Raw genomic sequence first — 138750 nt, 5'->3', positions numbered from 1 at the left:
CAGTTAGGGTGGTGTGGTCTGGTTTTGGCTGGGGTTAGGGGAGGTGGGAGCGGAACCCGGGATCAGGGTCAGAGCGGCGGGGACCCCGTGTAGGGGTGGTTCCCCTGTCCTAGAATAGAAATCGAAGTGCTCTCCACCTGGGCGAGCTGCAAGTTCTGGTTCCTCTGGGGCCGAGGGATGTTCCACCCCTCAATTCCTTCATTCTGGCCTATGGGCCCCATCCCAGCCCTGTGCTCCCCACAGAGCCCCAGGACCGCAAGGAGCCCCTGGAGCTTCTGGCTGTGCGCATTCAGCTGGAAAACGTGACCCTGCTGAACCCAGACCCTGCGAAGGGCACCAAGCCTGGTCCTGCTGTGTGGCTCAGCTGGAAGGTGAGGCCCAGGACCTGGGCTGGAGCCCGTCACAGCTCCAGAAAGGTCTGGTCACGAGAGCCCTGAGCCCTCCTCTCCCTCTGGGCTCTTTCCCAGGTGAGCGGCCCTGCTGCACCTGCTCAGTCCTACACGGCCCTGTTCAGGACCCAGGCTGCCCCCGGAGGCCAGGGAGCCCCGTGGGCAGAGGCCCTGCTGGCTGGCTGGCAGAGCGCAGAGCTTGAGGGCCTCCACTGGGGCCAAGACTACGAGTTCAAAGTGAGACCATCCTCCGGGCGGGCTCAAGGCCCCGACAGCAACGTGCTGCTCCTGAGGCTGCCTGAACAAGGTCAGGGACAGATGCCCCCCAAAACCCAACAATATACCCCCAGCCCCTTTTGGTCCCACTCTAGCGGGCAGATGGTGGGTCCCACCCCTGGGCTCCCTCCTGCCCTGGCTCAGCAAGCAGAGCTGAGAAAGGCTCTTAGTCTCATCAGTATGGCTCTGACCCTGTGTCCCATTCTAGCTCTTTTCCCTAGAGCCTTCTCCCTCAGCATCCCTTACAGCCTCTCTCCCTACCCCCTCCCCAGTGCCCAGTGCCCCTCCCCGGGAGGTGACCCTAAAACCTGGCAACGGCAGTGTCCTCGTGAGCTGGGTCCCACCACCTGCTGAAAACCACAATGGCGTCATCCGTGGCTACCAGGTACCCTGCACAAACTGACACACCCCTTCCTAGTGGTGCCAGGAGATACCTCTTCCTTGGTGTCCTGTAGACACTTGCTCTGGGCACTAAGAAATGGTACTTGGGCAGAGAAGCAAGGGAAACTTACTGTTGTTGGGCAAGGACCCTACTGTCTGCCAGACACTGCCGAGCACTTACTTACACTATCTCATTTCATCTCATAGTCCACCCTGGGTTATTGTCCCCAGTTTACGGACATGGAAAGTGAGGCTAAGGTCACAGGTGCGGGAAACAGAACAGGAATCAAACCAGGCCGTGTCTGACTCTCAGCTTCTAAGGCAGTGGTGTCAGAGGGTGGTTCCTGGACCAGCAACGTCAGCATCACCTGAGAACTTGTTAGAATGCAAATCCTTAGGTCCTTTGCCAGGCCTTGTGAATCAGAAAGTCGGGGATGGATCCGGCAATCTGGATTTTAACAAATCCTCCAAGTGATCCTGAAGCACGCTGACGTTTGTGAACCACGGGTCTAACGCCTATTTCAGCAGATTACTTTTGTCCCTCGTCTGTCGGTCTAGAGAGAAGTCTCTCCCACTCTGTGGGGGGAGGAGGAAATAGGACGTGTGGGTGCATGCGAGGGGCGTCCCCAGGTGAACGACAGGACAGGGTGGCTACACGCCCGGAGTCTGATCCTCAAGAGGAAGGGCTGAGCTGCTGGGATGGTGCCAGGGGGCGAGCTCCCCTCTGTTTGCGCCTCAGGTCTGGAGCCTGGGCAACACCTCGTTCCCCCCGGCCAACTGGACGGTGGCAGGCGAGCAGACCCGGCTGGAGATCGCCACCCGCATGCCAGGTTCCTACTGCGTACAAGTGGCCGCAGTCACTGGGGCTGGGGCTGGGAAGCCCAGCAGCCCTGTCTGCCTCCTTTTAGGTGAGGACAGTGCCCACCGGCCCCACCCAGACCCATTCAGGCCCCATCTCCGCCTTCCTCTCTCCCCGCTCTCGCTTCCGGCCCCTCCCCCTCGTCTGCCCCACCCTCACTGCCTCGGCCGCCCCCTCCCCCTGAGCTCAAATTCCCATACAGAGCAGGCCATGGAGCAAGCTGCCCAGGAACCCAGTGCGCATGGCTCGTGGACCCTGGAGCAGCTGAGGGCGGCCTTGAGGCGGCCAGAGGTCATTGCCAGCGGGGGTGTTGTGCTCTGGCTGCTGCTGCTGGGCACCGCCGTGTGCATCCACCGCCGGCGCCGAGCTGGGGTGCACCTGGGCCCAGGTGAGAAGGTGAAGTGGACTCCCAGGTGATCAGGCCTTCCCTGGGTCCAGCCAGAACGCTACAGGGGTTTAGACCGCTAGCCAGGTGCTGGAGACTCTGGGCTGACCCTTCCTCCTGCCCTCTCCCAGGTCTGTACAGACATACCAGTGAGGACGCCATCCTAAAACACAGGTGAGAGACAAAAGGGCCTGAGGCGAGGGAGGGGCAGGGGGGCCGAGGGACAGTGGAGCTGGGATGGAGAACGGGCCAGAGTACTAGTCTCCCCTCCTGCCAGGCAATTTGGCATCCAAGTACCTGAATTTCCCTTGAACTTCAAGTGAGAATTAATTTCTCTTTCATTAATGTTCCTATCACACCACTTGACAAGGTGAGTAAACTGAAGACTCATGACTCAAGTGACTGCCCAAGGCTACACAGCTAGTAGCTGCCTTCTGAATTCCTAATCCAGGGCTCTTGTTACCAAGCTCTCATTAATACTTACGGCACTCTCCTGCTGACTCATTCTGCTAGGTGGAGAATAACTAGCACAGGAGGACCAGTCTGATTTCTAATTTGCTCTGTACACTCAGCATCTACCTAGTAGTCCCTTTGGGTACAGGAAATCACCTACCCACGGAGGCATCTTTCCTTCCCAATAGTCCACCCACAGTTCCAGCAGAGGGCGCCCTTCCCTCGCGTGATGGATTCTTACTCCTTGCTCTCAGCAAGGGAGCCCGCCTGCAGGTACATCTGCTCCAAGCGCGTTTGGCTGCCAGAGCAAGTCTCCCATTATGAGACACGACACCAAAAAAGAAAACATCCTTTTTTCTCCTACTGGCTGAATTTTACACTAAATAACCATTTCATCTCTGCCCACCTTCTCCTGCTCTTTATCTCATTAGATCTCCTCTGGGAGATTTCACATTCCAGGTCTGCATCTTTCAACAGGAATTTATCAAGCACCTACTGTGTGTGAGATGCATCCAGCTCTACCATTTTGCTGTCCGTTGCTCGGCCCAGAGCAAGGTTCTGTGCTGGCTGGTGCTGTGCTCCTGCGTTGCTCTGTGCTCATTGGTCTTTCCCTTCCAGCTACCTCCTGGGCTTAGTCTGCTCTGCCCCGAACTTTCTCTGGCTCCCCTGGGGCTTCATCCCTTCTCTTTGAGGGAGATTCCACTCCGATCACTTTGTTGATTCATTCCTTTAGAACAGCTTCCATCTAGCAGAGACAGCCATGCAAGCATAAATGCAATCCAGAGTTGGGAGTGCAGAAACATGTACAAGTACAAGGAAGGGGCTGGGGGGAACTATGGGAGGAAGAAGATTTCACATTTACCCTGACAGTTAGACGGGGAAGGGCAAAGGGAACAGCAAGAAATAGCCTGTTGCATTCACAGGGAAAGACAAGCCTTTTGGTCTGGCTGGGGCATACTGTGTGGGATGGGTCAGAGCACAGACTGAGGAGCTGGAAGCCAGACCAAGGAGGGCCCTGTTAGCCACACTAGGCAGCTGGGCTCTGTCTTGGTAAATGGGAGCCACTGAATGTTTTAGGCAGAAAAGTGCTTTGGTCTGATCCCTGCCGCATGGTGTCCCATTCAAAGGGAACCAGGCTAGAGGGAGAGAAGCCAACATTCAGGTAGCAAACTCCTGCTCTGCTGGCTGAGTGATCTCACATTTCTTCATCTCAACTTACAGCATCAGCCTTGTAAGGAAGGCCTTACTGTTGCGATCTTACAGATGGAGAAACGGGGGCTTAGAGAGGCTAATAGACTGAGTGGCCCAGGGTTGCACAGCTAGGCTGCAGCGGATCTGGCTCCAGGTCTGTGTTCTTTCTGTCTCAGCCCATAGCTATCTCTCTTTGATACCTCCTAGCTCTGGGCAACTTGGACTTCCCCTGATCCCAGGATAAGAAAGCGGTGCTGAGTTTGGGACAGCAGATCAGAGACCTTAAGGAGGCTGTGAGGGGCTGAAAAGCAGTGAGAATAACACCCCACCCCTTCTGCTCCCCGCTGAGCTGGAGGTCTTGGCCAATCTTGTTCTCCCTCCACCCCACCCTCCATTGCCCAGGATGGATCACAGTGACTCCCCGTGGCTGGCAGACACTTGGCGCTCCACCTCTGGCTCTCGGGACCTCAGCAGCAGCAGCAGTCTCAGCAGCCGACTGGGAGTAGACCCCCGGGACCCACTAGACAGTCGTCGCTCCTGTGAGCATGTCCCGAGGGCGTGGGGTGGGCCTGGCAGTGGAGCAGGGGTCCCAGGGCTGGAGAAGGCGGGGGGCATGGGTGGGATGCGTTCACCATAATTCCTCCTGTCGTTTTTATTGCAGTGATCTCCTGGGATCCCCGAAGCCCCGGTGTGCCCCTGCTTCCCGACACCAGCACTTTTTATGGCTCCCTCATCAATGAGCTGCCTTCCAGCCCCCCAGCCCGGCCAAGTCCCCAGGCCCCAGCTGCCAGGCGGCTCACACCCCAGCTGGCCAGGCTCTCCAGTCCCTGGCCCAGTTCAGACAGCCTCTGCGGCCGCAGGGGCCTCTCTTCTCCGCGCTTGTCTCTGGCCCCTGCAGAGGCTTGGAAGGCCAAAAAAAAGCAGGGTAAGGATGGGAGGATGGACAGCCTGAATCGGGTGGTAGGGGGGACAGGAGAGAGCATGGGGTGGCCTCGACGCTGGGTGTGGGCCACACCCCACTCACAGCCTGTCCTGATGGACGCCTATCGCCACGCACCCAGCCCAGAGTGGGCTGGCCTTAGCTTTTCTTTACACCGTGCTCTTGCTTGAGTTTTGCCACACCAGTAGTGAGCCTTGTTTCTGCAGCCAGCTCAACTCAGCAAACATTTAATAAGCACCACTGTATGCCAGACGGGGGACACAGAGACATAATCCTTGCTCTCTACGAGCTCAAAGTCTAATGAAAGTGCCTGACCAGTGCACAGATAATTCTAGAACCTGGAGGGGTGTAACCAGTGCTAGCCCGAAGCCTCAGGCATTCGTGATCTCTCTACTACGCACTGTGTCCATATGTACTATGTACATGCACGATATATGGGTCTGCCCAGGTACCCACCTCCAACTGGCTTCCCAGAGAATGAGCATTTCCTTTCTGTCCAGATTTTTCTCCTGACTTCCGGCTACCTGCTTTGACTTTCTAGAGAGAAATAATTATAATCTCTGTTTCTTTAGCAACTGCTCTATGTGAGGTGCTTTACTTATATTTGTTATTTCATTTAATCCTCACAACATATCAGCTAGGTGCTATTTCTCTAATTTTACAAGATTGGGAAAGAGGATCAGAATTGGGTAACTTGTTCAAAACTCCATGTCCATAAGCTGCAGATCTCACATTTGAAACCAGAATGGTCTGCTTCCAAAGGCTGCTCTGGGTCTCGCTGGGAGTGCCCTTGGGAAGTTCCGTTCTCTCGCTGACTCTTCTCTCCTGTTTCTGAATATTGTCTGCACTCTGCTGTCTTCCTGAGCCTGCTGTACTGATTAGTAAGATTTACAAATGTTCAACATCTAGCCAGTTTTGTTAAGTGGATATAATCCAACTTCTATTAAGACAAAGATGGATTCAGAATAATTAAGAACTTGTCCAATATCCAGAATTTTATGACTCAATATTAGCTGGCATCCTTTCCAGGTTTGCCTCAGAGCTATTGCATTAGAAATCATCTGTGATAATGAAATACCAGCTAAAAAGAGGTTACAGAAGTCTCATTTAAAAACGAGCTTCTCCATGGATAACTACACTAATTTGAATATAATGTATACCCTGTCTGAGAACATTAACACTACCCCACAAAAGGTGAGCGATTTTCTACACTCAATTCTTAAGAAGGTTCCGATTCTGAGATGAAGCTTCCTAACCTCACTCAGAGATTTAGGTCCTCGCTGCACCCCTTTTCTCCTCACCCGGCCCCACCCCCCCCCACTGCCCAGGATGGGCTGAGAACAGTGACTCCCCTGGGCTGGTGGACACTTGGCCTACCTCTGGCTCTTTGCACCAGCAGCAAGATCTCAGAGGCACGGAGCTCCTCTACTGCTGTCAGCTAGTCCGAAAGACTGCTGATTCCTTGTCTTCTAAAACTGGCAGGCTCTCTCAGTGGCCTCTACCCCCTTGACTTGCTTATTCTTTTTTCTTTTCTTTTCTTTTCTTTTTTAATAAATCTATGTATTTATTTGTGGCTGCATTGGGTCTTCGTTGCTGCGCCCAGGCTTTCTCTAGTTGCAGCAAGCGGGGGTTACTCTTCGTGGCGGTGCACGGGCTTCTCATTGCGGTGGCTTCTCTTGTCGCAGAGCATGAGCTCTAGGCGCGCGGGCTTCAGTAGTTGTGGCACGCGGGCTCAGTAGTTGTGACTCACGGGCTCTAGAGCGCAGGCTAAGTTGTTGTGACACACAGGCTTAGTTGCTCCACGACATGTGGGATCTTCCTGGACCAGGGATCGAACCCGTGTGCCCTGCACTGGCAGGCGGATGCTCAACCACTGTGCCACCTGGGAAGCCCCCTTTTTCTTATTATCTGACCTTAGTTGGGTTTTTTCCTCTGTGACTAATAGTCTCACAACTGCCGTCTCCCATGTCTAATCCATTATATCTTATTCTCAGTTCACTTTGCTGGTACATATCATCAATACATTGAATAGCCTCATTAAATAATTAATTCAAACAAATATTTATCGCAATTCAGGTGTGCCCAACAAGATTCCACCTAACCCTGATAACATGTTTACTGTATAGTTTAATTCAAATAATATTGAAACTAAATTCAAGTAATTCCAAGCAAGGTGGAAGGAGGGGGGTTTTTGTTACCAGAATCCTTTAGAGGAAATGATAGGAGCAGGGATGAGTATGGCCTTTTTCCTTCCCTTTCCACACAACCCAACATAAACAACAGGTGCCCCCATTTCTGAGCTTAGTCAAGAAGCCAGGCACAAGAAAAGACAAAGGTGATGAGAGCAGGGTTGGAGCACCCAAAATTGCCCTCCAGGACTCCTTGGGTCATATGACAATTAAAGGAAATGAGTAAAAACCAAACCAGCCAAACTGGAAAAGGAAACTTTGATGGAGGAAGTCTAGCCATTGTGTGGCTTTTCATCCTAGTGGCTCAGAAGGTCTGGCTACTGTACATGGATTCCTAGGGTCCAGATGGATTCTTTTTTTTTTTTTTTTTTTTGCGGTACGCGGGCCTCTCACTGCTGTGGCCTCTCCCCGTTGCGGAGCACAGGCTCCGGACGCGCAGGCTCAGCGGCCATGGCTCATGGGCCCAGCCGCTCCGCGGCATGTGGGATCCTCCCGGACCAGGGCACGAACCCGTGTCCCCTGCATCGGCAGGCGGACTCTCAACCACTGCGCCACCAGGGAAGCCCCAGATGGATTCTTGATGAATGCCTTGTCCCTGCTTTGAACCTGTCCCAGATCTTTGAAATCAGACTGACTAGACAGCTCTGTTTGAGAGTCCTGCCTGGTCTCCGGTCCCCTTTCCTAACTGGGCTTCTGATCATGTGACACTAACCTGAAGGCTGTTTCTTTTCTCCTTTGCTTGATGTTCTCCTGTCCCTGGTCTTGGGAAAATCCTTTTCCCTTTATTATTCTGCTCCTCTCTGGTTTAAACTGAGATCCATTTTGGTTTTGGCCCGACCAAGTCATTGCACACGGCCAGGTCTTCTGTATTGTCACAGTTCACTCAGAGCCCTGTCTCCTAAGTGGCCACATGGGCCTGATGATAGCTGCCATCTTGTACATGATTCTTCTCACCTTGTGTTTAAACCTGCATCTCTGATATCATCCATCCATTCACTCATTCATTCAACACGTACTGAATATCCATGGGCAGGGCATTGCCTTCCTGGATGAGACCAACACATCTTCCTATTTTAAAGTTCCTCTTCCCATCAGCTGACTCTCTCCCTTCACACCTGACATGGTCTGGAGCTCCCTGGTTTTGTCTTCCTCATTCAGTTCAACTTGACAGCCCAACCCATCTCTCCAAGTGAGAGACACTTGGGTTTATCAGGGCAAGACTATCCAGAGCCATGTGAGATATTTGCAATGTGAGAAGTGGAAATTAACAGATTCTCTCCAAGAAAAGAAGGAGTATTTGCCTTCACGGAGCCAAAATTCATGAGAGTAGGTAGCAATGTGAGGGTATAGAGATGAGGAAATTGGAATGTGTACAGTAAAGAGAAATAAAGATGTTTTTTTAATATATCTATTAGGTGCCGGGAACTTTCCAATCTGTTTTTAGTTAACTGGCCAAACCATGCTTTGCAGTAGTTGTTTACAAATGAAACTCAGGAAGGCTCAGGAAGGTTAATGGATTTACCTGAGGTCACACAACTAATACGTGGCTGAGCCAGGCTATGAGTGCAGGTGTTTTGACTCCAAGCTTAGTGCTCCTTCCATTATATCACAGCTGCCTGGATGGAGACAGGTTCTTCCCTCTTCCCTCTGGGTTCAAGAACCCTAAAGCTTAACTGGATGACCAGGCTGAAGATAGAGCCTGTGGTTGAGGTCTGCAAGGCACACCCAGGCTTGGCCTCCAGCCACCGACTCTTTGCTTTGCAGAGCTGCACCAGGCCAACAGCTCCCCGCTGCTCCGGGCCAGCCACCCTGTGGAGCTCTGGGCCTGTGAGTTGGGCAACAGAGGCTCCAAGAACCTTTCGCAAAGCCCAGGTGAGAGGAGGGCGCTGCGAGGCAGGTGAGGGGCTGAGGCAGGGTGTGGGGCTTCTCCTGTCCCTGCGGAGGCTGGCTGGGTGCGGACAGGACTCTGAGGGGCTGGATAGACAGGCAAACTGGGGCCCGGGGCTGACGGGGGTTCTGCTATCTCACGCCCAGCCTGTCGTTCCCCAGGAGCTGTGCCCTGGGCCCTGGTTGCCTGCCGGGCCCTGGGACCACAGCTCCTCGGCTCCCCCAGTGAGCTGGTGACTCACCCTCTCCCCGCAGCACCCCTCCCTCCTCGTGGACCCCCCACTCAGAGTCAACAGACCCAGTAAGAGGGCATGGGGTCAGGACGCAGGGTGGGGCACTGGGGGTGTGGGGTGTTTGCTGAGCGTAGACGGGGCTGGGGGAGGGGTGGCAGGGGCCAGGAGCACGGCACTAACCATCCTGCCATCTTACCCCAATCAGGCACTCGGTGGAGCCCCAAGCCCCCTCCTGCCCCCCACTGCCAGCAGCCCCCGTCCCCGCCTTTATCCCCTCCGGCCCCCCCAGCCCCTCCAGTCCCCAGGCCTCTTCCCTCTCTGGTCCCAGCCCAGCATCCAGTCGCCTGTCCAGCTCATCACTGTCGTCCCTGGAGGAGGATCAGGACAGTGTGCTGACCCCTGAGGAGGTGGCCCTGTGCCTGGAGCTCAGTGAGGGTGAGGAGACCCCCAGGTGAGTGGCCAGTGGGGGACCAGAGGATACAGATAGGAGCGCGAGACAGGAGTATGCCTCCGTCTGCAGCCTCCACTCCTCAACGGGGCTGTTTCTGCCACTCCACGCCCCACCCCCCGCTGACCGCGTCCCATCCCCCGTTTCGCCTCTTCCTAGGAACAGTGTCTCTCCAATACCAAGGGCTCCTTCACCCCCCATCACCTATGGCTACATCAGCGTCCCGACGGCCTCGGAGCTAGCGGATGTGGGCAGGCCTGGAGCGGGGGTGGGGTCCGAGATGAGGGGCTTGCTGTGCCCACCTCGGCCCTGCCCCACACCCACCCCCAGCGAGGGCTCCTTGGCCAACGGCTGGGGCTCAGCCTCTGAGGACAACGCCCCCAGCGCCAGGGCCAGCCTGGTCAGCTCCTCCGACGGCTCCTTCCTCGCCGATGCCCACTTCGCCCGGGCCCTGGCCGTGGCTGCGGACAGCTTTGGCTTTGGTCTGGAGCCCAGGGAGGCAGACTGCGTCTTCACAGGTATGTGAGATCACTGTCTTACTCCTCATCCCCACCCCCTGGAGTGGACACAGCTTCTCCCCAACCAAGAGGCAAAGCATCCTAAGCATCGTCTTCGTCGTCGTCATCCCTAAAACAGCTAGTTTTTTTTGTTTTGTTTTGTTTTTTGCGGTACGCGGGCCTCTCACTGTTGTGGCCTCTCCGGTTGCGGAGCACAGGCTCCGGGCGCGCAGGCTCAGTAGCCATGGCTCACAGGCCCAGCCGCTCCGGGGCATGTGGGATCTTCCCGGACCGGGGCACGAACCCGCGTCCCCTGCATCGGCAGGCGGACTCTCAACCACTGCGCCACCAGGGAAGCCCAAACAGCTAGTTTTTATTGAGGGATGACTATGTCCCAGGCACTGTGACAAGTGCTTTACATACACTCAACATTAACAGCAACTCTCTGAAGAATATTCTTTGTCATTCTTTTCCAAATGAAGAAACTGTAAGTCCAACAGCTTTATTAGCTTGCTCAAGGTCACCTACCAGAACAAGGATAAATTGTTCAAGTTACAATCCCAGAGGCAGCCAATTGTACAGTCCATTCTGCTACCTCCAGGACCCTCTTACTAGATGTGGGTCTCCAGGAAAGGTTGCTCCCCAGCCCAGTGACTCAGATTCGTCCCCACTGTGGGAAGTTCTGTTTTCTCGCATGCGTCCCCCTGTGCTTTCAAGGCCTTCTTCCTGTCCTGTGTGTGGCAGGGTGGGAAGTGACTGGGCTGCCTGTTTCATGTGTCTAGCAGGTGGGACCATCATCCCCAAGTCAACGGAAAGTAGTCAGGGCTCCCCATGGCCCTTTGGAGTGACCTTCCTCAGACACTCTATTAGATCCCCTAGACCCATCTTACGAACCCTAACTCTACATTTTGCACCCCCAAAAAAGCAGTCAGGCTTGTGGCAGATAGGAGAGCAAGGATTACCTAGGACAGAAGGCCAGGGCTGGGCTAGGAGGAAAGAGTTCAAGCTGTTCTCTCTGAAGAAACCAACGGACATCTTCCTTTTCCTGGGGCGGAGGCTCCTGTGGATGTGGCCACTGGGGGTGATGGACCGAGCGGGGCTGGGTTATGTCTAGGGTTGGATGTATGCCTTAAGCAGCCCCAAGCTTTCTGCCCTAAACTGGTCCATAAGGGTGAAGGACAACCCTCCACAGATACCTCTACCCTCCCTGACAGATGCTTTGTCACCTCCCTCCCCCCGGGATGACCTCTTCCTGAACTCTGCCCTCTCCCTGCCCCCGTGGGAGTGGAGGTCAGACTGGTTGGAGGACATGGAGAAAAACCACACCCAGTGGCTGGGAAGGGGGCTGCCTCCCTGGCCCTCCACCTCTCGGATCTCGTCCCAGAGAAGTCAACTCAGCTGTCCTGCGCCCAAGGCCGGCGGTAAGTGTCTGTCTGGCTAGCTGATGTGGCGATCTTGACTGAAGGGGTTCTTGGCAGTGGGGTGGGGTCCAAGAGGGCACCTGGGGTCTGGCAGGAGAGCTAAGGAGCTGGGGGATAAATCCATCCTCCTTCAACTTCTCCTACAGACTCCTCGTGAACTTTTCCCGAGACGGCCAACAGGAGAATCAGAACCCTCTCCCCTGTCAGACATCAGCCTGGGCTGTGGACTGTGGGTCTTGACCTATGCTTCTCTGCAGTCGGGGTCCATCCCTCCCAGCCTCCAGAGTTCTCCGTCCCGGATTGTGAAAACAAATGAAAGCAAAACAAAATATGAACAAAGCGGACCTGGAGCCCCCGGGGTGGGGGGGAAATCATCTCCACCTGACTCCCAGCCCTTGCTTTTCCCTCTGCTTCATCCACGTCCACAGCCAGGTCATCTGGGCCTAAGAAGCAGCCCTAAATCCTGATCTCCCCACCCACTTGGATCACGGGAAGTGGAGGGGCCAAATGTCTGCCTGGAGGACAACAGTGGCTCATGGGAGAGGGCTGTGGAGGAAGGAGCTTCTCATCTCAGGGCCTCCCCTCTCTGCCTTTTCTGGACCATTCCTAACTCTCTCCCCAAACACACCACGAAGGGACATAAAGAGAGACTCCACTGAGGCAGTGAGGCCCTGTCTCAGCACCAAGACAAAGAGTTCAAGATGAGTCTAGGGAGGAAGATGAAGAGTGACGAACGTGGGACAAATACACCCTCCCCATACTGTTGTCACTATAAGCTTAAGGAATTTGATACCATAAAGCTACGATGACTTGAGTTCTATGAGGTCACTCTGTGGGCCACCATCATGAGATCTCTCGGTGGAGCACCATCCTGGGGAGGGCTCCTGGGTTAGAAAGGGATCAAGTGTTCATTGACACTCTGGGTGTCACTCCTTTCTGTTCTGTTATGAAGGGGGGAATTACCTGCATCTTTCAGACTTTAAGCAGAATCCAGGAAAGGGAGGGGTGGGGGATTTTCAGGGTCTGCTGGTCTTAGCAACTTGTCCTGTGAAGACAACTCCTGCTTTCAGAGGTCCCAGCTGCCCTCCCCAAAGACCAGTCCCAGATGGTTTCTTAAAATAGACAAAGTAGCTAAGTTTCACAAAAGGTAGAACCACTTGTAATGGTTGGCTAGTGGGCACCCTTCAGACAAAAACCAGAACAGAGAAATGGAGGAGCAGGACTTCCAGAGCCTGAGCCACAGAAAACCACTGGAGGGCAAGCAGGGCTGCATCCTTCTCATTTGGCGGGAAAGGTCAGGGGCAGAATCCACACGCTGGACGGTTGCTACTGAGCATGCCCCGGGTCGTGATCTCAGGATGACGAGTCAGTGCTCTGGATACACATCCGTTCCTCTTTATTTGCTTTTCCTTTTTTGGATTTTATTTTTTCTTTTAGCTTCCTGGTAAAATTCCTTTTGAAAACATGCCAACCTCATTTGCCAGACCAAATGAGAAAAAAAGGATTTGTACACACTTAGGTCAAAGTGGCAGGAGAGGTCAGAGCCTGGGATTGGGGGGTCAGCGGCCATTCCCTGAGAGCCCGGAGCAGTCACTGGGCAAGTGAGAAGGAAACAGACCTCAGTGCCCAGTGAGTGGCGTGGGCTGTGGGTTCGGGAGTGATGGGGACTATGGCGTTCGTGGCCAAAATTAAAAAGAAATTCTCTGCCAGTCTAACCAACTACATCTGGGCCTAATCTGGCTAAGAGGTGCCCATCTACACACACCCTTTGTGAGGGGGTGTGGGTGGTTGTCTGAAAAAGCCTGTTTTTCCTTCTTGGCTAGGATTTCCCCCATCAGCTCCTCCTTTCTTTTGAGTTTTTAAAAATTACTGTTATTGTAAGGGGTATATTTCCTGATAGGGGAGAAGGGCACCAGGGAGGGCCTGGCTCCGCTCTTGGAAGGCGGGACAAGATTCTCGCTGTTGGTTATTCGGAAAGTCCTTCTGGTTGTAACTGGGAAGACAGTGGCTTCAGCTCCTTCTGGAGGCAAAACAGGTGGCATCTCTTAGCCCTGCCCTCCCCTAGTGCTTTCAGCCGAAGAAGCTTAAATGATATACACACGCTCGCAGCCCCCTTCCTCCCCACATCCTGCACAAAACCAGACAAACAGGGCCCAGGGCTCTGATCAGACTCTTTTTATTGTCTTTTTTATGAATGGGTCCCAGATAGCAAGGGAAGAGCTGGCTCCTGGCTTCTAGGCCAATTTCTCAGGGAGCCCCATGCATCATTGCTGAGAGGGAAGAGACTTCTCCCTGCTCCTCTCAGCTCAGCCCTCATTCACCAGGGGGAGGGGCTCTTGCTCAGGCTCCTGGCCCAGGGACACGCCCTTCCCCATGGAATTTCTGGTATTTCATCAAAGGTCATCTTGCTTCCTAGAGACAGAGAGAGAGAGAGACTGGTTTGCAAGGCGCTGGTCGGACAAACAGGACCCAGTAGGGATGCACGTCATTTCTGGTCAGCCTCTCTCCTGATCCAGCTCTCCTATAGAGCCTGGCCCCTCTGTTACGTCATCTGCCTTCATCCTTTGTCACCCGTGCTCCAGGAGTCCTCCCTTCCTCCTTACTCACGGGGTCCCTTCCTTTGGACACTTCCCCCAGAAGACCTCGCTGCCTTCCTAGCTTTAATCATCCCGTGGCCCACGCTCCCGAGCCCTCCACTCTCAGTTTTTGCCACCCCCAGCCCCTACCTCTCCACACTTCTGTCCTGGCCTTTGGCTCTAGCTCCGGCTCTGGCTCCGGCTCCGGCCAGGGCCCCGGGAGCCCCGAGAGCTGCCGGAGCCTCTCGAAGAGTTGCTGCCGGCTGTGGAACAGGTGCTGGTGCCCTGGCCCCGGGACAGGAAGCTTGGTCGGCTGTAGGGGAGCCAGGCCTCTTCTGCAGCACGAGACAGAGGGGCATTTGGGTCCAGGCAGGGGGAGAACATCGCTGCTTGCCCCCGTGCCCCCCTAACCGCCATCCCAGCTCTGGGAGCGGAGTTGAGGGCAGACCATCCTGGGGGCTGAGGAGAAGCAAAGCGCACGGCCCAGGGCCTTTACATAACACGTGCTCAGAAACCCGTGGGGAACTCCCACGCACAGAGGGCCTCGGGAAAGAAAGGACAGAGCGCCCGGCGCCCTCTCTTTTCTCCTCTGGGCTTCAGTCCTGGGAAAGGATACAACGTGGGAACTTCAGGGGATTTTGCCCAAAGAGAGCTGGAGAGACAAGTGTCTTTGATGTTGATCAAATGTTGACCTCCTCCCAGCTGGAGGTCAGGGGTGAGCTGGGTTGAAAATGAGTGCATCAGCGGAACGGTCTGTTACCACCCTGTTAGGCTCCAGTCCCAGCGCCCACCCTCTTTTGTAGCAGGGGCCCTCCTTACCATCCAGGTGCGGGCCCCGCCAGGCCCCCAGGGGCCCGGCCTGCGCCACTCTCCTCTCCCCACCGTGTTCCCGCTCCCGTTCCAAGGAGGACATGCTGCCTGCCACCCTCAGCCCCAAGGCCCAGCTTGCATCTTCCTCCGGCGGCGGCAAGGGAGGGGGCGGCAAGTCTGCGGAGAGACCTGTTTTCAGCGCTCTCCTGCTTCTCCCGATATGGGTCTTTCTCCCACTCCCACTCCCCGGCGTCAGAGGGCGCTGAACGGACAGTCCAAGGTTTGGGTCCACTCGCTCCCTCCTCCAGCCCGCAGAGCTCACCCTTGCTTATCTGCCTGCTTCCCCTTCTGCCACCACCTCCCAGGCTCATGGCCCCCTCACCCCCAGGACTGTGCTCCCGCCGGTAGGGAAGAGCCTTGGATTTCTTCCGGATTCGGGCACGGGGCCCGTGAAGTGGAGGAGTCATCTCCCCAGGCGCCTGCCGGGTTCTCCCTGTGGCATTGGGAGATGGGGGGAGGAGCGGGTAAGAGAGTGGATCAAGAAAGGGGCTTAGGGACTTCCCTGGTGGCGCAGTGGTTGAGAATCCGCCTGCCAATGCAGGGGACATGGGTTCGAGCCCTGGTCCGCGAAGATCCCACATGCCACGGAGCAACTGAGCCCGTGCGCCACAACTACTGAAGTCCGTGCGCCTAGAGCCTGTGCTCCACAAGAGAAGCCACTGCAACAAAAACCCCGCACACCGCGACGAAGAGTAGCCCCCACTCGCCGCAACTATAGACAGCCCACGCGTAGCAACAAAGACCCAGTGCAGCCATAAAAAAATAAATAAATAAAGTTATTTAAAAAAAAGAAGAAGAAAGGGGCTTGAGGGTGAAGGGGAAACAAGCTTCCGGGGGATGGGGAGGTGGAGGCCAGTTGAGGGGTCTACAGACTCACCTGGGGCACTGCTGGCTGTACTAGCAGCAGGGGTGGGGCTGTGATGGGGGGCCGTGGGGTCAGCACCCAGGCCAGCAGGCCTCCCTTCATGGCCACTCAGCATGGGCTGGGATGCACTGAGAGGGGAACTTGGCCCAAGGGGAGCCCTCCTGCAATGACATGAGGCTTCATCTGTTCGCTCAACAGACACTAAGTGCCTATTGGGTGCCAGGCACCGTGCTAAACAATCAACCTAACACTCAGATGAATAAGACACAGCTCGTCCTCCACAAGGCTCCCATGCTGGTGGAATACGAGGAAAGCCAACTTTGAAATGCCCCGGGAAGCTTGCAGAGCAATGAGTGTTGGGAGTGAGAGACCTGGCCAGCCTCCACATTTCTCCCCAAATCACACTTCCACCCTGATACAGCCATGAGACCTCTGGGCCCCAGATTCATCCATCCATCTGGTCATCTACCCATTCACCCACTGAATAGATATGTACGGAGGGCCTGTAACATGCAAGGTACTATACACCTCCCTACCTGGGCATCTGGTGGAGATGGGGAATGTCAGTGGGGGGCTGGGGAGGGTCAGGAGGTGAGGGGGTAAGAGTGGCTGTGGACTGCTGTCCATAGGAAGGTGTGGGAGAGGGGGTTTCCCCTCGGGACGGAGGGACCAAGCACCCCCCGCTGGTGCTGGGCTCTGCCACGTGGTTCCTCTCGGGCACTGGTGGGCCCCACTCTTCCGGCTCTGAGCTGGGGGCAAAGAGGCAGGAGGGCGGGGTGACTGAGTAGCTTCATACCCTCCCTTTGGCCTTCCGCTGCCCCCTTCCCTTCTTCTCCCAGCATCTTTGCCCTCCGCCGACAGGAGGCCCTGGGCTGGTCCCATGTGTACAGGGCATCTGCAGACAAGGCGCATCCTTACCCGCCCTCCAGCTCCTCCTCAGGCCCCTCTAGGCAGCTCAGTTCACAGGAAGGGGGCGGGGGTGGCAGCGCTTCTGGCCAGTTGAGAGAGGGCATCTGTACAGGTTTTCCCAGAAGCTTTACTTTGCCTCCCCTGGCTCCTGAGGAGAGCAGGATGGGGCCACAGCAAGATACAGGCAGTAAAGGGGCAGAGGTGAGACGCGTCAGAAAGGAGTGCTGCGCTAGGTCCCAGAAGGGAGGGTGGAGGATACTCTTTGGGGAAGATGCTGCTCAGGGCTAAAATGGGGGTGTTGGGAACTGGAGTCCTACCACTGTCCCCCTGGCTCCATTCTGGAGGAGCATACTGGCTCCAGTCGCCTGGCTCCCCTGAGGGATGTGGAGGGAACCCCCCGTGGAAGGTCTGCAGCTCCTCGCCGGCCAGGTCAATGGTGCTGTAGACAGGACCCTCAGCAGAGGCGACAGCTCCCCGGGCCGTCTGAGCCAGGTAAAGGGAGATCCCTGCTTCTGAGGGGGAGAAAGAGGGAGGCCCGGGGAGGAGACGGGGCAGAGACAGAAAAATAGAGGACAACAGGAGAATGGAGGGCCCAAGGGGATCCCACTTCTTCCCTATCCCAATCCGGGGTAAAGGTAAGGCACGAGAGAGGCTCCCCCAACTCACAGCCTCCCAAGGATCACGCAGCCTCAGCAAGACTGGGACCCCTTGGCCCCCTTCAGTTTGCCCCAGCCGGTCGGGAGGAGAGAGGGGGCAGGGCCTCCTGGTGTACCCCTGAGGGAAGCAGAACTCACCATTGTAATATCTGTCGTCTGGGTCAGGATTGCTGGGGCAGCAGCTTCCCCTGGGTTCCTGGGCCGAGGGGCTGCGAGATGAGTGCGGCCACGAGTCTGCCAGCCACGGGTAAGGAGCAGGGCCGAGGCCCATTGGTGGCCTGAGGGACAGCAGGTGAACGCTGGGGACAGAGAGCCTGAAGAGGCCAGCGAAGTAAGGGAGGCAAGGGTAATGGGAGCTGGAGGACAGTAACGGTGAGTGTGGCGGTGAGAGGAGGGCGGAGGTCAGCGCGGGCAGGCAGCTGGGCCTGGGACGAAGGGGGTGGTCTCATCTTGGGGAGATGAGCTAAGAGAATTACCTGGAACTGGCTGCCGACAGGCCCTCTGAGTGTGGGAAGGACACTGGGGAAGACGAAGGGGGAGAGTGTGAGAAGCGCAGCTACCTGGGGTCCGAACCCCGCCCCCCGCCACCCCGGGGGCAGAGATGTGTTACCTGCAGGTGTGTAAGCAAAGGAGGCTTCCGAAAAGGAACCCGTGAGAGAAAGAAGAGGGGAAATGGGGAGAAAAGTCAGAAATAGCCACATTCTGGTCCACTCCTTGGGCCTGGTCCTAATTCCACCATCGGGTTGTACCCTGGACCAATGTCATCGGAATTCCTAGGGGTGCGACTCAGGCATCAGTATTTTTCTAAAGCTCCCCAAGTGATTCCTGCGTGTAGCGAAGATTGAGAACCTCTGAACTAAGAGACCTCACATCTCTCCGGACACGTCCCTTGCCAGGGAGAAGCAGAACTCAAGTCTCCCCCTTTCAGCGGGTGCCCCCTTTCCATCCAGACCCCGCCTGACAATTTATCGCCTGGGATCCTGGCCACACTCCCTCTGCCAGCCCCCGACCCAGGAAGTGAGTTTCCGCCCCCCGCCCCCGAGACTTGCCCCTTCTCTACTGAGGCTGACCGCAAAGCCTGCTCCTTCCCGAGGCATTTTAGGACAAATCTCACTCCTCTCAGCAAACTCAGGTCCCGCCCCGCCCCCTCTGGGCCCCGTCACCCCAACCCGCAGCCCAGGTCCCGACAGCTCCCGGTTCCACCTTGGGCACCCGGCCCCTGTCCAAGGGGCTGAGTTCCCGTGCGACCCCTCGCCCGACGCCGCTCCGAAAGCTGTTGAGCCCCTCCTCCTCTCTTTCCATCCTCCCCGCCTCCCTCCCTGGGGGGGCGGGATCTCCAGGCTCCGCCCACTCCAAGGTCCTCTTTTCCATCTTCTCGACGCCCTTGTGCCCCCCGCCCGCGCTGCCCCAGGGCCGGGCTCTCACCCGTGTAGTGACTGAGCTCCTTGCGCTGCCTCCGGCGCCGGTAGAGGGCGGCGCAGAGCCCGAGGAGCAGCGCCCCGCACGCGGCGCCGCTGCCCGCGAGGAAGGCGGGCTCCCGCAGCACCCTCGCCAGCCGCTCCGCCAGCCCCGGGCCCGCCTCGAGCCCAGGCTCCAGTTCCGGCGGAGACGCTGTGGGGGTCAGAGAGGTGAGGGGAGTAGAGGCACCGCTACCCCAGGACCCCCCTTAACTCCCAGCCCCGCCCTCCCACCCCCTCCGGACTCACGCAGCTGCACCGACACCGGGGCACTGGCCACGCCCACGCCCGCGCTGGTGGCCGCCGCGACCTGGGTCCGGTAGAGGAGACCGGGCAGCAGTCCCCGGAGCACCGCCGAGCGCGCCCAGCCTGCCGCGGACCGATTGAGGTGGAAGCGGCTCTCATTGCCCAGGCACCAGATCTAGGGAGGCCGAGACCCGGCTTTAGAGATTCAGAAGTGGCTTCTGGCCTCACGGGGAAACCTGAAGCTCTGAATGGTAGAAGGGGCTTAGCCGGGCGTAATTCAACTCAGAGCGGGCACTCTGAAACCTCTCTCCTCTTCCCCCGGCCTCGTCTCCAGTCCCAAAGCCAGTCCTAGGTTCCCTCCTCCCGAATCCTAACCCCTCCATCCGCCCTCTCCCTCCACTCCCCAGCCCGCCCACCTTCTCAACCCCTGCACCTGGTATTCCTTGATGACCCCATTTTGCTGGGAGGGGAGCGGAGGTTCCCAAGACACAGTGATACTGCTGTTGCCTTCACCCCCCAAGGCCACTGCCACTCCCTGGGGGGGACCACTGGGGGCTGGGCCAGGGTGGAGCATGGTGAGAAGGACACAGACAGTCATTGCAAGCTGCCCCTCCTGCCCCAACCTTCCTCATCCTCCCAGTTCTAACACCTTAGGGAAGTGAGATGCATCCCCCCTTCCCACCGGCTCCTTGCTCTCCCCAGGCGAACCTTCATCCTCCCCCACTCCTCCTTTCCTCTTGTCCACCCATCAGCTCTGGGCCCCACCCCCTTACCCTCCTCAGGAATGCTCCTGGTCACCAAGGGGCTTTCAGCCCCCAGCCCCTCCTGGCCTTGAGCTTGCACCTTGATCTGAATTTGAGTCCCTGGGGGGAGTCCTCTTAGCACAGTACTTTGCTGGCTTGGGGACTGTAGGTCCAGCACTGACCAGCTTCCCCCATCAGGACCTGCTACCCTCCAAGACACCTGGAAACCTTGTACCAGCTGGACTGGGCCATCTACCTGTGGGAGACAGGACAAAGCACACCAGGGGGAGAGCTGGAGCCACACAAGTCCTCCAGTCCCAGCCCCTCCTCCACTCACCCATCATCCCCAGCCACTCACCTCGCACTCTCCCATACCCATTCTTGGAGGCCCCTTTGTCCCCCATCATCATCTCTGCCCTTAACCTCATCCCTAGGCCATACTCACAGTCCAGGACACCTGCAGGGTCCGGGGTCCAAGGACTACGGGCTCCTGCAGACGCACAGCCACTTCAGCCAGTCCCCGCTGGCCTCTCCACGGGTCCTCCTCCACTGGCCCGGATGGGTTGCTGTCTATTGACCAAAGAGCCCACTCAGCAGGGGCCACCGGGACAGGGAGTCAGGACTGAGAGCGTGTGTTCCACCTCTGCCCTGCCCCACAGACCACTACTTAGTACTTCGGAGCACATCCCAGGGTCAGGAACAGGCTGGTCAGGGGAAGAGCTTCCGGAGGTGGGCCAGGGTGTCCAGCTAACATGAGTATTCTTTCTGCATGACTACATATGCGCCCTTTAAAGGCCCTGTTCCTCATCTCTCACATGAAGATGACCCCCCAAGTTTCCTTCTACTTATAATCTGCGTTATCGGTGGGTAAAGCCTCAGAAGTGAGGAGCTACCAAGATGACTGAATCAATCTTCCTCTCTTTCTCTCTCTCCTCTTCTCTTGTTCCCTCAGTGAAAGGGAAGCATGACCTCCTATTCCAGGCTGGGCCGCCAGGACAGACCTGGAACCAGGCAGGGGCCATGGTTTGCGGGGAGGGGGTGCTCTGCCATGTTGCACGTTACACCCGTGACCCAGAGACCCTGACCTTACCCACCCTGGGTGCGGACGGGCTTGGAGACGGGGCTGGGCTCACTGAGGCCCCAGGTTCCCACGGCTCGCACCAGGAACAGGTAGATGGTATTGGGCTGCAGGCCGCTGACGGTGTGTGTCTCCAGCTGCACGCCATCCGCCACCGTCCGCCACATGTTGCCAGAGGCTTGGCTACAACAAGAATGAGGTGACACAGCTCTCCGAGCCCAACCTGTCTATTTCGTTCATCCATTCTCTGTCACCCCCTACTACCTCCTCACCCTGGCAAACCTCTCGCCACAGCAGCAAAGCCTTTAAGGTCACAGGGGCCCCTCCTTGTAACTTTCCATGTTTGCATTCAAAATCTTCTCCTTACCTGAAGGCCTCTATCACATAAGAGGTGACTGTGGCCCCAGCTTGTGGGTTAGGCTTCCAGGTCAGGGTAATGCTGTTCTTGGTAATGTCAGTGACCACTGGTTGCGAGGGAGGCCCCGGAGGGGTACTGTGTTCTGTAGGGGGGGCTGGTGATACTCCCCAGTCTTCTGCAGTGAGGAGATAATCGTTGAGTAGAAGGATGGGGGAAAGATGGCCCCAGCATAACCTTCCTCCTTCCCAGAGGAGCTGTAGCGCTGTGACAGTGGTGATGGTGGCGGGGAGACATAGTGAACTAAGCCCTGCTCACGTGTGCCTCCCAAGGGCACCACCTCCGTCCTCCTTCTCCCCACCACCATGGCCATGGCATTGGGAAGATAAAATCAGTCCTGGGGTTTGGGGAGGTACTGGCCACCTTTGAAGCAGGTTTGGAGAAGGGTGCTGGCAAAACAAGGGAACAAAGGAAAAACTCACCCCGCCGCCTAAGCCAGCCACTCCAGGTGGCCTCCCCTGTGGAACTCTTGGCCACACAGCTATAGAATCCCATGTTCATCTCCTGCAGGAGAGAGTGGAGGACTGGCAAACTGGGAGTGGAGCAAGGTAGGGCGAAGGAGTGGAGGCGGGTATACAGAAGGATGGGGAGGACGCTCTCCACTCTAGGTGGTCTGAGAGCAGAGGGGCAGAGGTGGAGTTCAAGTTGCAGCAGGTACTAGAGTTGGGCATGTGGACCACGTGGCCATTCTCAGTTACTTGGGCCCCAGGAGTGAGACTCACCTGCACACTGGCGATGTGCAGTGTACCGTTGGCCATTAGGTTGAGTTGGACGTCATCCCCTTGCAGCCACTGCCCATCCTTCTTCCACTGGACACTGGGTTGAGGGTTCCCAGTCACTCTGCATGGCAGCCACACAGAGGAGCCAAGTGCCAGCGTCTGATTGGCTGGTCCCTGGAGGATGATGGGAGGCAACCCATCCAGGGAGGCTGAGAGAGGAAGAACTTAGGCACCTCAGGCGAGGGTCCTGGGTTCAGGCAACCAGCCCCTTGTCCTCATCTCTGCTCCTTCACTTCCCCTCCCCTGGATATTGCAGGGGGCTTCCATAACCATCTGTTGTCTCTGCGTGGGATCAGCCATCTCTTAGTGGCTTCTGTACCTGATTTCCAAACTTCAAGGACATGTCTCAGGAACATGCCTCTCCCCTTGCAGACATATTACATAGAATCCAAGAAAAACAGATCTCTTTAAGCCATGATTTCCTTCCAGGCCATGAATCCAGCCCTGTCTCCATGGGCACGTACCTCCTTTCACCTCCAACAGAGCCTTGGCCAGGATGCTGCCAGCCACACTGACAGCCTGGCACACGTAGTAGCCAGCATCCCCGCTCTGCACTTCAGTGATGTTGAGCTGGCCTCTGGGAGAGACTGAGAAGCGCCCCGTGGGCTGAAGTGACTGACTGGGGAATAGCAGGGCCTGGGGACAGAGCAAGCAACCAAACCACCTGGCAGCTGGCAGGGAGAGTTCCCCTTCTCACCAACCCCAGAATCCAGAGAATTCCTAAGGTTCTAGGTCATACTCTGTCCCAAGCCAGTTCTGTGACCTTAGGCAAACTACTTAACCCTATTCACAAGAATAAGGGAGTTTTTTTTAAGATGATTTGGGGGTGCACATCCCAGCTGTACCAGTCAGGAAACTGAGCAAGCTATTTAACCTTCCTGAGCCCCAATTTCCCCAAATTTGACTCTTAGAGGATAGTTATGAGGATTAAATCGAGTGATTACCTGAAACTCTTTCAATACATTGGATGATAAATGTTAAGTACTTTCCCTTCTTTCTGGCTTTAACATTTTACATTAGATACACAGAAGGTAGGGAAGCAGGCTTTAATGGCACCATGCTGAGCCCCTGACTGATACTTATTCCCACCCTCTACTACCATCAGCATTTTTATTCATTTAAGAATCTAATTAAAATGCAGCAGTCCCCAGTGCTAGAGAAGATGGAAAATTGTGGCTGTGGATTTGCAACGAGGTAGTGGGTGGCCTGGTTTCCCAGTGGGATGGGGTTAATAAGACTTATTTTATTATACTGACCCTGTTTCCCAGTAGCAAAATTCCCACCCTTCCCTTGGAGGGAGTTACTTGTGTTGTAACTTTAGTTAATATTCATTCCAATTCTATATGCTGAGATTTGTTTGCTAAGGTTGAGGGGTGTCTGTGAGCTCCCCCTGGTGGAAGTCCTTTGTAATTAGAAAAGCGTGTAATGTTCTACCCTGAGCAGCTTTGGTACAGTACTGGCTTTCCAGAGCAGAATGTTAAAGCCCAGGCCCCAGGCGTGGGGAGGAGGAAGGATCTAATTGGGTCTGCTACATCCTCAGGACAGCCTTGCCCAAAACAGAAAGATTCTCCAAGAAATTACCATACAGGGCTGTTCCCTACCACCAAAACATATTATCATATGTTCCAGACCTTTTATATTCATTATCTTATTTAATCCTCCCAAATAACTTGCACAGGTTTCTGGAAGGAAAGCTAAGACAGAACCCCAGAGAGAAGTTTGCAGAATGTAGAAGAAGGAAGGCTGAGACCCAGAGGAGAAGCTGGTGGGAAGGCCTGTGGAGCTGGCCACCTACTTGACTTCCCTCCTTTTGCCAGAAGATGGCAGGTGGGGGGTTTCCTTTGGTCTCGCACTGGAAAGCTATGCTCTCTCCAGGAGCCGCCATCTGGTCCTGGGGCTGGGTCACCAGCTGGGGTGGGACTGGGAAGGGGAGGGGAGATAAAGGAACAGGGAGTCAGGGGTACTAAGAAGGGAGACAGAGGGAACAGGAGAGAGAAGCCTGAGCTTGGCTTAAGCAGGAGCAGATGTCCGTCTCTTGCTCAAGCCTGCCTTCCCATCCTTCCTCTCCTTCCAGAAGTCTCAGGGGACGCACTCATATCTCCTGCTCTGTCCTTTCTCCTCATTCTCCACCTCCACCCATCCTCCCGTCTTCCTCGTCTCATCCCTGCTGCAGGCAGTCCCAGGTGGGGCCCTCACCGTGAACACTGAGGGAGCCGGATGCTTCGGCACGGCCCACGCTGTTCTCCGCCACACAGGTGTAAGTCCCCTCATCTTCAGCACTCACACGCCCGATCCAAAGGCTGTGGTCGCTCCGGATCTCATACCTGCTCCACCCACCACCCCCGGGCTGGATTGGCCACAGCTACAGACACTTTCTCACCCACCCAGGACAGGCACCAGGATCAGGGCACATAAGGACAAGGTAGACCTCAACAGGGACAGAAGGTGGTACCCATGGACCCATGAACGGAGGTGGGGACTGGTTAGTGCAGGGGCCACAGGCTCTGGGGAACAGACTTCTCTGTGCCATCAAGTGAGAGGCATCTGCCTTCCTTCCCCCCCCCCCCAATTTTCTAGGGCTGGGTATGTTCTTGAGCTGATTGGGTCTCCTTACAGGCAGTAGGAGGGGGCTTCTCACCTGCCTGTGGGCAGTTCCCCATCCTCCTTGCGCCAGCGTAGACGAGGCGGGGGATCCCCCTGCGCCTCACATGGGAAGTCCACGGGGGCATCAGCCAGGACCACCTGATTCACTGGTCTACGCAGGAATGAGGGACGCTCTGTGCAGAGGGAGGGAGTGAGAAGTCAGGGGGTCTGCTCAGTTACTCACTCCCCAGGCTACACACTCCCATAACTCCAACCCCCCACGTGCCTACCCAGGACCACAAGTTTGGCTGCCCCACTCTCCCGTTCTCCTGCCAGGTTGGAGGCCACGCACACATACAGCCCTGCATCACTCTTGAGTGTATGTGACATCATCAGCTTCCCTCCACGGAGCTGCAGAGTAAAAATGGAAACTTTGATCCTTTATAGCCATCAAAGCATATTTGTTTATCTGGTCCTCACAGCAAGCCAATGAAGAAAACCAGTGAATTTGACCCACTTATCAGATAAGGAATCCTTGAGTGATTTGCCCAAGGTGGGGCTCAAGCGTATCATCTCTCCCACAGCCCAGACCACCTCCCACCAGTCCCTGGGGCATCATAACCCCCACCTTCTTACACTGATTCCGTCCTACCTCTGCTGATGTATTCCCCACTCAGTAGCTGACTCTCAGCCTCTGGTTAGCTAATGCCCCAATTTCAAATCTCTTGTCTTATCGCCTCCAGATCATTTCCCCCCGCCCCTCCAAGACCTTTAGATTCAGGCCTTCCTCCTCTGACACATGTCCCAGACCCCTAGCCTACGGTTTCGCCCCTCAGGATGTCCCTGGCTCCCGGTCGGATCCCCAGCCGTGGCCCCGCCCCTCACCGTGATCCTTCCCTCCTCCTCCTTGAGTCTAGCACCATCCTTCTTCCAGGACACAGAAGGCTCTGGGTGGCCGCGGGGGGGCACGCATTCCATTACCGCGGGCTCCCCCACGGCCGCCACCACGTTCCCAGGAGACTGCCGGAAATCATCGCGGAGGACTGGAGAGAGGGAGAGAGAGGGAGAGAGGGAGAGCGAGAGCGAGAGAGAGAAAGAGAGAATGAATGACCAGGGGAATAAATAGGGTGTGGGGTGACATAACTGGGTGAGGACACAGGAAAGTGTTTTGGGGAGAGGTGGATCACCGCAGACCGCAGACCGGAACTCTTCCCCGGTTGCGACAACACCAGGCCCACTTCCTCCTCCGGCCAAAGCGAGGGCTTTGGAGACCGAAGGTCTTAGTCCCAAAGGGAAGCTGCTGAATGGGTTGAGATTGGGCCTGGCTCTAGATGGGATTACCCGGTACCCTCCCGAGGCTCTGGAAGCAACCAGGAGACTCCTACCTGCCACTTCTAGAGAGGCGTTTCTACTAGCCGCCGCTCCCAGGTAGTTGCGCGCCACGCAAGTGTAGACACCCTCGTCCGGACGCGCGCGGCGCCCGTGCACGATGCGCGGGAAGAAGAGGGCGCCGCTGGGCAGAAGCAGGCGGTGTGCGCGCGGGTCTTCGCGCGCGGTAGCCACGCGCGCCCCATTCTTGTACCACTCGATGTTGGGCCGCGGCCGGCCCTCCGCGCGGCAGGGCAGCGTGGCCGGCTCGCCTCGGGAGACCAGCAGATCTGGCGGCTGCTCCACGATGCGCGGCATCGCGTCCTCCGGCCCGACCTTTGACCCTGAGGGGGGTGGGGGCGCAGAGCATTCAGACCCGGAAACCGGGAGAAAGATCGAATCTCCAGAGAGAAGAAAGATCCCCTCCTGCCCACCCTCTCTGTGTGTAGGGTCGAGTATCTCCTTCGGGACAGGTGCCCCGCACGTTCTTAGGCTGGAAAGGAGATGCCTGCGGACAGGCAGATTAGTAGAGGAATCTGGACACCTGCTCCTAGGCCAGCTTTCTAGGCCGGCTAACGACGCCAGCCTCCTCTCCTACCAAGCTGAAGTGCAGAGTGACTGGTCCACGGCTTGGCAAGTAGACCGCGCCTCTAGCCGACTGGTTTTCAGTCCCCCACCCGCGCTGGTTCACAGACCTGTGAACAACCATAAGCGGTGCACCAGCGCCGACAATTTGTTCTTCGCCTCCGCGCGGTCCCGGACCAGCGATATGGAGACTGTGGCCCAGCCTGGGGCCCCCCTTAGGAAAGGGAAGAAGTGAATGATGAACTGAGGGCTGGGACTCCTTATCCTGGAGCCCGTGAATGGGCACAGTGCCCTTCTTACTGACACCCCACAGATAATCACGTTTCTGGGTCCTGCGAAGTCACAGGAATTGAACGCAAATGATGGTGGAATAGTGAGTAACGCTCCTTTTCTAAGAGGGCATAGTTTTCAACAGATTATTCTACAGGTTGATATAGTTAAGAAAGGCTAAGAATCATTGAGAGAGGAATTCCTCACTTTCCTTAGTCACTCAGATCCGTTCACCCGCATGTCTGCTCCTGCCCCTCACTTGGCCTACAGACTTCTGCTCGCTTCTTCTTCTGCAGTTTGGGATCCAGGATCCTCGAGCGGGTTGAGCTCAGACCCCCACCCCCAGATTCGTCAAAAGTGGATTTGTAACCTATGGCGGCCAGTAGGCGTCGCTGCCGCCTCGCGTAACCTGGTGTCCTTAAATAACCAGGGACAGCCCCGTGCTTCTGTTCTCTGCCTCCCCTCCCCCGCCCCCAACACCCCACCCCACCCCCAGTTCCAAAATCCGCGGGGACCTCTTCCTTCCAGCCTCTGTACGGGATTGGGTTTCATTTCTCAGCCCCGGCTCTTAAGAAGTTCTAGTGGAGACAAAGCTGCACACGGGTTGCCCCGTGCTGCTGCTATCCTGGGGAGAGGGTATCTAACTGGTTAGGGACAAGAAGATCGGTTTCCCTCCCACTTAGGGAAGGAAGGAATTTTTCTCGATTTCCTCCCTTTCAGATGGAAATCTCTGCTTCTCACTCGTTTCTTCTCCTCCATCCCATTCCAGTCCCCGTTTAGGCAGACCAGACCCCACGTGAGCGACCCTAGAGTGGATAAGAGCTCAAGGGGTGTTGTGGAACCGACCGGGGCTGGAATCTCAGACGCTGACACTTCCTAGCTGTCAGAACTAGGGCGAATTATTGAACTTGTCTGGGTCGAAGTTTCATTACAGGCATCTGTAATGTGGCAGTAGTGATAGGGTTGTCACAAGACCAGAGTGTATGTAAAGCACTTGGAAGAAGACTCCATGAATATGGCTATTCTACCATTAGTTAAGGGCTCTTCCTCCCTGGCCCACCTTACCTTATCTTGACCTCTACAGTCTCTACCTGAATCATATTCTTCCAGGCCCCCAAATTCCCTTTACCCCCTTCACATGGCCTTTGGGTGTAATGGAAGTTGGTTTGTTATTGCCAAGCTTTACGTTGCTTTCGTGACCATTGGGATACCATTCATCCGCTCTGAGTTTGTTTTCTCAGTCATAAAATGTGACCATCAACACACCTCCTTAAATTTTCGAGTGTGAATGAGACAATGTGTGGTGAAAACACTGTAAGAGCGCTGGGGAAGCAGAGGCACGTCTGGGGTGTCCGTGAGAAGGGCTCTGTGCTTAATCTCCTGGGAATCTAAGAGGGTCAGGAGGTTGGAGAATCCCATCTCATTCCCCATCTTCTTCCTCCTTGCTCCCTCCATATAAACCACCCCCTTCTCATCGGCTCTTTCCCCCTAATTCCTGTAGACACAGCTGCAGGCGTCCTTTCCCTGGAATTTCTTCCCTGTCATTCCCGGTCTCAGGAGATGATTCGACAGCAGCTAATGAATAGCTAATGGCCATGCTAATGGGGCTCTGGCGCTCCTCCTCCAGCACCTGGAGTACCCCACTCACAAACACACATCCATTGCCTGGGTCCCATTTCTTGCCACCTTGGAGTCCCCAGCACGGTGCTGGTAGATTCGAGCGGGTAGAGGCGGAGGGATGAAGGCTGTGCCCAGAGGGGGATCAACAGCAAAGTCGTTCAGGGCTGCGGGAGTTCCCGATGCGGCCGGCAGGGGGCGCAATTGGCCCTCTCCCCAGGCTCCGGCAGATCTACTCTCGCCGCCTCCCCGCAGCGCTAGGGGAAAGCGCGCTGTCTCAATCATTTATTAATCACCTTAATTAGCGGTAATGACCCCGCCAGCGCTGCCCGCCCGCCGCAGCTCTGCCGGGGTGGGCCGGCGGTGAGTTCTACCTCTGAGGGGCAAACTTCTAAGTTTCCCTGAAATGGTCGCCTCCTCTGTCGCCTTCTGTAGCAAACACATCTAATATTTTGGCGTCATCACCCTCGTCCTAAGTGAGTTCTTGGAAAACTTAGGGTCCCGAACGTAAACCTGTTACCTGGGTGGGTCACCGAGTGGCCCGGCTTGGCCCAGGCCCTCCAGCGACCGCGCCCCTTCCTCTACCCTCCGTGCTGTGGGTCCCGGCCTCTCTTACTCCGGTTCTTCTCACCTGGGGTGGCCGTGGGCATCGGTTGGGGAGGAGAGGAGAGTGATGGACTCAGCTGCCAACTCCTCTCAAGCCCTCGACCTCCCGCCGATATCCCCACTCAGGTGCTTTAAGCCCCAAACTATCCATTGGTCCCCACCACCCGGGAGGCGCTGGGAGGCGCGGGAGGGCGTAGCTGGGTCCCGGACCTTGGGGCAGGAGCGCTTTGGACTCCCCGTCCATGCCGCCCTCCCACCTTACCCCATCCCTGGATCCGAAGTCCCCGTGGGGCAGGGTCTCACCGTTGAGATAAGGATCGCCGGGGGTCAGCTGGCTTTGGTTGAGCGTCGCCACCGAGGAGTTGAAGCCAAAGAGCAGGTCGCTGGAGTTGGAGATGTCCCCGCCCAAGGAGTCCGCGAACAAGTTCATCTGCAGCAGCGTTTTAAGCAGGTAGCGCAGCATGGCGCGACCCGACTGGGACCGGGGCCGGGGGCTCGGGGCCCAGCCCCTGGGTCTGAGACCCGCGGGCCGGGAGCCGTGAGCCCCTCTACAGCCTTTGCGCGCTGTCCCAGCCACGGTGCCGCTCTCCTGCCGGCGCGCCTCGGTACGGCGCGTGCCTCCGCGTGCCCTCCTCCTTCCCTCGTCCTTCTCTCTCCACACCCCCGTGCCCGGGTCCCCCGGGAGCTGGGCGGGCAGAAGGCAGGTGCCACGCGGATCACCGCGTAATTAAGGGATTAATCCGCCGCCTTCCACCCTCCCACCCCATCCCCGACGGCCACTAGCAGGGCCAGAGACTAGAGTCGCGTTGCGCGCGAGATGGAGTCCCCGCCCCGCGCCCCGCGCCCCGAGTCCCGCGTCGGTTCTGGACACCTCGGGAGAGTTTCCCTCCTTTCTCAAAGCACCCAAAAGGAGGGATGAGGCTCTTTCGGATTCTGCCCTTCTGCCTGACTTCAAAGGAGGAATCCCTCCTCTCTTTTCCTCTTTTAGGAAACTGAGGCAAAGCGCCAAACCGTTCCTCTAGCTCTCCAAGTCCTGGCTTCCACTTCCTCCCAAGTCCCTGGGCTTTGCTGCGGGAGTTCGGACGGCTGGCGTGGTTTGGGGCGGGAGTTGGGAGTGGGTGGAGAATAATTCCGCGGTGCGGCCACCCCTTTGCCCAGCAGTCGCCTGGTTTGCAGCCGAGAGACCGGGGGATGAGGAGGCGCGTCTTGACCGGGGAGTCCTTGCCCCAGATGCACCACTAATCTAGTAGTTCCTGAGGATACTCAACAGGGATAAAACTGGAGGTGGAAAGCCCTGGGAAACCCAGGCATCTCGCATCTATCTGCATGCTTTTGCATTACTTTGCTCTGACATATTTTATTAAATTGTCTTACCTTTCGGAGGAGACTGAAGGGGAACCAGGGAGTCTGGGGCTAAGACAAAGAGAGCAATATTGTTCCTGTAAAGGCAAGTGCAAGAGAAGACGTGGGGTTGATGGAAGCCTCGCTCAAATCTGTTCAAACTTGATAACGATCCTCCTTAGGGGGAGGGGACACGACACCCCCCACCCTACCCCCCCACCCTCCTGCTTCTGGCTTTTCTGGAGTTCTTTGTACCTGAAGATCTCCCAGTCGCCCGCCACACACACACACACACTTTCCTAGGCTAGGGGTGGCTTTGGGGTGTCAGGGGAAGAGAGACCCGGGCCTATCTGAGCTAAGGCCCTGCTGCTGGTGGGGTTCTGGTTCAACTGGAGGGCTCCGTGTGAGGAGATCACCTTTGAAGAGTGGCTGCTTCCGAAGTGGGAGGAGGCAGGCGAACAGGTCAACATCCTGAGGGGTGGGGGTGGGTGCTACACAGACGTAGACCCCATCGTAAGCTAAGTCAGGAGTTGAGTATTTCAGGCAGGCAGCGCTCAAGTGAACTAGAGACTTAGTCAAGGGGTGGGGGCTTGTCCCCAAACTCCTCCCTCAATCCTCAGAGCAGCCCTTGGGGGCCTCAAACGAACGGACGTTTAGGTGCCTTCCTACGGCCCCCGCCCCGACTCAGCTCTGCGCGTGACTTCGCCAGGCCAGAAGCAAGAAGGGCGGAGGCGGGGCGGGGCAGTGGGGCCGGGCGTGCCCCACCGGAGGCTGCGCCCTAGGAGCTGTCCTTTCAGCACCCCGTCTGTCCTTGCTGGACTAGGAATCTGGCGCCCCACATACGACTTAAATCCCAGCGGACCTTAAATTGGGGTAGGTGGGAGAGGAGCTGGTGACACCTTCTTTCTCAAGGACCAGATACTAAGAGACAGGACCTGACGTCTGATCCTTGTTCCAGGACGAGGCTGCATTCAGATAAGAGAGGTGATAAGGGATAGATTTGCCCACCAGAAATCAATCCCTTCGGGAATGACGAACCCAGACGTCCCAATCCTATATTTGCCAGTGAGAAGATTTCACACTCTGGACCTGTTTGCCCATCCGTTAAGGAGAAATTGGACTACTTGCTCTGATCTGATGCTTCAGATTCCCGGTTCAGGAGCCCTCTCCTCCCCTTCCTGCTGACCCACCCGGGTCACCTGGGTTCCATTACATCAGAGGATGAACCAGGACAGAAATCCGGTGTCCTGGCACCAGCCCTGCTCTGGGGCAGGGAGGGCTGCAGCAGACAGGAAACCGCATCCCACCATGTGGCTCCTGCCCCCTCCTAATCCCCTGATTTGCTCCCGGTGGGCCTCTCAGCAAACACAGGGCCTGCCAGCGTCTAGGGGCTTGTCACCCTGTTAGCGGATTTGTTCCCAGAGACAGCGCAGTTAATTGGCCCTTTATGTGGGGATCAGGGCTATTTGCTCAGGGTTCCCTGAGCGGACGCTGCAACTCAGCCCATGGGCAAGGCTGCTTCCTAATCCCTGGCATCCTGGGTTTGGAGGCTGGACAAAGTAGGGCCACTCTCTTCCTTTCCGAGACTCTCCTGGCCCAAATCTCCTGTCCCCCTTCTACACCTCACTCCTTCTCAATGCTCTTTTCTCTCTCCCCACTTTTTGTTCTTGTTTCTTCTCCTTCCTTTTTTGTACTTCTCTGTATCTCTAGAATACTCTCCCTTTGAATCAACTCATCTCCAACGCCAAAAGAGGGTGCAGTACTCAACTGGGGTGTATTGGAGAATAAAAACCTCCCAACCACAGCCCAATTCCCAGCCCCCTCAGGGTCCCTGGAGCCCTGCATTTAGTAGAGCGTGGGGCAGAGAGTGGGCAGAGAGTGGGCAGAAAAAGCCCAGCCTCCCTTTCTTAAGGTCCGATGGGCAGCCTGGACACCGGCCCTGCACCTTTTCCAGTCCGGCTTCTCTCCACGCTGTTCCCACAGGCAGTTCTGGAAGGAGTTTGCCTCCTATTCGTCTCCCCACTGCGTGCCCCACCTCACCCCACAAACGACCAACACAACTCTGGCTTCTACCTCTTGCTTAGAGAGAGTAGGTAACTCGCTGCATCTGTCTCCCTTTCCTAACCTGTAGACCACAGGCGCTGGTACAGCACCTAAAGCAGTGGTCCCCAGCTTTTTGGCACCAGGGACCGGTTTTGAGGAAGCCAATCTTTTCTACCGATGAGGGGTGGGTAGGGGAATGGTCCAGGAGTTAAGGCGAGTGATGGGGAGCAGCAGATGAAGCTTCACTCGCTCGCCCGCCACTCACCTCCTGCTGGGCAGCCCGGGTCCTAACAGGCCAGGGACTGCTACCGGTCCGAAGCCCAGGGGACTGGGGACCCCTGACCTAAAGCACTCAGTGGGTGCACTGGAATTGGAGGGTCCTTGTCTAACTTCCACCGTAGGCTGGAGAAAGAATTTGAGTTCCAGGCCCCTCCCTTCGGCTGCCTCAGAAGACTACTTCTTTCCCAGGGTTTTATCAGAAACAGTCTGCACTTCAGAAAGAGTAAAAAAGAGAAAAGGAAGTTGTGAGGGGAGTTGGCAAAAGAAGAGAGTAGCAAGAGGCAGAGAGGAGGGGGAGAGTTGAGTCTATGGAGAGAGAGGGTAAGTTTCTTCTGATAGGGTTTGGGCGTCTGGTGGGAAGAAATGTGTGTCTGGGGTGTGGGTGTGGGTGTTTATGGAGAGAATAGCTACCCCAGGCCAACTTCCGTGGCCTAGAGCCATCACATAGGCCAGAGAACGTAGCTGGGAATTTTCAGTGGCCAAGCTGGGGGCTGTATGGGAAGCTTCTTGGTGGTTCAAAGCCTGCATGCCAGCTGGTAGTGGATGAGCTGCTGGCATGTAATTGCCCAGGAGGGCAGTCTGAGGACAACCCCCCTATCTCACACTGATTACTGCCCCGGCCTCTCCCTAGTACACACACACACACACCCAGTCCATTTACATCCCCCCAGAGCCTGTAGCCTCCCATCACTCTCTCTGCCTTGGTCCCTTCCCAGGGCACTGATACACACCGAGCATATGTGTGTGTGTTTGTTGGGGAGGGGGACAAGGAACTAACATCTGTCCCCCACCCCTACTAGGCTATGCCTGTGAATGGCCCAGCAGGGTTGCTGGCTTCAGAGCAATGATGCCAGGGGGCACTGACCCAGCCTGCAGGGGCCAGAGGGCCAAACAGGAGGGGGGATCAGAGAGCAAAGAATAGGCCCCCGGCTGGAAAGCAGACAGCAGGAGCCAGGGTCTGTTGGCTCAACCCCTGTAGCTGCTGAGATAATAGGCCAGGGCCCCTTGTCCTAGAGCGCACTTCCCCACCCCCCGCCCCGGCACCCCACCCCTGGGGTTCCAGTGGAGGAGCCTGGGGGGAGTTAGTGTGCAACACACACCGCCAAGTCTGGAAATTTGGAGGCAACTGGGCAGAAATGCCCACATCCCAGTACAGATGGAATAAAGGCTAGGGAGAACAAGAGCTTTCCTGATTCCTTTTATTAAACTTGGTACAGAGCAAGCACTCTGTACATATTGGTTTAGTGAATACACCCAATTAACTAGTCAGTCCTCACAACAACTGCCCCCGCAGAGCCCACTAGCCTTCCCTCTGTGCCTCCCATTCATTCTTATTCTCTGTCTCTGTCTCTCTCCCCTTCTATATTATTTTCCTAGGGCTGCTATAACAAAAAACCACCAACTAGGTGGACAAAAACAACACATATTTATTCCCTTTTGCAGGCTGCAAGTCTGAAGTCAAGGGCTATGCTCTTTCTGAAGGCTCTAAGGGAAATTTCTTTCTTTTTTTTAGTATGTATTTATTTTTTTAAACATCTTTATTGGAGTATAATTGCTTTACAATGGTGTGTTAGTTTCTGCTTTATAACAAAGTGAATCAGTTATACATATACATACATCCCCATATCTCCTCCCTCTTGTGTCTCCCTCCCACCCTCCCTATCCCACCCCTCTAGGTGGTCACAAAGCACCAAACTGATCTCCCTGTGCTATGCGGCTGCTTCCCACTAGCTATCTATTTTACATTTGGTAGTGTATATATGTCCATGCCACTCTCTGACTTTGTCCCAGCTTACCCTTCCCCCTCCCCATATCCTCAAGTCCATTCTATAGTAGGTCTGCATCTTTATTCCCGTCTTGCCCCTAGGTTCTTCATGACCTTTTTTTTTTTTTAGATTCCATATATATGTGTTAGCATACAGTATTTGTTTTTCTCTTTCTGACTTACTTCACTCTGAATGACAGACTCTAATTCCATCCACCTCACTACAAATAACTCAATTTCGTTTCTTTTTACAGCTGAGTAATATTCCATTGTATATTTGTGCCACATCTTCTTTCTTGTCTCTTCCAGGTCTGGTGGACGCCGGTAGTCCTCTGCATTCTTCGGTTTGTAGACACATCACTCCAATCCCTGCCTTTGTCTTCACATGGCATTCTTCCCTGCGTGTGTACATCTTATAAGGATACGAGGCATTGGATTAGGGCCCAACCCAATCCAATGTGGCCTCTTCTTAACCATCGAAAAGGTCCTACTTCCAAATAAGGTTACATTCTGAAACTTAACCCAGTACACCTTCTTCTTCTGTTTTTCTTCCTTCCCTTTCCCCCTCTATTATTTCTGATACTCTGCTAGGGATCCTATTTTGTTAGTTTAAAAAATACTTTTATTATCCTAGGCATGATACATGCTCATGCAAGAATATCCACGCAGAATAAAAGAGTATGAGATGAACAAAGTCCTCACACCATTCTTATCCTTCTGCAGCCTGGGGTAACTACAGATGGTTTCTTGTGTATCCTTTCAGATTAAAAAAAAAAACATGTATCTCTCTATCCTTCTTAAGACACAAATATGATCATATTAATTGTACTGTTTTGAAGCCTGCTTTTTTTTTTGTTTGTTTGTTTGTTTGTTGTTTGTTTGTTTTGCGGTAAGCGGGCCTCTCACTGTTGTGGCCTCTCCCGTTGCGGAGCACAGGCTCCAGACGTGCAGGCTCAGCGGCCATGGCTCACAGGCCCAGCCGCTCCGCAGCATGTGGGATATTCCCGGACCGGGGCACGAACCCGTGTCCCCTGCATCGGCAGGCGGACTCTCAACCACTGCGCCACCAGGGAAGCCCTGCAGCCTGCTTTTTGTTAACATCAATATGTTTAGGGGATCCTTTCACATCAGTATATATAAATAGAGCTGACAAGATTTTACTGGTATGGGGAAACCTAAACATATTGTAGATTTTATGGTTAATATTAGTAAATTAGTTTGGGGCATGTTAAGTTCGAGATGCCTGTTAGAAATCTCAGTGGTGTCATCAAAAGGGCAGTGGGATGAACTAGTCTTGAAGTTCAGAGGAGCAGTCTAGGCTAGAGATATAAATTTGAGAGCCCTTCAGCTCTATTATTTTAAGATATTATTGGTCATTTTTATGTACCTTTTAAGTTCAAGCATCATTTGGGGGGGATTGTTTCCAAAGTAATTAAATAAACTTGTATTGCTTATTAAAAAATTTTTTGAGAGCCTTCATCATATAAATGCTATAGAAAGCCACAAAACTAGATGAGATCATCAAGGGAGATAGAAAAAAAAAGTAAACAGGTCCAAGGACTGGAGCTTTGGTTACTTTAATATTTAGAATTTAGGGAGTTGAGGAGGAAGCATAAAGAAAACTTAGAAGGGGCCAGAGAGATAAGAGGAAATCTGGGAGAGTGTGGTATCCTGGCAACCAAGTGAAGGAGGAGGGAGGGATCTATAGTAAATGGAATAAGAAGAGCTAGAATGAAGACCGAGATGAGTCATTAAATTCAGTAATGTGGATGCCACTGTGACCTTGTTAAAGGCAGTTCTGGTGGTTGGGTGGAAGCAAACTCTGACTGGGGTGGCATGACAAAATAGAAGCAAAGGAATGAGAGTTTTGCTGAAATGGGAAGATTTGTGGGGAGAAAGTTGAAAAAGAAGTGGGATCAGAAATCTCTTTTAATAAAATGGGAGGGAGAGCCTCCTGCTTCTGTGCTGACTGAAATTACCTAATAGAGAAGGGACATCCACAATTCAGAGAAGAGAGGGAAGAGTGGCTGGAGCAACGTCCTTGACTGGAGAGACGACGGGGTCTCGTGCACACGTGAACAGTTTCACTTAGGACACAGATCGTTCTTCCACAATAAAAGGAAGAAGAGGGTACAGCGTCCAGACACAGACACGAGTAGGTGGTAAGATGTGATGGTGGGAGCCAGTGGGAGTTATCTTCTTTTTGACTTAATTTAATTAATTTAATATAATTTAATTTAATTTGGCTGCACCGGGTCTTAGTTGCGGCATGCGAATTCTTAGCTGCAGCATACATGCAGGATCTAGTTCCCCAACCAGAGATCAAACCCAGGCCCCCTGAATTGCGAGCGTGAACGTGGAGTCTTACCCACTGGACCACCAGGGAAGTCCCGGGAGTTATCTTCTGATTGCTTCTCTATTCCCCATGAAATAGGAAGTAAAGTTATCAGCTAAGAGTGGGATAGGGGAAGAGATGTTGACGGTTTGAGGAGGGAGGTGTGTGTATGACATATTCATATAAGAGAGCAGTAGAGTTAACAACTACGGAAATGCAACATAATCACCAGACAGTGTTAGAGGCCTGCTTGGGGTTAGTGATCATGAAGTTAAAGTGAGACCATTGTGCATAGTTTTGCATGTTTTCCAGGTACGTTCAGTGGCTTGGGTGCAGGTTCAGAAGAGGTGGAGAGTTGGATTTATTCAACTTTGTGGGTTAGTCAAACACACTCAGAGAAGTGAGGGTCAGATAGGAAAGCTAAGAATGTCTACAAGAAACTGATTCTGATGATTGACCATGGGAATTTAAGCTGAGTAAGGAAGGAAGTAGGGCCACGAGTTGAAAAACTGGAGTGATTGTGAAAAGGAATTGAGATCAATGGGAAAAAATAAGATTCATGGATTATCCTGGTAGTGGTCTAAGGTTTGTTGGAATTGGAACATCAGAAGAAGCCAATGGGAAAAAATAGGAGATGACGATTGGAAATGAGGTTGCTTGAAATTAAGATCATGGAGTAGTTCAGTTACTGGTTATGACAAGGTCTACTAGGGTATGACCACAGGAATTAATGGCTAAGGTAGAGCAGACAACAAGGTTGTGAGAGGAGAGGTCAAGAAACTGAGCAGCAAAGATATTGTTCTGGGTTTTGTTTTGTTTTGTTTTTTGATTTTTGGGGGGTTTTTTGGCTGAGCTGCCAGCATGTGGGATCTTAATTCCCTGACCAGGTATCAAACCTGTGTCCCCTGCAGTAGAAGCTTGTAGTCCTAACCACTGGACCACCAGAGAATTTCCGAGCAGCAAGGATATTGGATGGATCATCTGAATGGTTATTAGAACCATCAAGAATTAGAGCAGGGCAAGAGTTGGTGAAAACCATTGAGCTGGAAGCTAAAATCTGCAAGGAATGGGGTGGTAGGACCCAGGAGTCGGCAGTAGGTAGTACTGAGATGGTGGGTAATAGAGTCTTATGACATTAGACTCAAATATGGGGCATCTTCATCAACGAGGAGCAAGCAGTATATTGTTCCCCTTTAGGACCAGTGATACATGTTTGTGGCAGAAAACATCTGCCTCATTTTTATGTCCTTTAACAATTTTAAAGTTTCCATGATGTAGATCTTGAGTACTTCTCATTTGTTTATTCCTATGTTTATTATTGTCGTGTTACAATTATAAACAGAACCTTTCTTTTGGACTCTTTCTAAATTCTTTATACCTCCCCCCACTTAAACCCTGAACCTGAGGATGCCAGTCCAGTGAGTCTCTGAGAGCTATTTCATCAGCTCTGTACCTCCTGCCCATCTCCACAGCCACTGCCTTAGTTTAGATTCTCACCATCTTTCACTCTGACTATTGGAAACTAACTCCCTGCATTCAGTCTCCCACTGGGAATCCATCCCCTACTCTGCTGCTTCAAGGAGTTGTCATATATTTGTTCAAACCCCATTTAGTAAGCAACTGCCAAGTGCCAGACACTGAGCTACATGCTTGTCTCTGATGTTCAAATCTGATCATGTCACTCACCTACTTAAAAATGATAATGGCTTCTCAGTTCCTAGAGGAAGTGCATACAAGTATCACCATAGATCATGCGTGCCTTTCCCAGATCTTCTCCATTACCCCACCTCTCACCCCATCCCTCTGGCCATCTACATCCCACCACCAAGCTGCCTTTTTTCTTTCACGTGTGGTGCTCTCTCTACTTCTTTACCTTAGCTCTTGCCATTCTCCACTTCCTTTTCCTGAAATGCCCTCTCCCTTCCGTTCTCCACCTGCCAGGATTCCATGCATCCTGGCAATCCAGTCACCTGATTAGTGAAGCCCTCCCTGACTCTCCCAGACCACCTGATTTATTCCCCTAGTGTATAACTTAACATGTGATGTTTAAATTATTTGCTCCATGATTAGCTTCCCCATGAGCTCCAAGTTCCCCTTAGGGAGCTGGAACTTATATCTGACTCATCTTTGAACCCTGGGTGCCTGACATAATGTGTAGCATAGCATTTATTGTGAACTTAGTATTCGCAGGGCTGTTCTAGGTGCTTTTCTCATTTAATTCTCCTAATAACTCAACAAATAGGTACTGTTACTACCCTCATTTTACAGATGGGGAGATGTAGGCACTGAGTGGTTAAGTAACTTGCCCAAAGTTGCTTAAGTGGCTACTAAATGGAGGATCCAGGATTTAAACTCAGGCTGATCATACACCTGTGTGCTTGGTATACCACCTCTCTGTGAAAGACCTGCATCTGAGGATATCAGAAGGAAGATTCCCCTGCCCCCACCCCACCATTCTTATGTATAATTCATAATTCTAGTAGCAGAATGACTTCTACAATCACATCGCTGAATGTAATCCACTGAGAGCTCCAGATCTTTTTCTACCATTCTGTTTTTAGTTCCGAAATCCCATATAGTACCTGGTACCTATCAGTATTAAACCTGCTGCTCTTTCCATCTGCTCATTTCTATAATTCCTGAAACTTTTGCAGTTTCAGGGAAGTCAGAAATGGACTATGTTTTTTATCACTCTTTGTCTCAATTTCCCAGCCTCAGCCTCTCTCTCTCTCTCTCCCCCTCTCCCCCTCCCTCTCCCTCTCTCTCTCTCTGAGCATAAAATTCACAAAGGAAGAGACCAATTAAGATCTTCAAATCCCCTGCATCCAACAGAGGATGTCTCATTTTTCAATTAAAGAGAAATATTCCCGTGCCTCTAATGATTTACATTCAGAGGGAAATGTTTTTGCATTAAATACATATGTGAAAGGTTTTCCACCTTACGTCATTGAGTCTTTAGTTTCTGTGTTCTTTGAGTTGCTACTTGTGTTCATAGATTTATTTGTATTCACCTTGAGTACTGGACCTATCTCCAGTGTCTTTAGGGACCCCTCTGCCCTGGAGTCCTTCCTTCCACTGCTCTACATTGATCTTTGGTTTTCTACACACAAGGGGCTCTGTTTAACCGACATATCCTGGAGCTCAATTCCTGGGAGTGAAGATGACTCCAAGATCTCTCTGGGCTTCCATGGTCTGACCTGGAAAAGCCAGCATCATTGAGACCTCATTCCCCATCCACACATGTAGAGAAGTCATTATTCTGACAAGTCACGAGAACCTATTCTTCTTCTTCCTTCCATTCATGTGTCCCTCTCCTTTCCCCATGGCTTTTCTTCCATGTCTCTCTCTCTCCTTCCATCTTCCCTACCCCCATCCTGCTGCCTGTTTATTTTAAAGCCTTACCTCCTAGGTCCTGATTGCAAGGCTCATAAATATTCAACATTTCCTAGAAGCAACCTCTGAACGTTATTTCACCACTCAGTGTTGTTACCACATCCAATCAGAAATGGAGCTAGACTTTACTCAGGGTCACTTGCCTCCACCCCCTGAGCCCTGCACTATCAGCATGGGGGCCTTATTTTCCTCTCCAAGATCTTAATCATAAAGGGATGGCCCACTGTGACTTTGGAGCCCTTTATGGATTCCAACCATGACAGGTGCTGAGACCCCCATCTCAAATGTGAGAATTTCCAAATATTCCATCATGAGAGGGTTTACCTATTACAGAACAATAACCCTGGCATTAAAAGAAGAGAAGGATGGGCTTCCCTGGTGGCACAGTGGTTGAGAGTCCGCCTGCTGATGCAGGGGACACGGGTTCGTGCCCCGGTCCGGGAAGATCCCACATGCCGCGGAGCAGCTGGGCCCGTGAGCCATGGCCGCTGAGTCTGCGTGTCCAGAGCCTGTGCTCCGCAACGGGAGAGGCCACAACAGTGAGAGGCCCGTGTACCGCAAAAAAAAAAAAAAAAGAGGAGAAGGAAAGATAGGAACAGGTCTGGAGTTATAATCCAGGTAGAAAAACTATAAGCACTCTGCCTGATGCATAGAAGACATTCGGTAAATACTTTAGTTGTGTTGAATGATTTCTAAGCATACGATAAAAGAAAAAAAGGAAAGAAAAATAAAACAAAATCTAAGCAATGGTTGGTTAGTTATGAGGGACTATATGCACTTTTTTTCACCTTTCCTCCATTTAAAAATATTTTGATAATTAATAATGAAAAATATAAAATTATCATTTTAAAGGTTTAAGTAGAGGCGGGAGGGCAGGCAGATTACAGGTCGAGGACTCTCCTCAGGACAAAGTGTTCCTGCCTCGATGGGCACCGAAGCCCAGGCAGCAGCCAATCTCTTCTTTCCTCCATTGGTTTGGAAAAAGGGTCAGCAAACCCACAGCTCTTTATATCGGAGGGAGGGAAGGAAGAGAGATGTAGGGACAGGAAGCAAGTACAGGGAATCAGAGAATGGTAGGTTCCTTTGCAAATATCCTCCCCAAACCTTTCTTCTCATCCAGGCTTGGCTTGAATCCTTCCAGAGACAGGGAGCTCAAAACCTGGTGGGATGCCTAGGACAAGATGGGCACCTCCAACAGAGAGAATGGCTCTGGTCTGTCAATACCTGCCTCACCTTTGGGGCTTGGTTCTAGTTCTGCCTCTAAAGAATTGGTTGGGAAGTGGGTAGGAAGAGAAGTAGGATCAAAAAACAGAGATGGAGTCCAAGAATTAAGGAAGAGAAAATCACTTGGTGAGATTCCAACATTAGTTGAGTCATTGGAGACTGAAGGCCAAGCTCATCTTTTAACACAGCCTTGAGCCGTCTCTGCCCAAAACCCACACGGGGACTTAGGTTGGCAGAGGTTGAGGGTAGAGTGGGCGGCAATGACTTGTGCCAGCGTCCAAAGAAACAGCTTTCCAGCTCCCATTTCAGCACAGCTTAGGTGGGAGATGGAAGTGGGGAATATTCCATGGGGCTATTTCAAAAGGCCAGGGCTGCTGTCAGAGGAAACTGTAAAAGTGTGTGTGTGTGTGTGTGTGTGTGTGTGTGTGTGAGGGGGGAGGGGGAGGGTCGGTGTGGGGACAGGGCCCATGTGTTTTGGGCTCTATTAACTAACTCTCTCCCATCCATCACAGCCTCCCCCCGGGCCTCCGAAGCCCTGGCAGCTGGGTCACCCCGGGGAGGCTGGGCTGAGGGTCCCTAAAGGGAACCAGGCTTCAGGCAGAGCAGCGGAGACACATGTGTGCCTGGCTGGGTTGGGGCTGGCGCCTCATTGAGAAGGGGGCTCTCCAAGCTGGGCTTCATTAGGGCAGTGGCGCTAATAGGGGAGGGGGTGCAGGGGGCCGGGCTGACAGCCAATTACCTGCTCGTCTGCATTATGGATTAACCCATCTGGGTCTGGGAGATTGGCTCCGAAAGGGGCACAAAAGGGGGGGCGTGACCACAATCACACACTGAATTATCCAGTCTGAGCACAATTGTCCACCAACAAACGGGGCCTCAGGTTGGGTGACCCCCTTGGGTTCTCTCCATCCTCCACCCTTCGCCCCACAGGAAGAGCCAGAGATAAACTGCCGCCTGGTTAAAAGGCAGGGTCTGGGATGAGGAGAACAAGGATGCCATTCCAGAGAGGCAGGGAATTTAGGGAACGGGGGCTGGGTTTGAGGTTAAGCCAGAGAAGTCAGGAGCCAAGCAAAAGTTCTCCCAACAGACTTTTTAACTTCAGGCCTCTACTTCAGACGCAAAACATGACTTAAACTTGCCCATCGGAAATACCAGACAGAGTCAGAGAGCAGAGGGTCTCAGCTGAGTCTAGGGGGAAGGAATGGAAGGACTCTCAGCATCGGGGGTCTCACATCTCACCCATCACCCTTTCTGAGGTTAATTGATTCCAGAAGCGAATAAGGGGCTTTCAGATGGGGTCCTGCAGGCCCCCTGCCCTGCTCTGGCATCTCTGATGCTTTCCCAGTGGGAGCGCCCTGCACCCTCCCCCATACCTCCTCCTCTAGGAATAAGCCCACCGTGCAGGGTGATGGAGGAAGAATGGGAGGGGGCGGCAGGCAGGGGGCTTCTCTCCTCTGGCTAATCCCCTCATTACCATCTCATAATCAGAATCACGCTTTCAATGTAAATGGGGTTGTTAAATATTGGTTTCTCTAGACACAAGCTCCTTTGGAGAAAATTATTTATGCTCCCTCTTTTGCCATCCCTGGCTGGCTCCCACAGTGAGGGTGGGTTGTATGAAGTGTTAGTGAGGGCTGGGGGCTTCAGAGGCTGGTTGGTGGGGAAGGTGAAGGTGTCTGACAAGCAGGGGCAGACTGATTTGTTTCTAGTTGGCCTGGGCAGCCTCAGTTTCCCTGGTTCAGCAGAAGAAACTCATCTGGAGAAAACTGGCTCATCTTGAAGTCAAGAACTTCTTGACTTCAAGAAGTCAAGCTGATTGGCTTCTGGTACCAAATCACTTTAGACTGGAGATCAACATGGAGCTGTAGATCCCAAAGTGAGATTCCTGGGAGAATGGAGGTGTATTCATTGGGCAGCTCTGGCATCTTGCCCTTTGCCCATTGCTAGAAACCCCTGGCACGCCCCAGGGCAGTGACCTGGACTCCCTGGCCAGCCATTTCTAGATACAAAGCACAACATAAAGTTACAATGACTCTTCACACGCAAAGCTTCATGCTTGTCCTGTTACACCAGTCCTGTGAGATAGCCATGGTGGTTATCATCCCAACCGGCAGGTGAAGCTCAGGGTCGTCACGTGACTCACCCAGGTCCACATGGCTGGTCAATGGCAGATTCATATTGGAACGTGGTTCTTCCGAGTCCAGACTCAGCCCCATCCCTTTGTGCCAAGCTCTGTCCTTTAAAATTGAGGCTACTACTCCTACGCCACTGTGCGGACATGGAGACCATTTGGTGTGTCTGTAGTATGACCGCAGAGGTGTGTGCCTTGAGAGGTCGGTACGTAGAGCAAAGCAGGTCATTTTCTGCTCTGTTCTCCCACTATGGTTAAGACACAAGGCTGCAGACGGTTGGCGAGGCCACCACACCGCCTGTTGTCTCTCTCTGTTCAGGGGCCACATCCTTCCCAGCCCTGTCTCTACCCTGGGTCCAAAACTGAGTATGAAAATAATAATAATAATGACAACAACAACAGTGGCTTCTCACATTTGCTTAGCATTTAACAGTTTACAAAGTCTTTTCCATGTGTTCTATGATTAAATCCTCACAACCACCTTGCAAACTAGCACTGTTGCTTACTGCTAAGGACATGAGCTCTGGAATCACACCGTAGGTTGACGTCTCAGCGCCACTTAGTAGCTGGGTGGCCTTGGGTAAGTTACCTCACGTTCCCTGCTTCTATGTCCTTCTCTATGTAATAAAGATGGTAAGAATAGAGCCTGCCTCCTAGAGTTTGGGGGAGCAATTAAGGAGATTATACATGCCAGCTGCTTACAGGAGTGTCTGGTATGTACTAAGTTCTCAGTCAACCTTAGCCATTTTGAGGTGGGGGGGGTGTAAGGACTATGATCCCATTTTACAGATGCAGAAACTGAGGCTTAAAGGACTAAGTAACTTGTCTAAGTTTAGTCGGTTGGTAACGACAGAGCTGTTTATTAATTCGGGTCGGGAATGAAATCTGCAGGGGGTCTGGGACTCCTGCCCGACAATGAAGAAGGCGGTCTCCTGAGGTCTTTTGTTGGGTTTTAGACGGGAAGGGCGGGTGCTCTTTCTCCACAGTGGCGAGTGTGAGGTGACCCCTCTTCTCCCGGGCCGGAGGCAGCTTAGTGGAGCCCGGGAACCACGTGGCTCGCGCAGAGCCTCGGCTGAAAAAAGAGGATGGGAGATGCCTTCGGAGGCCCCTCCCCCCCAGGGCCTGAGAGTGCTTCCGCTGCTCGGCTCCCTCCGTTTAGCTTTCTCCTCATTAACTCCCCGGCCTCATTAATCAGCCACGATGAAATGCGCCCCCGGGAACACTGCCCGCCCGCTCCGCCGTTTGGCGCTTTAATTATCGTCCCAGCGGGAGGAGGAGGGGTGGGCAACGTGCGCGCGCGTACACACACACACACACACACACACACACACACACGTGTCCTCGGATGGACAAGACCAAGCCGGGCCCGGGTCGTGGCTCAGCCAGGGCAGCACACACAGGCTTGGTCCCCAAGATGCTGCATCAGCCCCAGGCAATCCTAGCCAATACTTGGCATCTGTCAGTGAGTTTACTGTAGTGGTGTCATTTGCATCAAGCCCCCTCCCTACAACGGAAGGGAGAACTTCCTTCTGTCCAAAAAAGTCCACAAAGCTTCATCTCTCTGATGTAATTTCATTTACTAACCAAAATCCTCGCTGACCCGCCTACTGTGTGCTGCGCTTCTAGGTGTTGGAGATACAGACATAGCACCTGTCAGGCCTCAGGAAGCTCCCACATTGTCCAGGTGGGAGACAAGTGGAAGAAAAAAACGAACCTAACTTGAAAAAAGAGAATACAAGAGCCAAAACCCACACAGGAGGCCACAGAAGTGCAGAACAGGGCAGAGAATGCAGCCAGGGCCTGCCCAAAGCAGTTTTCCTAAGAAGATCAAAGCTTGAAGGGGACTTAAGCTATAAGTGAGAGTTAGCTAGGGAAGGAGTGGGTGCTTAAAGAAGCAAATAGAAAGTACAGAGGACAAAATATAGACAGCACTGTGTGTGCAGAGTCCTGTGGGTAATTCAGTCTGGCTGGAGGACAAGATCATGACAAGGGGACAGCATGTGGTTAAGACGCAGGTCATGGGGAGCCTTGTCTGACGTGCAAAGGAGGCTGACTTAGATCTAACCTAAAGGCAATGAGAAGTTACTGACAGATATTTAAGCCAGAGAGTGACATGATTAGACTTATGGTTTGGAACACCTCTTCGTGATGAGGAGGATGAATTGGAGGGGACAGGAATGGAGGCAGGGAGGCTAATTAGCAGGTAGGTGACTGATTGGGTGTAGAAGGCAAGAAAGAGAGAGAGAGGAATTTGGGATAGCCTCAAGTTTCCTCTGCAAAGTGTGTTTTGGGAACTGGGAGGAAGGTTGTCTTGAGGTGTTTCAAGGTCTCTGACTCAGCTCAAATTAAAGGTAAGGCAGAGTCCAGCTGGTTCTCTCCTCTGAGGAGGCAACCAGGAGACTTGTCTTCTAGTCCCAGGTAGGTAAATTACTTCACCAGTTCTCTCATCTGTAAGATGAAATACGGATTGAATCTGGTTTACGAACTCACACCTGCAGTGTCCAGGGAGGTAACAGAAAAGATCTGAGCGGACCAGGAGAAGAATAAATGCTCACTAACGAGGGCATTGCCCTTCAACAACAGACTGCTCTAGCCATGTTGGAAAAGGGCTCAGGATTGCCAGATCATCTGCAGGAGAAACCAGAACTCAGAATTTTCAATATGGTGCCTCCTAATTTAACAATACCCATGTAGGGCTTCCCTGGTGGCGCAGTGGTTGAGAGTCCGCCTGCCGATGCAGGGGACACGTGTTCGTGCCCCGGTCCGGGAGGATCCCACATTGCCGCGGGGTGGCTGGGCCCGTGGGCCAATGGCCGCTGAGCCTGCACGTCCGGAGCCTGTGCTCCGCTATGGGAGAGGCCACAACAGTGAGAGGCCCGCGTACCCCAAAGGAAAAGAAAACCCCATGTAATCAAAACATACTTGGTGTGAAACATATCAAATATATTTAAATCCATGAGTTCATAATGATTTTTTTTAAAAAATCATTGCTTACCTTTAGAGGATGCTAAGGAATTGGTTCATTATTTTGAGAAATAATAGGTAAAGGAAAAGAATCAAGCCTTTATCCTACCTTTTCTATTTGGATGTACCTAAGTGTAAACAAATAGTTGATGACAGGTTTTCTTTAGAAAAGTATTCCAGCTAATAAATGAAGATGGAATCACAGAAGTAGAATGCCACTATTTGGCAATCCCTAATGAAATAATGGATCCAGGCAATGATCTTTACTGGATACTGGATGCTGATATAACAACAACAAAAAACAGACAAGCAGACAGTACTCCTGATACAATTACACGATATTGCCTATGAAGTACTCTTGCAAAAAAAATATCAAGCATTAATTGATCAAGCCTTTATATCTAATAACCAATTTACGGGAAATATAGGGGAAGAAGAACATGTTAAATGACCCCATGGGGATACATTCAACAAAATTCAGACTGTGGAAAACTCTACAGAACAAATGACCCAGTTTTTCTTTTGCAAAGAAACAAAAAGAGAAAGATTAGAGGGGAATATCCAGTTAAAAGAGACATTGCACTGTATAGATTCATTTGGATCCTAATCTGAACAACAACAATGAAGAAAAATCATTGAAACAACTGGGGAAGTTTGAATATTGATTATATACTGGGAGATATATTTTAGGTGTGACAATGTTATTACTCTTATTATGTTATTTAATGAGACCTTACCTTTTAGGACTACTTTGAAATATTTACAGAAGAAATATGATTTCTGACATTTGCTTCAGAATCACGAGGGGAGAGAGGTAGGGATAGATGAAGGAAGATTGCTTTTGAATGGACAAGTGCTGAAGCTGAGTGATGGATCCATGGGGCTCATTCTATTACTCTCTCTAATTTTGTATATGTTTATTATCCAGAATATGCTATTATCCATAATAGAATGCTTAAAAATACTTAACGGGCCAAAATGTGTCTGTCGCCAAATTTGGTCCACGAGCTGCCAGATTCTGGCCTCTGGATCTGATGAGCTTCAGCTTCCACTCAACGCTACCCCTCCCACCCCACCGTGAGTCCGAACCCTCAGTGGTGGACGCTTTATCTCTAGACCTCGCTGTCCCTTTTCAGGTCCTTTCCCAGAGGTGCCCATCTCCCAGGGAACGTAAGAGTGTGGCAAAGAGGAGCATGAAACAAAGCCATAAAGACCAGCGTGAGTTCCCTGGGACAGAAGACACCCCAGGATTAGGGAGCAGGGAGCTGGGTGTCAGGGGCCGTCACAACCTAGCACACTTCGTTTAGTTCCCTCCCTCCACCCCTCCCCTCTCCAAGTCTTCTACCTCAACGTCAAAGGTACACACACCTGTCCAGCCGTCCCAGCTTTTATCTCAGCATTCCAAAGCCCAGACAAAGGCTTCCACTGCCCAGGAAAATAAAATAAAATAAAAAGAGGCCATCCCTCCCGGAACAGTTCGGGTTAGAGAAGAGAGTCGTCAACCTGGGGAGACGAAGCATTTGGGGCGCGGGAGGGGAGCGAGTGAAAGCCCCGTGATCCGCAGGCACGAGTGAGGGACGGTGTTGGAGGCCGGCTAGTGCCTTTCTGTGCAGCCTCTGCTTCCTGCCTCCCCTTCCTCTCCTCCCCGCAGGCTCCCTCCTTGAAAGACCCTTTCCCCGGCACGCGCCGCCGGCGCTAGCTGCTCTTTTCGAACGGACGAGGCCAGCAGGGAGAAGGAGTTAAAGCCAGGCGAGCGCGCGGGGCGGCGGCCGGGCGCGGGGCGCGGAGGGGACGCGGACAATAGGCAATCAGCGGCCCAGCAGGGCGCGCGCTCCCCGGGCGCCGCCCGTCCCTCCCCAGCCCCCTTGGGCCTCTTGTTGTTCCCTGGCTCCTCCTCCCGCCCGGCCTTGGGGGCCCAGATTGGCCCGGGCATTGGGGGCTTGGCGAGGCCCGGAGCTCGGCCGCAACTGGACCGGTGTCCGCGGTGCAGGCCTCGCCCCTCCACCCTCGCGCGCTCCGGCCCCGGGGTCTGCGCGCAGCGATCTGGAGGCCGGCCCTCCCCCTCTCCCCCATCCTTCAACATCCGCTCCCCGGCCCATCGGGGTAATGAGCCGCCCTCGGCCAGGCCCCGGCCCCATTGTGTGCACGTAGGGAACGAAACCGGGTCTCCGCGGTGCGATGGAGAGTGACCACGCGCGCGGCTGCGACCCCCGCTTCACACCTGCTCCCCGCCCCCAGCCCGGGGCGGGCGCGGGTGTGTCCTTTCCCTCCCCGCGGGAGGGGTCTCAGCTGGGGCTGCACTTGGTAAAGAGGCCGTGGAGAGGCCGGCGGCGGCCCGAGGAGGAGCTATAAATTTGGAGCAGATGCGGCCTGACAGGCCCCGAGCCCGGGGAGGTGGGGGGAAGGCTCCGTTCCCGTCCCAGGCCCCAGCTTCCCGTCTGCAGCGGAGTTAGACGGACTCCGGGCGAGGTGACTCGGAACTCTGGACGTACAGAGCCCGTGCCCCCACCCCCTGCCCCACTGCCACCTCCGCTTCGGCTCTTTGTGTACCCACGTGTGGGGAGGAGGAATGGAAGGCAGGGAGGTGCCGGAATAAGCTTATTGCTTTCCCCTCAAAAAGACTGGTTTCTTTGGAAGAGACTGGCAAAGTCTGAGCCCCTGGCTCTGGCCTGACACTTCTGGGCAGCAGCTAGAGAAAAAAAAAAAAAAAAAAGCAGATAGTAGAAGCATGCTTCGGCTGTTCATTCCACACCATTTAAATGCCCATTTTGTGCTAAAAATGCAAGGTAGGGAGACACAGGCAGACGGGATGGGGGGAGGATGGGAACGGGTGGCAGAAAAATACTAAGGAATAATGCCTGCCATGCTGTAAGTACTATAGGTGCTGCGATACTGTACATTTAAATAGCATTTCCCTTTAGTAAGTACAGTCCTCCCTGGGTATCCTCTGGGGATTGGTTCCAGGACCCCCATACCAAAAATCGGATACTCAAGTCCCTTATCTAAAATGTCCTAGTATTTGCATATAACCTATGCACATCCTCTCATATATTTTAAATCTTCTCTAGATTACTTACAACTCCTAATACAGTGTAAACACTATATAAGTACATAGTTGCTCTCCCGCAGCAAATTCAAGTTCTGCTTTCTGGAATTTTTTTTCCTCAGTATTTTCGATCCACAACTGGTGGAATCTGTAATTGCAGAACCAACTGGACCCAGAGGGCCCACTGTAGTATTCTCTCCGTCCAACAGAGGAGGGAGGGAGGTGCTGAGTGCTGCCAGGGCTTTGATGGAGTTAGTATTCAATCCAGGTATCCCAACCCCAAGTGGGAAGAGGTGGGAGGGTGTGCTAGGGGGGCTTCCCAATACAGTACACTGCCAAGGAGGTGAGGCGGGCCTGTCATGGATCTGGAAGGGAGTGGAGAGAGTTGAAACTGAGTGTCAGGAGCAGTTGACACAGCCCTGATTGACCTTACCTGGACTCGACACTGTGCAGCTACTTCTCTGGTGTGGCACGAATTGAAGGCTGAGTCCGTGTCCCAAGTCTGAAGGTCGTGGTACGGTCACCATTCTGACCGTGAACGGGGGGGTTAGTGTCTACAACACTGGTGCCAAGCTGAGTTGGCAAAATCCACTGTGTGCAGTGTCATCTCCTTTTACAGCTGTTCTCTGCTTCCTCTGCTTCTAACACGCCATGGGGCTAACCAGATCGGCCTGCAGGAGCCATTGCTTCTTCCCTTCCCTTCCCTTCCATTCCTACCAGTCTCCCTGGTCCATACCCACATAGTTTTGTAGACTAATGGTTCTCAAACTTTGGCATGCATCAAAATTGCCTGGAGGGCTTGTTAAAAGCACTCCCTCCCAGGGTTTCTGATTTATTTAGTCTGGGAAGTCGTAGGGCCCGAGAATTTGCATTTCTAAAAGTTTCCCAAGTGATGGCGGTGCTGATGGCCACAATGTGAGAGAGCTGACCTAGATGGAAGGAGAAATAAGGGCTGATGTGTGTGGGGTGCTGGAGAAGGTTATTGGAAGTTCAAGCTCCCCAGGGTCCTGGGGTATCTGCACTCTCTGTGAGGGATAGATAGGCTGTATCCCCAAGCAATTGTGGACATAGTCCAGAATTAGCCCAGTGTGTGTGTTTCTTGTCTGGAGACTTAGCACTCCCCCTAATGGACTCAAATGATTCTGCGCTCTCCTCAGCCTCCTAATGGAAACAAGAATTACCCTAATTTATTTTCCCAACCTATCTTGGTCATCCATTCATCTCTTTGTCACTAAAGGTGCAGGGTTGTTGTCTTACACATTTTTGTTTTCAAATTGATTAGCATGTGTTTTTTTTTCAAGGAAAGGCATTTTATTCTGATTAGCATGGTTTTGGGTGCTCAATGGTGACTCCGTGAATGAATGAATGAATGCTTTCTTTCTTCTTTAGGAGAACCCTAAAACCTACCAGTCCCCTCCTCCTCACCTTTGCTTCTCCCAGCTGATCTAAAATACTCTACAGGTGATTTAAGATCCAGATATTTGCTGAAAAATTCTCCTCGACATGTCAGCATCATTATCACCAGTTACAAGACTTCGGCTGTGGGTAAGCAAGCCCAAGTCAGAGGCTGAGGATGGGTTTTGTAAAAATGTGACTAAAAAATATAGCAAGAGATTAGATGAGAAAAGCAGGTGGCATTTTATTTCCTACCACCAGGTGGCAGACCTTGCCCCATTAATGAGAATTAACCCTGGACTTGAAGCCTGGCCTAAACTACTTTTTTCAAATCAGAGCCAGGACAAAAGGCTGTTTCTCTACTTAAATGACTTGGGAGTTGAGGCAGGGAGAGCAGTTACTTGAAAATACCTTTGTAACTGCTGCTACTCAAGGTACTTGAGTAGATCCCTTGAGTTTCCTCAAGGGCTCGCTGAGACATGCTAGTTTTTCCTTCCGGAAAAGAGGTTCACCCTCTTGTAGATGGAAGAAAATGGGTTACTTAACTAAGAAAAATGCAAAAAATGTAACTTCAAACCAGAGGTTTCTGGCGCCGCATCCACACATGGCAGCCCTGAACGGCTTTAAGCCCCAGTGCTTGGCTTCTTTTTCCCAGCCTCCATCTGGCAGTCAATCTCGATTTCCTACCACCCGACAGTTCTTTGTTCTCTTGTTCATACTGAATCTTCCTCAAACTAAAAATGAACGCTTTCTTTTACCTCCACTCCAGGGTGGAGTTGAGTCCAGTCTAGGGCCTTCTTACTAATTCCAGTTTGCAATCTAATGGACACATGGATGGTCTCCAATCTACCCCTCCCTCAGAGGATCCTCAGTATGTTACAAAACCTAAATCATACAGCAACTTGAGCAAGAGTTACAGGCTCACAGCAAGAATATACATACAGGGCTTCCCTGGTGGCGCAGTGGTTGAGAGTCTGCCTGCCGATGCAGGGGACACGGGTTCGTGCCCCGGTCCGGGAGGATCCCACATGCCGCGGAGCGGCTGGGCCCGTGAGCCATGGCCGCGGAGCCTGCGCGTCCGGAGCCTGTGCTCCGCAATGGGAGAGGCCACAACCGTGACAGGCCGGCGTGCTGCAAAAAAAAAAAAAAAAAAGAATATACATACATATGTGTTTGTGTGAAAAATATATATATATGTATATATAATGTCTTACAGGAGGGCTCAATGAATGTTTTGGGAGACAAGCAGGTGAAGATTCGGTTTTATACAACTTTTTTTTATCTTAGTTGTATGTGCAACAGATATTGAGAATAGAGTAGTATCCACCACAGTGCCAGGGTCAGAGCAGATCTATACCTTACACAGAAAACAGGAAGTTGTCTATACCATTGTTAAGGGTCTCTAACACAGGTGAGCCATTACCCTCAGCTCATCAGCTTGCAGCTTCCTCCCTCCCTTGGCGATGTGCAAATCTCAGGTAATACTGACCATCTTAGACTAAGTAAAACTCACAGCCCAGAGCGCTTCACTGGGCAGTTCCCTACCACTGCAGCAGCTCCCTTGGTGGCCTAAAATGTTTATAGATATCTGTGCTAAAGACAGACTATGAGAAAAAAAATAATGGAAACAGTACATATTTGGTTGTTTTGTTTTTTTTTCTATGTGAATTGTTAACAGAGTCAGTCAAAACATATTTATGGCATGCCTGCAGGGCACATAGCATGGTACTTCACCCCTCATTGAAAATCCATTAAAACAATTACCAGGCCGTGCTAGGAAACTTTTTTCACAAAGGAATTTGCTTTAGTTGCTGGGTTAGCAGGAACTAATTTGAGATGCAAAACTAACAAACCCCTTTGTACTAGAAGTCCTCACGTAAACTGTCACATACTACAAATAATATATGTGTATTTATTCGTACCTGTGTCTGAGTATATGGACTTAAAAGCTACAAACCTAATGGGATAGTGATATAAGGGAAAAATAATTTTAAAAGTTAGTTAATCATCTTCTACTAATGCTGCAAAGTTAAGTGTTTACCTGGGAGATTGTGCCCTGGTTATAGGCCATTAACGACCATCAAAAAATAAAATCACGTTCACATCTATCACACTTACGGGATGTCATATTGTCTTGACTCTCATACGAAGAAGCTAGATTCAAAAAACCCCACTTTTATCGAGATACTGTTGATCAATGCAAATAGTGAGACTCATTCAAACCAACATTTGGTCTTAGAAATTAATTTATAAACATAAGGAGATTTCATAAGTTTGTTTATTGCTTTTCCCCACTACTAATTGTAACAACCTTTATTAGCATATGTACATACACACAGTTGGTTCTGTCTTCTTTCAATTATTTGTTCAACAAGGAATCTTCATTACCTACTTAAGGCACTGAAACAGAACTTACCCCCATATCTTGCAAAGCCCAAGTTATCTAGTAGAGAGATACAGCTTGAGGGAGTTGCGGGGTCTTGTTAATGGTGCCCAGTTGTAGTAGGTGCCCCACCATTGCTACTCCTGTCCCATGTTTCTAGTTCCAAATCTTCTCTGCAACCAGTGTCCAACCCAAGACCCTCTATTGAATCCCCTCCCTACTTTAGGGCAGAAGGGGAGAGAAAGAGTAGATTTGGGCAGAGGGCCTTACCCTTAAGAGAAGAACACACTTTCTATCAAATGGTAGAACTGTGGTGACTGACACAAGGAAAGTAATATAGGTTTAAAGCATAAGCTGAGGTCATACAGTCCCAGCATCAAAGTTTAGATTCATCATTTACCAGTGATCAGGTTTTGGGAAAGTAACTTAACTACTCTGAGCTAAGGCTAAACATCTCACTTATAATGTGACAATAAGATAATGCATGTAAAATGCTTAGTATAGTGTCTACCAGAATGCATCAGTGAATGGAAGTTCTTGGTAGCCACCAAAGCTCTGTGAGAGTAGAAAACTACTTCTCCTCTGATGCTTCAGGTGGCTTCTGGCCGACCTTCACCTGTGATCAAGAGAGTATGTATGGGGAATTCCCTGGTGGTCCAGTGGTTAGGACTTGACGCTTTCATTGCTGGGGCCTGGGTTCAGTCCCTGGTCAGGGAACTAAGATCCTGCAAGCTGCGTGGCCAAATTAAAAAATAATAATAAAATGTAAAAAGAGAGAGAGAGAGAAAATGTATGCACTTGCAATACAACAGAAAGCTCACTGATCTGTCAGTAAGCCAGGGTACTGAGTCATGGGAACATTCTCTTTGGGGAAAAGCTCTGTTTGGGGCTAGGAGTCATAGATGAGCAAGACTCTTTTCTTTTTTTCTAATTATTTTTCTAATTATTTTGGTAGGTTAGTTTGGAACTTCCAGAGATAGATGCTGAGACAAGGATTAGAGTGCAAGGAGTTTACCTGGGGAAGAGGACCACCAGTAGGGAAATAGAGGTGTTTAAAAAAAAGGAAGGAGGGCAATAAAGGGTGAGCGTGGGCAACTGGGGTTTCATCCCGTCAGAGAGCCCTGGGAGATGGTGTAGGACACACCTCAGAGCAACCCCACAGGGAAGAGCAAGGCTGTTGGGATATTTATTTATCAACTCTCCATCATCGGTTAAGATCTGCTTCTGGGAACATTAACTGTTGCAGGCACAGCCATGCAGCAGAATCCTGGAGGTCTACACTACGGTTTTCCCAGTGGAGCTTGCAAAAACTCTACATGGCATACACATGTACAACTAACACCGCTAGCACCAAGGAATCTACTGGTCATAGGGCCAGGCAGCAAGGCCACTTAAATGGTACCCAGAACCTGCTACAGAGTCTGCTCTTGCTCTGGCCCCCCTCATAATGTGTGACCTTTAAAGTCACTAATACATGGATTGGAGTGGTACTCCCTAACGTGGATTATGCTGTCTCCAAAATCCCAAGAAGCCTACCAGATCTACACCTCCATGTGGTAGGCGGAGCAAGGTACAGGAACTTGTCCTCAAGCTTGGAGTGGACCTCTTGGGCATGCCCCAGCCAACCGGACTCTAATAACTACTGATATGGCAGGCACCCCCCAATCATTTTAGGGTATATATCCTCCCTGCTGGTATTCAAGTGATCCAATTAACTCAATGCTATCAAAGTAGGGGAACTTTATTTTTTTATTTTTTTGCGGTATGCAGACCTCTCACTGCTGTGGCCTCTCCCGTTGCGGAGCACAGGCTCTGGACGCGCAGGCTCAGCAGCCATGGCTCATGGGCCCAGCCGCTCCTCCACGGCATTTGGGATCTTCCCGGACCGGGACACGAACCCGTGTCCCCTGCATCAGCAGGCAGACTCTCAACCACTGCACCACCAGGGAAGCCCAAAATAGGGGAACTTTGTGGTGTTTCGTGTCACATATACCAAGACGATCAAGGTCTCTGGGGGCAATAATTTGGAGCTACTGTGGGAAAGCATCCTTAAGATTCTCAGAAGCCCTTGCTGAGAGTCCTTTAGGCATTAACCTTAAATCATTCAGGATTCTTAACAAAGGTTCTCACAGCCACACCCTTGATTTGATTTTGGCCTCGGACTCTTTTAATGTTGAGAAATATTAATGAGCTGGGAAAACAGGGGATAAGAGACAGTTATATCAGCCAAACCAGCAAATCCTTGTGCTTCTGCATCTCCTCCAGATTCTGCTTGTAAATTGCATGGTGCCTTCTTTCACTCATCCCTCTCTTCCTGTGCGTTATTATACTCCGATAGAAGAAACCAAATGGCACTTTCAACATTCTGTCTGGAGATCTCTTTATCGTATATTTTAAAGTTTATTAGGTACATTTCTTATCTTTCAAGTTTCCACGTTGTCCTTTCTCTAGCCTCTAATAACTATTTTCTTGCTGCTTTCTCAGCCTCCAGCAACTGTTTGTTCACCATTCCTCCAGGCTTTGCTAACAGCATCTTTGGTGTTTTTCCAGCTTCTAACCACCAACTGGTCCAAGGGCAGAATTCCAAGAGCATGAGAGGTTAGGCTCTGGAACCCTTCTGCTACATTTTATTGCAAGCAAGCCCCAGGGCCATTCCAGATTCAAAGAGTGGGGGAAACAGATTCATCTCTTAATGGAAAGCATTGTAAAATATTGTGACAGTGTTTTTCAATATACAGCAGACATCTTTACACTAACCAATGGATACATTTTTAGAATAAATTCCTGAAAGTGAACTTGCTGAGTCAAATGCAAATATGCATTTGTAAAATGTTGCCAAGCCCCCTTCACAGAGGTTATACCAATTTTGAATCTCCCCAGCAACCTAAGAGGGTGCCAGATGAGGTTTCCCCAGATCTCACAACACAATGTGTTATCCATATTTTTTTCTTTGCCAATCTGACAGGTAAAAATGACATCTTCTTGTAGTTTTAATTTGTATTTTGCATATTATGAGTGAGATTGGGAATATTTTATTTACTTAAGAGCCAATTGGATTTTTTTTCTTGAAACTGACTATTCGTATGTTTGTCATTTTCCATTTGGTTTGTACGCTTGGCTTATCATCTTTCAATGCACTCAAGAACTTGTGTATGTTAGTAGTGTGATACAATTCTGGGACAGGTTCTCCCAAGTCTTTGAACTGAAAGTTTCCTCACATACCTAATTTTGGTCTTGCTGAGGGTAACGAATTCTCTCCTCCCCTGGGAAAGGCCAGTAGTATGAGACCATTATGAGCTCTAAGGGAATATGTGGTTCTCTAACTGGCGAAGACCTGGGTTTCTAGAGATGTTTCCCCAAATTTCACTACCCCCAGAGAAGAAAGTCACATATGTGGAAGAGGATCCTGAGTCCTAAGTCTGGAGGAACCTAGTTGCTTCAATTTCCTAACAAGGGCTTAGGCAGAACTGACCATAAAGATACCCCTGCTTATGTGTTATAATTGACTTATGTGTTATAATTGACTTATGTGTTATAATTGACTAGTTTGTGGGTCCTACTTTAAAGAGTTCTGTGTTGAAGTAGAACATCTGTGTTTGAGTCTAGTGACCTTGGACAAGTGTCTCCCCTTCACTTCAGTTTCTTTGCTTCTAAAAGGAGGATGATATTACCTGTTTAGAAACTCAGATTTGAAATTTGCCAAGGTAAGTTGTACAAATATGTGGTGTTATGATGTTTACCTAGAGCCACTGGGTACCATCCAGGATCTAATGCAGGCTGTGGAAACTCAGTAGTTCTAAACCATCATTGCTTACGGGACACCACTATTTCTCGCAACCTGAGATACTAGATATTGTTGCCTAAATTCTTCTAATGCTACTGTTAGAGCCAACCGAGGTTAAGAGCAAAGACCTCCAGACTGCCAAGTGTGCCTGAGACTAGGCACCAACTGCAAGTTCAGGGATCCCTAGGGCCACTCTTACTTCAGACCAGCTGGCTACAAATTAGGAAGCTTCCATGACCACCTTCAGGTTCCATCCTTTGCTACAATGACTCACCGGACTCAGGACTTATGATGGTAGTTTTGTTATAATAAAAGGATACAAATTAGAACCAGTCAAAGGAAGAGATACATATGGCAGAATGTAGAACTGAGAGGGTTCCAAATGCAAACATTTGTGTCCTCAAGAATGAGTTTCTCTCATGGCTTCAATGTGTGGTAATATGCAGAATATTGCCAACATAAGAAGCTCATCCACACCAGTCCCTCCCATCAGGAAGCTTGCACAAGCCTCTTAGATAGCCTCATCCACCAGACAGCAGACAGCAGAAGCAAGAAGAACTACAATTCTGCAGCCTGTGGAAGGGAAACCACATTCACAGAAAGACAGACAAAATGAAAAGGCAGAGGACTTTGTACCAGATGAAGGAACAAGATAAAACCCCAGAAAAACAATGAAATGTAGTGGAGATAGACAGCCTTCCAAAAAAAAATTCAGAATAATGATAGTGAAGATGATCCAGGACCTCGGAAAAGGAATGGAGGCAAAGGTCAAGAAGATGCAAGAAATGTTTAACAAAGAACTACTAGAATTAAAGAACAAACAAATAGAGATGAACAATACGATAACTGAAATGAAAAATACACTAGAAGGAATCAATACCAGAATAACTGAGGCAGAAGAACAGATAAGAGACCTGGAAGACAGAATGGTGGAATTCACTGCCATGGAACAGAATAAAAAAAAAAAAAGAATGAAAAGAAATGAAGACAGCCTAAGAGACCTCTGGGACAACATTAAACACAGCAACATTCGCATTATAGGGGTCCCAGAAAGAGGAGAGAGAGAGAGAAAGGACCTGAGAAAATATTTGAAGAGATTATAGTCGAAAACTTCCCTAACATAGGAAAGGAAATAGCCACCCAAGTCCAGGAAGTGCAGAGAGACCCAGGCAGGATAAACCCAAGGAGAAACACGCCAAGAGACATAGTAATCAAATCAACAAAAATTAAAGACAAAGAAAAATTATTGCAAGCAACAAGGGAAAAATGACAAATAACATACAAGGGAACTCCCATAAGGTTAACAGCTGATTTCTCAGCAGAAACTCTACAAACCAGAAGGGAGTGGCATGATATATTTAAAGTGATGAAAGGGAAGAACATACAACCAAGATTACTCTACCCAGCAAGGATTTCATTCAGATTTGATGGAGAAATCAAAAGCTTTACAGACAAGCAAAAGCTAAGAGACTTCAGCACCACCAAACCAGCTCTACAACAAATGCTAAAGGAACTTCTCTAAGTGGGAAACACAAGAGAAGAAAAGGACCTACAAAATAAACCCATAAAATTAAGCAAATGGTAATAGGAACATATATATCGATAATTACTTTTAACATGAATGGATTAAATTCTCCAACCAAAAGACACAGGATCGCTGAATGGATACAAAAATAAGCCCCATATATATATGCTGTCTACAAGAGACCCACTTCAGACCTAGGGACACATACAGACTGAAAGTGAGGGGCTGGAAAAAGATATTCCATGCAAAAGGAAATCAAAAGAAAGCTAAAGTAACAATATCCATATCAGATAAAATAGGCTTTAAAATAAAGACTGTTACAATAGACAAGTAAGGACAATACATAATGATCAAGGGATCAATCCAAGAAGAAGATATAACAATTATAAATATATATGTACACAACATAGGAACACCTCAATACATAAGGCAACTGCTAACAGCTATAAAAGAGGAAATCGACAGTAACACAATAATAGTGGGGGACTTTAACGCCTCACTTACACCAATGGACAGATCATCCAAAATGAAAATAAATAAGGAAACAGAAGCTTTAAATGACACAATGGACCAGATAGATTTAATTGATATTTATAGGACATTCCATCCAAAAACAGCAGATTACACTTTCTTCTCAAGTGCACATGGAACATTCTCCAGGATAGATCATTTCTTGGGTCACAGATCAAGCCTCAGTAAATTTAAGAAAATTGAAATCATATCTAGCATCTCTTCTGACCACAATGCTGTGAGATTCGAAATCAATTACAGGGAAAAAACCATAAAAAACACAAACACATGGAGGCTAAACAATACATTACTAAATAACCAACAGATCACTGAAGAAATCAAAAAATACCTAGAGACAAATTATAATGAAAACACGATGATCCAAACCTATGGGATGCAGCAAAAGCAGTTCTAAGAGGGAAGTTTATAGCAGTACAAGCCTACCTCAAGAAACAAGAAAAATCTCAGATAAACAATCTAACCTTAAACCTAAAGGAACTAGAGAAAGGAGAACAAACAAAACCCATAGTAGAAGGAAAGAAATCATAAAGATCAGAGCACAAATAAATGAAATAGAAACAAAGAAAACAATAGCAAAGATCAATAAAATTAAAAGCTGGTTCTTTGAGAATAAGCAAAATTGATAAAAGTTTAGCTGGACTCATCAAGAAAAAGAGGGAGAAGACTCAAATCAATAAAATTAGAAATGAAAAAGAGAAGTTACAATGGACACCGCAGAAATACAAAGCATCCTAAGAGACTACTACAAGCAACTCTATGCCAACAAAATGGAAAACCTGGGCTTCCCTGGTGGTGCAGTGGTTGAGAGTCTGCCTGCCGATGCAGGGGACATGTGTTCATGGCCCGGTCTGGGAAGATCCCACATGCCGCGGAGTGGCTAGGCCCGTGAGCCGTGGCTGCTGATCCAGCGCGTCCAGAGCCTGTACTCCGCAATGGGAGAGGCCACAACAGTGAGAGGCCTGTGTACTGCAAAAAAAAAAAAAAAAAAGGACAACCTGGAAGAAATGGACAAATTCTTAGAAGGTATAAACTTCCAAGACTGAACCAGGAAGAAACAAAAAATATGAACAGACCAATCACAAGTAATGAAATTGAAACTGTGATTTAAAATCTTCCAACAAACAAAAGTCCAGGACCAGATGGCTTCACAGGTGAATTCTATCAAACATTTAGAGAAGAGCTAACACCCATCTTTCTCAAACTCTTCCAAAAATTTACAGAGGAAGGAACACCCAAACTCATTCTATGAGGCCACCATCACCCTGATACCAATACCAGACAAAGATACTACAAAAAAGAAAATTACAGACCAATATCACTGATGAATATAGATGCAAAACTACTCAATAAAATACTAGCAAACAGAATCCAACAATGCATTAAAAGGATCATACACCATGATCAAGTGGGATTTATCCCAGGGCTGCAAGGATTCTTCAATTTATGCAAATCAATTAATGTGATACACTATGTTAACAAATTGAAGAATAAAAACCATATGATCAGGCTTTCCTGGTGGCGCAGTGGTTAAGAATCCTCCTGCCAATGCAGGAGACAAGGGTTCAAGCCCTGGTCCGGGAAGATCCCACATGCCGCAGAGCAGCTAAGCCTGTGTGCCACAACTACTGAGCCTGTGCTCTAGAGCCCTCGAGCCACAACTACTGAGCCCGTGTGCTAGAACTACTGAAGCCTGTGTGCCTAGAGCCCATGCTCCACAAGAGAAGCCACTGCAATGAGAAGCCTGTGTACCACAAACGAAGAATAGCCCCCCACTTGCCGCAACTAGAGAAAAGCCTGCAAGCAACAGTGAAGACACTATGCAGCCAAAAATAAATTAAAAAATTTATTTAAAAAAAACACAGCAACATATGATCATCTCAATAGATGCAGAAAAAGCTTTTGACAAAATTCAACACCCATTTATGATAAAAACTCTCCAGAAAATGGGCATAGAGGGAACCTACCTCTACATAATAATGGCCATATATGACAAACCCACAGCAAACATCATTCTCAATGGTGAAAAACTGAAAGCATTTCCTCTAAGTTCAGGAACAAGACAAGGATGTCCGCTCTTGCCACTATTATTCAACATACTTTTGGAAGTCCTAGCCATGGCAATCAGAGAAGAAAAAGAAATAAAAGGAATACAGATTGGAAAAGAAGAAGTAAAACTGTCACTGTTTTACTATACATAGAGAATGACATGATACAACACATAGAGAATCCTAAAGATGTCACTAGAAAATTACTAACGCTAATCAATGAATCTGGTAAAGTTGCAGGATACAAAATTAATGCACAGAAATCTCTTGCATTCCTATACACTAATGATGAAAAATCTGAAAGAGAAATTAAGGAAACACTCCCATTTACCATTGCAACAAAAAGAATAAAATACCTAGGAATAAACCTACCTAAGGAGACAAAAGACCTGTATGCAGAAAACTATAAGACACTATGAAAGAAATTAAAGATGATACCAAGAGATGGAGAGATATACCAACAGATGGAGAGATATACCATGTTCTTGGATTGGAAGAATCAATATTGTGAAAATGAGTGTACTACCCAAACCAATCTACAGATTCAATGCAGTCACTATCAAATTACCAATGGCATTTTTTACAGAACTAGAACAAAAAATCTTAAAATTTGTATGGAGACAGAAAAGACCTTGAATAGCCAAAGCAATCTTGAGGGGAAAAAACGGAGCTGGAGGAATCAGACTCCCTGACTTCAGACTATACTACAAAGTTACAGTAATCAAGACAATATAGTACTGGCAGAAAAACAGGAATATAGATCAATGGAACAGGATAGATAGCCCAGAGATAAAACCACACACCTATGCTCAACTAATCTACGACAAAGGAGGCAAGGATATACAATGGAGAAAAGACAGTCTCTTCAATAAGTGGTGCTGGGAAAACTGGACAGCTACGTGTAAAAGAATGAAATTAGAACACTCCCTAACACCATACACAAAAATAAACTCAAAATGGATTAGGGGCCTAAATATAAGACTGGACACTGTAAAACTCTTAGAGGAAAACATAGGAAGAACATTCTTTGACATAAATCACAGCAAGATCTTTTTTGATCCACCTCCGAGAGTAATGGAAATAAAAAGAAAAATAAACAAATGGGACCTAATGAAACTTAAAAGCTTTTGCAAAGCAAAGGAAACTACAAACAACACGAAAAGACAACCCTCAGAATGGGAAAAAATATTTGTAAACGAATCAACGGACAAAGGATTGATCTCCAAAATATATAAACAGCTCATGCAGCTCAATATTAAAAAAACAAACAACGCAGTCCAAAAATGGGCAGAAGACCTAAGTAGACATTTCTCCAAAGAAGACATACAGATGGCCAAGAAGCACATGAAAGCTGCTCAACATCACTAATTATTAGAGAAATGCAGATCAAAACTGCAATGAGGTATCACCTCACACCAGTTAGAATGGGCATCATCAGAAAAGCTACAAACAACAACTGCTGGAGAGGGTGTGGAGAAAAGGGAACCCTCTTGCACTGTTGGTGGGAATGTAAATTGATACAGCCACTATGGAGAACAGTATGGAGGTTTCTTAAAGACCTAAAAATAGAATTACCATATGACCCAGCAATCCCACTACTGGGCTTATACCCAGAGAAAACCATAATTCAAAAAGACACATGCACCCCAATGTTCATTGCAGCACCGTTTAAAATAGCCATGTCATGGAAGCAACCTAAATGCTCATCGACAGACGAATGTATAAAGAAGATGTGGTACACATATACAATGGACTATTACTCAGCCATAAAGAGGAATGAAATTGGGTCATTTTTAGAGATGTGGATGGATCTAGAGAGTGTCATACAGAGTGAAGTAAGTCAGAAAGAGAAAAAGAAATATCGTATATTAATGCATATATGTGGAATCTAGAAAAATGGTACAGATGAACTGGTTTGCAAGGCAGACACAGTGACATAGATGTAGAGAACAAACATATGGACACCAAGTGGGGAAAGGCAGGGGGATGAACTGGGAGATTGGGATTGACATATATACACTAATATGTATAAAATAGATAATAAGAACCTGCTGTATAAAAAAATAAATAAAATAAAAGTCAAAAAAACATTCAGAAAAAAAAAGAAGTTCATCCACATGCTTTGTATATTCAAGAAACAGGAAGAAGGTTGGTGTGACCGGAGCTGGGAGCAGCAATAGGAGATGAGGTCAGAGAGGTAACTGGATGGAAGCAGGAAGACCACTTAAGCAGTTCTCTAAATAATCTAGGCAAGAGATAATGGTGACTTGGAACTAATATTACTGATATATTATTTCACTAAAGTCCATAGTTTATTTTAGCATTGGTTTTTTTGTGCTGTAGAGCTGTATGGGTATTGACAAATGTATAGTGTCATGTATCCATGTGTGTATGTCAGTATCATACAGAATAGTTTTACTGCCCTAAAAATCCCCCCTGCTCCACGTATTCTTCCTCCTTCCCTTCCCGCCCAGCCTCTGGCTGCCACTGATTTTTTTTTTTTACTGCTTCCATAGTTTTTCATTTTCCAAAATATCATATAGTTGGAATCACACAGTATGTAGCCTTTCTGACTGGCTTCTCTCACTTAGCAGTATGCATTCCTCCATGCCTTTTCATGGCTTGATAATTCATTTCCTTTATTCGTTGAATAGTATTCCATTGCATGGATGTATCACGGTTTGTTTTTCCATTAACCTATTGAAGGACTTTCTGGGTGCTTCCTGTTTTTGACAATTATGAATAAAGCTATTATAAACATTCATTTGCAGGTTTTTGTGTGGACATAAGCACTATTGCTGGATTGTGTGGTAAGACTATGTTTAGCTTTGTAAGTGGTTGAACAATTTTGCATTTCCACCAGCAATGAATCAGAGTTCTGTTGCCCCACAGCCTTGTCAGCATTTGGCCTTGTCAGTGTTTTAGATTTTAGCCATTTTAATAGTTGTGTGGTAGTATGTCATTGTTGTTTCAATTTGCAATTCCTCAATAACATATGACATTAAGCATATTTTAATATGCATATTTCCATCAATATATCTTCTGTAGTGAAGTGTCCATTCAGATCTTTTGTCTATTTTTTAATTGGGTTGTTTTCTTTTTGTTAAGTTTTAAGTGATCATTGTATATTTTAGATATGAGTCCTTTATCAAATATTTGTTTTGCAAATATTTTCTCCCAGTCTGTGGCTTGTCGTTTCATTCTCTTAAAAGTCTATTCTTCTTCTTCTTTTTTTTAATGTCTGATCTTATTTATGTGTTACTCTTAGAGCATCTCATTTTTGACTGGACTCAGACTTAGAAGTAGAAGCTCTCAGGGCGGACAGCCTCTGTCTCGTGACAATCTGTTCCTGGCGTTTTTCTTTGGCCTCCTTCATTCTTTTTTTTTTTTGGGTGGGGGGCGCCCAGCCGCTCTGCGGCATGTGGGATCTTCCCGGACCGGGGCACGAACCCGCGTCCCCTGCATCGGCAGGCGGACTCTCAACCACTGCGCCACCAGGGGAGCCCTCCTTCATTCTTTAGGCCAGAAGTTTAGCATATTCTGTAGCCTCTTCCTTATTCTTCTTAGTACGCTGTTTCTTCAGAGCAATACACCTATGTTTATGTTGCAGAACACGTGGAGTAACAAGACGCTGAATTTTAGGTGCTTTGGTCCTAGGTTTCTTACCTTCTTTGTTTAGGGGCTTTCTCAAAACATACGGGTGGACATCATGTTCTTTAGAGAGATTGAAAAGTTTGCAGATTCTGCAAGTTCTTCTGGGCCCCAGGCGACGAGGCACAGTAGTATCAGTGAGTCCAAGAATATCCTTCTCCCCTTTTTTTACGATGACCAAATTGAGAATACTCAGATTGGCATCCACAATGCAACCCCGTACAGATTTGTGCTTTCTTTCTCCAGTCCTCCTCGGTCTGTAACAGGAATGCCCCTTATTCAGTAGCAGGCAGACTTGGCCATTGGTCAAGACACCCTGCTTCATGGGGGAACCTTGTTTGTCATACCCACCACTGATTCGGAACACATAACCCTTCCATTCTTCATCCAGAGCGTCAGCAGCAACTTCCGTGGCCGTATGCTTCTCATAAAAGGTATGAAGTTTTCGTTCATCATCCACTTCAATGAGTTTCTGGCAGTCAGTGGCCGGGAAAGAGATGTTCAGCTTCATCCTGAAGCAGCCGACTGCCTCCAAGGTGCCATGAAAAAGAGCAGTCTATTATTCTTGATTAACAAAAAATAGTGTAAACATCTCTCTAAGTTAATTCATGTACTACATCATTTTTCTTGTCAGAATAATATTTTATGGAATGAATATAGCAGTGTTCATTTAACCGGTATCTTACTGCTGGGTTTATAGATCCATTCTAATTGTTGGTATTGCACACAGTGTAGAGGTGAACCATCTTGTAACTGAATCTGTGTGCAATCTTGTTTTCTCAGTATACATTTCTAGAACTGGAATAGCTAGATCAAGGGGTTCTTATGTTTTTTGAAGATTTTGTTATTTATTAAAATTGTTCTACAGAAAATTTCTCCCAGTTTACATTCTGATTAGCAGTGCAGAGAAAGCATCTATTTCCCCAATCTCTTAAGTAGGTATTATAAAATGCTTTAGAAATGGAAATAGCTTTCTTTTTTCTTCTGAATACAAAAAGAACTCATGCTTATGCTATCATTTAAAACTATTTGCAAATTGAAAGATTAAAAACAATATTTCATTCTTTTAATTTGTATTTCTTCGATTGTTAATGAAGTTAAACACTTTGTCAAGAAAAATATCTTTAGTCCCACTTAAATAACATTAATATAATGGATATGTAATAAATGTGCCATGATAGTATTCATAAAACATCATTTGAATATTTGGTATTCACATGGTACTTTGCTGGGTATTACCTAAATATGTATAGAAGAGTCAATCGCTAACCACTAAGAAATCACAGTCCAAGAAAATCAACAGTCAGTCAACAAACGTTTATTGAGTGTCTACTATTTGCCTGGAACTATGTTTTTTTATAACAACTTTTTTTTTTTTTTTTTTTTTTTTTGCGGTATATGGGCCTCTCACTGTTGTGGCCTCTCCCGTTGCGGAGCACAGGCTCCGGACGCACAGGTCCAGCGGCCATGGCTCACGGGCCCAGCCGCTCCGCGGCATGTGGGATCCTCCCAGACCGGGGCATGAACACGTGTCCCCTGCATCGGCAGGCGGACTCTCAACCACTGCGCCACCAGGGAAGCCCTATAACAACTTTACTGAGGTATAATTAACATACAATGAACTGTACATAGTTAAGTGTACAATTTGATAATCTCTAACATATGCATGCACCTGTGAAACCATCACCACAATCACCTTGTTTCCCATCTCTTAGGTTCACTCTCCTTTGTTTTCTGATGTCTTTTGTCTTGAATACCACTGTTTCATATATTTTGTCTGGTTTTCTAGTTATTCAAGGGAGGAGGGTATATCTAGTCCCTGCTGTTGCATCTTGGTTGATGATGAAAGCCTGCCTGGACTATTCTACATGCTGGATCTAGTAGAGGGAACAAAATGGACAAAATCCTTGGCTTCAAACAGCCTACATTCTAGAGGGGGGTGGCAGACAATAAATATATGAAAAAACTTAAGTTGCATAAATAAATGATTTCATAAAATGTGTGTCAATAAAATAAGATGGTAATGTGATAGAGATGCAGTAAAGGTGTCTCTGGGGAGGTGACATTTGAGGAGATGACTTATGAGAAAGAGGCTGTCACTTGAAGAGCTAAGATAAGAGTGCTCCAAGATAAGGATATATGACAAGTCCAAGGGCCCCCAAATAGAAATAAGCTTGACTTACTTTATAGGACAGATACAAGGCCAGTGCAGTTGGAATGTATCTGAGACGGGAGATGAAGTTGGTGTGGTAGGTAGGCTGAGCTTAGAGTAAAAGGGTCTTGTAGGTCAGTGCTCCAGTTACCAACTGCTGCATAGCACAGAACAGCAATCGTGAACTATGCTCATGAAGCTGGGGGTGCCTGGGGTGAGCTAAGACCCTTGCTAAGGGTCTTGTGTGGTTGCAGTCAGGTGGTGGCTCGGGCTGGGGTCATCTCAAAGCTTCTTCATCTCCCTGACTAGAGCCTGGGCTGTTTAGACACATAACTGGAGGATGGAACATTTCTGGCTCCTGGGCACCCTCTCTCTTTCTCTCTCTCTCTCTCTCTCTCTCTCTCTCTCTCTCTGGTATCTCCACATGGACTTAGGGTAGCCCAATTTGTACATGGTGGCTAAAGGTTTTCAGAGCAAGTGTATCAACAGAAACTGGCAGAAGCTTCAGGGTATTTCCAAACCTAGCTTTGAAGTCACACAATGTCACTCCCACCACATTTGGTTCGTCGAGGTAGTCACAAAGATTCACCCAGGTCCAAGGGGAAGGAACATAAATTCTTATTATTGGAAGAGCATCACATAATGTGTGGATATGTTCTTAAATCACCACACTCATGACAAAGAGTTTGGATTCTATTTTTACAGTGGGAAGCCATTGGTGGGTTTTTAACAAGGGAATGATACGCAATGATTTACAATTTTAAAAGACCAATCTGTCAGGATTATTTAGATGCAAAATCAGCATTCAAGCACCAATCCCATTATTACATACCAGCAAAAACAATTAGAAAATAAAATATGAAAACATAATGCCATTTACAAGAGTGTTTTAAAAATACCAACTACATAGGAATAAATCCAACAAAAAATGTGTAAGACCTTAATGCAGAAAACTACAAACATTTTTTGAGAGAAACTAAAGACTAAATAAATGGATATACTATTTTCCAGGATTGTAAGACCAATTACTATAAAGACGTCAGTTTTTCTCAAATTGGTCCATAGTTTCAATGCAATAGCAATCAGAATACCCACAGCTCTTTCTGTAGAATTTGACAAGCTAATTCTAAAATGTATATGGAAATGTGAAGGATTAAGAATAGCAAGCCACTCTTGAAGAAGGAGGAGGAAGAAAGGAAGAGGAGGAGGGACTTTCTGTACTTGATATAGACTTATCCTAAAGCCAGTGTGACCCACTATTAAGGCAGTGTGATATTGCCACAAGGAACACAAATAGAAAAATGGATACATGGACCAATGTAACAGAAGAGCCCAGAAATAGATCCATGCACATATGGACACTTGATTTATGTCAAAGAGACATAAATGCCTTTTTTTGGCATTGCAAAAAAAGGAAGGAAAGGATGGTCTTTTCAGTAAATGGAGTTGGAGTAATTGTGTATCCACATGGAAAGGAGGAAGGAAAGAAGGGAGGGGGAGGCATATACTCTGCAGAAGTACTTGCACATATGCACTGGGAGACATGTACAAGAATGTTTGTAGCAGCATTATTCATAACATCTTAATTTAGAGACAACCCAAAGATTCAACAGTAGGATGGATAAATAAAATGTGATATGTTCATAAAACAGATGATTTTACAGCAACAAAAATGAATAAACTGCAGCCTCATAGAGAATAGATGAATCTTAGTTAGAAACATAATATTGAATGAAAGAAGCCAGACACAGAATACATGTGATTTCATTTCCAAAAAATTCAAAACCAGGGAAAACTTTTAGCGATGTATAATCAAGTGATAAAACTATAAGGAAAGGCAGGTCAGGATAGTGACTTTATGAGGGAGATAGGGGTTAACATTGGGAAGGGATTGTAGGGTAGGGCTTCTAACGTGCTGGCTATATTCTATTTCCTGTCTTGGGTGGTGATTATATAGTATTTGTTTCATAATTCATATAGTAGTTGTACATGTACGTTTTATGTACTCCCCTATATGCACGTTATATTTCACAAGAAAAAAGTTTTAAAATACCAAGTTCACTCTGGCTACTGTGAAAGCAGGCAAGTATGCAAGTGGGAAGTCCAGTTGTCCAGTAACGACATGATGGAGGCTTGGACCAGGGTTGAGAAGTAGTCAGATTTAGGAAATAATTTAGAGGTACAGGTAACGGGACTTGATATGGAATTTGAAGGGCAAAAAGATAAAGCAACAAACACACAGACAGTCATAAAACACAGCAAGAGAGTATGCAACAGAATTAACTAAGCTTCTGAAAGAGAAAACATTAATGTGAAGTGCTAAGTTGTGTGAATGGGTATTAGATGGAGGACTTCTGTCCAACAGATTAGGGAAGGCTTCATAGAAAAGCTGGGAAAACAAACACTTGACTCAGATTGTGGAGGAAATGGATAAGGGAGTAGTGTATATTTTACAGGTGGAAGATTTGTATTGTTGTGTACTCTTTTGCCCATTATTATATTTTTGAGACCTTTCATATATTAGCTCTCAAATAAGATTTTATCTACTTATGACTACCCTTTGGATCCACAATAAAAGGTGTAGCATATCACTTCAATCATAGTAGCCATTCCATAAGTCTTGATTAAACCATGAAGTCTTGAACAAGTATATCGCACAACTTCTGGAACCCAGGAGCGGCCACAGGAAGCCAACACGATGATCACATGATCCTGGTGGACTATACAGCAGTGCCTCTATACTATGGAACACATATTAATAGCTTTTACATTATTGGCTTCGTTTTAACTTCAGGGTGTTAACAGAAGTTTTATTATTTTACTTTAAAAATATTTTTAAAATAGATTTATTTATTTATTTTTGGCTGTGTTGGGTCTTCTTTGCTGTGCACGGGCTTTCTCTAGTTGCGGCGAGCGGGGACTGCTCTTCGTTGCGGTGCGCGGGCTTCTCATTGCAGTGGCTTCTCTTGTCGTGGAGCACGGGCTCTTGGTGTGCAGTCTTCAGTAGTTGTGGCATGTGGGCTCAGTAGTTGTGGTCCACGGGCTTAGTTGCTCGGCGGCATGTGGGATCTTCCCGGACCAGGGCTCGAACCCTTGTCCCCTACACTGGCAGGCGGATTCTCAACCACTGCGCCACCAGGAAAGCCCAGAAATTTTATTTTTGATACAAGATTTTGTCATTGGATAGACTGATGGGTGTGGGAATAAAGGGGGGGTATATAGAAATAATGTCTAGAAACAGAAGTTTGTGGGAAGGGAGACTTCTCAGTCAACCCACTTCATCTAGGAAGGCTTCCTGAATGAGTCAAAGTTGATTTGAGAATCATCCAGAATTAACAGTAGAAGGAGGGAGGATTTTTTTTTTCAGGCTTGTGGTAAAATGAGAGCGGGAGAAGCAATGATTTTAAAACTCCTTGGAGGGCTTCCCTGCTGGCACAGTGGTTGAGAGTCTGCCTGACGATGCAGGGGACACGGGTTCGTGCCCCGGTCCGGGAAGATCCCACATGCCACAGAGCGGCTGGGCCCGTGAGCCATGGCCGCTGAGCCTGCACATCTGGAGCCTGTGCTCCACAAAGGGAGAGGCCACAACAGTGAGAGGCCCATGTACCGCCAAAAAAAAAAAACAAAAACAAAAACTCCTTGGAGTTTCTGATTTCATTATGATTCTAGGCATGTCACTCCTTTTCATACACCGATGACATTAAAAAACTTACTGTTGGGCTGAATGATAGTGAATTTTACTTTGATAGGTGTTTGAGCTTCCACTAGAGCCCTTAAGAGAATTGGAAATGAGAACACTGAAAACCAGAAGTGGAGAGAAAGCGACAAAGGGAAGATTCTATTAATGAGAGTACAGGCAAAGGGAGATGACAGTAATGTTCACACATGTTTATGTGAACCAGGCACCATTCTAAGGGTTTTATCTGTATTAACACATTTATTCTCATGACAATACTGTGAGGTCATCCTCGTTATATAGATAAAGAAACCAAGGCCCTGAGAGGCTAGGGACATAAGTTGGCTGAGGTTGCAGAATTGGAATTTGAAGCCAGGTATTCTGACTCTGGAATTCATACACTTAACTGAGGTGCCAGACTATATCTTTTATTTATTTATTTATTTTTGGAAGGATGTGAAATATTTTTGTTTTTAATTTTTATTGGAGTATAGTTGATTTACACTGTTGTGTTAGTTTTAAGTGTACAGCAAAGTGAATCAGTTATACTATATCTTTTTCTTAGAAAAAGAGGAAGAGATAGCATAAATGTTGGAATTTCTTTGTTTCTTCATATTGCTAACATAAACTACAGTGACATTTTAATATGACATACGGAGACAATTATCTCCTCTACTTCAACCCTATTGCTTATTCCTTTGGCTTTCCAGTGACAACAACCATGTCATTCTCTGGAGTGATTCTGAGTTTAAAATGTAGCTGACCTCAGCTCTATTTTTTTTTAAAAAAACCTAAAATATATTTGCTATTTAAAAAAACATTGCATAGCTTATTCATATTTGAACAAAAAAATCAGCTGGGGCCTTCAAGTTAAAGATCCAAGATAAACAATTAGATTTTTGGTTCTGAAGAATATTGAAATACCTTACAGCGATGTATTGGACTTGGGGTGTTCATGTGCATTAAACTGCAGCATGTTATGGAGGGCTCAGGCGCGATTACCACTAATTACCGGAGGTCACAAGCGCTGTCATAACTGGCAGTCTTCTTTTTAGCCTCCTTACACTTGAGAGCATGAAACACTGTGGGAAAAACATGCAACTTCCAAATTAGGGCGGATGGAGAATGGTATTGTAAAGTAACTTTTCTGCTGAGCTCGAGAGTTCCTACCTCTTTAAGTTGTAGACAAACAGTGCAAGCGCAAAAAAGACATCTAACTATTCTACAAATCGTCACACCCACCCAGATTAACTAGAAAATAGATCAGAACTGGAGTAAGAGTTGCTCTTCAAATAATGCGCTTGGATTTCTTGAAAAGCTACGCCGCAGGAACTCTAACCCTGGTCCCCAAATGCTTTTTAAAGTCTTCCCCAGAAACCCTCCCCCTGCAGCCTCGGCGCCTTCCTAGCTGTGCCCTGCGCAGGGCTCCCCAGCCTCCGCCCTGGACGTCAGCCTCTGCACCCCGAGGCCAGTTCCGAGTGGGGAGCGGCAGAGCGGAGGGAGAGAGGCGAGCGAGCGAGCGAAATGGTCAAGTCCTCCTTAACTCTGGGCCCCCTCGCGGGCCTCACCCCTCCTCCCAGGGGTTGAGATTGGAGAGGAAGTGGGAAGGCTTCAATCGGTTCCTCACACCAGCGCCCTCATGCCCCCACCCTACTCTTCGGCTCGGGGCTTCGGCACGCCTCACCGCCGCCCCTCGCCCCGGGAGAGGAGCGGGCGGCGCGGCCGGGCTCGCGGTGAGAGGCCTGGGGCGGCAGGCGGCCTCCGCGGGGCCGCCAGGGCCCGCAGCCGTCCGCCCGCTGGAGAGCCAGGCCCGAGGGCAGCCCCGGAGTCCGCGGCGGCCGGATGCGCGGGCGCGTCACTTCCGGGCGGTGCAGCGGCGGCCGCTTGGAAAATGGCTGCGCCCTGTGGCTCGGAGCTGCCCGCCAACTCGCCGCTAAAAATCCCGAAGATGGAGGTGCTCTCCCCGGCTTCGCCTGGTGGCCTGAGTGACGGAAATCCATCGCTGTCCGACCCTTCCACGCCTCGGGGTGCCTCCCCGCTCGGGCCGGGCAGTGCGGCGGGCTCGGGGGCAGCGGCGTCCGGGGGTCTCGGGCTGGGGCTGGGGGGCCGCAGCGCCGCCTCGTCCTCGGTCTCCTTCTCCCCTGGTGGCGGCGGTGGCGGAGCTGCGGCAGCCGCCGCCGCCGCCTGCCGGGGCATGTCGTGGACGCCGGCCGAGACGAACGCGCTCATCGCAGTGTGGGGCAACGAGCGGCTGGTGGAGGCGCGGTACCAGCAGCTGGAGGGAGCCGGCACGGTGTTCGGCAGCAAGGCCCCCGGGCCAGCCATGTACGAGCGCGTGTCCCGGGCCCTGGCCGAGCTGGGCTACGAGCGGACCCCGTCCCAGTGCCGGGAGCGCATCAAGGTAACCGGCCGCCCGGCCTGGGGCAGCGAACCAGAGGCAGAGAGAAGGCGGGGAAGCGGGCCTCGGGGGCGGGGGCCGGTCTGAGCGCAGGGCTCCCCTCCGGGGCCCGGTGGGCGATTCGCATCTCCTCCGCCTTTTTCTTCTCTCCCTGGGAAGGGGGCTTTTTTCCAGATGGCCGCCAGCCCGTAGGTTTCCTGAGTTTGAAGTTGGGCGTGCCTGCCGCCGCCCCTCTTTCTTGCCAATTGAGGATGTTCTTGCGCTCTGAAGTTGGTAGTTTCTCATTGTGCAGCGGGCGGCGGTCCCCGTGCTGCCCGCGCCTCTCGCCCCCACCGCCGGGGCCCCTCGCTTTGTTCCAGGCCGGGGGCTCCTAGGCAGAGGCTTACCGGCCGGGGCGGGATGGAGCAAGGGTAGAAGAGCGGGGCCGCTGAGCCCCCAGTTTAGGAATTTTCAAGTGAGTGGCAGGGGCAGAGCCGTATGAAAGGCGCCGTCGGACGATGGCCTTTGTGTCAGTCGTCTTGCTTCCGACTTGAGCTTGCTTCAAACTCGAAGGGCGACCAAGTCTTGAGATGCTTTGGAGAATTGGAAAGGCTCGGTTGTAGCCAGATAGTGTATTGCTTTCGTGGAGTTAGGAGCACACAGTTAGCCTGGCTGGTAGTTGGTCTGGAATTTGGAGTGTGATGCTTGCAGAGTTAGGTTGGTTTGAGGCCCTGCTATGTTTCTGACTAAACTCCTTCTTGAAAGCCCGTGTTCCCCTGCTTTAGCTGTTGTGCCGGCTGCGGTGACAAGTAAAGTTCTCACTGTGCATCTGGCCATCCTTGTGTACCTGAATGTTTAAATACAGAGGCTTAATTTGAGCTAGAAATTTCACCTCCAGCCGGGTTATCGTTTTGCTCTTCCTACTGACTTTTAACCTAGGAGTTCAGATTTGTAGTCTTGGCAGATACGGAGTTGTTTTTTAGGTAAGCTGGTTCCCTGTTCACAGTGTCTGCTAAAAGATTCTGGTAGGATTCTTTCTCCCAGTTTTCACGGAACTCCTTCTTGTTCAGAGTTATAGTATCTGTGTGCTTCTTTTCTGGCAGGGATGACACTTTTTTGGGAACTCCTTGTGGGGTAGAAACCCAGTAAGAACTATCATACTCACACTAGAGAAGGAGATTGCTCCAAAGTTCCAGAGATCCTGGCTCAAGTAGTGTTCATCTGAGGACATTGTTGCTTAGAAAATTTGGTCCAGAAACCAAGATATTTCAAACCTATTAACTATTGTTCAGGGAATTTGACACCCATTTCTCAATTACAAAATTAAATTGGTTTACCTGATAACATGTACCTCTGGGTTCCATCCCCTCCCCTGCCTTTTTTGAACAAGGATGTCATTAAAGTGATAGTTTATAGGTAGGATTAAAGTAGTAGCTAATAGTAGCCGCTGTTCTCTGAATCTCATTTGTTGTTCTGTTCAAGGTGAAATTTGGGGGAGAGTTTTTGCATTGTACTGTTTAGCATCTATCCATGAACTTTTCTTGAGTTTAGACGTGCACTTTAGGTATTTGTAATTGTTTTAGCTTTATTGATATTTGTCCATAGAAATTTACCAATCAAAAGGAAAAAGAGTCTTATCCAAAACTCACTGCTTATAAATCTCACTGATTATAAAATTGTTTCTCAAATAACCAGGAAATCTTTAGTTGGGTTGCAACTTTGTCCGGTTATGAGAAACATAACCTAAAGCAAGGAAAGGAGATTAAGTGCCTCTGAAGAATTTTTAAAAGAGGATCGTCTTATCTGTCTCCAAACAGATAATATCAAATTGACCTCAAGCTCTTAGACTATTTTGAGACTATATAGATGATGGTGGCGGGTTCTCTGATCCACAGCAGCAGTTGACAAGGAGGGTAGATAACTGTTATTTTGTTTTCTTTTTTAAGTGCCCTCCTCCTTAAGTCTGATTTCAACCAAGAAACCAGACTTCTTCATGAACAATGTAGGTCTTTCCTGCCGGAATTATAAGCTCCGTAAGGACAAGTTCTGGTCTCTCCTATTCACAACAGTATTTCCAGTGCCTAGCACATAGTAGGCACTGGATACATATTTGTTAAGTTCACCAAATAAACTAAGTCTAGAAGGAGAATTTTGGAAAGTATAGAAATCTAGAGCAGTGTTACTCAAACTTTGACCCCAAAACATAGACTTTGAAACCCAATTTGAAAAAACTGCATTAAAAACTAAGCTCTGTCCCTCTAGGAGGCTTAATATGAATGTAATCTTAAGCATAGAAGGACACGTAGTCACTGAAATCATAGCTTTACACAATCATGAGGTGGATGTCCAAGTACTCCAGATTACATTTATGAAAATAAAAACACAACCTTAGAAAATTCTCAGAGAATCCCAAACCCCTGAAACAAATCTTTCGATCCTAGTTTCAGAAATGCCAATTTAGGGCTTCCCTGGTGGCGCAGTGGTTGAGAGTCCGCCTGCCGATGCAGGGGACACGGGTTCGTGCCCCGGTCCGGGAAGATCCCACATGCCGCGGAGCGGCTGGGCCCGTGAGCCATGGCCACTGAGCCTGCGCGTCCGGAGCCTGTCCCCCGCAACGGGAGAGGCCACAGCAGTGAGAGGCCCGGGTACCGCAAAAAAAAAAAAAGCCAATTTAGAACAAGTAATTCAGAAATCTCTTTCACCTTGTGTTAATGAGAACTGCACAAAGAAATTAAGTAATCCTTTTTGCTTTAGAATTTGCAAAAGAGAAACAAAGTAGTGCAGTAAGATAAGGACCTGGAAAAACATCTTGTGTAGGCTAATGTAGCTCACTTAAGTGTGAACTCATGTCAGAGGCTCCCAGGGAAGGAACACCACGTGCGTCAATTACATTTCTGGTCAAATGTATTTAAATATCTATCAAAATTCAATTATGAAGACCCAGTAAATAATTTCTTCTAAATTTGAAAGGAAGCATGATACATAGTAACTTCAGTTTTTCCCTGAAACTTTCCCTTAATCATAGTTTCAATATATTGATGTAGCAGCCTTCACCTCATCGTATGAAGGCAACAGCAAGCTGAGTCCTATCCCAGCCTCTTCGTGGACCACCTTCCTGAGTAACCTTAAAGCACGTCACTTCCCTTCTCTGGACTGTGCCTCAGTCCTCTTATCTATACAGTGAAAGTATTAAAGTTTTAAATATTGAAATTGAATTAATGACTCTTGGATTTTGCTACCAAAGTACTATTTTTAAATACTCTCCAAGCGAATATGTATATTTCTAAGCACACAGAATTTTAACTTAAAGTCAGATATAAACATTTTTTTATTGCTGCAAAGACTTTCATTTTGAAGTCTGACATGTCCTGTTATTGGTATTTGTTCAGCCATTTGGATAAAATGGATGTGTTTGAGACTGCCTTGCTACACGTTATTGTTTTGTTCTGAAGTTTTGTTGCTTTTTATTTGTTTGCCAGAAGAAAATTAGTCTGCTAGCAATTTCAGCTTAATTTTGGAGTCAGATAAACAAATAGGTGGTTTTCTGTTCTTTTCTGTAGACCTTGTCTTCATATCTCCATTCGCCAAATACTTCAGTGTTTACTGTCTGATAGGTGTTAGGACGAAGAAAAGAACTGTAATGTACAGTCCGAGAGCTTACAGTGCAGTTGAAGTCTGTAAACACACATCCAAAGTTAAAAAGCTGTACAAGACAACACAGGGGATAGTATGCAGTGCAGTACTTGATTGAGTGTCGAATGACAAAAGCAGACAATAAGTGTGATAACTGCAAAAGGAGGGAGAGATCTCAGCACAGTCCATACTGTAGTAGTTGAAAGACCTATCTAGACTTGGAATTCATGAAAGCATTCACTTCTGAGCCAGATGCTGTATTCACACTTCAGTCAGCTAATCTGATGCACTGCAAAACCCATTCTCAGGTCCCGTATTTTTGGGTGTTCTCCAAAAATTTGCCTCTTGAGGGTTGGCTTTATGTCTTTGAAACAGGTGTGTACTTTTAGGTCTCCCTCAAGTTGAAATGCAAGGTGATTGTATGACCTGAAAAACTTGTCTTTGCTGGATCAATGCCAGTTGCTCATCAGGTAAAAGTGGTAGGGAGTCTTCTGCCTAACAAACAAGATGATTAATCTTTTAGGGACTTTGCTTAGACCTGTTCATCATAATTCATCATAATCTTTGGAACAAATATTGTACTTTAGCAGACAAATCACAGTATAGTATATGTGGTCTTCATTTTAGCTATCAAGACTTGTCATTATTTGTCTGTGAGAACCAATAGGGCAAAGATAACTTGGAGCCCAAAGATACCATTGTCCCTGTTTAAGCATTTTAAGACTCTCTGTATCTCTGAGGACTCTTCTCTGGTGTTTGCAGACAAGACTTTCCTTCTGCATTATCGTTGGAAGATTTTCCAAAAATACGGTATACCACTCAAAGAGTTCGTAAGATTTAGTGAGATTTGTCTCCTTCCATTTCTGTTGTTCTAAAGTCATTGCCACCAGAAAGCTTGTGTGTTCCAGTGTTTTTGTCTGCTTATGAATCTGACAAAGGCTTGATATGTATCCTAAAAGAAGAGACCATCCTAGACTCCTAGCCATACATTTATATTTAGGCTTTCAGTTTTGGAGGTAAGGGATCTAGTAAGCACATGTTAAAACTGTCCATGAACAGGCAGGCATCTGAGTTTATTTCCTGGCGTATTGGGAAGTCTACTGAAGAGTGGAGTGAAATATTCTGGATCCTTCATTAAGAGGATATATAAAAGGAAAAAAAATTAGAAAATCCATAGTACAAAACAGTGTAGTTCAATAGAAATTTCTGTAATGATGGAAATGTTCTGTATTTGCTGCAGTTCGGTGTGATAGCCACCAGCCACATGTGGCTGTTGAGCTTTTGGAATGTGGCTAGTGTGCTTGAGGAACTGAATTTTTAATTATATTTCATTTTAATTAATTAAATTTTAAATAACTACATGTGGCTGCTAGTGGCTACCATATTGAACAATGTAGGTAAAAAGTTATTATTCAGAATATTAAAGAAGTCTTTATTTTATGAAAGGATTCTCTTGGCTACACATTCAAACCTCCAAAAGGAGCTCAAAGTTTCTTCTTCTTGCCCTCCCTGTCTCTTTACCCCTGAGTAGGAGGAACCCCGTAGAAGTCAAGAGATATGGTCCACCATCATAGGAAGAGGAACTTTTCCTGTAAGGAATAAAGTATTATAACCTCAGTTGGCTGGAGCAAACCATGTCATATTCTTGGTTCTCTAGGACAGTGCTGTCCAATAGAACCTTCTGTGGTGATTTGAGTGTTCCGTGTCTACACTCTCCAGCAGCCACTGTGCAGTAGCCACTGGCCCCAGGTGGTGATTGAACACTTGAAATGTGACTGTGAAACCAAATTTTTAATCTCAATTTTAATTAATTTAAATTTAAATAGCCATATGTGGCTAGCTAGTGGCAATTATATTGGCCAGAACAGCTTTGGAATAATGGTGTTCAAACTTTTCTGCTTATGTACTCCCCAAAGAGTTTTGAAATCCGTGCACTCTTGAACATTTTAAAGCTGACATTAAAATGTTTTCATCATATGTTTGAAAGTTTATGGGAAATTAACAGGGTATAGGACATATTAAATCTAGTATAAGATGAGTAAGATGAGAATTGGCTGTAAAATTTATTGAATAATGTACTCTGAATCTGAAAGATTCACCCCAATTCTTATCTATAGGTTTTATCAAATGTACCTTGAAAGTGTTGATGATCAGACAGTATTCCACTTACATTTAAAATAAACAATATCACTAACCTATATTCCTTTGGCTATTCTAAATTCAGCAGCCAAGCTGCATGCCTAAAAAATACATGCAAGACTGAGAATGACAGGAATCCCTAAGGTTTAAGGTGCCTTGATCAGTCATTAAAAAAAGGCATATAGGTACCACAATTAAAGACCACTGCTTTAGAACTTTGAGCATCTTTTCGATATCCTTCTTGGCAGATGTAGAGGGCCTGGGCCCTTGAATTCCACTGCCCATAGGAAACAGGAGAGAGGTGTGGAGCTTAACTCTTGGCTGAAGTCCAAGCACTTAGGGGAGGATTTGGAAATCTTACCCATTCCCTATCATCAGATTCATCTGACAGATTAATCACAGGGTTTCTTTAAATACTAAGGTCTGAAATAAGGACTTCACTTTTTAAAAATTATTCACCAGCAGATACTCGAGTGCCTCCTGTGGGAGGCCCTGGAAATACAGCAGTGTACCAGGTACTGCCAAGGCGTCCGCCTTCCGGGGCAGGAGTCAGGCTGCTAAAGCGCCAGCACTGTGACTACGGCCCGGGTGTTGTGTGGACATTAGGCCCATGGTGCTGCAGGCGCACACAGGAAGGGCATGTCAATTTAGGCTTTCAGGAAGTGGATCGCGAAGGTGAGGGGGGACTAAATTGGGCAGAAGGGAAGAGAGATGGATCACTAGTTGGGGTAAAAGCCCAGAGGCAGCATGGCCTAGAGTGGTGCAAACTGCAGATACAGTAAAATCTATTTTGTCCAAGAATCCAAAGTTGGAAGCATCCAAATAATGCAGTTCCAAAAATTGTAAGTGATCAGCTGTTTAAAAAGGCATGCCTTTCAGTTGAAGAACAGTTTGCCGTAGCTCATGAAGGTACGCTGTAGACACCATGAATGACTGTTCGGTGGTGTCCTCAAGGTCCTTGTCAAAGGGTGGGGCCGATAGTTTTGGGTTAACTGCGGACATACCAATTCTAGAAATTTATATGTTTTGATAAATGACTTTTATAGTTTGAATTGCAGTTATGCAAATATCCATTATCTATCTCATTCCTTAATTTGTATACTAGAAAGAAAAGCAAAGCAATGCATCTTTCTGAGCAAACAACAAGAAGAAATATATTTTACCCTGTGGCCTAGTACTCACATAACATACCTATATGTGCATAAATATATACATGTATATGTATAACTGAAACACATTTCACAAAATAATAACAATGCTTATATAGCATTTGCTATGTGTCATCCACTGTTCTTAGTGCTCTACAAATATTAACTTATTTAACCCACATAATGACACTGTACTTAACTGTGCAGTACACTCTGGTATGTTCCACGCTATTTGAACGCAGATCTTCTAGCCCCAGCGCCTCTTGAGTAACCTAAGTCTGCAGTGCAGCACGTGCCGGCACCTGGCAGGGCCTCTTTCTCCAGCCCCTCCCCACACCCTCCTCCTCCCCCCACCCCGCCAGTGCTTTTCAGCATTACCTCCCCTGGCACCCCGGCCCCTGTGGTACGTCATCTTTCCTCTACCCCAGCCACACTCTCAGTGTCTCCAGAAGGTCCCTCACCTAAAACAGGTGCAAAGAAGACCTGGGAGGATGGGGGCGACCGCACCCACTGGTATTGGGCAGCGGGCTTACTCCTTGGGGACTGGCAGCTCAGGGTCACGTTGGTCCCCACGTGGGGCACGCCCCGGAGGCGGCAGGATGGAGGAGCTGGAGGAACTGGGGGAGGAGAGACAGGTTAAAAACTCACATCCGGGGGCCAGCGGCTCCCCCTCCCCCGCTCCCACACGCGGACCCCCTGTCACTCTGTTTGCCCCTCCCCCAACCTTCACACTCAGTCATTTGGGGGAGAGACCTGCCCGACCTCCCATGGGTGCCTCTCACTTACCCAGCACATTGAGTTCTAAAGTCTTGCTGCTGTGACCTCGAACAGTGCCTTGACTGTCTTGCAAGTTCACGGAACAGAGGTAGGGTCCGGAGTCTTTCTCCTGGAGGCCCTGCAGCCGCAGTGACACATTCCGGGAGGGCATGGGGTAGACCAGGGATGCTCCAGCTTTGCTTGATGTGACCCCACTGATGTGCGCCAACACCTGGTGGGCGGGCATCACACCTCCCCATTATTACTTGTCTGCTCTGTGCCCAGGGCTCAGCTAGCCCCGCTCCCCCAAACTGGGGGTCTTCAAATGCCCCTCACCTGCACCACCCCCTCTAACCTCTACCAGCTCTCCATTCACCCCGGTCTCTCGAGCTACCGTCTCCCCGCCCGGGGTGTTCTGCACCAGAACAGGTCCTGTTCCCCCGGACGCTGTCTCTTCATCTCCCACTTGGGGTGTTTAGAAAGGTGCCCACACCTCATTAAAATTGCCCAACGTACTAATGGGCCAGAACCTGCAGTTAGATAAAAGAGGAATGGAAGAGAATGAGGTGAGATCAAGTTGAGAGATCATTGTGCTACTTTAGACTTAAGGTATCAAAACTCCAGAAACATCATTAATTTGGAACAGGTCATGTCCCAGGTATTCTGGTGAAATATTTTATACTGTGTAGTTCTAGACAGCTGGAGCCTAGGGTTTGAGGGAAAGGGTGAAAGGAGGTGGGAAGCAGTAAGAAATGAGACGGGAGACATAAACACGAGGGCAGGTGAGGGGCTAAGGAGTTTGGACTTTATCCTAAATTATCAAGGAATTTTCAGCTGGGGAGTGACATGGTTCATCTTAGGTTCCAGAACTGGCTGTAAGGCGGAAAATGAATTGGAAAGGGTGAGACTGGAAGCACAGAGACCATTTAGAGTCTCCTTGCAGTGAGCTAGACAGGAGGTGAAATAAAGCAGTGGCAGTGAAAATGGAGAGAAGAGAACAGATTTCAGATATACCAAAATTAGTGGAGCTGTTTTGGAGAATCTGAAAATTCTAATTTATTGGATTTATTAGATCTTAACCTGGCACACAACTCACTATGTACTTCTCTACCAGCTTACCCAGAGGATTCTTAGTTGTAGTCCTCAGAGATCATCACAGTACATCATAGCCTAAGTTTTAAGAATTGGTTCTTTTTTTTTAGCCTTGCCGCATGGCACGTGGGATTTTAGTTCCCCGACCAGGGATCAAACCTGTGCCCCCTGCAGTGGAAGCGCGGAGTCCTAACCACTGGACTGCCAGGGAATTCCCTAGAGTTGGTTCTAGAACCCAATGAGATCCAACTAAAACACTGTTTTAGGGCAGTCCTGTCTGTGTTACATCCAGGCTATATACAGACTCTTGATTCAGATCCAAAATTTCAAATGTTAATTGTCATGCAGGCACTCTGAAGTCTGCTCATATCACTAGGATGAGGTAGAATAGCAGTCTCCCGTCCCCTACCCTTTGGATGGTTGTATCTGTGTAATGTTTACAAAATGTTAAAAAAAAATGGGAGAAAAAACTTCCTGAGTTTCAAAATCAAAGACCAGTACCACAAAAAGCTCTAGATTTTAGGCAATTGTTAGGATTGCCCATTGATTATTAGGTAGTCTTTAATTTTATTTCTGTTGTGGGGATTATGCAATGTGTTCTTCTGCCTGCTGTTTACCATTGCAAAAACTCCCTTCAGGGTTCAAAATGAATGCTTAATGACTCTGTACCTCGTGTGCTGCATATGTTACAAATTATCTGGGGTTTGTAATCTATGTGGCGTCTTCCCCCTATTGTTCTGAATAATTGAAAAATGTCTTCATATTGGAATAAGGCATGTATTTACATCTGTATAATTCTTACCTATTCATAGTTGAGAGAGTCCTTGAGAGCCAATGGAAATACTTTTTTTTCTTGGCACCAATCAAGTGAGTGTTACCTTGTCACTTAGTGGGTGGGATGTGGTGTTATTTCTTAGTAAAATACAGACCTGTGTTTATCCTCAGACATCTTAGGAATAGCAGCCATCATCTATCTTACTTTTATATATGTGTTCTTGGCTGTATTCATAAATTACAGTTTTTGAGCTACCAAATAGTACTTCATTCAATATAAAGTGATACAATAGAATGGAAGTTATTTACCTAGATATGTTTTCTAGTTGCATTTTCTCAGCCTGTGTAAGATGACTTTGTTGTAATAGCCTGAATTTTTGAAACTCACAATGTTGTTTCTCTACTATCTACCTTCAGATTACTTCATTTATCCAAAAAGTCAATTATGTTTGTACTTGATATTAATAAAACCAGAATAAAGTTCATATCTACCAAAACCTGCTTTTATCATTATTATTTAAAATTTACAGATACTTTTCTCTAAATGGATAGAGCTGGTTTATGATTTAGAAAGAAGAGTGTGATAGGTCAAAAAGTACCTTGACCTTATATTTGACCTCTCAACTGCCACATACTGTCTTAAGGAGTTTTCATTTATTCATTCATTTAGCGAAAATCTATTGAGCCACTTCTGGGTGCCAGGTACTGGGAATACTTCAGTGAATAAAACTGAAAAAAAAACCCACCTGTCTTCAAAGAGCTTATATTCTGGTAGAAAACAGTATATTTTAAATATGTTAATTCAAAACAACACAATTAGAAAACCGCTCAAATATGATATTCCTTTATATCGGCCTCATTGATCTTAGAAAGTTTGAGCTCTCTACCTTTCATTATGCATAAGAAATAGAAATTCATTTGCCTTGGCTTTATTAAGAATGATTTACATGATTTCATATTACGCCTTCTTATTGTGATATGTTCTGTTGTCACTTTTACCCCTCCAAGCAGCAAAGTGCCATATTGTTGGTATTCATGCAGTCATTAGATAATAAGCACGTCTGTGCTGGTCCTGAAGGTACAGTTTTCAGCGGAAATAGGTAATGTTCCTTCTCTTTTGTACAAATTAGGAATCATGGTTAATAGTTGGACTTGAGAAATCAGAGTTGTGCCAATTTTAGAACAATATAAAATATTTTTAATAAAAAATACGTAAACCACATTACAAAATAAAGAGAAAAAAAGCAAGGGAAGAATTTTACCTTCTCCACTGTAGCATAACTACATATCTGTGAAATGTTATTTTTCAAGAAGTGGTGAATCTGATTTTAATCCCAGTAAAATTTCCATGCACCAAAATTGAGAGGTCTACGTGCTTTTTGTTTTATTGAACTCCAAGAAAATACAAAGGTCATTCATACTTCTTATTTGATTCATGCCTGCCACCTGCTTCTTGCAGACAGGTTGCCCAGTACGTGAGGCCAAATCCTCACTCTGGATGGGTAGTTAGGATTCCTTTTTTCTCCCTTGTTTATATATCAGTGTGTTAGTCACCATATTCTTGCTAAGACTATAAACCTTTGAAAATGGTTAAATGATTGGCTTTTAACTATAAAAGAATAAATATGAGTGAAAAGTTGAAGCTGTGATGACAAAGCCAGGTGTTTATGAAACTTGAATAATGTGTGGCAAAAACATGTTTGTATAACAATGTTACTTAACATGTAACAAACCTAAATCTAAGTATAAACTTTTACTTATAGATTTCACATGTTATTAAACAAAAACAACTTTATAAAATATTTTTTAAGTACTAATAAAACTAAAAAAAACAGAAAAATCAAGTGAGCATTCTTTTAATATTGGATGGTGTGGTTTAGCTGAAACTTACTTGCTTTTCCAAACAAGGTTCTGATACTGACTGCTAAAGTAAGGTTCTTTTGGGTTTGTTATTCTTACCATGTGCTTAGTGATAAAACTTCGCTGCTACTTTTTCTCTACTTGAACTGACCTTTACGTAAGGCACCTTGGTCTCCAAATGGTGTGACTATCATTTTTGTAATAATAACAAATAGTTAACATTTACTGAGTACAAGCTATTAAGCAAACACTGTTTTAAATGCTCTGCTTGAATTTCTTCATTTAACACAACAAATCTATGATGGAGGTACTGTTATTAGCTCCACTTTACAGATGGAGAAGTTGAGGCAGAGAGATTAATATGTCTAATGTCACAAAGCTAGCAGGTGGTGAAGCCAGACTAAGGAGTCTGACTCCATGCTCTTAAACACTTGATTATACTGTCACCTTGTGAATTATCAGCCCACCTTTATTAAAATTTGACAGTTGAACTAATATTTTGGCAACAATGAAATCATAAAGTCATAAATGCCAAAAATACCAAAATCACATAGCAACTCCCAGATGGACATCATTGTGCTCCTACATGTTCCTTGTCATGGAAATGAAAACACAAATTTAAAAAATTCTTGCAGATAATTCATGGTGTCCTAAGATTGTAAACACAGTGAGAAACATTGATTTGGAAGTCCCAAGGAAGAATTCAAAACAAGTGTTGAAACATAAGACTTTTATTGTAGAAGGCTCATTCAGTCATTCATTCAAGCCTTTATATACGTGATGGTATTTATTGGACTACCAACTGCTCTTAAAGGAAGTAAGTTTGACATTATAGAAGGAGAAACATTTACAAAGTAGAATTACTTTTTGACAGTAAAAGTGGGTAAGGATGTGGCTTACCAAAGGAGGCCACGGAGTGTCCATTATTTTATGCCTGCCATTGTTCACCTGATGTGTAAATGATTTGGATACTCTTCTTAGAGATGATGAGGATGAGATGGACTGTCTTGTATAATATAGATATACAAAGAAGGGAATATGCATATGAAGAAAGCTAAAACTAGAATCAGAAAGTGAGAAATCAGAGTACAGGGAGTATAGCAGTAACCTAGGTAAATATGGTTACTTCAGCTAAATAGTAAAACGAGCTATGAACTTCCCGGCAACCATGGCAAAAAGGTAAATAGAGTGACTTTCTGTACTTTTCAGTGTCTGCAGGAGAGAAGCGTACCAGGTCCTAGTTTTGAAAGCTAAGATGAATTTGCATTAAGGACACTCTGATAGTGACCTTGGATAAGCTCTTACCTTTCTCTTAGTTCTCTTTTCTTTTAAATAGCGATGCATCACATATCTTCTGTGATCCGTAATACACTGCCCGGACCCCTCCTCCAGGAATGAGACACTGGTGCATCTCCACCAGCTGCCTGGAGCACTGATTGGTGATGGCTTCTGGTTGGATTCCTCCCAGGAATTTCCCGTTGCCCGAGGTTAGGCTCCCTCTCCAGTGGCATCCTGGACCCAGTGATTGGTCGGTGCTGAAATACAAAGGTACAGCCTCCTTGCCTCAATTCGGGGCAACTCTGAAGGGTCATCCAGGTTCCATACTTCACTTTAGGATTAACCGAGGCCTCTGCTGCAACTGTGAGTTACTTCAACTCCTCTCTCTGCCCCATCCTGCTCCTCGTTTGCTCACAAGTGCTGTTCTGAAGAGCCCTCCGCTCTAAGCCTCCTGCACGGTCTCCTCAGCGTCTGTTTCCTGGGACACTGTCTTTTAGCCTTATTGTAAAAATTAGAAATAATAAGTGTAAACTGCTTACCCCAAATCTCAGCACACGGTAGGCACTGAGAAAATGGTAGTTATGGTTTACTTTCATTGCATGGGACATTGAGCCACCTGTGGAAATGCTTTGATTTTTGTAGAAGGTACAGACATTTTTTCATAGGGTGATTGCTGTTAGCAATGCTCATAAAAGTAAGAGTGAAATACAAAAATGCTACCAAATGAGCTTTAAAAAGTGTTATGATTACCTGAATTTCTTTCTAACAACTTCCTAAATAAGTTCAGGTTGCCCAAGGACAGGCACATAAACTTAAAACAGGCTTATTTTCAGATTTTTCATAGAAAGTTTATATGTCAGGATGTGAAGATGTATTCTTTTCATGCATTTATGACCTAGAGTTTATACCATGTAAATGCAAAAAAAATTTTTTTAAACCCTTTTGAAGTAAGTTAATATTTACCAGGTTTTAACAGTCGACTGAATCTTGACTTAATGCTTGAACCCAGATATCTTGATGGAGGATTTCTAATAACCTTTTTAGATGATTTTATCTTAGATGTCCAAATTACTTTTTTTCACAACCAAATACATAAAACTTACTAATGGGAAAAAAATCTGTATTGTAAGTTATCTTTGCATCATAGATGGTAGTTTTTAGTAACAAAATAACTACAAAACAGAATCACATGGTCACCATATGAAAGGAATCAAGTGACCTATTTCAGGGGTGAGCCTGCTCTACATAAACATTGGTCTCATGAGTATAAGAAAGTACCTTTGTGTTTGGGAAGCTATACAATGTTGTAACGATAAAGGTCTGTGAGGATTTTTGGAATGTGTGTGCATGTGTGCACGTGTAATGCCTAACCTTTAGACACCGCTGATTACAGAACAGTCAGTGCGTGATGCAGGGTGTTTGTATGGCAGGACTTTAAAGATGAATGGCTCTCACTGCTATCCTAGATATATTTTAGGTAATTCTCTTGAGTGTGTTTTCTAGTTCTCACATACTAATAAAAGTTACCATTTTAATATCATCCAAATACTACTTCTAGGTGGTGCCGTGGGATGGGAAGTACTGAGAAAAGATTCAACAGAGATGCTAATGTAGCAACGTCAGAGGTAATATAGGAGATCAGATGAAAATAACCTCTAATTCAAGTCAGTGCTTTACCAAACAACTGATTTCTTTTCCCTTTTAGGTGGAAAGTTCTAGATACATAGTGTTATCTGACTGTGCTTGATGACTACCTGCTGCTTTTGTCTGAAATAGTTAAGTAGTTCAGTAAACCCTAATATTTTTACCTGTCTTGTTCTAAATGGAGAAGCCCTTGAAGGTGTCTAGAAGGGTTCTTGTATCCCAAAGAAGCCCTTAAACATGACCATACATACTAGGTATAGCTTATCTAGTATTGCTGCCAATGTGAGATTTTGCATGAGTATCTGTATGATTTACATACAGAGTAGAGTTAAAAGCTTTATGGCCATGCAAGTATAGTTCCTTGAGCAACGAAAGGTATTTGGTTCTGGCGATTAGTATTGTCCTCCTTGAGGGCTTTTTTCTTCATAATCTGAATGGATTAAGACCCTCAGCTCCTAGCATGGAGGAAGCTAGAAAGCTTAGGAGTTGATACTCACTGAGAACAAAACTTCCTGAATGATTTGTTCTATGCAAGTATTTCTCCCTCATGAAGACACACTGACCAGTTATAGACACAAAAGTGAGTCGTTGAGAGGCAGACTGGGGATGAAGTGCAGCTGATGGAATTCAATCCTGGACAGTCCCCACAAAGACTAAGGCTCCCGAGAGGCAGGAGCTCTTGGTTTCTGGTGGTCATTCTTCTGTCTGACCCTGTTAAAATCCAGGAAGCAATTGAATCTTTTTTTCCTTTTCTATCTTTGACAGAACTACTGTCAAAGAATATTATATTCTTGAATATTTTATTTATTTAATTTGTAAGGCATAAGAAATAATAAAATTTGGACAGGGTTACAGAGTTCCATTTGGCAGGTAATCCCGCCTGCCCCCCCCCCCCAAGAAAGTGTAACATGGTAGATATTTTAAAATAGCCTTGCCCTCTGCTGTTAGTCCTCCTTTGTTACAAACAAATTAATTTGCTTTGCTAATTATAGCTGTAACTGTTTTATACCCTTTAGGGCTCCTGCTTTTTTCAAAAGGTTTTAGGAGTCCTACCTACCTTGGATTTATTGATTTTTATAAATATAATCCCTCGTTGTGGTTAACCGATGAGTTTCCTGATTTTCTTTGCTAAAAAAATGTTGATATTCTTGGTAGTGATTTACTACTTTCAAATTACCTCAATTCATTTAATAAATATATATTGAACAATTCTTATGTGATAGGTACTATTCTGGGCTCCGGGAAACAGCGAACTAGGCAGACATAACCCCTGCCTCATGGAACTTACAGTCTAGTGGAATAGCTTTCTTAGGATACAGTAACATTTTGTGAGTGGCATTTGGTAATTTTTCTATGCAAATCCCTTTTGAAGGAATACTCACTTGTCTTGGGGCCTCGGCTCCTCATTTGTTAATTAGACCTAGATGATCTCTAAAGTTCTTTTCCATTCAAAACTTCTGTAATGTTTTGGAGGTTGGAACCTGGTTTGCTATCAGAGCGTTGGGCAGCTCCACCCACTCTCTGTCAATGAGTGTATTACAGAAAGTTTTACAAAAGAGGCACTTGGCAAGGATGGTGACACAGATAGGTAATGAATGGTATTAAGTGCTGCAGGAAAGTCAAATGAGTTCAGGACAAAGTTTGAGGACCACTGTTCTTAGTAATTAAGAAGGCATTGCTGACCATGACAGTTTCAGTGGAATAATGGATCAGATTTTGATCCCATTGAGTTAAGGATTGAATTAGTGTAGACATTGCCTATTCCTCTGAGTCCCTTTAGTCTTCAGGCAGTGTTAAAATGGGGAAATGTTAAGGCTTAGCCATTATCCACTAAGGAAGGTAGTCAAGACTTACTTTCCTATACTTGTTTCTAGGTGTGTGCATTTCCCTAAGTTGTTACCTCAGGTAATTTATATAGCATCTCTATTGATAACTTAATCAGAGAGTGAATGATCAAGTACTATGTGATACAACTGGAACAGGTGATCAACATGTTATGAATCATTTATTATTGTTTAATTGCCACTTCAGAAAAAACATTTCTTCCCCAGCAGGTAGAAAAAAAGCGCTATATTTTTGTGAAGAGTAAGTTGATATCCTTGTATGCTTTTACTGATAGAAATTGTTTCTTTCAAGAAATGGGAATTTTGCTAATTTACCTCTTAAAGGAAATATTAATGCTGCTTTATCTAAATGAGCAGGATACTGAGGAAACTGGAGAAGTTATTCTTGAACTGGCCCCAGTCTCCAGACTCTCTTGTAAAACCTATGACACAGACTAAGTCTACCTCATTTTAGGGTTTCTGACTAATACCTATTATATTTTTTTATGGAAGAAACAACCACATGGCATAGAGCTGAGTTTCTTAACCGAAGGTTCTTGTATGAGCTCTTCAGAGAGTCCATGTTCCCCTTGACATTGTGTGGAACAGTTTTGTATGTGTGTTCTTCTGGGGAGGGAATCCAGGACTCAGAAAAGTTAAGAACCTCTGCTCTGGAGTGGAAAAGGAAAAGGAAATCTTAAGAATAAAAAGGTTTCTCACTTGCCAAAACTTCTGTAGCACTAAGAACCGGGGAGTGTGAAACAAGTGCTGTTTTTGGTTTTGGTTTTCCTCTGTTGGGGTTTTTGGTTGGTTGGTTTTAAAGGATTTAGGTTGGTTTTAAAGGATTAGGTGATTGGCAAGTCAGTTTGCCAAATTTTTAATGTACAGAAAACCTAAGAAAGCAGGTAGTAAAGCTGCTACTGGCCCCAGATGGATTTCACCTTAAGTGACTTCCTCATCATTAGTTACAGCTCTGCGTCCAAAATATATATAGTAATTTATACTATGTCCTTAATGTCCCTCTTAACTTTGCAGAAATGTTTTTACAGTTGTCTGCCATTTCAGGTTTTTTTTTTCCCCTGCCTTTGTGCTCACAGAAAATAAAACTAATTTAAGAAATGTTGAATCTTTCTTAGAGATATTGAAATAAACTCAGTATTGTTCTGTTGCCTCAGTTAACTAAGAGCAACTAATCGCAACACAGTAAAGCAGTAGCTTTAGTTGAAAGGAGGAGGATAGATCTATTTCACAAAGGCTTCTTTTGCTTTGCAGTACACATCTGCTTAGGCTGAGGTACTGTTCCTAACACTTATAAACAGTCACTGGAGATTTGCTCCCAGTGTAATTTCCCCTATCTCTTATGGAATATCATATGTGATTTTTAAGACTTTGTTTGCAAATAAGTGTATTCTTTATTTAATCATTTGGGTTAAAGAATTTTAAATTTATCATATTTAGTTGGCAGAGGGTTAAGATAAACCATAGTATGTAAGTCATTTCTAGTATGGCCAGTTTGACAACTACATTTGAAAATCTGTTTCACTGCTTGTTTTTTCTTATAACACCGTTTCCTGCTGTTATAACTAAGCTGTCCTCCCTGCAGTGTGACTATTTTCATCTGACATCTTAGACTGATCATGCCGGTGTTTTCTAAACAACACGTTTATATGGCAATTATGCCTTATTTCTGTTCCTCCCTGTTATATACCCTGTTCCATCGACAGACAGTTCTGTTAGAACAGTGGTTTTGTCATGGTGATGATTTTATGATTGTATGAATTGGTTGGCATATGCTCATATGATTTATTTAGCTTGCTTCCTACTTTGCCACACCAGGGAAGAATTCTGTTCTTCCTACTTCTTGGAAGTCGAAGGAGGGATTGGAGGACACTGAAACAAAAGAAACCTTATTTTTACCCCCCAAAGTAGCTTATATAATGTCAGGAAGGGCTTTGATGAAACCACTGGCCCTACTTAAAGATCTTATTTTCCAAGCCTTTCATTATTTTATTTGCCCTTTTCTGAACTCTACAATTTCCCTCTCTTGTAGCTGGTTCGATGCCCAGAACTGAATGCTGTGCTCCAGCTGTGGCCTCACCGGTGCTGAATAGAGAGGAAGAGCCACCTTCATAGCTTACATGTGATTCCTCTGCTTATACAACCCAATACTGGATTTACTTACTTTGGCAAGATAGCTGCATTGTGCACTGTATTTAATGTTACGTGTACTGTAACCCTGGGTCTTTCTCTGCATTGCTGCCGTTAAACCCCCAATCCTGCCAATCTAAAACTCCTGCCTTTGTTTACCTGCCCCATCCCCTACCTCCAGACTCCCCTTACGTTCATCCACAATGAATGTCATCTTTATTCTCTCATTTTCTTTCACTGTAATCTTAAACTTTGGCAAAACTTTCCCTCTGTCTATAAATTGTCAGTTGTCAGCCATCTGATTTTTCTCCCTGCTTTGGTAATGGGACGTCTTTCACGTCTTTCCTGTGGTACTTTTCCTTTCCTAGTCATTGAACACTTGGCATGGTGGATTTACCAAGCATTCACTTGGCATTTCTTCCACATCAAATACCTTTGGACTTCTCTGATCTGACCACCTGGTCAGGTTGTTTCCTGTACTTTAGTTCCTCTGTTCAGATTTTTTTGACTTCTCCTGACCTCTATCCTTATAACTTCACTCAGGATATAGTATTATCTCATAGCTCTTGTCCCAGGGAGGAGACAGTAATACTGATTTATCATGGACATTCCTGACAATAAGGAAAGTGTTCTTCTACACTGTGACTAGAATAGTCTTTAATAATTTTAAGCAAATTCTTTCCCCTCTGAGATCTTAATTTTTTAAAAAATTGCTAGAGCTAAGTGACTATAAATTTCTAAGATGAGTGAGGTAAAGGAAGAAGGAAGAGAAACAAGGATTTTGTGTTGAACAGGAAATGGTTCTCCAAGGAAGCTGAGTTGAGGTTCTTGTTGGGTTTGGTATGGCTGTCCAAAATGGGAGGCAAGACTTCATTTTTCCTAGATTCCAGAGCATTATCTTAATCTAAGATTTACAGTAGGTGTTAAGTTGATTTATTTAGGACTGTTGACAGAGACACACAATCAATTATATGTTTTGGTTAATCATGTAGAGTGTGGAAAGTGTAACCTTTTCTGATTTATTATGGATGATAAGAAGTGGAAGGTCTCCATATGTCCTTTTTATCCATTTCCAAAGTCCCTCTCATTTATCTAAATCCCAGTGTTTCTTATAGTAGCAGTCAAGCTGATGTTTAAGTTCTTGCTTTTTTTTCTTAGTTGATACGTGCTACTTAAACAGCCTCTCCTTGGATCTGTGGTCTTTACTGAATCCAGAAGATACGTCTTTTGTATATTTATGTCTTGAGAGAGTTAAAATCAATTTGGAAATCTTTCAATACATCAGATACCTATCATATGGATTTAGGAGTTACCAAACATTTTGCATTCAGACCCCTAATAGATATTTTACATATCAGCATATTGCACTATTAAAGTGTATTTCAAAAGTACACTACAAAGTAAGAGGTGGCAAGATCTGTCAGGCTTTTTTGATGAAATATAAAATATATCATCTGATTATTCTTCCATATCTAGAACCCTTAGATATTTCTAGTTTGCTTATTCATAATTACACAAGCCAAGTGAAATTTTAAGCTCGATTCGGTGGTTTCAGAGAAAGTAAATCTTTTCTGTGGTTTCCCACCATATATAGTGTCAAAGATTGGTGGCTTTGCTTATGCCTAGGTCACGTCCTAAGTGTGGCCCCTTCCTTCAAAGGAATGTTAGTTTTATTCCCTGGCTTCTGAAATAACCCTCCGTGAGAGATCCAGTTGGGCTCTTTTGTGTGCTGAATGCCTTTCTCTAGGCGGCCAGTAAGTAATGAGCAGTGGCATGGTTTCCATCTCCATTTATGGCCTTGGAAGGGTGACAGGGACATGGCTGGGACTCTCCATTTACGGTCCTTGGAGGAGCTGAGAAGAGTGGCTGGGGTGCTCTTGGAGGGCAGAAAGTAGACATTGTGAGATAAAAATAAATAGGAGACGTTTGCAATTCAAATTCCAGTCCCTGGGGGGAGGGCAGAGGGCACCGGGAAGGGGAGTGTGTAGGAAGTCAGATGAGATCTGCTGCAGGCATTTGTCTCCTTCCATTGGAAGGGTCGCTCATCACACGTTTCCCAGGTTCATTTCTGATTTGTTCCAGAAAGTTGTGTGTTACGTACTTGTGACTCTCCTTTACAAAGAGAGAGGAGGAACGCTAATTAAAGTGTGGCAGAAACCTAACTTCTTTAAGGCATCATTTGAGGCACCAGAAAAAATCTCCAGAAAGGGAGAATGAGGCAGGTGATAGGCTGGCTGGTTTTAGGACGGGGTGACTCTAGTCACTCCTCTGCTTGTGTCAGAGGGAGATCATCATCCGTGTCTTATGTTTATTATTCCTTTTGCCCATCTGGATTTCTGGCCTTGAGGGACAGATCTGCAAAGTATTTGACAGGGTATCTTCCTGTAGTTTATCAACTGCGATTTAAAGGTACTGAACTTCCGAGGAGGCCCGATAAAGATTATTCAGAGTTGTTTTTGTTTGGCGAGAATAGAGGACATATTGGTTTATGGAGGGTCATCTCACATTCAGGAGAAATTTATAGTCTGGCTAATGTGTGTAAAGTAAGCCTGAGGTGAACTTGTTTGACACAGCTAAGTTAGAAAGTATTTGGAGCCACCAGAGAAAAAGGGTCTTGTCTGTCACGAAAATCCTCAGAGTAAAACCCAGTAAAGCAGAGAGGAGAGCAGAAGGAAAAAAAGGAGACAGTGATGGGACAGAGGACGAATGTAACTAAACTAAATTGGGAACTAAAGGCCCAAGGACGGGGACTAAGTCCTTGATTTATGTTTTGAAATGTCGTGTAAGGTAGCATAAGATGTACCATGAAACTAAGGAAATCATCAGAAATACGCGTTAGAGGACCACGAAGCAAGTTGAAGGGTTGTGCAAGATAATAAAACTATCCAGGTTTTATCTGTGGATTTGCATAATGATATTTGCTGTGTGCCATGAAAAAGAAGTGAAATAACACCCTTCCACCTCACTTCCCCCCGAAAAGGAAATTATTGGCTTCATTTGTTGGTGTGTTTGGCTGGCAGTTTGAGTTGGTAGAATAGACTAGTATTATCACTGGCTAATTTTTAGATGCAGGTATTAGTGTATTGTTTCTTGATAATTGATGTTTGAGACTGGAAGTCTGTAGCATTATTGATTTGATCTCTTTTAAATTTTAGCAACTTCCCCAAAGACAGAGTGAGTTAGTAAAGATTATGGACTATGTAAGTAACAAGTTTTACCAGCTGATTTGTTTAGGCAGTTGTTTTTACTCTGTATTCCTTCTTAATCAAGGGTAAGGAAGGTTATATTCTTTGCTTTGGGAAATTCTTCTTTCTGTCCTCCCCCCCCCCTCACTTTTTCCAAATTCTGGGCACAAATAGCAGCTCTTTCTTTTCTGTGGCAGGTGTGCATCCTATTGGCTGGCTGGTATTTCTTGTTTTCCTTTTTTTTTCCCTTACTCTTTTAAAATGGGGGTGGGGGTGTACAAATACGTGTATGGGACACATGCAATAATGTTGTAATGTTTCTTGTTGTTTAATGGATAATTAATTGCAAAGTAATTGTTTGAATTATAACATGTTTGAGTAAATGCTAAATTAGTATTTTTTTCTAATATAATCATGAATTTAAAATCTAGCATTCCTGTAACAATGTGTCTGTGTTTGTCTGTCTGTGTCTGTCTAATAGTAATTAATATCTGTGGTCCGTACCTGGAAGAGGAAGTACAGCTTTAAAGGAATAACAAAAGACTTTGTGTCTTAGACCCTTCGCAGGTGTTACAGTCGGGTGAAAGAACATGGTGTTGGGAAAAGAAAGAGCAGTTACACATTTGAACAGTTGGAACAGGTGTTTGGTCAGGGAGGATGGGATGCTCAGCCCTGCCAGCCTGTACTTATTAACAGTAGTGGCTTGTACCAGGAGCTGGAGTCAGATGGCAGCACTATGGAGGAGTATTCACAGGAGGACTGGGGAAACCACAGTCAGGATCTCCACGGCTATCCAACAGATCAGGAATTGGGTAAGAGAGCCAGTATCTATGTTACTTGTGTGTGTGTGCACGCACGTGCACGTGCATATACATATCTTTATATGTGCACAGGTACTTCATATCTGTAATATCTTATACCATTCTCACTGACAGCACAATGCATATAGCCAGTCTACTGGGGGCAATTTGGGTATCCTTAAACTACCAGCCTAGTGCTTAGTGACTTGGGTTCCACAAAATTCCTAAAGACACAGAAGAATTCCTAATGCTGAGCTGCACAAGGAAGCTCAGTGACAGGCTACGCAATTAAAAATATCCTGCACCTCTTAGTTCTAAGATGACTGCTAAGAGTGTTGACTCTTGGCTCGACTGGTATAGATATAACTGTCTTTTCCTTCCTTTATCCCAAATACTTTATTTTTTCCTGTTTGTGATTTGCAAAAGATCCCTTTCTAGGCTTCAGTCTGAATAATCAATGAAGGGAAGCCTTGGTTTGAAACGAGCTGATATTTGAACATTATCAGGGATCATACTCCTTCAAACTCTGTGAAGGATCCCATCCCAACAGTAGCTGGAATGATTTATTCCCAGTCTTCACATTAAAAATGGAAAACAAAACTCGGCCATCAAATCTAAACTTGTGTGGACTAAGTAAGAGGGTATATGTAGTTGTTTTTCTTTTTTCTTTTCCGTACATGCTCCAATTTTAGTTTTCATAATTTGCAAGTACTAATCAAGTTTCTGCTGCAACCTCTGTACATTCATAGCACGTTGTGTAATGAGTGCTCACTTACAAGTAAATGTTCTCACTCTCCAGTGAAATACTCAGGTAGCCCCCAAGGATTGGTACTATAAATGTGCCTCCCTAGCTTAAGACAAAAGCCAATGGGCACTATTTTACAGAACTCCTGATGATAGAGAAAGGCTTAATTCGAAAGAAAAAGGATTAAATGTTAATATTTCTTGTGAATGCTGCGTCTAAAAAAAATCTCTCAAATATCAGAAGAGAGAGGGAGTGAAGAAAGAGGTTATAAAACTGTAAGAGTAACACAATGTAAGAGAGAGAATTTGATGACTACAAGAATAAAAAGGACAGATGCTAAGTGATCACTACCTCTTAATTTCAAAACGGTACTGAGGTCTAAATTACTCTGGCATCCTCTAACTCTGGTCTTGCTGGAGAGAGTTAAGTCACCTAAACCTTTGGGAAAAAAATAACATGCATAGTATATATTGATCCTGATATTAGGGAAATAATTGCTCTCTAAAACCTACATAGAAAGTCTAAATAGAACAGAATTATTTTCATTCTCGTTCCTTTAAAAATCATGTTTGCCATGAAATTAAGCTTTAGGCTCCTAGCTAGAAATCCACTGGTGACCTTGAAGAATTTTATACTTGTAGAGCTGGTTTCTGATCTTGCATGTAAATGTATGCATCTCATTATGTAAGAGTTATATTTATAAATCTGGCATTGGACAGTGTTTGACACTAGAATTAAGTTCTCGCATTGGAAAGTATGGAACAAACAGTAGACATGTAGCTACTTGGCTACATAAATGTATGCACCACTTAGGAAAATATAACTTTTTTCAAAACCTCTGTTTTTCAGATGAAATACCTGTCACAAAGAGAACATTAAAAATAAAACAAGAGTCTTCTGAAGAAGCACAGTAAGTAGATGTTCCACCTTTCTACAAAGTGTATTTACCTAAGTTTAATGACAAAAGTCTTGCTGTAATGAAGCATGCTCTGAGAGTTACAGCCGTGCCACTGAGAGAGCATGTCCAGTTGTTCTTCCTCATCTTTGTAGCCTAAGTTTTCCAGTGGTTAATCCAAAATGTTGAGAATGTTGTATACAACAAGAAGAAATAAATATATGAAAATAAGCGTGTTTATGGTTTTTTCCTGTGTGTGGATGTGGTGTTTGGATGTTTAAATAAGATACAAAGATAAGTCACAGGGCCCAGAGTTTGTCTGGGGTTAAGTGAAATGATAGGAGGGCCAGAAGGACACCTAAGTTCCTTATAATATTCCATTTTGGGACTCAAAAAGCAAGTGCTTAGGAACTACAGGGGAGGCCCAATTGACGTAACTAGGGATGAACTCAAGCTTCACAGAATTGGTGTCACCAATCTCAGACCCCCTGAACTTTTCCCATGGTTGGAGCTTCAGAAACACAACAGATAGTTCTCAGGAACTGTTTAAATAACCGGATCTAGTTCTCATTGTGCTCCATAGCTGTGAAAAGCTCATCTGAGGCTTGAGCCCAGGGAGCTTCAGGCCGAGATCAGATCAGTGGGGCAGGAAACTGACAGGCTCTGCAGAAATGTCGTGTGTGGCTGCCTCTTCTCCAGGTCTCAGCTCACAGGGTGAGAGGGTTCTAAGAGACAGTTCATTTCCCAGTGCAGCAGTTTCCTCAGAACTGTTCCTTATTGATGGTTTAGGGCTATGACAGTGCTGAATAAAATAACTTCATTTGGGCACGGGATCTTTTCCTTCTAAGTTTAAGTGGGATTAGCCTGAACTAGCTGATACAGCCTGTAGTCAGATATACCACCCCTCACCCACGAAGAAGAGTCAGCACTTATTTATCAAATACCTACTGTATGTCAGGCATAGGAATACAGCAGTGAGCAAAACAGACAAAAAGCTCTGCCCTCCACCCCACCTCCTTAGCCTAGTCCTCCTTGAGATCAGTAAAATATTTTAAAAGAGGACGGGAAGAATGGTAGCTATGAAAGATAATTTTTCTTTAAAGCATTGACCCATGCAGAAACATGGTCCTATGTCTTAGCCTCACAAGCACCACAATCTAAATATTAGAAAAGTGATCGAGTGCTTTCGTGTACTCTGAGAAGAGAAACAATCTCCAGAAATGCAGTGATTTCATCCTGATGGCCACTTAGATACTTGAGGAGCTTTCAAGACAAACTAAAGTGTGGAGGATAAGTCCAGGGCAGTCTTTGGTTCAAGAAGCAACTGATAACAAAACATTAGCTCTTTGCCATCTTGAAAAGAAAATCAAGGAAAGTAAGAGAGAATGACTATGTGGAAGATTCCCCAGTTTGTTCCAAAAGCTCTTCCAGAAGGTATGAGAATTTAAGAATAAAGTTTCCAGGATCTGTCTCCTTCCAAAAAGCTGTTAGCAAACCACCATTACACCCTCTTTTCTTGCCTGTGTTTGATTGTATGTGAGTGTGGTAGTTGAGTATTTTTGTAGCTTAAACCTATGATTGATGTCGAGTGTAATTGTTTGTTGCTAAGTTGATATTTAACAAACTTCAGTCTTCCAATATCAAAGTTGTACCCTACCTGAGAAACAAATATCCTCATATAAATGTACGAATCATCATGAAGTATCCGTTGGAATTACATGAATTAAGCAGCATGTGAAACAAGAATTTCCCTGTACTTTGTCTTCTTCTGTTAACTGTCCAAATCAAAATTGAAATAATTTCTATACTTTTGCTTCCCTTTATAAAATATATTTTAGAAAAATCTCAATTCATTATCTGGAATTTTTTTTCTCTTAAAACTGAAGCTTAATAATGGAATTTTTTCATCTGAATTCTAAGATCTTAATTCTGTGCTAAACTGACAGTTCTTTTAAATTTGGGAGTAGTAATGTATTTCAGACAAATAGAAGAAAATGCCCTTTTTTCATGTTTTTGTATCAGATCAATAGTCATAATCAGTTGTATATTTTCCTATGGCCAACGTGTATGGGCCAAACTTATTGAACTTTCAGAATTTCCAGGTTAGAAATTAATGTGTTCATTCCTTTAAGTGATACCTCCTGGTTACTTTTCTGAATACAGCATCCTTCACCTGCTTTTGGTAGTTAGGTCTGAAGGTCATCATATGCACTATAATAGCCACTTTAAAAAGTACATGATCCTTGGTTTCTGAAATCCTAGGGTCTTATGTATCAATAGTTACTCAGTGGAATACAGCCAGACTTTAGAAGTAATGGAAAGCAGTTTTTCACTAGTTCCTAGGAACTTCCTAAGGGTGAGCATGTCTCAGATTTTAATACTATGATTATCTAGACTTGCACAGTCCAGTATGGTAGCCACTAGTCACCTATGGCTATTTAAATGTAATTTAAAATTAATTAAAAACTTAATACCTCACTCACACTAGCCACATCTTAAGTGCAATGGCTAACATTGGACAGCGCAGACACAGGGCATTTCCACCGTTGCAGAAAGTTCTACTGGACAGTGCTCATCCAGATACCTGAAGAATCTGACTTTTATTTCTCTTTCCAGGAAAAGAGACATCATGCAGAATATCATACAGATTTTGGAATCCGTACAGTTGAAATGGGAACTGTTTCAGAGCTGGACAGACTTTTCAAGGCTTCATCTTTCTAATAAACTGGCCATTTTTGGAATTGGTTATAACACCCGTTGGAAAGAGGATATCCGTTACCATTATGCTGAGATCAGCTCCCAGGTGCCCCTTGGCAAGCGACTCCGGGAGTACTTCAATTCTGAGAAGCCTGAGGGACGGATCATCATGACCCGAGTGCAGAAAATGAACTGGAAAAATGTTTACTACAAATTTTTGGAGATCACTATTAGTGAAGCGCGGTGCCTGGAGCTGCACATGGAAATTGACTGGATACCCATTGCCCACTCCAAACCAACTGGTGGGAACGTTGTTCAGTATTTATTGCCAGGAGGCATTCCCAAAAGCCCAGGCCTTTACGCCATTGGCTATGAAGAGTGTATTGAGAGGCCCCCCTCACCCCACATGGAGCGACATTCCCTGGACCCAGGAAAGGAGGGCCGGGTTGACTTGGAAACCCTTTCAGCACAAGCCTCACTACAGGTGGAAATAGAACCTACCCGAATTATCTATTGCTACCTCGGGATCGCTGAGGTCAGGACTCTGCAGCAATGCTTATTTTTACATTTCCAAGCAAATACCAAAACCTTCAGCAAAGATTGGGTCGGTATTAATGGGTTTTTGTCTCAGAACTGTATTGTGGATCCTGGAGTTTCCCCCAAATCCATCTATATCAAATTTGTAGAAGTAGAGAGGGATTTTCTTTCCGCTGGCTCTTTAGTTGAGTGCCTGGAAAAAGCCATTGGCTACCCCTTAAAATTTAACAACTGAATGTCATCCTTCATAAGGATTTGGGCTCTTACCTCTCTCTTCTCTACCCACATCCCGTTACCCAGACTGTCCCTCATCCAGATGCTGCCATCAGACTTCATGGAAACTCTTTCCACGATCGGGCCAGTACAACTAAGAAATCATGATAGACTTTGGGCAGAAAAAACAGACCTCACCTGAAAATGCTCATTTTGAGCCAGCAAGCTATACAGCGGACTTGCATGGTGGGTCAGTTGTTTCTTTTTTAAAAACAAAATCAATTTTTAAATGGATTTTAGAGCCCTGATGTAAACAAATGTAGGTACATTCCATATTGGACAAAACTTATACTTTGAGTTTCATATGAAATTGAAAAATTGTATTTTTTTCACGATGTTTCATTTTTACACATCTCTATGTCTCTATATAAGTATTATTTACAACCTTGAATAAATAAGCAATAGATAATGGCAAGTTAAATCTTGAGTCACAGTAAATAAGACTGTTTTTCAATATTACCCTTAGCTACTATTGTATATAATTTAGAGTTTCATTTTTTTCACCAATCAAGTGTTTTGCTATTCCCAATCAGTGTTGCCTGCAAAGACCTTTGTTTCTGTGATGTACCAACTTTATGGTTGTGCTGCCATTTAAACTTTTTTTTAAAAAAAATCATTAAAGTAATTCCTGGCCTCTCGGCGTACTAGTGGAGCTTTTTGTAGCGGAGTGCGGTCGCACTGGCAGTGGGACTGTGCTCTGACTTTACTGCTAGGGATGAACACAACAGAGTAGGGCAGCTTCACTTCCTTTCACTCTCTGTACCCCACTGACCAATGTCGTTATCTCTTGTCAGAGTAACAAAGGTCACTGGACATTTCATTTTGTGCTACTTTTTAAAACTACAGAAGGATATTCCTTTTGGCCCAAAGTACATGAATTTGTAAGAGACTCTCATTCCTCATCTTTGCACTCAGTAATCAGGGGCAGCTCTCTCAGGAGCACAGGTGGAGAATTGATGTCATCATACTTCCTGTAAAAAAGGAGAGAAGATCTCATAGAAACATCCAAACAAAAAGTTTAAGTGATCCATAGGATAGGAAACTGTAAGGTATCAGTCCATTAGGAGGGTAACTATCACGTTTAGATCTTTCAGTGATTTCTGTGGGTCAACCAGCACTCCAGTTGGAGGTTAGTACTCTTGGCTAAGAACTACCTTACTAAGTAGGGTAGTTAAGGGTCACTTTGGTCTCATGACAGGGACTTGTTAGATTGGTTATTTATCTTTAATGATTCCCCCAGAATCTCTCGGGTACTCTAAATGGACTGCAAATCCAGGTAAGAGCTATAATTCTCCCCGTTTTTCTGTACTGTTGAAGGTAAAATTGCATATTGATTAAAAAAATGTACTTTCCTGCAACCTGAGTTATCTTAAATCAGTGGTTTTTCTCATTCTGATACCTCTTGGTTGGTTGATGCTTATTTTTCTAGTGACTAGAGAGCTTATAACCAATGGGATGACTTTTATTAATGTCATTTGAGTCTAGGTTTATGGAGTTGGCTGTTTCCTGATGTGAGTTGCTAAAAGTGGGTGCTAGTTCAGGGAGAGTATAAATAAATATCCTGGAATGTTTGGGTGCAGCCCTTCTTCTCCCTGGACACAGGCTGTAGGTATGGGCTTTAGGAAATTCTCATGAGTTTGCTCTTCTTTGGAACTTGGAATTATAGTCCTAAAGACCGAGGCTTCATTGACCATTTTGTAGCAATAATCTCATAATATTAGTGCCAAGTGCTGCAGGAAAAAGCATTATCATCAGGAGTAGTACATGGCATCCCCCAAACTTTGCCACTGATCAGCCCTAAAACTAACATTATGCTTCATTCATTTCTTCCCCCATCCCGCTTTTCACTGCTGTTAGTTACTTAGCAGGGGCAGAACATTTGGGAACATTTAGTGAGGATGTCTGAGATCTACCTGTCGTTACTGAGAATAGGGCATTGCTAGACCACTGTGAGCAGCACAGAGTGTATGGCAAAGACTGATCCAATATGTGTTTTCACCATGTGGCTTGGGATGGGTGAGGGGTAGGGGCAAGAGGACAAAGCTGAGCACTGGGAAATGGAGACTTGGAGAGAAAGTACCTTGCTGATACTGAATATCCATTCTCTTTGGCCAGAACAATCTAGAAAAGAGGACAGGGTGTCAGATAACTATATGAGCATTTCTAAAAACAAAAAGTAGACTATTTAGACCTTAATGAAGCCTTATAACTGATTCCAGGAGGATGGAGACACTACATTCAAATGTAAGTATCCGCATTAAAAAATACTGTAGAGATAAAAGATGAGGTATGACCAAGAGAAACACTAGTGAGCTGCAAGTCTCTTAACATATGAAACTGTGAACTTAGTTCTTGCACACAACCTGTTTATTCAGGTCACTCACAGATCATCTGCACTAACATTCCCATTTTTTATTTATTTTATTTTGTTATTATTTTTTAATGATATTCATTCATTTAGCAAGTATATTTATTTATTTATTTATTAGATGTTGGGGTAGGAGTTTATTAATTTATTTATTTTTGCTGTGTTGGGTCTTCGTTTCTGTACGAGGGCTTTCTCTAGTTGTGGCAAGCGGGGGCCACTCTTCATCACTGTGCGCGAGCCTCTCACTATCGCGGCCTCTCTTGTTCCAGAGAACAGGCTCCAGATGCGCAGGCTCAGTAGTTGTGGCTCACGGGCCTAGTTGCTCCACGGCATGTGGGATCCTCCCAGACCAGGGCTTGAACCCGTGTCCCCTGCATTAGCAGGCAGATTCTCAACCACTGCGCCACCAGGGAAGCCCTAACATTCCCATTTTACACAAGGGTAGAGAGCAATGTTCACCCTAAACTGCATCTCAGCAAAAACTTCCAGAAAGTAATAGAACTGCTCTGCTAACTTCTACCGCTTGACTGCCTCAGGGTCAGCAGAAAAGAAGTGGCTGGAGTAGGAGATAGTATAGAAAATTCTTTGATCGGGTGAGAGCAGTGAAAGAGTCCTGAAGGGACTGTTTCAGTGTCACATGGAGAGAATCACTGCCTACACATCTTTATTTGTATCTTTACTTCTGATGTTGTAAATTATTTGGGGTGCAAATTCCGGAAAGTTAGCTACTGAGAGTGGATGTTGAGGCCCTCCCTGCCTTACGTAGCACTTGATAGGGATGAGCACAGCCTCTGTAATCAGATGCTTTGGTGCTCCTGGGATACAACCAAGAGCATTGTACTGCCGTTTTTGGAAGGAGTAACTTATTTGGGGTAACCTAGGCCTGACCTGGAAATAAAGGAGGGATGTTTACAAGAGGTGCTTTGCAGTGAAGAGCAAAGTAAAAAAAAAAGAAAAAAGAGTGTGATAGACTAGACAAACCAAACCAACAGCACCCTCCCCCCCATATATATATATATACACACACACACACAATCTACTTGACAATTCCAAGTTTGTAGGTCCCTGCATAAGGATATGAGACTAGCAGTTACCTATTCCTGTTGCCTTTGCTGTCACTGAACCGCCAAGTACTAGATTCCAGGGGTTGCATGAGCAGTCTAGTGTTTGCATAGCCGTTTCTCAAAGCCACTGCATGGCAGGTATTTAAAGAGCAGCCAGGCAGGTCACACTAGGAAGAAGCAGCTGAGAGGGTCCGCCGCCAGGAGGCGCAGAGGTGCCCGTGACCGGCTGGCGCGGGGAGGGACGGTTAAATTAAATTTCACAGTGAACATGATCTAGCGGGAATTAAAGGATCAGAGCGGGCCTGAGGAAGGATGGGAGGCAGCGAAGACATGGGGATAAATAAATGGAGCGACTTGGTCCAGTTTACCTTCCCGCAGCTGCCCCCTCCTCCCCAGTCTGCATAAGGCTTTTCAGAATTAAGCGGGGAACCGGGATCTTGTTTCCTCAGTTTCCTGCTCAGCTCCTGGGGTTTCCTTGCGCCAGTCACTTCCCTGCTTGGGTTTGCGGCGCAAGCTCCGGGTGACCCTCGGGCCTTGGTTTTAGGGAGTCTCCGAGAACCTGCTGAGAGGCCCCTTCTTCTCCGGCCACAGGTGAACACGGTCCTCGGGTTCACCGCCGGCGCATCCTCCACCGCAGCCTCGGGGCCACGCGGCACGTGCAGGGGTGGGCGTGGCCGCCTCCCTTCCTGAGCCTCTCTCCCTGCCCGCTCCCGCGGCCCAACCCGCCCCTGGCCCTGGGAAATTGGTAGTTTCGGGCAGCAGAACCGGGCCCGCGCGGCCGGCACTCTGGACCTTTCCCGCCGCCTCAAGCCCCACACTGCGGAGCCCCAGTGGCCCCGGGAAAACGCGGCTCCCCTCCTCCCCGCTTAGGCTGAGGACGCGTTACCCCCAAGCTCGGAGCCGGTTGGTCGGGCGGGAGCCCCGGCCGCTTAGGGTGTCGGGTGCGGGTGGCCCCTGGACGTCGGATAATCCCCAAACCTCCCTTCCTTCCTGGCCCTCCTTCCTACCTCACTTCGCGGAGGGGGAAGGCTATGGCGTAGTCTGAGAGTTAGGGCTCTTCTCTTCTGCCCTTGCCCCCGGCCGGCTGTGGGGGCGCCACGACTCACCCGACCCCACCCTGCGTCCTGACCCGGTGGAGGCCGCGGGCGCCGGCTGTCGGAGCGCGAGGAGCGTCCCCCTGCGGCGGGTCACCCTCGAGCCCCGCCCGCGAGGACGGCGACCTCTCCGCCCCCTCGAGTGCCCCGCCCCCAGTCCCCGTCGGTCCCCACCCCCCCCCGCCGGCACACGCACGCAGACTCTGGCCAGAGCCGTCCTTGGTGTCAGTGGCCCGGCTCCCGCCTCCGCTTCGGCTGTCGTGCGGCCCCAGCACCTGTCGCTTGGTGTGTCCCGGAGCCGGCGCCCCTGACTCCGTCGGGGCCAGGGAAGGCCATGGTTTCCCTGCCCGGGTCCCCTGCGACCAGCTTGCTGCGGTGTTTGTTCCTGGGGCTGACTACTCTCGGTGAGTGAAACCCTGGACCTGGAGGGGACATGAGATGAGAGAGATGGGGTGAATCCGACCCTGAGGGAGGTGGTTTTGGGCACTGATGAGGAACTGGGTGGGACAGGACTCCCGTCTCTGACTCTTTCCCTCCCCGCCCTTATACTTCCCCCCACCTAGGGCATCACTTGTGTCCCCACTGCTTCGGGGAACAGCTCCCACTTTGGGTGAGGTGTGTTTGTGGTCGGGGAGAGGGTTAGGGCACCGCCTGGGGTGAGTTGTTGGAACCATTCCTCACCCCAACTCCCCACCTCCACCCAGCAGAGCCGGATGAGCTGAGCTGCTGGATGAGACACTGGCTAAAGAGCTTAAGGACTTAACTCCAGCCCCCCTCCCGACCCCCACCCCACCACAAACTGATGTGCAAGAGCCCCTGGGGAATTCCCTGGTTCCCGGGCGTGACACACACACTTCACCTCAATTCTCCATCCCAGATCCTCCCACTTGCCCCCCCGCTCCTGCTTCCTGCTCTGGGAATCAAGGGAGGTGCCCCCAAAGCACGACCGTGAGGTCATTTGGGACACAGGAAATGGAGGAGGGCTTTGAATGCCTAGAGGAGCAGAATTGTGACGCCCCCCCAAGAGGTCCACCACCCCCATTGGCTCCCAGAGCCAAAGGGACAAAGGAAATAGAGAAGAGGGCCTTTGAGTCAGAGAGGAAGGGCCCCTCCTTGGAGCAAGTGCTTGAGGAGTGTTTGAAGGCCTCCAGGAGCGCCCAGGAGCTGGGGTGGCCCAGTGCAATATCTGGGAGAAAAGGACCCACAGGAACTAAGCTCATTATAAGCTGTTTCACATGCTGCCTCCCAGGCTTTCTTGCCATCTTTCTTCAAGGATCCCGAATGAGGGTGAAGGGTGGGTTTGTCCAGGTCAGCTTTAACTCCTCATTTCTCTCAGGTTGGAAGTCGCCAGGGCAAGTAAGGCTTGGAAAGATGTAGGGTGAAATTCAGCCACAGTGATGGGGCTCACCTAACTTTTACCTGTGTCTCCTTTAGCCCCGTCTGTGCTGCAAGGGTGTTGGGGCAAGAAGTATTAGGGTCCCCAGACAAAGTGGGGCTCAAGACCAGACCACCAGCCCCTCTAGGCTTGGTGGGGCTGCTCCAGGATCCCTTGACTTCTCAGGCCCCCCGTCCCAGCTTCAACATCAACACCTCTTTCCCTTCTGCATTCTACCCCCAACTTCCCCACCCCCCTTCCTGCTGGGGATCTCTGAAGAAAGGGAGAAAAATTCAAGTTAGCGGCCAGGGTGTCTTCGGCAGCTGTCCTGCAACCCGTCCTCTTTCTATCCTAACTCTGAGCCTCAGATTTCATACTGAAGACCCAGGCTTCAGCATCCCTACCCGGCCACCCCCGGGGGGCCACTTGAGGGTTAAATGGCCCTCGGGATGGTCAGCACTTTGGGTGGCACAGGCTCTATTGGGCTCTGCCCGACAGGGTTCTCCGCCGAGGCCTTTCTGCTCCCTCGCTCCTCGGTGGCTCAGCAATGCTGCCCCTGGGGCGTGAGAAGCCCGCGGGGGGAGTTTCTCAGAGAAAGAGGGAGACTAAAAATAGTAGCCCTGGGGAGCAGGCCCATTTTCCTTCTCCTGCGCTCTAGCCTGCTCCACACTCTGGTCTGGCGTGGGCCAGAAGGGTCCCTTTCCTAGGCTGCTCCCGTCTCCTTCACTCAGACCCAACCACCCCCTTTGCCTCTCCCTGTGGCACCTGGGAGCAAAAGGGGCCGAAGAGTTGAGGGGCTTCTGCTCCAGCGGACACCCCGGACCAGGGCAGCGAAGCCTGGGGCCCTCTCCAGCTCCTAGCTGGCCTTTGCCCAGACCCCAGTGTGTCCGCATTACTATTGATTTACCACCCCTCTACCTTTGGCAAAGTGATCTCGTAAATGCAGGACCTGAGGGAGGTCGCTGGGGGCCTAGGGAGGAGGCGGCTCACCCCTCTCCGGGGACCGCGGCCGCTTTCCGGCGGCGGGGAACTGTGTCTGGCCGCTGGGGGTGAGCTGCAGAAAGGCTGGGCCAGAGCCTGCACCACCCGTAGGCCTCTCCGCGTCCCAGCCGGCGGGCTGGTCCTGAGCGGGTGTCAGGCTCCTTGAGGCAGAGGTTGTTTTTGCCTGCAGAGCCTCCGGTCCAGCGGCGCCCTCCTCATTGTCTTCTGGCTTATCACCGGGCACAAGTTTCCTGCTTGGCCCACAGGGATCTGCCAGGAAATGGGGAGGGGGGTGGCTAAGAAGGCCAAGGAATCGGGCTTGGGGTTCTGTAAAGACACGCAGCCAGGAAGCCATGGGGGCGGTGTGCATCCTGGCCGGATCCACTCCTGGGCCCTTAGAGGCCTTCAGCCGGCCTCTAGCAGGGTGGAAAGCCGGACCCGTGCGTGGCCGCTGTCCGAGCGGTGGCCCCCTGATCACCACGCAGAGGTGGCATCTCAGACTCCAGGGCAGAGTGTTGAGGCCGAGGACTCAGGGCCTCAGTGAGAGCAGGGCTTAGGACTAGGTCGGCCAACATCCTCAGGCCTGGCCACGGACAAGCCCAAGCTTATTCCCCCAAAGGGCTTTTGACTGGCTGCTCCGTTGCCTCTCCAAAGGGCAGTAAGTGAGTGTTCCTGGGCGCCATGATGCAAGCTTTGATTCGACAGCCCCCTCCTTGAAACCAACATCCCAGGCCACCTCCTGAAGGTCAGTCACAGGCAGAGGCAAGCTCTGTACTTGATTGCTTTGTACTTGATTGTCAGGGGACCTTCATTCTCCTCTAGCTCTGCCAGGATTCCCTGCGACCCGCCCAGATCCCCTAGGCCCCAAAAGGGCCCTTGGGAACTTTTCTGGGGAAGCCCACGTGTGGGAACCCAGCGGGAGGCCGGGGAGCACGGGCAGTCACTGGGCCAGGTTGGGCGCTGGGACACTCCAGCTTCCCTGGCTCGGAGTAGTTCAGAAGGAGCCGCGGAGTTAATCGGTAACCGATTAACCCTCCCACCCCCCTCCGCCCATCTGGTTGAGAACGCAGGAGATGGGAACACTGTTGATCCTGACCGGCGCCTTTCCACCCAGAAAAATTGGGGGAGCAAGTGGCCTACGTAGGGTGTAGATAAAAAGTATTAACTCTTCCCTTCCTCTTGGATGTTTTTCCCTTCTCGCTAGAAATCTCCCCTCCTCCTCTTGGTGCGCAGAAATCTGTGCCTCTGGATACAAATAAATGCGTAGACACGGGTCCCTATCCCTGCTGCAAGCCAGCGGGCTGAGGTTGGGGAGAAGAAGCTCTGGTGAAATTGACAATGGGATCCCAGGCCAACAGGCCCTGGGCAGTCTTCGAGGCCTACGGGGGCGGGGCCCCGCGAGGTTCGTCTTCTCCTGCCGCCGCGTTGAGCTGGGTCCTTGGGCTCCGCGCTCACCCTCCTCGGTCTCATCCCCAGCGTCACCCTCGCGGGCCCAAGTGGAGCTGCACGTGCCCGCCGGCCTCACCAAGCTGCGGGCGGTAGAGGGAACGGAAGTGGTGCTCCCGGCGTGGTACACCCTGCACGGGGACCAAGCTTCGACCAAGCCCAAGCCTTGGGAGGTGCCCACCGTGATATGGTTCTTACTGGAAGGGAAGAATATGAATATGAGCCAGGTGAGGGAAATCGTCTCGGCCAGAGGCTAGCTACGCCGGAGGTGGGGCGGGGCCGGGGGCGGGGTGGGGAGCAGGGAAGAGCGGGCAACGGTGGGAGGGGTGGCCAGGGGATGGCTGACTCGAAGGAGGGTCAGGGAAAAGCAAGGTCCACCTCACCCGTTCAATTTTTGTTTTGATCTTGGAGGCTTCCCCAGAGAATTCTCTTTTTCCCAGGTTCCCCTAGAAATCCAGCACACCAAACACTGACAAGTGCAGAGGCATTTTACTTGCCGGGCAAGGGGGAAAGTGAGGATTGAGGGTATAGGAAACAGGAAGGGTTAGGGCAAGTATCACACAACTTTTAAAAGTTGAGCATCTTCCTGTTTTCACATTATCTGTGCTTTGGACATTGTCACAGGCCGCTTCTCTTTCCAAATGATTATCTGTCCCTCGGCTCCCATATAACCTCCTTGAGAGGCAAGGGTACATGTCCTCCTACAATCTCTCACCTATCTTCCTTCCTGACATCAGACGAAGACTCAGAGGCAAATTCACCCAGAAGCCAAGGAAACGTCATTTTCAGAGCTCCTTATTTGCTGGGCTCCTTGCAAGGTCCTAGAAAGTGTGTTCAGGAGGTCAGTTGAGAAGTAGGGGGTATGTATGAAAGAAACTTAGATTGCAGGGGTAGGACTTATACAGTGGGGGGCTGGGGATCTTCAAAAAAAAGAAATTGAAAAAGATATTTTTTCTCTTGGCACTACCCCTGCTGTCTAAGTTTCTTTCATACATTTCCCCCTATTTACATTATCCCTCAACCATTTTACCACTTTCTAAACACCCCAAGTGGGAGATGAAGAGACAGCGTCCAGGGGAACAGGACCTGCTCTGGTGCAGAACACCCCGGGCGGGGAGACGGTAGCTCGAGAGACTGGGGTGAATGGAGAGCTGGTAGAGGTTAGAGGGGGTGGTGCAGGTGAGGGGCATTTGAAGACCCCCAGTTTGGGGGAGCGGGGCTAGCTGAGCCCTGGGCACAGAGCAGACAAGTAATAATGGGGAGGTGTGACGCCCGCCCACCAGGTGTTGGCGCACATCAGTGGGGTCACATCAAGCAAAGCTGGAGCATCCCTGGTCTACCCCATGCCCTCCCGGAATGTGTCACTGCGGCTGCAGGGCCTCCAGGAGAAAGACTCCGGACCCTACCTCTGTTCCGTGAACTTGCAAGACAGTCAAGGCACTGTTCGAGGTCACAGCAGCAAGACTTTAGAACTCAATGTGCTGGGTAAGTGAGAGGCACCCATGGGAGGTCGGGCAGGTCTCTCCCCCAAATGACTGAGTGTGAAGGTTGGGGGAGGGGCAAACAGAGTGACAGGGGGTCCGCGTGTGGGAGCGGGGGAGGGGGAGCCGCTGGCCCCCGGATGTGAGTTTTTAACCTGTCTCTCCTCCCCCAGTTCCTCCAGCTCCTCCATCCTGCCGCCTCCGGGGCGTGCCCCACGTGGGGACCAACGTGACCCTGAGCTGCCAGTCCCCAAGGAGTAAGCCCGCTGCCCAATACCAGTGGGTGCGGTCGCCCCCATCCTCCCAGGTCTTCTTTGCACCTGTTTTAGGTGAGGGACCTTCTGGAGACACTGAGAGTGTGGCTGGGGTAGAGGAAAGATGACGTACCAGAGGGACCGGGGTGCCAGGGGAGGCAATGCTGAAAAGCACTGGCGGGGTGGGGGGAGGAGGAGGGTGTGGGGAGGGGCTGGAGAAAGAGGCCCTGCCAGGTGCCGGCAGGTGCTGCAGACTTAGGTTACTCAAGAGGCGCTGGGGCTAGAAAGATCTGCGTTCACTAGGTGTGTGACTTTGTGACTCTGTTTCCTCATCTGTAAAATGGGGATATTAATAGCCCTGATTTGAACACACCAGCTATAAAAAAACATTTGGGGGCAATTGGAACTTTTTTTTTTCAATTTGACTGAGATAATCGATGGAACAATTTTAATATGGAGTACTAGATGCTCTTGGAGAATTAGTCTTAACTTATCAGGTGTGGTAATGGTATTGTGGTTATGTAGGATACTGTCCTTCCTTATTTTTGGAGTTTCATGCTGAAGTATTTACTTTAAAATGTCTCAGAAAAAAGAGAAAGAGAAATGAAATAAGTATAGCAAAATGTTAGCAACTGTTGAATCTAGGTTGTGGGTATATGGATTTTTATTTTGTCCCTCTTTCTACTTTTTATTTGACCATTTTTATAGTAAAAGTTTTAAAATTATTTTTACATAGAGCTTACATCATAGGTTTGTTGTGAAACTTTTCTAAGTTAGTACATGTAAAGAACTTAGTCTCTGGTGCAGAGTAAGCAGCCAATAAACTTTAACTGTTAAAATCATTAGATTATTTCATATATTCCTTTCAACACAATCAAGTAGGTCGTATTACCCCATTTTACAGATGAAGAAATTGGGACCCAGAGACAGCAGGTAACTTTCTTAAAGTCAATTGACCAGTCTTCCCAAGGAGAAGACCAGTCAATTCTGGATCCTAGGTTTTCTAATTCCTCACTCAGTGTCCTTTCTCTCTCACTCTCTGCCATTCAGAAATAAAAGTAAAAATTGGATTTTGGGTTTTCTGGGCATCACTTCTTCTTTAGCCTCCTTTCAGATATCACTTGGGGACACTGAGCGGCGGAAATGGAGAGGGGTGTTGAGCTAGCAGTTAGGCAACTGGGAGCAGAGCCCAGCACACTGGCTGTCACACCTTCCCCTTCCCTCAGGGAACGGAGAGCCAGGGTGTCTCTCCCAGGGAGTCAAAGAGGACATTCCAGAGGAGGGACAGGATGTTTTTCATGGGAAAGAGGATCTCTGGACTGACAGCTAAATTGTGTCCACAGATGCCATCCATGGATCTTTAAACCTCAAAAACCTTTCTACTTCCATGTCTGGAGTGTATATCTGCAAGGCCCACAATGAGGTGGGCAGTGCCCAGTGCAATGTGACCCTGAAAGTGAGCACAGGTCAGTGAGGGGTAAGTGTGGTTAGGGAGAAGATTGGTCAATGGGGGGTGGGGTGGGTTTGCAAGAGAGGGGAGGAGGCCTTTCATTATAACAGGACAAGGAGCTTGTCTTGGTCAAATGTCCATGCAGGTGCTTGGTCAGTGACCACTTTCTTCTTGACAGTCACCTTCTTAACAACGAGAGAAAATGTGTATGGTGATGGTAGGGCAGTGGGGCAGTGGGGTTGGAAAGGGCCAGGGAATAAGCTGAGAGTCCCCCTCTGACGGCAAGGTTTTTCCAGGGCCTGAGGCTACGGTGGTTGCTGGAGCTGTCGTGGGCACCATGGTTGGATTGGGGCTCCTGGTTGGGCTGGTCTTGTTGTACCAACGCCGGGGCAAGGCCCTAGAGGAGCCAGCCAACGATATCAAGTAAGTGTCCCTGGTCTCTGCCAAGATGAGGGCTCTCCTTGGGAATTCGGGCAGCTCTCATCTAACGGAAGGTTGGGCGGTGGCTGAACCATCCTTCCTGTGGGCAGATTTTAAGTGAGAGGAGAGTTGAAGAAGAGGGGAGGTGAGAGTAAGACAAAGCACGTGGGAACTCTCCCCCTCCCCCTTTCTGCTTCTGACCTCTTATCGCTTCTTTGATGACTAGGGAGGACGCCATCGCTCCCCGGACCCTGCCCTGGCCCAAGGGCTCAGACACAATCTCCAAGAATGGGACCCTCTCCTCTGTTACCTCGGCACGAGCCCTTCGGCCACACCAAGGCCCTCCCAGGCCTGGTGCATTGAGCCCCACACCCAGCCTCTCCAGTCAGGTCCTGCCCTCACCAAGGCTGCTCCGAACAGATGGGGCCCACCCTCAGCCAATATCCCCCAGCGCTGGGGGGGTCTCTTCCTCTGCTCTGAGCCGCATGGGTGCTGTCCCTGTGATGGTACCCGCCCAGAGTCAGGCTGGGTCTCTGGTGTGATGGCCCAGCCACTCGCTGGCTGAGCATCTGGCTTCTCTCCTTCCTACAGGGGTCACCCCTGGCACAGAGGCCTGAGCTTTGGGAGGGTGGCCGCCTTCCAGACCTCTGGTTCTCTGCCCCCACCTTTCTTTACTATGGGAAAACTGAGTCTCAGTTAAGACCCAAACTTCGGGGAGGTAGAAGAAGAAGACATGGACCTAGGATTAGGAAGGCCCCCGCCCTGGGCTCTCTCTAAGACTGCAGTGGGATGCTGCTGAGATCGCTACCTCTGCCTCTCACCCTCATCCCCCAGGGCCTGGTAGGGACCGCCCGTCAACCAGTCCTCCAGGCCCCCTTGGTCTGTACCCCGTCCGACCTAACCTCATCCTTCACTCCCCCTCCAGCTCCCAGCGTTAATATAACCTGTCCTGCTGGTTTGGTTGGGTTTTGCTGGGGCAGGGGATAAGGAAGATATTTTTTATACTAACTTGAAATGCATGGTTTTGTTTTTATTTTGCAAACTTCAATAAAGATACATTGTGTTTGTGTGGAAAGTGAGAGTCAAATCACCTTTTCAAGCTTGGAATTCCCAGGAGAAGCTGAGTCTCAGGATGATGCAAAAAAAGGACCCTGCCCAGGCGGTGGACCCAGGAGGGCTTCTCCGCACAGCCTCCAGCTTGGCTGACTGGCTCGGGATAGCTCTTCTAGAGTCTTTAAAAGGGTCATTTGCTGTCAGGCAGTGGTGGAGAGGCACAAAGAGCCTGGGGCTGGGAGACCCTCCCTCACTTTGAGCAGCAAGGGGATAAAACTGGTGACTTTCTGCGGGAGCTTGAGCGCTCACAGCTCAGGTGTGTGTGTGCACTTAGCTCCTGTTTCCCCCTCAAGAGCAGGGGAGAAGAACCTGACTTCTGCTGTTCTCCCAGACCACTGAATCCTTACCCGTCTTCTTGCCCATCCAGCAGTGACCCCCGTCGTACTGGGGAGGAGCCAGGCACAGGATGTGGTGGCGCTGTGTCCACCCGTCCTGCCACACCTTTTCCTACCAAGGGTAGGGGCTCCTCCAGACCTCAGTTTCTCTGCCCGTGAAATGGGGTGGCTCTGGGAGGGGGGAGGGCTTGTAGTTTCCATGGAGACTCCTGCCTCAGCAAGTGGGGATAAAGGTGCCAAAGAAGGGATCTCAGAGGAGTAACTGGAAGAGGGGCTGAGGGGCTCAGAAGGAACAAGACTCTGAAGGGGGTTGTAGGGCCTTGGCCTGGGGCTCGAGCTCACAGTGTGAGACCCCAAAGTGGTGGCGTCATTCGCCAGCTCCCAGGTTATCAGAATGCCTCCCTCTTCCTCCTGGGTCACTCTTTCCCTACAGAGCACCAGTTCTGATCCCTCTCCTGCCCTGAGGTGCCCACCCCAGGCCCAGCCCTTTCCCCAGGGCCTGACTGCTTCAGGAATTGGGGGGAAGGGGACAAAAGAAGGGAGTAGGGCTCGAATGATTCCTGTACTGGGGCCTGGAGGAGGGAGGAGCACTTCCTTACCTGACGGCCAGGCCTCTCCCCTTGTTTGCTCTGAGATAGCCAGTCCCGCTGGGGCCGGGCACCAGGAGGCTGCCCTGTGGGCACTTGCTACCTTCTCCCAGAGCCAGACACCCAGACGGACCAAGAGCCGGCAGGACGCGGCCATGGCCTGGCTCCAGGGGCCCTTCCTCTGCGGGGCCCTGCTGGGCTGGGTCTGCTTGAGTGGTGAGGAGGGGGCCAGCGGACGGCGCTGGTCGGGGGGCGGGGGCAGAGGCCGGGGAGAAGACATCGAAGGCTGCTGGGAGGGTGGAGGACAGTGGAGGCCGCTGGGCCAGCAGACAAGCTGGGCCTCTCGGGAGGGTGTAACCACCACCCAACTTCTGTTTTCCTTTCCCCGACAAGCACACCCTCAGACCGGGCCCAGTCTTGGCCCTTTCAGGTCCTTTCATCCAAAGAGCTGGTGGTGTGTGGGCTCCTCCCTCCGGGAAACCTCAGGTTTCAGGAAGGGAGGGATGGAGCGGAGGGAGTTGAGCCCCAGGGGAAGAAGGGCACCCCGGCCGCGTCATCTGAGCGCTTCTCCCGCCGGCCTCTCGGCCACTCCAGCCCCCGGGCTGGCCGTGGAGGTGAAGGTGCCCACCGAGCCCCTGAGCGCGCCGGTGGGCAAGACCGCCGAGCTGACGTGCAGCTACAGCACATCGGTGGGAGACAACTTCGCCCTGGAGTGGAGCTTCGTGCAGCCTGGGAGGCCCGTCTCCTCGTCCCAACCCGTGAGCTAAGGGCACCCGCGCGGAATGGGGGGCCCTCCTGCCTTTGGCGGGCTTGGCCAGGAGAGGCAGGAACAGGGGATCCACCCAGCGATGAGGGCGAGGGGGTCGGAGAGGGTGCATTTGTGGATCACTATGCTTGGATGAAAAAGATCTTTCTAGATCTTCCTGGGAACGCAGTCTCCGTGAGGCTATTTCACACATACAGCCCTGTGTATCCAGCCGCCTCCCCCAGAGTTCCTCCATGCAACCCCCGAACGTTAGTGCCGCTCCAGTGTCAGTTCATAAACCCACCAAGGCTAAGCTGTTGTGATTAAAAACAGGATAAAAATGCTGCCCCCTCCGGGAATATTTGCTTCCCCTCCCCCCAGATTGAGAGCATGCTTAGCGGAAAGCAATGACTCTAGTTCATTCAGCACCTGGGAAGGGACGGTATTTGGCGACAGATAGACCTTCCTGGTTCTGGCTACAGAGTATCAGCTTCCCTGGCTGCCATAAGGGAGGGGCTTCTAACACCCGCGTTGAAGAAGGACTACAGAGTTGACGCCACGTGGCAAAAAGCACATATGTGTCTTCTGCTTCTCCCCAGATCCTGTACTTCACCAATGGCCAGCTGTATCCAACTGGTTCTAAGGCAGAGAGGGCCAGCCTGCTTCAGAACCCCCCCACAGGAGGAGTGGCCACCCTGAAACTGACCGATGTCCGCCCCTTGGACACTGGAACCTACCTCTGCCATGTTAACAACCCGCCAGATTTCTACACCAATGGGTTGGGGTTAATCAACCTTACTGTGCTGGGTGAGGCAGGCTGGGGACCCACCAGCCACCCACATAACCTGAAAGATTGCACTGGCCCTGCTAAATCCTCCCCTATCCTGATTTCCAGCCCAAGGGCACAACGGCACTGGGGACCCCCGAAGGAAAATGCCCCCTTCCCAACGTCCTCCAATCCTACCCCGGCTCCACCCTCCACAAAGAATGCCTCCTCCCTCAGTCGCTAGTGAGGGTTGAGAGAAAGCCCTTCCCACAGATAGGGATCTGAGTCATGCCCCCGACAGCTCCACCTTTGGGGGAACCTCCCATTTGTAGCTAGGTTTCTGTCCCTCTCTAGGTCAGTAGCAGAGAGGGGGAGGGCCCATTAAAGGAGAAAGGGCCCATATCACTAAGCACTGACTGTGTTTCAGAGCACCCATCTCACCCCAAACTAGAGCCTGCTTGGAGATGAGCAAACAGAAGAAACTATTAAAGGGGCTGGAGATGCTTAGATGGGAAAGAGAAGACTTAGGAGGTGGTATATGACAGCTGCATTCAAATATCTGAAGGGCTGTCCCAGGGAGGAGAGATTTTTTTCATCTCTCTTTGTGGGCCCAGAGGGCAGGTATTGGGACCAACTGGGATATTATACTAACACAGATTTTGGTTCAACATGAAGAAGAATTTTCTAACAATCAGAATTTCCAGTAGTGGAAATCATTTCCCTGGGATGCAGTGGTATGTGAATAGAGGTGGACCGCTACGTGGTAGGAGGTATCGAAGCAGGAAACCTAGCACTTCATAGGGGTGGGGTTAGAAGATGGCTAAGGTACTTCCTGTGATTTTTGCAGTGCCCCCCAGTAGCCCCTCGTGCAGTCAGAGTGGTCAAACCTCCGTGGGGGGCTCTGCTGCATTGAGATGCAGCTCTTCCGAGGGAGCCCCCAGGCCAGTGTACAACTGGATCCGCCTTGGATCTTCTCCTACACCACCTCCCAACAGCATGGTGCAAGGTAAGAGCTCACGCCATCAAGGAAGAAGGGACTCAGAACCTGGGCAAATCTGACCTCTAAACTCCACACGCCCACAGTACGAGTTCCAAACTTGTAGGTATGAGACACACTGCTATACCTTTCCCCTGCTTCTTCCTTGGCTCCCGTTGTTGTTCCCTCCTGTCTTCCTGTACAGTCTGTGGCTGCATGGTCCCTGGAGCATTACTCAGGCTAAACGTACTTCTGATATCCTGGAAGAGAGTGGAAGGCAGGGGCATTCTATGATTCCCACTTGCCTATTTTGGGGGTCGGGATTCCTTTTAGATTTCTTGAGGGTCATGAATCATTTCCAAACTTCCTAGAGAGGAAGCCGAGGCAGAGTAGCATGGACTGGCTTGAATCATTTAGCCAGTTTCTTCAAGGAACCATGTGACTGTCTAAGAGCCTTGGCTTCTCAGCCTCCTCATGCTGGCTCCAGTGCCCTGGTTCTCCTCCCAGCCCCAGCAAGCCCCTTTATCAATCCGGAGAGACCCCCAGATCACCTCCCAATGTGTGCTCTTCCTTCTAAAGGGAAGGTAAGCAGCTTAGAAGAGCATCTGGGTCAGCTTAGAGCCACCCAGAGGGCACAGTTTCCAGCAATCAAGCCCTTTTCCCCCAACCAAGAACCTGACATCAGCCAGTAGACACCCCACCCCGATTCCACTGTGGTTTCTGAGCCCTTCAGGTGTGTACTGTCTCCCCCTTCCCTGAAAAGGCAGCTGTGTAGTGTGGGAAGAGCACAGAAGTTGCAGTGGTTTTGACACTTCCTCTCTAGGTCACCTTGGACAATTACTTTCCTTCTCTGAGCCAGTTTCCCCACTAATAGAATGAGGTTAGTCCCTTCCTGACAGGATTACTGTAAGGATGAAATGAAATATGCTTTTGTCACAGTATAGCTCACTGTGAGTTGAATGAGTGATAGAACACTTCCTCTTCACCCTCTAGATGAGGTGTCCGGCCGGCTCATTCTCACCAATCTCTCCCTGGCTTCCTCGGGCACCTACCGCTGTGTGGCCACCAACCAGATGGGCAGCGCATCCTGTGAGCTGACCCTCTCTGTGACTGGTAGGGGATGCTGGGCAAAGGCTGGGCTGGCAGACCTGGGTTGGGGGTCTGCATGAAGCTATCTGAGGCACCAAGGAAGGTCTGCAGCTCTGAGGATCCTGTGTCTCCTAGAGCCTTCCAAAGGCCGAGTGGCCGGGGCTGTGATCGGGGTGCTGCTGGGCGTGCTCTTCCTGTCAGTTGCTGTGTTCTGCCTGATAAGGTTCCAGAAAGACAGGAGGAAGAAACCCAAGGAGACATACGGGGGTAGTGACCTACGGTGAGCAGGAGGGCTGAGGGCTGGTGCAGAGTGGGAAGAAAGGGCTTGGGTTAAGAGTTGGTGACTTCAGCCCTCAAACTCTGACACCTTTAAGGGGGGTTTCAGGGCACGGGGTGTTGCTCAGCCCTGGGCTTTTGTGGTAGGAGTGACAGTACAGCCCGTGTAGTTGAGCGTGTGAGCAAAGTGTGCAGGGTGGAGGGCTTGGTTCATGAGCTGCCCTCACCTCCTCACATTTAGAATAATTTTTACTTTTCACTATTTAAGGCCTTCTATATACATCAACAGGATGTGGAGGCCAGGAGTTGTTTGTCCTGAGCACTCAGCTGAGTTTAGTTCTTGTGTGGGGGGCAGTAAGGAAAGGAGAGGCAAAAGCCGCCTGTCATCAACTTTAGCTGTCAGTCATGGGGTCCAGAATAGGGATCAGAGCAATATTTCTCCAAGTGTGGTCCTCAGATTACTCGAACAGAAGTCACCAGGAGCTTGTTAAACATTCAGATTCAAGCCACTTCCTATTCCTCCTGAAGCAGAATCTGTGTGTGTGTGGGGGGGGGGGTGTATGTGTGTGTGTTGGGGTGATGGGGCCTGAAATCTTCATTTCAACCAAAGTTCCACCATGATTCCTACGCAGAGTGAAAATTAGAAGTCCCTGGGTTACAGGATGATGGTGCTCTGAGGGATGCTTCCAGCCTTCATTAAGAATTGCCTATGTTTATCAGGGAGGATGCCACCGCACCTGGGATTTCTGAGCAAACTTCTGTGAGGGCTGATTCTAACAATAGGCTCCTGGAGAGGCCCCCGTCTGCCAGCACTGTGATGACCACCAAGTCTAAGCTCCCTATGCTTGTCTGATTTCTCTCCCGATCCCTGAGGGGGAATATCAAGAATTAAAGCCTTTGGGTACCATATTGTCTCCTTCTTTCTGCCGGTATAGCAAATTGCTCTTGGCGGCCCAGAGAGTGTTACCGGTAAGGGAAGGAGCGGGCTTGAAGTCCCAGAGGGGATGCTGTAGGCGGGAAGTCTGGTTGGTTCCGAAGGTACGTTCTAACCTGGGTTCCTCTCCTCCCTTCCCCCTCTCCACCTCCACTTTCTGGTTGGGTCAAAGGAGATTGTTCAAATTTCGAACGGTGGCCTTGTGCACCCAAACTCCCTCCCCCCGGCACCCTCTGAACACTTGGACATTCCTCTTTATTGTTCACATTCCAACCCAGCACGGTCACATGCACACACGGAGATAAAAACCCTCCCGGCCACAGCCCCAGGAGCCCGTGGAGGCGGGGCCAGCAGGAGCAGGGGCGGGACCGCGGAAGACTCCTCCTACCGAGCCTCCCCCACACTCGGCCTTTGCAGAAACAAGCAGAGAGCTGGAGAGGCGGCTCTCGGGGTGCGCTGGGGAGAGGGGAGGGCAGATTACAGGCAGGTGTGGGGTTGGGGTGTGAAATGGGGACTTCCGATCACAGCTAGGGGTATCCGACACCATAAAAACCCTCCTCCCCTATCCAAAGTTCTGGGACTAAGCTGGGAAGTGAACAGCGCAGAGAGGCACGGCTCCCCCTTTAGCTGCGCAGAGATCGAAAGGACTTTTTTTGGGAGTGTTTTTGGGCAACGCTTAGGGCGCCCTCCGCAGAGCGCGAAGGGAAGCGCACCGAGGCTGCGGAGGCAGAGCAGCATGCTGGGTGCGGGGAGAGGTGGGCGAGAAGCTAAAGAAGGAAGATTTGGGAGCGCGGAGATTGGGGTTAGGGTCGAAGGAAGGGCGAACGGGGACCATACGAGACTGGAGAACTAACTAAAAGGGCATGGCCTTAGTGAGTCCTCGACGGAGTCTGCCTGGTGAGGGAGTCTCTGAGGACGCAGAGAGGGCTCCTGAAGCTGGCAGGTTGGTGGGAAGGAGAGGATCACAAACACGGCAGGGAAGTCTCGTCACTGCGACGGGGACGTGGCATCCAGCTCTCTTCGGGAACTGAGGGGAGAGAAGGTCTGAGCACCTGCCCTCTCCCAGTACTTCCTCTTCCCTCTCCTTCCTGAACCAGGAACCAGGGCGGGGAGCACCAGGGAGCCCCGGTCACCCGGAACTGCCCACCCGGAGTCACTGAGCTGAAATGAGCCCGCGGCCGGTACGTGTGAGACGCTGGGTGTTTATGGCCCCCGGCCGGGCTGGTCAAACGCGGGTGACTGGGTATCTGTGTCGGTCCAGGTGCGTCCCCGTCGCAGTCTCAGGCGTCTCCAAGTGTCAGAAAGCCTGCAGGCGCAGGTGCATTTTCCCTGGCTGGGAGGAGGTGAGGGCGGGCGGAGGGAAGGGCTGGGGATTTGGTCCTTTCCTCCCACCCAGGGGTCCCACCCCGCTGCTTCGGAGGCGTATTCATTACCTTCGAAAATGCTCAGTTCTTCGGTCCGGGGCGGGACAGCAGGCCGGGTGGAGAGAGAGAAACAGGTGAGCGCTCCAACCCGCGGCATCCTCAGCCTCCTCCCACCCGCCGCACGTCTCAGATTTCTAGGTCTCCATCCTTGACTCCTTCCACACCCCTCTCCACCCGCCATCCACCCTGTCTTCCTTGCTCTTTCGGAGGAGGGGGCCCGGGGTCGGGAAGGAGAGCCTGCGGCCCGCCTCACCTGGCCTAGTCTCCGCTGGGGCCGCCGCCCGCGCCTCCCCGGGCGCCCCCAGCTCCGCCAGGACCCCCGGGGCCCGGGCCCTTCCGGCCGCGCTCTCCGCTCTTTATCTTCTTCCGCGCCATGTGGCCCCGGAAACTCGCCTGGATTTTGGCAGCGGCCGCGTTGGCACCCGGATCGTCCAGCGGGATGTCTAGAATGTCGTCGTCCGGCTTGGAGCAGGCGCTCTCCTGGGGGGCGGGGGGGGCGTCCTTGTGGGGTGACCGGGCCGAGGCCCCCCGAGGGTGGGGTGGGAGGAGAGTGTTGGGGGATTGAGGGGATTGAGACGAGGGCGACGCGGAAGTGGGAAGTGCAGAGAAGGGCTAAGACAGGGCGTGTGTGTGTGTGTGTGTGTGTGTGTGTGTCTGTCTGTCTGTCTGTCTCCTGGGCAGCGGCAGGTAAAAAGGAAGGTTCAGGGTCAGGTGGGCACAGTTGTGTTCCCAGCTCAGGAAAGAGACGTGCGCGGTAGATGGGATAGAGGAGAGCCGGGTGGCCCTGAGTGAGCGAAGGCCCCTTGCCAGCAGCCGAGTTAGGGGAGCTGCCCAGCTGACCGGAGGGTGGGTTTGGAGGAGCACAGTAAGCCACAGCAGGGACTCCTGGATGTGGCTGCCTTTCCCCCTGTCCTCAGAGGGTGCCTCCAGCTCAGAAGGGTCCCTTCTGAGTCCAGGATTCCCTGGGAGAGGGTTCAGAAGAATCAGCAGGCCAGTCCCTCCGCTGAGTAAAATCACACCAGAGCTCAAAGCTGGAGTTAGGGTGAAGATGGGGCTTACCCCTCAGCGACGCAGCCTCCCTCCACCCAGGGCTAGAGGCCAGAGACCGTTTTCCCATTGCCTCTCCATTTTGCACTGCTCCTCAGGATGTACTCAAACACAGAAGAGAGGAGATGGTCTGGAAGAAGCTACAGAGAAAAGGCTTCACTCCAAAAAAGGACAAAAGGAAAATAGCAGGAGCAGGAAGCCCTTTCCATGATGTGCTCAAGAGAAAGAAAAGAATTATGACAACAGCTACCATGTAAGCACTGCCCTTGTTCCTGGCTCAGCATCACGGAGTTTTACAGATGTTATTTTATTTAGTCTTGGCAACAACTCTATGACGAACCTTTTATTGTTATCCCAGTCTACCCCTGATAAAACTGATTAGAGTGTTGAAACCATACCTGAGGTCATACAGGTAGTTATCAGTGGACCAAAGAGTCAATCCTTTGTATGTCAGAGTCCAGAGTATATTTTTAACCCCTACTCTGCAGGTAAGCAAAGGCAGTCAAGAAAAGGAACCAAGCTCTACCACTTGCTAACTGAGTGGTCTTGGGCAATTTTTCTAATCTTTTCCTAACTCAGTTCCTTCATCTGAAATCAGATAATAATATCTACCTCTGGGTTGTGGGGAAGGATAAACAATGTGATATGCAGAAAGCTTCTGGCATGATCTAGTTGGTCGATTAATGGTAGCTATTATGATTTCTTTAAATGATAGTGAGTTGATGTGAAAGAGCTGTTTTTGTAGGCTAAAGTGGTCATTTAAAAACAATTTCATAGGGATCAACCTAAAAATAATAAGACCCACCCACAGGCTCCAGGTTTCTGTTTCTCCAGCAGCCTGCCTTAGCTGAGAATAGAAAGGGTTAGGGAATTGATGGGACTGATTTCAGAGTCGAGGCTCTGGAACGGAGAGGGCCTCAGCGCCCCCGCCCCCAGCCTGCTTCTTGCTTAGTCGCAGTGATGACGTGGGGTAGGAAGCAGAAGGGTACTGTGGAGTTAGAAGGGCATTTCTTCTTTGAACTGACCCTCTGGCTTCTAGGAATTTGCTTCTTTTTTGCCTGAGGACTTCCACTACTTTCCCTGTGCTTTGCTTCTCTGCAGAGGTCTCACGCAGTAGTAGTAATTCAGTTCTATTCCTTTCCCCTCGCTCCATCACCCGTCCGGTTCACAGAATTGGGATGGGTGTGCGTGGGGCCTCAGTGATCACTGCCCCAGCCTGGTCCTGTCCTAGGAGGCACAGATTTACATCCCAGATGCCCTAAGCCCAGGTTTACAAATGGCTTCCTCTCATTATGGTTCCCAAGGCTGTCTTCATTTCCTGGGCTTCAGAGTTCTTCAGTGTGTGCTCAAGATGTCCGCAATTGATTTAACTTCGGTTAAAAGGAGTTATCAAGGGCCGGTGTGGTTGTGGAGGGGTCTGACACACTCTTTTTGTCTTTCCTGGGTCTAGTGCTCACCCCCCCCAACATCTTATTCCCCACTTAGAAACAAACCTTTTCGGATCCTTGTTTCTCAGAGCTCAAGCCTTTCTTGGGATGTCTCAGAGAATAGGGACGCTTCTTCTCAAAAGAGGACAATGATCAAGAAAACATTCCTGAGCCCCTCTCCTGGGCCAGCAGCTGTAGAGGTTGAGCGGAGGAAGGGGTACCTTCCCCCAAACATGCTAAGGCCCACCTGCGGTCACCACCCACCCCAGCTGGATCCAGGATGGAACAACAGGCAGAGCCACTCTCAGCATGCTGCTCCTCCCCGGAATCAGCCCCCTCTCCCTCCAGGTGAATTCTCAGGGCGGAGCTGGAGGGACAGAAATGGAGGGACAGCAAAAGGAATCCAGGAAGGGTCATGGTTCCTGGGTCAGTGCCTTCCAAAGCCAAGATCTGATGGTGTGTGCCTGAGAGCTCTGCATGAACTGGGGGGTTTGTAGGAGGGGGAGGGGGAGGGGGACAGAGGTGGGCAAAACACGAGCCATGGCTTCTGGTCCCAAATGGTCCCATCACTTCACCTCTGAGGGTCTCAATATCTTCAGCCACAACTAGAACTTGGCCTAGATGAATAAAGTCTCCTTCAGCTCCCCAATCCTAAAAGCTTTAAGAATGATCCCTGCCTACTGCTTGTTATATGCTGGGCCCTGTGTTAAGCGCTTTGCACACATTACCTCATTTAATTCCCATTTTACAGGTAAAGACACATCCTCAGAGACATTTTGTAACCTACCCAAGGTCACAGAGCTGACAAATAGTGATGGGATTCAGAAACCTGTGCTGTTAACCACTACCTCAGGGCAGGTAATTATTTCTATGAGTTCAGCTGGACCAAGTCAACTAGACTAAGCAAAAAATGGGTCCAAAAACATGTTTCTTTGCCTTTTTATGTTAAGTGAATTCACGAAGGTCAGATATAAAGTCACACTATGTAAATTGGCAACTGGTACCTCTGAATCAACAGCTCTTGCCCTTAAAAAAAAAAAGCAGATCTGTTTTCTTCTTCTCATTTCAGTTTGAGCCTCCTTACAAAGGAGAAAGAAGAAAATAAAGCAGGACTAGATGTTGCCCGAACACCAGGTTGGATGGCCAGCAAGGAGAGCCCCAGAACGGAAGGTGAAGAGGGACCGGCCCCCACCCCGCGATGTGCTCTGCTTTCTATGCATGTCCCAGCACTGAGCCCGGCCCTGAGCCCGGCCCTGAGCCCGACCCTCCACAGGATGGGGTTGGGTAGGAAGATGCTCAGTGCCAGCACTGCTCCTACGCTCTGCCCCGTTACCTCTTCTTGGCCGCCACGCCACCCCTCCCCCCCTCGCCCCACAGCCTGACAACCGTGCTGTCTCTTGCTCAGTTCTTTAGCCCTGCAGACCCAGGACAGGGCCTGAGAGGGGAAGGCTCCTGTGTAGAGAATGTGCTGGAGGAGGTGACCCAGGGTGCCGGGCCACTGGGATAATTGTGCATTTGCCTCTTCTGTACTGTTTGGGTGGGCAGCTTCTCCCTTTTTTAGGGGACACTTATTCCAACCATGTCTGCCAATCCCTCAGTATGGCCTTGTGGGCACCCAGGAGCATGGTCCAGGGCAGACCAGAGCCTACAGGCAGGGACACGACATCCTACTCTAATTAGTCCTGCAGGTACCAGGGGAGACAATTTACATTCCTTCCCTGGCTTCTTGGAGTCTTTGCTCTCTCACCTCCTTCCACTGACCAGTCTTCCTACCTTCCCTTCCCCATCATTCTTACCATCTTGGCACTATTTCCCCTCCCTTACATGTGTATCCAGAACCCACCATCCATTTATTTTCTCTGTTTTGTAAAATACTGCTGGGGGTGAGGAGCCCAGGAGCCTCCATTAAGAGCCCATTCCTCCTTTCACAACCAAAAACTGCTTCCTGGGGAATAACAAACAGAGGAGAAAGCCTGGAAGAAAATATGTTATTAGAGCTTTCTCCGGGGGGTGGGACTGTAGATGATTGATATGTTTCTTTTTTATACTTTTCTTTAGTTTTTAAATTTTTCTGTTATGACCATGTTACCTTTATAATGAGGAAATATAGTAAATGTTTATAGGAGAGGTTAAATTACAGCTATTGGAGTCAGACAAGGCTAGTGTCCCACCTCCACACTTAGAAGCAGTGCCTCCTTGGGCAAATCATTGAATCTTTCCAAACCTCAGTTTGCACATCCGTAAAATGGGACAAATATCTACTTCACAGGGTTGTTGTGATGATTAAACATAAAATGTTAGGTACACGGTAAGCATTCACAAATTGACAACTATTATTTGTATCAATAAGAGTTAAACATCATAACAACAGCCACAACCACCTGTCCCTAAGTTCTTTCTGCCTCTTGGTACCCAGACATAGGGAAGTCTCACCTCTTCTAAATTGGTCTATTCTTTCCTTCCAAACCTCACTTTTTTTCCTTTTCTAAGCAGGCAAAGTCATAACCTCTTGTATTATTAGCTGGGTTGACCAAACGTCTGAGAATACAAGACTTTGGAGTAGGGCTTTCTCCATATGTAGGGGCTAAAAATAAATAAATAAAAATATCAAATAAATGAACAAATAAATTGTATACATGCATGATCACTGCACTCCACGACTGTGCCAGCAGCCTGGTCCTGTACCAGGCGCTTTCATACCAGAGTACTTTAACAGCAGCCCGCTTTGGCATTAGGTCTCCGTGTGGGCGCTGACAAATTGCAGACACTTCCTTCCCTCGCCAGCAGGGCTCTCTCGCGGTCACTTCACCCAGCCCCCTCCAGGGCTAGAAGGCGTTGGAGGTCTGGCCAGTCCCTCCCCAGAACCACATGGACTAGGCTCTTCGCAACCCATCATCGCTACTGAGCTAACCAATAATAACTGACTATCTCACCCGGCGCTGTACAGGGCGCGAGGGTCACGAGAGTCAACCTGTCAGCCCACCGACGGCGGCGGCAGTGGGATGGGGAATGGGGTGGGGGACGAAAGCCAGGGGAAAGGAGTCGCGGTAGCTTCGCTAGGCGACGGTTTCCAGCGTCTCTCTGGGGGAAGTTCCTCTTCTCGTCTAACCTGCAGCTTCCCTGTTGCAGAGCCTTGCCGAGCTCCCAGACCAACCTAGACTGCCTGGCGGATGCGCGCCCAGACGCCCCCACGAGTTGGGGGACAGTCTTCCTAGGGCTTTCAAGTCAGCCGGCGCCTTCCACCACCCACCACCCACGTCTCAGCAGGCACCCTTATTGCTACTAGGTCTTCTGCACCCACTTCCATCCCTCACTCGCCCTCCAGGGGCTTCTCGGGTGCCCCTTCCCCCAGGCCAAGCTGAGTGCCCGTCCCCCAGACCCTCTAACTTACGGTGCAGCAGTCCATGCTGGTGTTGGGGGCCCTTGGCTGGGATGGAGGCTGGCGCAGGGTGTCGGTGCGGTGCCGGGTGGGGACTCTGGGGCAGTGGGGAGGCAGCCGACCGGGGCCAAACCAGCCGCTCAGCTCTCGGGTCCTCTCTCCCGCGCTCGGCCCTGCGGGAGAAAGTAACCTGAGCCCTGCGGTCGAGAAGCCAATCAGGAGCAGCCTTCGGCAGGGTGGGCGGAGAGATTGGAGGGGGACCACGCCCCCTCTCGGCTCCCTCCGGCTCGCTCCCCCTCCTGCCCCAACCCCTCTGCCTACACACTTCCATCCATTCCTCCTACACACCCCATCCTCCCAAACTCACCGCCCCTGCTGCCGAGGCGGCAGACTGCCAGGCAGATGTATGCTGGCGCAGGCAGAAGGAGGACCCCGACATCCCGGGCATAAATACACTCGCATCTGTGCACAGCACCCCTCCCACCCACATAGAGAAAAGCATGCACCCCTCACCCACCTCCCCACACTTCCACAACCTAGCTAGAGTCCCAAATATGGCTCCCTCTACCTTCCCTCCCCCTCAGTCCTCAAAGAAATGCCCCCTAAGACGTGCGGTTTAAAGGTATCGTCATCACTCTGCTGTGGAATGGAGAAGGTGGGCACACATAAACACAAAAGCTCACGCCTGAGCCCCACATGCCCATATAGGATACTCCCCAGGCTCACTAAAACGTGCACTTCAACATGCAGACACTACAGACACAGCCTGCAAAAAGAACTACACAGACCTTGTACACACACTGAGCAGATACATGCAGACTCCCGGTTATGTGCACACACACGCACACACATCCACAGGCAATCACACTACCTGAAATGTCTGCATTACATATCTATCTATCCATCCATCTATCTAAATGCCCTGCACTAAACAGACTAAATCATACATGCACTACCCCCATTGTATGTATTTATATATGGATATGGACACTCTTCCTTCCCACTCACTGAACCACACTCTCCCTAACCTCTTAATCTACTGTTTCTGAATATGACAAAAACTGACCACTCTCACCCTTGCCCCTGGGAGGAAAAAACTACTCTCAACCCAGTATAGGGAAATATCAGAAGTCATCAGTTCTTTAGGTCCATGATGGAGGAAGGATGTGGGCTTTGTGAGAGGCCTGGGAAGGGGTGATAGGGGAGGAGCCTCGTGGAGGAGCAGCCTGCCACTTTCGTGGTCGCCAGCCCCCCCAAACCAGTCAGGGTACGAGAGCTGGTAGTGTGGCATGTTAGTGAAGAGAGTGGGCCACCTCTGAGGAAACTAGAAAGTCTTTCTCAGCTGAGGTCCCAGAGGAGGGAAGGAAGAAAGGAAGGCTGCCCTTCAAGCCTGTTGACTGAAGCAGAGGGAGGAGGGGGAAAATGCCCTGTGGCTCTGGTGGGGACAGGGGATCCTGCAACAGCACTGCTATGAACCAACAGCCCCTGGCCAGTCTTAGCATGGCTCTCACACACTTCCTTCTTACCTGAATATTTGGGCCACGGGCTTTGCTTGCCAAAGGGAAGATGAGCGGGAGGGAAATTCCAGTGGCCACTCTGGCTGGGGACAGGGTTAGCCAGCTTGGGGCCCCAAGCTGAGCTGGATGCTGGCTGGGATTCCAGAGCTTGGGGTGTAGGGGTGTCTCTCCCAGCATGTTTGGGACCCACCCACCCTTGTAGCTGAAAATCTGTTCCCCAATCTGTCTCTGGCACATCCTCCCTCCCCCCACCTCCACCAAATGACAGGATGTCCTGGGAACTCGAGCCCTTGCCTAAATGATGCGCACATCTAGGGCCTTGGTTTGTGCCAGTTCCTTGGTTTGTGCCAGTTCCCGTTGGATTTCAACTCCAGATTCCAGAGGAGAGAGGGAAGGAGGACACTGGGGGCAGACTGGATATCAGGCTTGGACTCCGTGCTTTTCTCTTCCCAAATTAGAGCTGAGGAATTCAGGATTTAGTGAGTTTGCAGTAAAGTCTCCCAAGTTGCTAGGCAACATCCCTCTGCAGGCTGCGCTGCCTCTAGGCCCTCCTTCCTGCTGGTCAGAGCTGAAGAGGGGCTATCTTTAAAATGTGCCCCCCCCGTCAAACCCCCTCACCGGCAGCACAGCCCTTTCATCTTCCTAAAAGACACCTTTGTGTGGGGTGAGGGTGTCTCTGAACACCAGTGGGCCCAAGGGAGAACAGGTACGCGCGCTTATCAGTTCCATCGGCAAAACAACCATTTCAGCGACAGCCCACTTGAGGCGCCTACGCAGAACTGGCCGCAGTGCTTGTCCTGGGGGATGGGCAGGCCCCGAGGTGAGGAAAAGGTAGACAGACAGGAAGGCAGAGACTGGAATAGGAAGACAGACACCCACAGACTCAAATATCCAGAGGCAGGAGCAGCAACACAGATGGCCCCATTTAATGACACCTACACGCAGACACACACAATGTCCACACAGCCACAGAGACACATACTGTGGGCACCTTGCCACACACTCACATCCAAGCACAGAAGTGGACCCCTTCACCAGCACACATCAAGGGCACGCACTTCCCCTAGTAAGGGGTTCCTCATCTGGACTAAGTGGCCAGAGTTTGTCAGCAAGTCCGGCTGGGTGGAACTCTGAGCCTCTGATTCTCGAACCAGTGAGAAGGAAAGGGGACAGGAGCGGTTTGGAATGCTGGGTCTGGCTGGCTTAAGGAGCAGGCTGTCTCACCCTGCGTCTCGCCTGGGGCCAAGGTCAGCCTTTAGAGTGTTGCCTAGTAACCTGCTGGGCTTGGGCCCTACAGTTATCCTCCTTGACTCTTGAAATCTGGAGATTTCAAAAACTCTCCTCTATCTTTGCCCACCCCCCCCACCCCCCAGCTATTGAAGGAGAAAGACTGCAGGCCTGGACAGGAGAGGAACTCTGGAAGGGTCCAGTTAGAGAGGGAGCTGGGACCTGTGGGTACAGGGTCTGGACCCAGCATGGAGCATGGAGGAGGAGGGCACAGAATAGAAGGCAAGGCTGGCAGAGGAGGAGATGGTTCAAAAAAAGAGAGGATAAAAGATGGATTAGTGGGAAGCTTCTGGGGTCTGATACAGATCCTTCTTGGGACAGATGGAGGGGGATTTGGAGAGAGTTGGTCCTTGTGAGCAGAGAGAAAAGCCAAGCCACATGACAAGCTATTTGCCAGTACTTGCGGCTTCCCCTCCTGGGAGTGGGCACTTTCTGAACATAACATCCCGGCTCAAGCCCACAGAGGGACTCCATGATAAGACGAGGGTGGGAAGTAGGAGGCTGTGCCTTTAGTGGAGCTGATCTGGGGTCTTCTTAGGTCAGGATTTTACTCATTTGAGCGGAGGGGGTGAGGGTGGCAGGAAATTCAGTTTTCTCGGCAAATATTCCAGCTTTTGCTGTAGTAGTATTTTTAGCAACTTGGCTGGCAGAGGGGGAGCCCGGGTACAGCTTTAAAGGGGCCTCTGCTAGACGGGAGGCCTCCTCCCACCCTCGCCCCACAGGTCATAAAGGAGAGGGGGAGAAAGCACGCGGCTCAAGGGGTGCATTCCAATTTAAAAGCCAGGCTTGCTGGGCATTGGACGACCATTAAGTCATCTTCACCGATAGTCGATAGTCGTTATCTGTCATCATCGACATCGTTCTCATTAGCAGCTTTATCAAGAAGAGTAAATATTCCTCGGACTTCTGCTGTGTGCAAGGTACTGTCAGGGACACGATATAGAAGGCTTAACAGGACACACTTGGTGAGACGAGGGAAGGAACCAAGACTTCTGAGTGAGTGCTGGGTGCTGTGTGTCGTACTAGCCACGTTATATATGTGATTTCATTTAATTCTTACAACAACTCTGCAAGTTAGGCACTGTCTTTCCTGTTTTACAGGTGAGGAAGTGAAGGATTTTAGGGGCTGAAGAATTTACCCAAGGTTACACCGTCATGAAATGGAAGAGTCCAGATTAAAACTCAGAAGAGCATAATAACATTATCCTAAATCCGAAGAGTGATTTACAAGGTGCTTCCACATCCATGATTTAATTTGTTGCTTTTGAGAACTGTGTGAGGAGGTGTTAGTATTTTTAACCGCTTTTTCTGAGGAGGAAGTGAGGCCTAGAGAGGTGATTTAAGTCTTGTGTCTTGTTGGAATTAGACCTCTAGTGAAGTGCGGTACTAGGGCTAAAACGCAGGAGTTCTAGCTTTGAATTCTGTGTGTGTTCACCTCTTTGGCTCCCAGCATGTGCACTGGGCTCGAAGAAATGGGTTACAGTGGTTAGCAAATCCCTCACAGTCTCTTGTCTCTTGTCTCTTACAGTCTTACAGAAAAAAGTATATATGTATGTACGTGTGTATATATCTATGTGCACATATATCTTATGTATATATAGATATGGATGTATATAAATATATACATATCTACATGTACATGTATGGGATATATTTATATTTCCTGAAGTAATACATGATAGATGCCAAATGAATGATGTGGACAGTAAGTATTATGTGAATTGAGATGGGAGAGAAATAATTGAGAATTTGGATGGTCCAGGAAAGCTTCCTGGATGAGGAGAGTTTGGAGGAAGAATAGGACTCAAAGAAGTAAAGGGGCCTGGGAATAGGCAGGGGGACATTTCAGGCAGGGGCAAAAGTTGTGAGCCATGCACTGCATTTAGTGTCACTGTTAGCTTATGCTGTCCCAGTGCAGAAAGGTCCTGAGGACAGCAAACCCCGTCTCCTGCCTCTCACGCAGGGTTTTTTGTCTAAAGCTCAGTGCCCTGACTAGATACACCGGAGCAGTTCTGGCCCTCTAGGTCACACCAGCTGTGTGCTCGTGCCTGCTTGGCAGCCCCACTGCTCCTCGGAACTCTAACATACATTTGCCTCTTGCTTCTGCCCATGTGCCAGGTGCCTGCTTCCTCCACCTCCGTGCCATCTCCTCTGGGTCTCAGTGTAGTTCAAAGTCCTGGATGTGGTTTGCTCCTTGTTCCCATAGCACCCCAAACATTTACCTGATCTCTACCCCTCCACTTCCCTTTCCTCAGTTTGCTTCCCCACACTTCCTTATGAATAAAAGCTAGTGGTGGGGACTTCCCTGGTGGTGCAGTGGTTCAGAATCCGCCTGCCAATGCAGGGGACATGGATTCGAGCCCTGATCCGGGAAGATCTCACATTCTGCAGAGCAATGAAGCCCGTGCACCACACTACTGAGGCTGCACTTGGAGAGCTCTTGAGCCACAACTACTGAGCCCACGTGCCACAACTACTGAAGCCCGCGCACCTAGAGCTTGTGCTCTGCAACAAGAGAAGGCACCGCTATAAGAAGCCCATGCACTGCAACGGAGAGTAGCCGCAATTAGAGATAGCCCGTGTGCAGCAACGAAGACCCAATGCAGCCAAAATAAAATAAATAATTTTTTAAAAAGCTATTGATGGCCAGGCAACGTGTGTACCTGCTGGGCCTCACATCCCACCTGCAGACATTGGACCAACACAATCATTTTTTTAATATAAATTTATTCATTTATTTTTGGCTGCATTGGGTCTTCATTGCTGCGCGCAGGCTTTCTCTTCTCTAGTTGCGGCGAGCGGGAGCTACTCTTCCCTGCGGTGTGTGGTCTTACTGCGGTGGCTTTTCTTGCTGTGGAGCACCGGCTCTAGGCGCACAGGCTTCAGTAGTTGTGGCTCTCAGGCTCTAGAGCGCAGGCTCAGTAGTTGTGGTGCTCGGGCTTCATTGCTCCGCGGCATGTGAGATCTTCCTGGACCAGGGCTCGAACCCATGTCCCCTGCATTGGCAGGCAGATTGTTAACCACTGTGCCACCAGGGAAGTCCCGCAATCATTTTTATAACAAGGATACAACCATTTTGCTAATATTTTAAACTCTCACACAAACCTGAGAACCACTTCAATTTTGGTCCAGAAAAATGCCTATTTTAATTGTTTTTTTTAAATAAAAAGGCTTACATGAGGTATGATTTTTCCTTATTCCTTAGTTTGTTTAAAGACCTTTTCTCCTTTTGTGGTTCAGCTGGACAGTCAAATAAAGGAAATTTGTGGTTCTTCCAGTAATGTGTGTCATGTGAAGTGCAGGCCATTCTCCCCTGCCATTGTCTACCTTAGGGAAGAAGGGAGAAACTATTATATAGGAGATAGAGACTCTCAGAATCATCCAGGATGAGCACCTCTTGGAGTGTGTGTATATGTCCAGTAACCCAGGCTTACGCTTCTCCACGCTGACACTCTCTAGTCTGAGAGCTTGGATGGAGTGTTGGTTTTGATCTGGGTCCATGTGCCATGGCGGTCATTCATTTGGCATCTAGCGACTATTGCCTTGTATTTATACTTTAAAAAAAACTTTTGTTTTACTGTAGAAAAATTTAAACACATGCAAAAGCAAATAGAGTAGTATATAAGGAACTCCACTGTATCCATCTGTACAGTAATTCTCAGCTCATCACCAAACTTATTTTATCTATACTCCTTATGATTCCCCCATTATCATTTTATTCATAAATATTCAAGTATTTGATTTCCGTTGGTATGGAAATGTCTCTTACCTAGACTTCAAAAGGAAGGAAACATTGACAGAATTGTCCTCGCAGACTGTCATCCAATATGGCCAAGACACAGGTGAACAGATGTTAGAACTCAGCCGTTGTAGGGCCTGGGTAGCAGGCTATCTGCAAGAGAAAGCTTCCTCAAGGGTACCACCCAACATGAAAGTCATGTCACGCACCCCTCAAATTGGATCATGACACAGGAATTTGGACATTCAGTCCTATGTAAAATGTAAAAATGAGAGAAGTTCTACTCAGATTAACCCTGGCTCTAACCTTGGGAAGTGATGTTTGTTTGGTTTGACTTTTTTTTTTTTCCTTTTTGGTCATACTGAAGCACTGGAAAGTAAAGGGTTATTATCTATAAGCTTTTGTTATTCTGCAGCTTGGGTGGAGTGTTTGCGTTTAACGGGGTAAGAACTGATAGTTATTTGGGTTGATATACTTTTGTTATTTTTGCTTTGCCTGCCGTGGGATCGTGTGTTGGAGTGGGGTGAGGGTGGGGAGTGCTGGAACATGAGCTGTTTTTGGATTGTGTTGTTAGTGGAAACGTTCCTGCTGCTTAGACAGAAAGCATGTTAGGTAAAACCACTCTGTCCCTTTGACCCTGAAGCCTTAAGGTATTTAGTCTTTCCACCGGTGTTCAGTGTTCACACATACCTGGGAGACGGAGTCTCTGTACAGTAGGCACAATCCTATAGCAAATGTTCCTCAGAAGTGAGAGAGTATAAAGCTTGGTTCTTCTTTTTTTTTAAATTTATTTTATTGAAGTACAGTTGATTTACAATGTTGTTAGTTTCTGGTGTACAGTAAAGTGATTCAGATATATATATACACACACACATATATATGTATACACACATTCATTTTCATATTCTTTTCCATTATGATTTATTACAGGATATACTGTGCTATACAGTAGGACCTTGCTGTTTATCTATCCTCTATATACTAGTTTGCATCTGCTAATCCCAAACTCCCAACCCATCCCTCCCCCCCCCGCCCTCCCCCCTGGCAACCACAAGTCTCTTCTATATGTTTGTGAGTCTGCTTCTGTTTTATAGATAAGTCCATTTGTGTCAATTTTAAATTCCACATATAAGTGATATCATATGGTATTTGTCTTTCTCTTTCTGACTTATTTCACTTAGTATGATAATCTCTAGGTCCATCCATGTTGCTGCAAATGGCATTATTTCATTCTTTTTTATGGCTGAGTAGTATTCCATTGTATATATGTACTGTATCTTCTTTATGTCATCTGTCAGTGGACATTTAGGTTGTTTCCATGTCTTGGCTATTGTGAATAGTGCTACTATGAACATAGGGGTGCATGTATTTTTTTGAATTATAATTTTGTCCAGATATATTCCCAGGAGTTGGATTGCTGGATCATATGGTAGCTCTATTTTCAGTTTTTTGAGGAAACTCCATACTGTTTTCCATAATGGCTGCACCAATTTACATTCCCACCAACAGTGTACAAAGGTTCCCTTTTCTCCACACCCTCTCCAGCATTTATTGTTGTGGACATTTTAATGATGGCCATTCTGACTGGTGTGAGGTGATACCTCATTGCAGTTTTGATTTGCATTCCTCTAATAATTTAAAGCTTGGCTCTTAAAGAAGAGAGAGCACTTTCTGTTCTACTGGGAACAGGATGGTGGAGCTGAGCTATGTTATAATTTGCTAAACATATGTCAGATCGTAACAACGGGAAAGTTCCATGTTTGGGATACTGTGTGAGGATGTGTGGATCTTAATAAAAGCATCATGGCAGACACTGTTGGTTACCTAGCCAACAGCCATGCGTTCCCCCTACTTGCTTCCTAACAGAACTGCAGTTTTGTTGGAGCCTGTCATGGGTCCGGGCCTGAGAATGCATCATAATCAGTCTAAGCCTGTTTCCACTTTCTCAGCTTTTATGACAGCTAGGGCTGATCACATGGCCCAGATATGACCAATAAGATAGAAGCAGATTTCTGCTGAGAAATCTTCTGGAAAGCTCTTGCTTTCCAGATAGGAGGAGGCAAAGGCAGCTGGCACCACCAGTCCCTCTGCTTTCTGCCTTGAATACAGACCTGAAGTACAGAGCTGCATCAGCTGTCTTTTGACCAGAAGGCAACAATTCAAATGCTAAAATCATGAAGAAACAACCTCCTATATATTTAAGCTAGTATCATTCAGGCTTTCTGTGAGATTTACACGAAGGAATCCCTAATAGGCCATAATAATACAAGAGATGTTTGAGTGCCTCAGATCAATGTACCCAGCATTGTGACAGGACGGGGGCAGCATGTGCAAGTTATTTCCAGGGATTCTTTGATGACAGACCCTGAAATTTCTAAGTTTGAACAGCTAGCGTTTCAGACATGAGTTTATGCGACCTCGTGCAGCTTGGCCTCTTAATTGGTTGTCCTAGATTGGCTCTGCTTAGTTGAGGAACCATTGTAGGATTCTGGGTGACCATGTATAATTCCTGTAGTCACACTCAAAGCCTTGGTGCTCGGGTCTCTCTCAGCATTCCTTTCTTCTTCTTTTTTAAAATAAATTTATTTATTTATTTTTAATTTTTGGCTGCATGGGGTCTTCGTTGCTGCGTGCAGGCTTTCTCTAGTTGCGGCGAGCGGGACCTACTCTTCGTTGCGATGCACAGGCTTCTCATTGCGGTGGCTTCTCTTGTTGCGGAGCACGGGCTCTAGGTGCGTGGGCTTCAGTAATTGTGGCACACGGGCTCAGTAGTTGTGGTGCACGGGCTTAGTTGTTCCACAGCATGTGGGATCTTCCCGGACCAGGGATTGAACATGAGTCCCCTGCATTGCCAGGAAGATTAACCACTGCGCCACCAGGGAAGTCCCTCTCTCAGCATTTCTATCACATCAACCCCTCACCCTTGTCCCATGTCTCGTGTGTGGGCTTGCTATACTTAGACTTACTGGCAAGTAAGGAAAATTCCTTTAAGACACAGAAGAGAGCCCAGAGATAGATGAGGACTGGGTGGATTTGGGCATTTTTTTCTCTAGTCAGATGGCTGATCTTTATTGTTTTTAAAAAAGTGATAGGTGGGAGACCCATAATTCCTTATAATTAGCAGTGACAGGCTGGTCTTTATCCACCCAACAGGCTTGGTAGAGAGAAGTCATTAACATACAAACTTTTTCAAATTGGGATCAACCATATCAGATCACCCAGTGAAGAAACTTCCCACCTCTTTCACTAAAAATAAAACCCTCCAAGGTTAACACTGGAAGGAGACAGATTCAAGCAGAGCAGATATTCATCCCGAATCTCTTGTTTGTAGAGCCTTTAAGAGCTCCTTCAGGGCACGTCCCCTCTCCCCCACCACTCCTGAGGACAGTACATCCACATGCAGTTGCCAGTCTAGTTGGGCTGATATTTTTTTTGTTTTGAATTGTATTTTATTTTATTTATATTTTTATACAGCAGGTTCTTACTAGTTATCTATTTTATACATATTAGTGTATATATGTCAATCTGTGCTGATATTCTAAAGGGTTAATCAGATGTCCTTAGAACAAATATTCCTTACCAGTTCTTTGGGTAAAGTACACTTGTCTCCTTTAAAATAGGCATTACTTTTAAGCACTACATGGGAATGACTTGTACCTATAAGCAGAAATCTCTGGGACACTGGGACGGCACTTATTAGTAGACATTATTATTGTTGTAAACACATATGTATATACAAGGACTTCTGAATTTACCTTAAACTAAAGTAAAAATTTCATAAGTCTGAAAGATCTCAAACCGTTTTCCTGGGAGCACTTTCAAATATGCCAAATATTTACTGTGAGCATTTATTATGTGCCATCTGCCTTACATTAGGGGCATCACACATTGTATTGATCAAGAGTCTCTTGGTTTTAAGGGTTAGAAACCCGACTTACATCAACGTAAGCATCAATGCACTGCAGGGTCAGAGGAGGAGCTTCACAACCAGATCCAAGAATACAAAATCTTTTTTTTTTCTTTGCGGTACGCGGGCCTCTCACTGTTGTGGCCTCTCTCATTGCGGAGCACAGGCTCCGGACGCGCAGGCTCAGCGGCCATGGCTCACGGGCCCAGCTGCTCTGCGGCATCCCAGATCGGGGCACGAACCCGTGTCCCCTGCATCAGCAGGCGGACTCTCAACCACTGCGCCACCAGGGAAGCCCCAGGAATACAAAATCTTAACCAAAACTCTCTTCTTGCCTTTCTAATCTCTTGTCTCTGCTTCCTTCTGCTTAATGCTGCCATCCCCATAATACTAGAATTGTGGCTGCAGGTATCACTGAACTTAAACCATTATAGCCTTGGAAACAAAGAGGAAATGTCCTTCTTCAATCCCAGCTTCATTAATAATAATTTTAAAATTCCCAGGAGTGGTCTCTGATAAACCTGACTTGGGTCGCCTGCCCATCCCTGCACCAATCCCTGTGGCTAGAAGGATTAAAGTATTATAAGTAACCCAGCCTGTGGCACAACTGTGTCACCAGCTGGACTGTATGATTGGCAGTGCCCTCCAGAACCATTTGGTTAGAGTGTGGGAAGAGCAGTTCCCCAAAAGAAAGGGGGTTGTTCCGGACCGGGCTGACTGAGTAATGCATGTCCATTCTCGGTACACTATGTCCTATAATGCTCACAGTAGTCCAATGACGCAAATACTATTATCCATGTTTTACCAGCAAGGGACATGTGGGGAAAAAGAGAGGTTAGGTAACTTGAACAAAGTCACACAGCTGGTAGGCAGCAGAGCTGGGATTCCACTCAAGTCTGTTTAACCCCAAATCTCCTCCATTACCTTGTCACTTCTGCTGCCTAGATGAATTTCTCCTCAATCCATGTATCTTAGAGTCATGGGGCCATAAAGACAAATTACACTAAATTTGCACGTTAGGCAGCCACCTTCTGCTCCACTCTAGGAAAGGGTCTTGGTATCGAGGGCTCTTGTCAGGCTTCTGCTTCCTTCTGGAATTCCTAGTTTAAACAAAAACCAAGAATTTCTTGGGCCACTTAACTGGGTTGGCATGGCTGGACCCAGGGGCTTAGCATGGTGTTGTCAGGTCTCTGTTTCCCTTGCCATTTTCAGCAGTGCTTCCCTCAGAGTCTCTCTGTATTAGGTTTACCATCGTATTGGTGAGAAGGCTGCAGTTAGGCCCAAACTGAAAAAAAAAAAAAAAAAAAAAAAAAAAAAAGAGAGACCATCTCTCTGTATGTATCCATATACCACATTTTTGAAAGCGTTCTGCTCAGCCCTTCATGGGTATTTGTCCACATTACTGACAAACACTCCAGGATGACACAGAACAGACCAAGCCTAGGACGGGATGCTGGCAGCCATAAACACATCCATATCAACCCCTACCAAGGAAGAATCATAGAGTGAAGAGCTGTGGTCAGTCTCCTCCTTCTCAATATTCCACTAGCACTTTATTAGCAGTTACAGCCCTGCCTAGTAATTGTTTACATCTTGTCTTCCTCACTAGGCTGTGAATGCCTGTGGAGCC

At 48.4% G+C, this 138750-nt stretch overlaps 8 protein-coding genes across 20 annotated transcripts in view; 4 read left to right on the top strand and 4 right to left on the bottom strand.

Moving 5' to 3' along the window:
• ROBO4 (roundabout guidance receptor 4) overlaps positions 1–12363 on the top strand; it is a 15642-nt gene extending 3279 nt beyond the window's left edge. Inside the window, exons 6-19 of one of the 5 annotated variants that reach the window (XM_060104959.1) lie at positions 244–371; positions 468–696; positions 938–1050; positions 1786–1954; positions 2108–2293; positions 2422–2464; positions 4337–4473; positions 4596–4859; positions 8828–8935; positions 9206–9251; positions 9512–9634; positions 9791–10149; positions 11343–11549; positions 11696–12363. In XM_060104959.1, coding sequence (XP_059960942.1) covers positions 244–371; positions 468–696; positions 938–1050; positions 1786–1954; positions 2108–2293; positions 2422–2464; positions 4337–4473; positions 4596–4859; positions 8828–8935; positions 9206–9251; positions 9512–9634; positions 9791–10149; positions 11343–11549; positions 11696–11706 — 2123 coding nt within the window. In that variant the 3' untranslated portion in view covers positions 11707–12363. Of the gene's footprint in view, positions 1–243; positions 372–467; positions 697–937; positions 1051–1785; positions 1955–2107; positions 2294–2421; positions 2465–4336; positions 4474–4595; positions 4860–8827; positions 8961–9112; positions 9252–9388; positions 9635–9790; positions 10150–11342; positions 11550–11695 lie in introns of all 5 variants that reach the window. The other 4 variants (XM_060104957.1, XM_060104958.1, XM_060104956.1 and 1 more) reach the window with 4 other exon arrangements.
• Positions 12364–13736: 1373 nt separating this feature from the next.
• On the bottom strand, positions 13737–29635 carry ROBO3 (roundabout guidance receptor 3). 3 transcript variants are annotated; one of them, XM_060103236.1, is made up of 28 exons: positions 29476–29635; positions 26112–26438; positions 25612–25769; positions 25017–25137; positions 24782–24920; positions 24340–24467; positions 23939–24063; positions 22608–22779; positions 22087–22292; positions 21787–21868; positions 21317–21482; positions 20966–21132; positions 20317–20441; positions 19902–20127; positions 19562–19683; positions 19132–19303; positions 18851–19036; positions 18036–18059; positions 17902–17944; positions 17564–17703; positions 17087–17281; positions 16779–16917; positions 16397–16609; positions 15873–16021; positions 15318–15428; positions 14945–15112; positions 14276–14460; positions 13737–13961 (listed from the first exon to the last, which is right to left on the bottom strand). In XM_060103236.1, exons 1-27 carry the CDS (start codon positions 29633–29635, stop codon positions 14306–14308), a joined length of 4119 nt encoding a protein of 1372 aa, XP_059959219.1. In that variant the 3' UTR covers positions 13737–13961; positions 14276–14305. The 3 variants fall into 3 exon arrangements, with proteins under 3 accessions (XP_059959219.1, XP_059959220.1, XP_059959221.1); XM_060103237.1 differs by lacking the exons at positions 18036–18059; positions 18851–19036; positions 19132–19303; ... (13 more) ...; positions 26112–26438; positions 29476–29635 and adding an exon at positions 18629–18694; XM_060103238.1 differs by lacking the exons at positions 17087–17281; positions 18851–19036; positions 19132–19303; ... (13 more) ...; positions 26112–26438; positions 29476–29635 and having other exon boundaries at positions 18036–18413.
• Positions 29636–64630: 34995 nt separating this feature from the next.
• Positions 64631–65518, bottom strand: LOC132493668 (small ribosomal subunit protein eS6-like). Its single transcript, XM_060104410.1, has 2 exons — positions 64878–65518; positions 64631–64739 (listed from the first exon to the last, which is right to left on the bottom strand). Exons 1-2 carry the CDS (start codon positions 65516–65518, stop codon positions 64631–64633), a joined length of 750 nt encoding a protein of 249 aa, XP_059960393.1.
• Positions 65519–72695: 7177 nt separating this feature from the next.
• On the top strand, positions 72696–101955 carry MSANTD2 (Myb/SANT DNA binding domain containing 2). Of its 7 annotated transcripts, XM_060105082.1 has the most exons (5): positions 72715–73236; positions 95249–95332; positions 95405–95504; positions 97087–97147; positions 99749–101955. In XM_060105082.1, the coding sequence occupies exons 1-5, from the start codon at positions 72727–72729 to the stop codon at positions 100599–100601; spliced, it is 1608 nt and encodes a 535-aa protein (XP_059961065.1). In that variant the 5' UTR covers positions 72715–72726; the 3' UTR covers positions 100602–101955. The 7 variants fall into 7 exon arrangements, with proteins under 7 accessions (XP_059961064.1, XP_059961065.1, XP_059961066.1 ...); XM_060105081.1 differs by having other exon boundaries at positions 72696–73236; positions 95249–95504; XM_060105083.1 differs by lacking the exon at positions 95249–95332.
• Positions 80541–81135, bottom strand: LOC132493246 (endothelial cell-selective adhesion molecule-like). The gene is made up of 2 exons (XM_060103574.1): positions 80919–81135; positions 80541–80749 (listed from the first exon to the last, which is right to left on the bottom strand). Exons 1-2 carry the CDS (start codon positions 81133–81135, stop codon positions 80541–80543), a joined length of 426 nt encoding a protein of 141 aa, XP_059959557.1.
• A 3429-nt stretch (positions 101956–105384) lies between the features above and the next one.
• On the top strand, positions 105385–113647 carry LOC132493749 (endothelial cell-selective adhesion molecule-like). The gene is made up of 7 exons (XM_060104536.1): positions 105385–105569; positions 108998–109194; positions 110251–110452; positions 110622–110777; positions 112046–112168; positions 112449–112575; positions 112799–113647. Exons 1-7 carry the CDS (start codon positions 105500–105502, stop codon positions 113112–113114), a joined length of 1191 nt encoding a protein of 396 aa, XP_059960519.1. The 5' UTR covers positions 105385–105499; the 3' UTR covers positions 113115–113647.
• A 767-nt stretch (positions 113648–114414) lies between these two features.
• Positions 114415–119312, top strand: VSIG2 (V-set and immunoglobulin domain containing 2). The gene is made up of 7 exons (XM_060105327.1): positions 114415–114823; positions 115202–115365; positions 115952–116159; positions 116966–117124; positions 118088–118207; positions 118319–118463; positions 119180–119312. Exons 1-7 carry the CDS (start codon positions 114415–114417, stop codon positions 119310–119312), a joined length of 1338 nt encoding a protein of 445 aa, XP_059961310.1.
• A 340-nt stretch (positions 119313–119652) lies between these two features.
• Positions 119653–126816, bottom strand: NRGN (neurogranin). The gene is made up of 4 exons (XM_060104811.1): positions 126683–126816; positions 121071–121297; positions 120827–120844; positions 119653–120420 (listed from the first exon to the last, which is right to left on the bottom strand). The coding sequence occupies exons 1-2, from the start codon at positions 126695–126697 to the stop codon at positions 121076–121078; spliced, it is 237 nt and encodes a 78-aa protein (XP_059960794.1). The 5' UTR covers positions 126698–126816; the 3' UTR covers positions 119653–120420; positions 120827–120844; positions 121071–121075.
• Between the last annotated feature and the right edge of the window lie 11934 nt (positions 126817–138750).

This window comes from Mesoplodon densirostris, chromosome 7, assembly GCF_025265405.1.
Source record: "Mesoplodon densirostris isolate mMesDen1 chromosome 7, mMesDen1 primary haplotype, whole genome shotgun sequence".
Lineage (NCBI taxonomy): Eukaryota > Metazoa > Chordata > Mammalia > Artiodactyla > Ziphiidae > Mesoplodon > Mesoplodon densirostris.
Note: the sequence above shows the minus strand (reverse complement) of the source record. Positions and strands in the feature narration are given on the sequence as shown.

Excerpts from the sequence above, each read along its gene's own strand:
- LOC132493246 (XM_060103574.1), bottom strand. The coding sequence starts at position 81,135 with ATGCCCGCCCACCAGGTGTTGGCGCACATCAGTGGGGTCACATCAAGC. Across the intron at positions 80,750-80,918 it reads TTTAGAACTCAATGTGCTGG|TTCCTCCAGCTCCTCCATCC; the intron begins GTAAGTGAGAGG and ends CTCCTCCCCCAG.
- LOC132493668 (XM_060104410.1), bottom strand. The coding sequence starts at position 65,518 with ATGAAGCTGAACATCTCTTTCCCGGCCACTGACTGCCAGAAACTCATT. Across the intron at positions 64,740-64,877 it reads GAATATGCTAAACTTCTGGC|AAAAAGAATGAAGGAGGCCA; the intron begins CTAAAGAATGAA and ends CACCCAAAAAAA.
- VSIG2 (XM_060105327.1), top strand. The coding sequence starts at position 114,415 with ATGCCTCCCTCTTCCTCCTGGGTCACTCTTTCCCTACAGAGCACCAGT. Across the intron at positions 114,824-115,201 it reads GGGCTGGGTCTGCTTGAGTG|CCCCCGGGCTGGCCGTGGAG; the intron begins GTGAGGAGGGGG and ends CGGCCACTCCAG. Across the intron at positions 115,366-115,951 it reads CCGTCTCCTCGTCCCAACCC|ATCCTGTACTTCACCAATGG; the intron begins GTGAGCTAAGGG and ends GCTTCTCCCCAG.
- MSANTD2 (XM_060105081.1), top strand. The coding sequence starts at position 72,727 with ATGGCTGCGCCCTGTGGCTCGGAGCTGCCCGCCAACTCGCCGCTAAAA. Across the intron at positions 73,237-95,248 it reads AGTGCCGGGAGCGCATCAAG|ACCCTTCGCAGGTGTTACAG; the intron begins GTAACCGGCCGC and ends TTTGTGTCTTAG. Across the intron at positions 97,148-99,748 it reads GAGTCTTCTGAAGAAGCACA|GAAAAGAGACATCATGCAGA; the intron begins GTAAGTAGATGT and ends TTCTCTTTCCAG.
- LOC132493749 (XM_060104536.1), top strand. The coding sequence starts at position 105,500 with ATGGTTTCCCTGCCCGGGTCCCCTGCGACCAGCTTGCTGCGGTGTTTG. Across the intron at positions 105,570-108,997 it reads CCTGGGGCTGACTACTCTCG|CGTCACCCTCGCGGGCCCAA; the intron begins GTGAGTGAAACC and ends TCTCATCCCCAG. Across the intron at positions 112,576-112,798 it reads GAGCCAGCCAACGATATCAA|GGAGGACGCCATCGCTCCCC; the intron begins GTAAGTGTCCCT and ends TTTGATGACTAG.
- ROBO3 (XM_060103236.1), bottom strand. The coding sequence starts at position 29,635 with ATGCTGCGCTACCTGCTTAAAACGCTGCTGCAGATGAACTTGTTCGCG. Across the intron at positions 22,293-22,607 it reads TCTGTTGGAGGTGAAAGGAG|CCTCCCTGGATGGGTTGCCT; the intron begins GTACGTGCCCAT and ends TTCCTCTCTCAG. Across the intron at positions 16,022-16,396 it reads CATCTCCACCAGATGCCCAG|GAGGGCTCCCCTTGGGCCAA; the intron begins GTAGGGAGGTGT and ends ATGTCATTGCAG.